Source organism: Botryllus schlosseri, chromosome 5 (assembly GCF_051294905.1).
Source record: "Botryllus schlosseri isolate E-star chromosome 5, Bs_hap1, whole genome shotgun sequence".
Taxonomy (NCBI): Eukaryota; Metazoa; Chordata; class Ascidiacea; order Stolidobranchia; family Styelidae; genus Botryllus; species Botryllus schlosseri.
Genome location: NC_137240.1, coordinates 6,539,736 through 6,671,243, shown reverse-complemented (window position 1 = coordinate 6,671,243; position 131,508 = coordinate 6,539,736). Strand labels below are relative to the sequence as shown.

General features: G+C 41.3%; 11 protein-coding genes across 11 annotated transcripts; 2 read left to right on the top strand and 9 right to left on the bottom strand.

Annotated features, from left to right (window-relative positions):
* Window positions 1-8,377: 8,377 nt before the first annotated feature.
* LOC145438798 (placenta-specific gene 8 protein-like) lies at window positions 8,378-11,116 on the bottom strand. Its single transcript, XM_080316145.1, has 4 exons — window positions 10,963-11,116; window positions 9,985-10,120; window positions 8,968-9,110; window positions 8,378-8,729 (listed from the first exon to the last, which is right to left on the bottom strand). The coding sequence occupies exons 1-4, from the start codon at window positions 10,963-10,965 to the stop codon at window positions 8,616-8,618; spliced, it is 396 nt and encodes a 131-aa protein (XP_080172271.1). The 5' UTR covers window positions 10,966-11,116; the 3' UTR covers window positions 8,378-8,615.
* Window positions 11,117-21,174: 10,058 nt separating this feature from the next.
* On the top strand, window positions 21,175-24,525 carry LOC145439664 (C-type lectin lectoxin-Lio3-like). The gene is made up of 3 exons (XM_080317193.1): window positions 21,175-21,495; window positions 22,660-22,834; window positions 22,943-24,525. Exons 1-3 carry the CDS (start codon window positions 21,225-21,227, stop codon window positions 23,202-23,204), a joined length of 708 nt encoding a protein of 235 aa, XP_080173319.1. The 5' UTR covers window positions 21,175-21,224; the 3' UTR covers window positions 23,205-24,525.
* Window positions 24,526-26,063: 1,538 nt separating this feature from the next.
* On the bottom strand, window positions 26,064-34,975 carry LOC145439660 (1-acyl-sn-glycerol-3-phosphate acyltransferase gamma-like). Its single transcript, XM_080317186.1, has 9 exons — window positions 34,781-34,975; window positions 33,650-33,819; window positions 33,434-33,595; window positions 31,746-31,899; window positions 30,640-30,742; window positions 30,496-30,571; window positions 29,810-29,886; window positions 27,981-28,138; window positions 26,064-27,580 (listed from the first exon to the last, which is right to left on the bottom strand). Exons 1-9 carry the CDS (start codon window positions 34,971-34,973, stop codon window positions 27,495-27,497), a joined length of 1,179 nt encoding a protein of 392 aa, XP_080173312.1. The 5' UTR covers window positions 34,974-34,975; the 3' UTR covers window positions 26,064-27,494.
* A 20-nt stretch (window positions 34,976-34,995) lies between these two features.
* Window positions 34,996-35,977, bottom strand: LOC145439666 (dihydrofolate reductase-like). Its single transcript, XM_080317195.1, has one exon. The coding sequence runs from the start codon at window positions 35,828-35,830 to the stop codon at window positions 35,285-35,287; it is 546 nt and encodes a 181-aa protein (XP_080173321.1). The 5' UTR covers window positions 35,831-35,977; the 3' UTR covers window positions 34,996-35,284.
* Window positions 35,978-36,214: 237 nt separating this feature from the next.
* On the top strand, window positions 36,215-36,876 carry LOC145439672 (uncharacterized). Its single transcript, XM_080317201.1, has one exon. It carries the CDS (start codon window positions 36,297-36,299, stop codon window positions 36,699-36,701), a length of 405 nt encoding a protein of 134 aa, XP_080173327.1. The 5' UTR covers window positions 36,215-36,296; the 3' UTR covers window positions 36,702-36,876.
* A 5,316-nt stretch (window positions 36,877-42,192) lies between these two features.
* Window positions 42,193-47,828, bottom strand: LOC145438796 (C-type lectin domain family 12 member B-like). The gene is made up of 7 exons (XM_080316143.1): window positions 46,240-47,828; window positions 45,855-46,001; window positions 45,454-45,587; window positions 45,108-45,138; window positions 44,590-44,666; window positions 44,262-44,422; window positions 42,193-42,773 (listed from the first exon to the last, which is right to left on the bottom strand). The coding sequence occupies exons 1-7, from the start codon at window positions 46,265-46,267 to the stop codon at window positions 42,506-42,508; spliced, it is 846 nt and encodes a 281-aa protein (XP_080172269.1). The 5' UTR covers window positions 46,268-47,828; the 3' UTR covers window positions 42,193-42,505.
* A 2,557-nt stretch (window positions 47,829-50,385) lies between these two features.
* LOC145438797 (uncharacterized) lies at window positions 50,386-58,785 on the bottom strand. The gene is made up of 6 exons (XM_080316144.1): window positions 58,626-58,785; window positions 56,586-56,716; window positions 54,308-54,381; window positions 52,684-52,749; window positions 51,739-51,819; window positions 50,386-50,713 (listed from the first exon to the last, which is right to left on the bottom strand). The coding sequence occupies exons 1-6, from the start codon at window positions 58,731-58,733 to the stop codon at window positions 50,577-50,579; spliced, it is 597 nt and encodes a 198-aa protein (XP_080172270.1). The 5' UTR covers window positions 58,734-58,785; the 3' UTR covers window positions 50,386-50,576.
* A 10,041-nt stretch (window positions 58,786-68,826) lies between these two features.
* LOC145440020 (uncharacterized) lies at window positions 68,827-75,100 on the bottom strand. The gene is made up of 11 exons (XM_080317681.1): window positions 74,890-75,100; window positions 74,671-74,833; window positions 74,501-74,596; window positions 74,335-74,441; window positions 71,270-71,536; window positions 71,115-71,217; window positions 70,949-71,054; window positions 69,839-70,012; window positions 69,565-69,763; window positions 69,233-69,332; window positions 68,827-69,041 (listed from the first exon to the last, which is right to left on the bottom strand). The coding sequence occupies exons 1-11, from the start codon at window positions 74,984-74,986 to the stop codon at window positions 68,888-68,890; spliced, it is 1,566 nt and encodes a 521-aa protein (XP_080173807.1). The 5' UTR covers window positions 74,987-75,100; the 3' UTR covers window positions 68,827-68,887.
* A 5,027-nt stretch (window positions 75,101-80,127) lies between these two features.
* On the bottom strand, window positions 80,128-88,205 carry LOC145438795 (uncharacterized). Its single transcript, XM_080316142.1, has 3 exons — window positions 87,474-88,205; window positions 82,728-82,871; window positions 80,128-81,854 (listed from the first exon to the last, which is right to left on the bottom strand). Exons 1-3 carry the CDS (start codon window positions 87,655-87,657, stop codon window positions 81,613-81,615), a joined length of 570 nt encoding a protein of 189 aa, XP_080172268.1. The 5' UTR covers window positions 87,658-88,205; the 3' UTR covers window positions 80,128-81,612.
* Window positions 88,206-93,284: 5,079 nt separating this feature from the next.
* Window positions 93,285-101,505, bottom strand: LOC145438794 (uncharacterized). Its single transcript, XM_080316141.1, has 7 exons — window positions 101,186-101,505; window positions 100,318-100,467; window positions 100,189-100,245; window positions 98,854-99,318; window positions 97,915-98,050; window positions 97,782-97,851; window positions 93,285-95,886 (listed from the first exon to the last, which is right to left on the bottom strand). Exons 1-7 carry the CDS (start codon window positions 101,400-101,402, stop codon window positions 95,680-95,682), a joined length of 1,302 nt encoding a protein of 433 aa, XP_080172267.1. The 5' UTR covers window positions 101,403-101,505; the 3' UTR covers window positions 93,285-95,679.
* A 12,983-nt stretch (window positions 101,506-114,488) lies between these two features.
* LOC145439651 (sodium- and chloride-dependent taurine transporter-like) lies at window positions 114,489-124,756 on the bottom strand. The gene is made up of 14 exons (XM_080317173.1): window positions 124,501-124,756; window positions 123,982-124,113; window positions 123,239-123,548; window positions 122,823-122,955; window positions 121,683-121,817; window positions 120,330-120,434; window positions 118,979-119,102; window positions 118,794-118,906; window positions 118,595-118,732; window positions 117,280-117,382; window positions 117,111-117,211; window positions 116,184-116,354; window positions 115,020-115,587; window positions 114,489-114,818 (listed from the first exon to the last, which is right to left on the bottom strand). The coding sequence occupies exons 1-13, from the start codon at window positions 124,685-124,687 to the stop codon at window positions 115,348-115,350; spliced, it is 1,992 nt and encodes a 663-aa protein (XP_080173299.1). The 5' UTR covers window positions 124,688-124,756; the 3' UTR covers window positions 114,489-114,818; window positions 115,020-115,347.
* Window positions 124,757-131,508: the final 6,752 nt, after the last annotated feature.

Below are 131,508 nucleotides of genomic sequence, written 5' to 3'. Positions count from 1 at the left end.
GACTCTCAATATACTCTCCTTAAGTTGAGACTCCCTTTGAATGAGAGATGCGGTAAGTTGTAGGCCAATTTACCAATGCACTGTATTTTGATACCGTGAGCTATATAAGCGCTGGCGCTCATTGCCAAGTAATCGAATGAGAATATTCTGAAATTTCTCTCATTGCTTCATGCTGTTTATTGAAATCTAAGCTATATGGCCAAATGACTGGAGTTAAAAAGCTAGGGTATAACCAATACCTACTCCATCAATTGGGAGACATATGCATTGTTGAAATCTGAAACTGACCTAAAGTCCTTTAGTAACGTCAAACTTCGTTTCACAGAAGCGGACAGCAGAAACCTGTCCCATAAGTCTTATTTTTCTCCGAAGCCTTGCTTCTTCGCTAAAAAAAGCGAAGTAACTGATTGAATAGCCGACCTCTGTCACACATGTCGTTCATCGCAAGAGAGCCGCGCTTTATAAAAAAATTAATGCCTAAATATTTTCCATGAACTAAAGACGCGTGATACGCGTAATGTTGTCGTTTCGCAATAAGCCGCACGCCATTTTCCGTGAAGTCATTTATTGTGAGCTTCCTAGCTTATATATGCATAGTGCTTCATATATGAGCCGTTGTGGCACCACGGGTTTGAAAACATTATCCCGAAATTCGTTTTTTTTTGTGTAATGATGGGATGAAAATTCACCTTGCCGAGTCAACGACAAAGATTTTCAAGTCGCGACAGTTATAAGTTTAAACTCTTGGGTCTTAGCGGACGACACGATAGCAAAGTCTCATTTGAGAAGTTTGATCGATACCGACCGTTGATGTTGTGCTGAAGTCATATGTCGTGCAAGGACGATGATATATGAATGATGTATGTATAGTCCAATATAACTTGAGAACTTAAAGTGATACGAAGCAACGATTATGCCGGCCCGGACCAGATACGGGCTCAGGCCCGTGATTTATTCGATTTTTAGCATAGCCTGGCTGCGAACAGTTTCGAAAATGCTTCGACGATCGGTTTGTGGCAGTATTCTCAAATTGTGTAATCCAACTCTAAACTAAACCATCAAGAGTTAGCACAATTTCCCCTCAGACCGGATTGTTTGAAATTCTAGTCGGAGTATAGGGTGGATCCGGATTCTCAGATAATAAAACATGCTTACTATCCCGGTGATCAGTTAATTTGCTGACTAATTTAGAGATATCCACTATCCAGTTGCCCGTGTATCAAACTAGTTTACAGTCAAATTGTATTATAAAGATCAATAAACAAGTTATATCTTCAATACTATGCCTGCAATCCATGATGTCATGATAACAACGGCTTAGCCTAGATCTAGAAAGTGCGACTGCTTTAAGTCATTATATCCTCATAAGATCAACGTAGGTTGATATGATTGCGACATGCGTATTACGTAAATGTTTAGTGTATTGTTAGCTATAATCATGCTTGAATAGTGACGTCACTAACATAACTCTTTTCATTGGCACAAAGATTTATGATGTAGCCTACCCTCTTTCGATTATTTCGGTGGACTTGGTTCCCTGTGTATGGTAAAAACAGCAGTGAAGCGGTAGTGAAATTTCAAAACGGTAAAGTCATTGTGCTGCTCGTTTCAGGAAGTGTATAGCCACTACGCAGCTAAATGCCTTGCGATTTGTCTGCTGTTTGCTTGACTCTCAATGTCTACACTCCACAGCTTGTTTGCAATTCGCGCGCTCGGCCCCACGTATTGAAATTTAAGATCTGAAATGCATATTGTTGAGCGATTCGTGTTGGCTTCTAGAGCGCTTTCATTGCTATTGTGGAGATCCTGTTGTCATCACAGCAGGGTTGGACATGTGGTGAGCATGAAAACTGAACGAACAGTTCTGAAGTCATACACTACATAGCAGTGTTGGGATCAAGTCACTACCTTCGAGTCACGACTCACGAGTCATTTCGAGTCATTGCACATTTTGATCGAGTCAAGTCAAGTCAATCGATTTTCGAATGTGACTCGAGTCAAGTCAAGTCAAGTCACGAGTCAAGTCACAATTCAAGTCAAGTTGCATTTTCGAAGTATGAGGTATGGTTACGTCATTGCATTTTGCTAGCTGTCAGAAATACAGATTGAGTGGTCATTGATTCTGGACTCGTGAACGAATATAGAGTTAAATATAAACGCAAGAAGGCGCTTTCCTGCTCACATGTACGTAAAAGTGCTAAACTACGTAAGAAATAGCATAGCCTCGGATTATAGTTACCAGCCAAAATAGAGAATAGAGAAACGAATTGATAAGGTGCAATACATAACACAGTTACAAATTGAGATCATGCAATTCCAGCCTTCGCCAATGGTTGAGGACTATATAAACAAAATTGGAATTCAATTTCAATAAAACAAAAATGTTTGGTTAAGTTAAGAACAGAGAACAGAAATAGACGTACAAGTTTACGACAGCGTAACCTGTAAGCTTCGATCACTTCGTTTGCGATCAATTTATTTGTGTGAGTACAATGGAGGATCAGTAAAACGCACTATCATTGAATGATTGCTCGCTCTCGCGGGTTAGACCAGCGTTTCGCGTACAATCCGAACATATGCAAGACGCAATGATTTTCATCGACATCAATTGCTTGATGACTCGAAATTGACTCGTGAATTTTGCTCCGAGTCACGAGTCAATCCACATTTCTGATACGCCGAGTCAAATCGATTCAAGTCATTTTAGCAAACTGACTCGAGTCAAGTCAAGTCATACGAAAAACGTGACTCGAGTCTGACTCGAGTCTGACTCGAGTCAAGTCATGACTCGAGTCATCCCAACACTACTACATAGCCCATGGTGGCGTTATGGCGTCGGGTAGGCTAGTTCCACAGGTGCCACAACAATAAGTTGCGAGCTCAAGTCCCACTCTAGAATTAGTACCTAAGTGTTGGGAGGTATTTCTAGGCACATCCTCGTCACTTGATCCGCGTAGGCAGACTTGGACAACTAGATAATTCTAGTTTTCTAATTTCACTGAATTATAGCGAAATGCCAGTAATCTAATTCTAATCTAATTTGCGAAATGTTTCTATGCTCTAATTCTAATTCTAATCCTAATTTAATTTGCGATTTGTTCTTGTGTTCTAATTCTAATTCTAATCTAATTTGTGAAGTGTTCCTAGGCTCTAATATTAATTCTAATCTAATTTATTGTTTTCCTGAAAATGCCTGTTTTTCAGGCGGCATTTTGCAGCGAGTTAGCAAGTATATCCCTCTCGCGCAGGGAAATCTTGTGACAAGCCGCCATCGCCTTACTTAGGCCTACACCGTACGGTCGTAGTACGTATTTTGCGACGAATGATAGCCATGCTGGCATAGTAGCTTGTAGTATGCGAGCAATATTCTAGTTTCGATCGCAAACAGAATAACAGCAAAGAAATAGAGGTAGCTATCACAGACTTGTTCACATTAATGGCTTCAACTACACCAACAAAAAAGAGGATGATTACTTCAGATTTAACCAAAGAAAATATATAAGAAGATGAGGTGGAAAGATATTTCGCAGCACGAGAGCATGGACTGTGATGTTTTGAGTTACTGGTAAAGATAGGGTTATCATACGTCCTTTTTTAAGAGGATTTGTCCTCTTTTTTGGCTTATTTAAAAGTGTCCTCGGATAACGCCCTTTTGTCCTCTTTTTTGAGATATTGTCCTCTTTTTTGAGAATTTTGGTCATATAAATAGCAAAATCCTACTGAGATGCTGTAAATCAGCACCGAAGTGACGCTCTGGCGAGTATTTCGGGAGCTTAGCGGAAAGTTGACCTTTATTTTTTTTGTCAACCGACCAACGAGTGGGTAAAATTGACCATTTTTTGAGAATTCTCCTCCGGTTTTGCAAGTCTGAAAATTCTTAAAAAGTGTCCTCTTTTTAGATCTCCAAAATATGGTAACCCTAGGTAAAGAGAAAATCGTTTTCCTCATCTCAAGGCTGCGGCTGCTGGAGAACTCGTAGCCATGACTAATTACTGTAGACTCGTGGGCATGACTCTAGGCCGTTTTCTAAGCGTCTCGGTCTTGGCAGTGTCCCAGCCATCGCACGTCAAAGAAATGTGCTTATTCATATCAGCAGACTCTCCATCTATGGAATGCTGTTGCCATCGCCGAAGCCATTTCAGCTAGTGACAAATAGTGTTGTTGGGCACAGGCAAAAAGCTTTTTTGGAAACAACAACGATAATTTGAATCTGAAATCAATTTTATCATTTTAAAATGCTTTATTTCGCATTCTTCCAGAATCACAGATCAAATATCCGGCTGCAAAATATGACCTCGTGTTGATGACCCCATGTACAGAGCAAAACGAGCCAAGCTTGGTGTACAGACGTTAACCATACATAACCATTGTCATAATCCTTATCATGGTTATGGGGAGGCACTGAGATGTGCTATGAACTGAATGTTTGGCTGTATTTATTTCTCATTCGCCATCTCACATTCAATTTCCAGGTTTTTGCGAACTCAGTAATTCTGATTCTAATTCTAATCTAATTTGGAAAAATGTGTGTAGCTCTAATTCTAATTCTAACTTTAATCTAATTTGGAAAAGCTGAAAATTTTCTAGTTGTCCAAGTCTGCGCGTAAGCGGTGTTTTACAAAAGCCATGGACTGGACAGGCGTGACTTTTGCTACCATCGGCTCAGGAAGCATAATAGAAATATCGGCTTGGTGTAAATGACCAGAGTAGTCGGAACACCATGAATACCAACGACAACAACATACACAGCCTATGGTCGGCGTGTACCTTCCACGGAATTCGCGGACGATGCATGTTTATTTGTGTAGTGTTTACGAGATTTGTTAGGTCTACGTCTGGTCACTTAGGCTACCAGCTCTACAATTTGTAACCTAAAGAATACACTTATAATATATTCTTCGGCAAGACACCACACTCACGTAGCTCATCCAATTTGATTTCCTACATTTATTCCGATGTGTGTTTCGTCTGCTATTGTTGTGATACATTCTGGTAAGTTACAGGGCAATCCCGGTGTCTATATGTATAATATAGCCCGCTTTCCGTAAGACGACCGGCTTGAAAATTTCATTCATACTTATAGCCGTGGAGAATTGAAGTTTTCGTTGGCAGGTTTACGTTTACATGTATTAAATTTCGCTATTCAGGTTTACTTATGCACGTCGAGCTCAACGTGTGAATAAGTGCCTATCGAATAGTGAGATTTCAAAGTAAACCTTATGCTACATGTAATAGTTATGCCTATTGTCCATTTCAGAAGTTCTGAACCGACGGGCCGCAAAATATATATTGGTATTTTATTTTATATGTATAGTGAAAAAGGGGGATTGAAAAATACGTTATAGCTGCTATAGCTGAACCGGCTATCTGCATGTGTGTATAGAACAGATTCGTCGGAGTGTGTTTTATTGACGATGGCTCGATCTTATGAGCCGTGCCGCTCCATGCGATTTGCAGCCTGCAAAAGTTAACATCGAGTCACTATTAGGAAAGAGGCGGACGAACGATTTGTACAAATATACACTACCCAAATGTCTCAATTATACATTTTTCGTCTCAAAGGGCTCACTCTCAATAGTAGCTTTACGTGTGATAAAGCTTCACCTTTCTAATTGTGAATTGAACAGATATGAAAGAAAATGTGCATACTCCATAGATTGTACTTTCCAGCATGAATCCCATCGCTCTTTGCAGTCACCTGGGCAATTATCTTGAACACTCAATATTTAGTGATTTTTTTGCGACCGTGACATGGTTGGAATTCAATTTGACATAACTACTTGACCAGTCAACCGACGGAGGAGTTTCGGTATAGCTCGGATAACGACCATGTCTATACTTGCAACCATTTAATTTCCTTGAGTTGAAGGTTCGAATCCGACAGACGTCGTTTCCAGAATTCCCACCTAAGTGTTAAAGATAAATTTAGGGTGGGTTGCACGGATGCCGATCAATGCGTGATTCGCCGATTACACGTCAGTAATCGACCTGCTTCTGCTGCACAGATGACTATTATTATCCTCTAATCGGAGAATTTTTATCGGCCAAATTTGAACCGCCAAGCGAGGTGTCCAAGAAAGATAATCGACTCTCCGATGCCCTGACATTTCTCGCAGATCAGTCCGAACATATCACAGACAGGGTGTCCAAGTGACCAGACAGTCCGAACATACACCCAACATTATGTTAGAGTGGCGGTACATTTCGAAATTTACCCCAGACAGGATCTTCTAGTGGAAAGACCTTTCGAACATACACCAGACATTATGTCCGAGTGGAGACGTAGTCCGAACACACCCCAGACATAACCGCCATCTGATCCACGTAAGCGGTGTCTTAGAAAAAGCTCAGGACAAATGTGGACCGCAGCTTAACAATCATAATGTACCAGAGTATTCGAAGCACCGTGAATATTAAAACAACAACCCATTTTTTTGTGAATCGTCTTGACACGGGCTATTTTCTTAACTATGGAAAATGACTCGACTCGACTTGAGACAATTTGAGTATTGTCTCTACTTGTACTCGAGTCAGAGCGCACGACTCGACCAAGTCATATGACTCGAGACTCGTTGGGCCAAGATAGGCATTTCGTTGTGACTTCGATGAAAGCAGAGGTGGTCAGTAACGAAGTACTTCTTCTTTTTGAAGTACTTGAAGTAGATTTTTTTTACCCACACTACTTTTTAAGTAGTTATGATTTCAGACTACTTCTACTTCTACTTGACAGTTTTCAGTTTTGTAGGCACAAATAAGCGTAAAATACCTACTTATTTACTTACTTGTGAACCACCACTTCTGCTTCTACTTGAGTAGAAATTCCGGCGTTACTTCTACTTCTACTTGAGTAGCGACGGTGACTACTTTGACCACCTCTGATGAAAAGTAAGCTACTGCGCTATTGGTATATCGTCGATCAGTACTAGTATTTGTAAAATAAGGCAAGAAACTGTGTAAGGTGAGGAAAATTCCTATATTATGAATGCGAGGCTTTCAATATCAGCCAAACAGAGTTGTAAAAAATGATTTGATCGGGATTGAACTCGAAAATGAACAGTGAACTTAATGACTTGCACGCGGACTCGAGTTTTAACACTGTGGCTCGGACTCGAATCTTTGAACATGGACTTGAACTTGACACGGTGGTGAATCGAAAATGACATCAGTACTAAAACAACAACATCATCTCCTCTCCGCCGGTTCCGTCATTTTCCCACACGAATAATACATGTTCTTGCCTGGTGTTTACCAGTCGCTTCGTCGCTTCCGCTTTCGCTACTCTACAAAATACGGGACCCCCCAATTATCGGGAAGTTAAAAGATATTGAAGGCACGCTATTATTCATCTTGAGCACAATATCTTAGCACAATATTTATTGCCCATGCTCGTTGCATTTGTACCGCGGGACTCAGATTGCAATGACAGGGCCATACCGTGCGATATTCGGCCAAGGTTGTAACGCAGGCGATCATTCTGGAATCGCACTTTGTGTTGGCTAAAACTTATCAGCCTTGGTGTGTCTTCTTGGCGCCGAAAAGCTGGTGCCTAATAGCCCCGCAACCGCAGGCAGGACGTACGTATACAGTTATATTCTATTCGGCACTTCATGCGTAATTTTATTAAGGTCTATTGTTTATTGTGATTTATCGAGGGGCGGGTGCTTGACACTTCAAAAACTACTGAAATTATATATCGCGCCAAGCTCGAAGACAAATGTCCAGCTGAATACACCCGCTCAAAAATACTACACCTTCTATAAATTTACGAGAAATTTAGGGGGCATGGTCCATTTGGCTCCTCCTGACCAAGCCAGTGACAATACCTTTGGTCCTTTCGGCATCATCCTATCTGTTCATTACATCGTATTGTATCTTGTGTATCGCTTTACACATTGCGTGCGTGTCCTGAGAGCACGTTTTGTCCTGCTTCCTTTGAGTTGACTCTTGCGTATCAGGAACCAGAAATATGATAAGTGGCATTTCACACAGATGAGTGAAATATAGATGACAAGAATATTCGGATATTTTGGTTCAATTTGATGACTTTAGGAATGAATGCAGTTATAGCGATTTTTGCTCAAGAATTAGCGACATCTAGCGATTTTTACCGCCAGGTTTAGCGATTTTGGTTCAACCAGAGTTGGTAACACTGATTAGGCCATATGTACCTCTGAGCCCCAAGAGGTGAGGTATAATTACACGGCTGAGCGTGAGCATGTTGCTAATTGACCATATTGAAATGTATGTGATATGGTGCGTATTTCGAAGAAGTGCAAGTCACTTGACCGAGTCTTCCACTGACGGATGCAAAACCAATACCTTACCGCTAAATTTCATTAGGACGCTTCTCATTGGCAATAGACACACGCAGAAGCAATTCAATTCAAGAATAATATTTTGAATCGTCGATTAATATGATTGTATATGGTCACTGCCGGTAAATACATCAGACCCTATAGCTGGTGTATTCGATGTTAATGAAGGAGTTAACTGTATGCGAACCAATTATCTTGCGTAAGTTTACAACAACATTATTAAGTTAATAATGCATTAATTTCAAACACGCCGCTTCAAGAAAAATTCATGATCCACGGCATTACACCCTTGCGTCATTATCAGCAGCAGCAACCAATTGGTGGGTAATTCTTGTGATCCATCTCGCGAGCCAGTTGACACATGGCGCACGGAAAACACCATTGCAACGTTAAGCAATCGCCCATTATCGAACCCTGCATGGAAAAACATGCCATCACTCGATGTTAAAAATACAACTCTCCTTTGTTTGGTTTAGGCTTAATAACACTGTATGCTATAAGCTGCAAATCAAGAAAGTAGCCAGATTTCATAGTACGTTAATTGAACATTCCGTAGGGTGTAATAATGGTGGCTCATGTAGGCCTACCGCAATGGTGCAACAACTTCGAAGGACAAGAACAATTCAAGTTTAAAGTCATCCATTAAACTCACAGCGATTCCGTGTCTGTTTCTGAAGGCAGCCCGCATTGCGAGATGTCCACCGGGCACACTTCCGAATCCTACTAAACAACTCTCACCCATCCGAACCGACAGACACGCGTAGTAGCAATTTGGGCACCAGAGTGCGCAGCAACCTGCAGACGAACGGACATTTAGTAGGGTTGGTATGTCCGGTTCACAGAGAACCTTGCGTGGTTTATCGTTACGTTCTCTTTTTGAGGAACAACAAAGTTCTGCAGAAACGAAATCATTCAGTAGGTTATAGAGCAGGATAGTAATGACTCGAGTCGCGATTTTTGGTGGCCCGACTTGAGTCAATCTGTGTATTGACGCGACTTGTACTCGAGTCATTGCGCGTGGCTCGGACCAAGTCATACGACTCGAGACTAGGACAGCCAAGACCGATATTTTATTGTAATTTCGAAGAATATTAAAGTTGCCACGCTAGTGGTATTTTGTCTAGTACTGTTGCTTGGAAATGCGACCGAATACTGGTAAAAGTGAGGACAATTGTTATATTATGAATGCGACGCGTTCGAAATCACACAGCAGAGCCGAAACAAGTGAGTTAAACAAGACTTCAACTCGAAACATCCAACACAATGACGAGAAGCTATTTCTTTTTTTCCTTCATCGGGTCTTTTTTGTCGCCGTTATAACAACGACACGGTGAAAGCATCCCCGAATAACCTCCGACTGAGGCAATCGAACCCAGCCCGCCTGCTTGGATGGCGCCGACGCTCACCACTACTCCATCTCCCCCGACTCAACTCTAAATATATTGTTCACGGCATGCTGTTGGTATAGCACGAAAAGAAATTGTCCCCGGAATCCAAACTCATCCACCACTGAATTGCCTTGTCAATTTGAAACACAGTATTGGATTTTAAGAACGTTAGTGGTAGCTATGGTGTAGCTCGTGTACGGTGAGAGATACACTCCAATGGCAGCTTTTTTGATGAAGCATATCACACAACGACTTCAATATTATCCTACAAATTTACTTACAACTCGTCAAGTCTTCTCCGCAGCTACATAAGCCAGTTGACCACCCCGTTGGCTGTTGATTGACTACTACCGTGGTATTGTTGATTGTCACGCCCGGTTGTTGCATCACCACTGTCGCTGCTGGGGCATTGTATTGCTGAAAAACGTTCGCGATGCATTTTTTAGAGGGTCAATGCCAATCCCAGATATTGTTTTAAGAATATTGAACATACATTTATTTGATAGGTCTGTACTAGGGTTGGGCACAATGATTCGAGTACTCGAATCTGAATCGAGTATTTATTTTGATGATTCGAGTCGAGTAGTAAAAGACGATTTTTTCGAGTATCGAAATTATACGCTTTTCACCACTGAAAGTTAATTTGTCAACGAGTATTATTTACAGCTTCGATACTAGCTACTTTCCACCAAGCCTTGAAACCTAGATTGGCCGTATCATAGCATACGAAACGTATAGTACTAAGCTACGAAGGTTACTGGACGTAGCACATTTCCAAAGTCATGATTATCGAACAACATTGTCACCAAGTGGAATGAAATCGGTATGGTCGAAAAAATACCCAAGTATCTTTTATGGGATGGATAACTGGAATTATATTCATTGTGGTGGTATATACGGTACATATTTGAACTTTGACGTAATACATTTTGTTATGACGTTATAATGAGTGATACTCGATTACTCGACTCGGCTCGAAGCATATTTCGTGATTCAGAATCGAATCACTCAGGTACTGGATTTTGCCCAGCCCTAGTCTGTACGCGTTTGAAACCTGATTTAACTAGAGCTAATGAGGATTAGGCCTACTACCCATAGATTTTTAGAAGATGTGCCAAACAAAATTAGTCACATTGGTAATGCGGTGGCAGAGAATCGCCCAGAAAAGAGGAAAATAACAGGTTTGGTTGCGATCTCAACCCGATAACGGAATACATGCACGTAAATTTACAGAAAAATAGTGTACCAAAGCTACTAACCATTGCTCTAGTCAACCTTCCGAGTGTGTTCCAACGATATAAGGACTACAGTCACTGCTAAAAAGGCTGTAGGTAAAACCATTGTATATCCGTCAGACGATTTATTCAAACCCGATGAGTAAGACACAACTAAATATACGGAACATGTGGCTCAAATGGAATCAAATCACCACTTTTGAATATTATTTTATTGATCGAATGTACAGCGGAATATCAGTCACTCGAAACGAAATTCAAAGCGATTTGCACAGTGAAGAGCAATGAAAAATTAATTAATGATAATATATTACAAATGACCTGACAGAGTCACATTCACATTGCTTCCAGCTAAGGGTTGTATTAAAATCAAAAATCAATTTAAAACAAACATGTTTATAACAAGGCCCTTGTTTAAAACATGTTTTTTATTGTTTTTATAAGCTATGAGGGCACCGACTTTTCAGTTGTGACGTCATAGCGGAATGACATTGATAATTGAAAATATAGGGTAAATAAAGCTTCATTGACGAAATATCTACGTGCTATAGCTGTTGAACCGACTGAGTGTTCTAACCATACCACTTCGTATACGTCTACTATATAGGGTTACATACAACATGTAATTTGGAAAGTATTTACACAAGAATGGCATAATTTTACAACTTAAAAAAGTGTTTTTTTATTTTATTTAAAAAGGCCTTTGTTGAAAACACTGTTCAAAACATGTTTTAAACAAAGTGCTTTAAACAACCATTTGTTTTAAATGCAACCCTACATCCAGCGGTGGAAATCCAATTTATTTGAATGCGTAGGAGCTTGAAAATATTTTTTTCGCTTGACCGAGATCAACTGGAGGAGCGTATGTGACATCGACACCTTCACCTTCATAATTTGTGTTTTCAGTACAAAAATCATCCAGGCAGCAGCATAGGCATGAATGAGCATGATTCTTGAATGAGCGAGTTGAATCCTAGCATAATAATTGAAGTGCCTATATGCCATGCCAATTCAAGCCAGAAAATATCTCCGAGCGCGAGATTCGATTCGACATGTCCGATTCGATTCATAAAATATGACCTGAAACGATTCGAATCCATTTCGAATTAGTGATTCCATATACCCGTCCCTAGACACAACACAGATAAACTGGAAATAATATGCATCGGAGGATGAAAAAATCGTGTAGATCTACGTATATTTACAAAACTATTATTCGACCGCGGTATATTCCGTAGCAAATATGCGGACGAATCCGTGTCAGCGGTGTTGGTGCACAATGCACATTGCACATACACGTTCGAGTGAAATGCCCATCATTGTGCGAGTAAGCCGACCGTGTCATATACATTTCTACGACGGATTGCGTAAATTATAAGGATCAGTTAAAAAATGTGATATTAGAACACATCAATCCATCGCCCATTTGTTTTTTTTGCAACTTGAACTGTCAGACAGACACACAGCTTTTGGCAAGAACCGATTTGGTCCGCACGGTTGCATTGTGACAAGTGGCGTTAAGCAGCCAGAATGAAAATCTGAGAACGGGCCAAGAATTACCACAATAAGGCGAATTCCCCCAGACACCGTTATGTAACGAAGGAATGTGAAGTCACAATTGCCACAAACAAACAGCCTGTTTAAACCAGAGCAATCGTCTGGATTTGGAGGTAATATTTATCATCATTTGACTAGTCCGGCCCGTAAGCGATCGAAAAGTCTGAATCCAATCCGCTGCAGGAATTGAGCTTGACGTGCTAGTTTATCCAACTAAATTAATATAATCCATATATCGTTATACAGTATTACATTATGCGTTTTGATTTGCCTAAGACACAGCCAATGGCTTGGTCGATTTTCCGTTTCAATAATTTTTTTTATATTATTAGATACAACATTAACGGTCCATGTAAGTATATATGCATGAATATATTACATACATTAAAAATATGAGCAAGGCATCTGGTATTGGCTTCAGAAGTTCGTCTGTCATTTATAGATAGGCCACACCCATCATTAGCAATAACTACGTATATATCGACAAAAGCGTGGCCTTTTTCATCGATCCGACTGAATAGTAACTTGACCTCGCGCTAACACTTCATCGACTGTAATATATCAATGCGAAAAGCCCAATTTACATATCTTCTTGATAAACTACACAAGATCCCTTGGTCCTTATCCCCTTGTCGCGCGGGAAATGGCGGGAAATACTATGTGAATGTCGGATTCCGCATCAGAAGGATTTCAAGGTGAAACCACGTAAGCCTTGGTCACGCTACCTTGTCCGACGTTACTTTTAGCTTATTGTGGTTCGTTCATTGGTAGGTTGCACTTGACTACCGGTGACTATAACATTTCAACAGGGCGTAACGTAAACGAAGCAATGTCAAAACATCCAATCACGCATTCTATAATGTTGGCGCGAAGCATTCTATGAAGCCTTGTTCGTTATAACATACTTTATTTGCAATTAATATGTGTATGAATGGAAACAAACCCACATCACTCTGTGTTATCACAAAAAGACATAAGTCACCGGACTAGGGTTGCATCTAAAGCAAAAATCAATTTGAAGCAAACATGTTTAAACCATGGCCCTTGTTTACAACATGTTTGCTATCTTTTGTGTTGTTGTGACGTGACGTCACGACTCTTTAATTGTGACGGCACAGATGACAATTGAAAATTAGGGTTAATATGGCTCCTTTGTCGAAAAAGGCTTCCGACCTCTGTCTTAAACGGACCAAAAATATGTTTGACCATAAAACGCTATACGTAATGCAGCATTTTTACGGTCGGCGGTCATTATATCGTCAGAACATCCATCCCGTACTGATGTCTAAAAAACTACGTGCTATAACTGTTAAACCGACGACGATTTCGAGGGTTCCAACCACTCCATATCGTCTCCGTCAACTATGGTGTGAAAATCGTCCGTAGGCTCATACTACATGGTTTTGCGAAAGTATGTTGACACAAGTATGATATTATTTCACAACGTTTGAAAAAAAACACAATATTGTTCTTTTTAAAATGTGTTAAAACGATGTTTAAAGCATGTTTAAAACAAAGTGTTTTTATATCACTATTTGTTTTAAATGCAACCGAACACCAGGCAGTTTACAATACGAAATGATACGCACATTCAATGATATCACAACCAAAGTACAGGGTCTCGTGCTGACTGGAACAACTGATTTTTAAGGGAGACGACATATAGCGGGAAAGGAAATAGTTTACTTCAACTGCGCCATATATGTGAAAAAGTTAGCAGGCATGTAATTGAAGAAAACAGGTTCAAGGAAATTCATGGATTATGACATAAACCAGTGGTTCTCAACCTTTTTGTCTTCGCGGACCCCGTTTGGATCGCCACGGACCACCGCGGACCCCCCCCGAAGTTTTAGTTCAAATTTAGCTCAATTATCGAGCAATGGTCATCTGTCTTGTGGAAATGATAACTGTAGGCTAGTGATGAACAGTAACAAAGTGATTTTTCTTGAAAATAACATCATAGGCTACTATTTATGTGGTAATTTGGTTGACTTTTATTATTTCAAAGCTAACTTAATTTCTTGAAATACGTGGTTGTGTCTTAAAAATATTCGGCTTTGATTTGATAAGAACAAGTGCCGAAAATCCACAAATCGAGGGGGTGTCGAATGTAATAATAATGCGTAACGCTTCCGTCGACACATTTGGGTATGATCGCAACAAATATGGCACCAAAATTGACAAACAAATTTTGCTATTGAACATATAACGTTCATGGTCATTTCTATCTATCAGCTTATCTTGAAGTTATTATGGAAAAATGTTTATGTAGGCTATATCACAGGAGAAAATGTTTTTTTTTGTAGACACTTCGAAGTTCGAAGTCACCGTGATTAACCTTACTAATCCAACTTTATATTTTTCCACAATCCCCAAAAACATATCTACACAGAAAAATATTTGTATCAGTCGGCTATTGGCAATTTAACAATTAAAATGGGTCTGCACATTTGGATATTTCATCTCAGACGGCCATTCTGTTGACGTGAGTTTTACTAGTAATGAAGCAAAGCTGCCTCGTGATATTCCTAATTTACAAAAATACAAATTAGGTTATCAACTATTTTGTAAATTTAGAGGCTTCTCGGACCCTCTGAAAATGCTTTGCGGACCCCTAGGGGTCCGCGAACCACCGGTTGAGAACCAATGACGTAAACCATCCATAGCTTATGCGACCAATGGTCGAATAAAATCTAGTCGCGTCGAAATAGATCAGTCAGTCAATGCCATTGATCAGTCAAACAATCATTTCTCTAGCATTGTTCTCTGCAGAATACCCATAATGCAAGTTCATGTGGCATCGAAAGAGATTGGAGATTGTACTATCGCAGCTAAACATTCCAAAAGTAAAACAAATCGTACCTATGACGACGATCATGGTGCTTAAAACGCCCTAATAAATTGTGATCGGTGATTAGTAATCAGACAATCGAAGCAACCTCGTTTACGACGTCGATTTCGACACGCGTGCGCTGAGAAACACCATCTTCTCTCTCGACCAGATGAGCGAATTCACGTTCTTTCTTTTAATTAAATTGTATTTCCGCTCATATTCGTTTACAAAATAATTCTTGACTTAGTTCCGTGATAGTCTCTTTAATTGGAGGTTTGGAGCGCGAAATAGGACAGTGTGTTCGCTGTTCGTGTATGCCTGCGAATTGAAAGTCATTCCTGCGCAAATTGCGCAGCGCATATTCATTACTTTGGTTTCGTCTCTATGATTTAAACTTAAAGCTTACAAAGAATACGATTTATTCTTTGTATTGGCGGATAAATCCATGATTAATGTATCGATTCAGGAATCCAACCCGCCAAGTAATCCATTTTACCATATCAGGCCCGCCGACTGGAGAAGTATGTGTACTGTGTAGGCTACTAATTGTTGTCAGCGTCATACACTCGTATTCCCTCGGTGTCACTTATCAGTGTTTGATTTTTTATTAATACTGCGCATTGTGCAGTGCACGGCGTTGAATTACATTGTCAAATATTGATGCAACCCGAGCTTCTCGGTGGCGCAAACTCTGTATTTATTCGATTAGTTTGAACGGGAACCTTCTGTGTTCGAATAAACTGCGTTGCTGGACGGACTGTATCGAGCACAACCATATCGCGGATCGAATTTCAAACCTTTGGGATATGTATTTCTATTGATAAGGTCGCGGCATGCGCCCATATTTCTCTTATTGTAATAACACGTGGATAATTAAAAGCGCACCATTTTACGATCAAATTCGACTGGCTGATCGGGGCCTACGTCGGCCGTAGGGCTGATATTACCCAGCGCGTTGTCGGCATCAAAACCCCAGGTGCGTCTCATTTATAACTAGAAAACCCGTCCTTTCGAAATGCCAATTCACTAATTCGTATTATCGATGCTGCGTACTGCAAATTAGCGAGAATCATTTGTATGCGAAATGGGTCATCGATATCTCATGTGCACCAGAGTTGGATCAATTACAATATTTTAATTCAATTACAATATTTTAATTACTCAGTGCTCAAAATATCAAATTACAATTACAATTACAATTACTGTTAAATATGTAATTAATTACAATTATAATTACTATTACAATTACTTTTAAACAGGTAATTGATTCAGTAAAGAGGTGTTCTTTGACAACCGTAGCGACGTAATTAGCTACAATCTCAATAATCTATTCATGTTTTATTCCTGATATGTAGAATACCCTTTAATTAAAAAAAACTCGAACGTATTCGAACTATTCCTAATCATGAGTACTGAAAACTACACGCACAAAAAAATGTTTCAAGCGACTGTTGAGAACCAAAGGTTTGAGCGACTAACAGGGAATAGGATGCAGGACAGTCAATGAAATGTAATCAAACGATTTAGGCTACTCAGAGCTGAGTGAGGATAATGAAATGTAATTGGTAAGTAGGGCTGGGCAAAATCGAGTACCGGGGTGATTCGATTCTGAATCACGTAATATGCTTCGAGTCGAGTCGAGTAATCGAGTATCACTCATTATGACATCATAGCGGAACGTGATATGTTAAAGTTCAAATATGTCCCATTTATGCCACCACAAAGAATAAAATGCCTGTTATCCATCATATTAAAGATACTTTGGTAATTTTTCGACCATACCAATTTTATTGGACTTGGTGACAATGTTGTGGGACGATCATGACTTCGAAAATGTGCTAGTTCCAGTAACGTTCGTAGCTTTGTACTATACGTTTCGTATGCTACGATACGGCCAATCAAGGTTTCAAGGCTTCAACAGTCAAAATTAGCATCGAAACTATCATTCTCGTTGAAAAATTAACTTCCAGTGCCGAGGAGCGTAAAATTTCAAACTCGAAAACATCGTCATTTACTATTCGAGTCGAATCATTACAATTAATACTCGATTCAGATTCGAGTACTCGAATCATTGTGCCCAGCCCTATTGGTAAGGCGTCAGCGATAAGGATGATACCGATAAGGTGCGTTAAATTAAAATAAATGCAAAAGGAAAGAACCTCCTGATAACTAAGAATTACAATATTTTGGTTCGCACTTCCATTTTCACTTGCTCGAAAACTGTTAGATTGCATTTGATGAACATTAGGGTGCGAAAAGTTTCTGGCCCAAGTAAATTTGGCCAAGATTGGAGGTAAGATTGGGATAACATCTCTACAAATGCGTGATCAAGCTTGATGAAGCCTTGGTTGGAAACTTAATTTTTTTTGCTATTTATGCAAGAAGCCTCGGTACTGGTCAGAGATTAAAAAATCACTTTGACCGTGGTGTAGGAAATGGTTCAGCACAGGTTTCAGAAGAGTATATTTGCTGTTCATCCATTTTTGAAATATTAAGATTTAGTTTAGCCCACTGGTTCTCTAACTTTTTTAGACACGCCCTCCTTTATGACAGTGAATATTTCGTGCCCCCCTTATCGTCACAGCACACAATGAAACCATAAAGTTAGCAATCCCTACATACAGTTTGATGGTATGGAAGGTTATTACTGTTGATGAGAGAATTCTCCAATACGAAATTCAGACTATACACCGAGCAATAACCATAAAACGGAGGTGAATCGGGCCAAGCGCGGAAAAGATTTCAGTTCACTGGAGCGTCGCGGCTCGTTCAGATGACTGAATTATCTAGTTATAACGCAGCACGCATAGAACACCGATGTAAATAGGCTAATTATTACATGTGTTGACTGTTTACTGAGGCCTTAAGGCCCCTCGTCGTCATCCTGGTTCGTACCGGATTTTCACTGGTGCGACGAATAAATGATTAATTAAATTATTATTTTTGTTGTGATTGTCAGGTTTCCATGAAAATGTAATTGAGATTGTAATTGAGCAAAATTTTGATCAAATTACAATTACAATTACAATTACACAAAATAGAAATGCTTCAATTACAATTACAATTACATGAAAAAATGTAATTATTACATTCAGCTCAATTACAAATTACAATTGATCCAACTCTGATGTGAACTATCTGCGGTGGTTTGATTTAGCGCGTCCGCATGTAGGCCTGCTACCGTCCGCAGAAACATTTCGATAAGCTGTAACAATCTCTGAGTGTAATATTGTTTGTGTTTATGTATCTATTCGTTTAAAACTTATGCCCGCGTCTGAACAAATTGTGCTTGTTGCCATTGCCGAATTAGGGTGTTTAGGTATGACTGGCACACCCTGTAATTGTAATTATTGCAGGTTTGCGGCATATCTGCAATTTTGTTATCAGCGCAACCTTGCCGGCCGATTGTACAGTCCGATCAAATTGATCACTACTATGTATTTCGCACAGCGTACTGAGGCTGATTTCAGCAAACTAACGATCCTTATTAGATGTACAAATTCGACCTCATCGTTAGAAACGTAGATTTCATCGCGTGCTCTGAGAAACACCACGATTTGACGACCAAATATGCGTTAACCTTCTACAAATTAAAGTGCAATATTTGCATTGATGAGGGCCACAAGCTGCGTTTGAAGTATTTTGTGAACCATTTTTGTGATAAACATTCTCGGAGCGCAAAGTTGAACAGTGTTTAATTGTGTGTGACTGCTAGTAGGAATTTATTCCAGTGCCCATAATATTAATCCAATTATGCTTTGCGAACGTAAATCGGGAAATGCAGCAATGCAGTCAAAATCGATGTTTTAATATGCAACTAATTGTCGCGATGCGAGCTACTCAATACTTAGTATAAACCCATTGTGTTGGCGGTAAGGGATGATTACTGATTGACCGCGCGCGTTTGTAGTCATAATTCTTGTCTGTCTTTTGTGTTCCAGAATTGTCGCACCGTGTTACTGCTCAGTCCAGCGACGAATGCCGAGCGCGCGGCAATCAATGACATAATTTCGCAATCATCTCGCTAATTGGTCGCGACCCGCATAACACTGATCATACGACTTGTTGAATTGCAACTGAATATTAGCGTCAGAATGGTCATTTCAAAAGGACGGGGTTTTGCGTTTCAAAAGGAGGAGGTTTCGACACCTCCTGGCAACGCGCCTGCCGCCACCCCATGCAAAAATAAAAGTCGGCGCCTGTGTATGTGTAGTATTGGTATCGCACTGTCTATTATACCTACCGTCAGTAGGGTGACCATACGTCCTCCTTTACGAGGATTTGTCCCCGTTTTTCAAGAAATCGAAAACGTACTCCGTGGACTCTCAAATGTCCGCCGCGTCCTCTTTTATAGCTTTGACAGTCAGGGAATTGTTCAGACACAACTAAAAAATGGCATAAATGACGCGAATTCTGGATTTCGATGGCAGTGGAGGTAAGGATGACTAAAAAAGAGGTCAACCACAACCGAAATTACGTCGGAGCGGGTCGTCCTGGAGTACAGTTGAAAAAATTACCTGTTTTTAGTCAACCCAACAGTTTTTCCCATGAAAAGTATCGGTTTTCTAGTCCGATATTACAAATTTCGTGATTTGTAAAAAGTGTACAATTTCCAGATCCCAAAAATATATTTACCCGACCGTCAGGGGTGTCGGAAAGAATGTTCCAAACGCGTGTGTGTTCTTCTCTTGCTGTCTATCCGTGATTCCCCTCTAGTGACCAGCAATGACCAATGACCATGCATGTTTCTGAAAAGTATAGTTGCGATGGTTAGGTCGAATCACAGACAAACGCTTGCGATTCGGTAACAATGGTCACATCAGTCGAGCGCCGTTTGAATTGCATTCGAATTCCAATGGTATTAACTCAAAATACTGAGCCATGATATAATGTGAGCATTATAATAACAATTCTTAGAAATCTGACTTAAGCTGCGAAACACCGTGCACGTCGGAAAGATGACGGCATCAAATAGAGTTTAGCGAATAGTTTTCAATAATATTGCTAACTAACAATCTGTTAACGAGCATCATTGCAGCAGAAATGTTATATGCTAAGTTGTCCTCGCGCAGATAACTACACAACGTACATCACGATTCATTTCGTGATGTCTGGAACATCTGCGTGCGGAAGAAAACGAAGCACGTCTATATTTCTACAGTCTTTCACTATTATGGATGTAATACCTACGTTGTTCGCCTGAATTTACATACAACGAAATATATTACGTCTCCCTTTTACCGGTGGTTTCATACTGATAGCTTGCGCGTGTCGAGTATGCCACGCCACAAATATATAAGTAGAGTCAAATTCAGTCGTTGAAATTTCCTTCTGACGTTGCAGGTTTCCTCGTTATCCAAGAAATACTATTGTAATGATGTAGATAGGACAAAGTGAAGTTTTGCAGCATCCTCATTGCGACGAGTAATAATGCGCCGTGCATATTATTTTAGTAGTAATAATGTTCAATGTTCATGTTCAGAGCAAATTCAATGATCCACAATTACCGCGAGTGCCGATAAATAGGCAGGTTGACTTCACTCCATTGTAAGCCAAATCGGACCATATCTCCAGAACGTAGTCATTACGTTTATTTCTTGACCTAATGATGAATTAGTTACCCTCACATCGCACCATGCAGCGGCAGTGTTCACTGCTCATATCAAGAGGGTAGCGATTTGAGCAGAAACTAACCAGTAACCATTTACTCTTTTGGTTAAGAAACAGATTAAATTGCAATGTTGTCAGAGGGTTCTAACAAAATATATCGCAGTATCGTGTATGATCAAGATTCCGTCTTTCTGCTATTGTTTACCCAAGAAAACCGACTAGTAAATAGTAACTAATTTATTTTTCAATTCCGATACAGATTCCATTGCACACGGAATTATTCACCATGGTAAAGTGTCAATTGCAATTGATTGCCGGAATCATACTTCTACAACATTTACGCCCAGCATCGTCTTCATCACTTATCGACCTCTGCTCCAACGTTAGACAAATGAGCGAAGTCTGTGCTGCCTCTGGCAACGTGACCGTCTCAACCACCGGCGCCTCTTGTCAGTGTGTCGGAGAGCGTGGACTACGTGGACCGCGGGGTCGGCCTGGAAAAAATGGGGAATTCGATCATGACATCTTGAACGAAAGGATCGATGCAAGGCTGGAAGGTATGAAGTACTTCAGTATTGGCAAAGGGCTTGCTTCTCAAGAAGTGGATAACCGACGAACCGTTCAGTGTACAACTGTTAATACGCTCGTACCATATGCTAGCAACTTTATGGAACAACTACAATTCCCAAATTGCCCATAATGGTCCAAAAAGTATACCCTGCAGTTATAATTGCGTAGGCTATACTTACGCTAGACATAAAACAAACATTAAATAAGTATAGGCTACATCAGGGGCGGGCAACTTCTCGAGTCGGCGGGCCGGATATAGGAAAATTAAGTACTTGGCGGGCCGGATTGCTGAATCGATACAATATTCGCCCATTTATCCACATTCCACATATACAAGGAATAAATCGCATTTAACGAATGCATTTTAACGACAGTAATGTCACTTCAAAGCCATTTCTCGCCGATAATGACGAAGACAATGTGGATTTGAGAATAGCATTGTCATACAGGCGCCGCCATGTCTGCTTCTATCTGATCAATCAACACACGGTGCAATCCTCAATTAAGATTTCAAGGAGTTCGATAACCCCGGTACCCCTAATTTACCAACACATATATTCGTTAGGGTTGAGTAGGTGACGAGATAGCATCGTTGTTCAACTGTGTGGCCTGAGAAATCTCGATAATGAATTCATGCGGTCCGCGACCTCTACGAAATTTGAAAAGTGGCCCGTGACCCGTTTTGAGTTGGCGACCCCTGGTATAAGCAGTGTTTTCATCTTACAAAAGCCTAAAAGTGTGCCGTGCTACAAGTCGGCGGTTGCAGAATGAAAAGTAATAAATATCAGCCTGGTGTAATTGACCATTGTAGTCGACAAACACCATGATTACCACAAACGACATTAGGGTTGAGTACATCGCAAATGCCGATAATGCAAGTCTTCTCGCTTCGACGAAATTACGCGTAAGCTCCACTCTAGAACGCTGCGCATATACGTATATAATAACATGCACTATGCAGTCACTAAAATTTGACATTATAAGCAAGTAGTGGGAAATCTCGGCAGACTAGGGCCGCGGGCCACATTATCATGTAAAACGGAAAACTGTCCGCGGGCCGGACAAAATCCCTTCGCGGGCCGGATCCGGCCCGCGGGCCGTATGTTGCCCACCCCTGGGCTACATCAATATAATATATTTTCCTGTCGTAGTCATTATCCAGCGTTTGGATCGTGTCGAAGAGTTACTGAGTTGGTACAAAGCCAGCAACGGATTGAGATATCGCGTTTTTACGGAACGTGTTAGCTACGCACAAGCTATGGAGGCGTGCACATCAGCCGGGGCAGAGCTAGCAGCAGTTGGGATTCGTGATGCTGTAGTAAGAAGGTGAGAAACGAGTAATCTGTTGCTGTAAGTAGGCTACGTTGCGATAATTCGGACTTGTGACATTGTAATTATGGGCTTCGAGCAGGAATGATAACCTTACGATTACAGAGAATTGGTTAACCTCGTGAGAAACGGCGCAGATGTGACAGTTTGGATCGGTTTGGACGATATCAAGTCGGAAGGGAAGTTCATATGGGCGGACGGCGTTACACTGGTTGGGGATAAAGCGAACTGGAGTAAAGGGCAGCCAGACAACGCGGGAGATGGTGAAAACTGCGTTACCTTCCAAAAGGCATATGGATACCGGTCGAATGATACCCCATGTAACACTGCTGCAGCGTATTTGTGTGAAAAACGATCTATAGATTAAATAGAACTTTCCCAGAACTACACTAGCCTATACGATATCTATTAAATGATTCTCAGGGGAATAAAAGTAAAAGTGATATGATATAGCCAGTGGTGGCTTTTGGGGTGGGCGAGGTGGGCGGTCGCCCGCCCCCCCCCCCCTGGTCGAAGGGGCCCCCGTATTTGGATTTTGCGCTTTTTTCAAGGAGAATGACGAATAAACATGAAAATCCATGTACCAAGCAAGAATATGATTCCATACAGATGTGTCAATCATCATCAAATCACTGCATTTGTTAGAAAAGTCCCGTATCCCGATAATCATCACGTCTCTACATGAGGTAGAATTACTTAGTTTTGATGTAGTCTATCCTTGCACACATGCAAAACAGACATGGCCGAATCCAGGACTTGGGCAAACCTTTTGCGGTGGTGAAAGATAGATAATAATAACCGATGCGGAAGGAGGCTGGGGGGCGGAGCCCCCCAGAAGTTACGGATAGATACTTATAGGGGCCCCCCGGTAAGTCTCGCCCAGCCCCCCCCTAGTTCGTAGGGCCACCACTGGATATAGCCAATACCAGTGGTTCCCAACCTTTTTCGACTCATCGCCCCCTTTCAAGCTCGACGCCGATCATCGCCCCCCAGATTTTGTGAACGGAAAAGTCGGTATACAAACTGTAATCATCGGCGGGTTGACTAAAAAAAAACAACGAAATTTCCGTGGGTTGACTAAAAAAAGAAAAAGGTCATTTCTCCGACTTGACTCCAATATAGCCGTTTTAACGCGTCATCGCTCCCTTCGCTATTTTCGCTCCCTTTGTCCATTTTCGCCCCCTTCGTCATTTTCGTTCCCCTAGGCCGCCAAATCGCCCCCTGGGGGGCGATATCGCCTACGTTGGGAACCACTGCTGGCCTATACCCTGCCCCCATTTGATATATTAGACTGTAAAACATGGAAGTATCAACTTTCAACCATTCAACGTTAAATTATTTCAATTGAGTACACGACTTCTAACCTAGCTCTATATTGTACAATTTTGTCGAGGGGGACAGCACTGCAGCAGTATTTCAAGTTTAGGTGTTCAATGGTGTCTATACTAAAAGATGGGCCGAAAATCTTTTTAATGTCACCCTGGATACAAAACATTGAATAGCGAAGTCAGCCGGCAGTTTGTTCATCTGTTAAAACAATTTAATGTCCAATAAACCTCCAATAAAACGACATCCAAACCTCAAGCTTGAGGAGGAAATTGAAGCACTTTTCCTTGTAACGATAGTGTTGTACAACACGTAATCAGCAAGCTCTTTTGGTTGCTTCAATAACAGTTTCCTAATTGCGAGTCGTTGTGACTATACAGTTGGCAGTGTTGGTTCATCGCAGTGCTTTCATTAAAAAATGGTATGGAGCGGAGCATACAGCAGTAGCCTAGCCCGGTTGAAAATCTAAATTATGGCGAAATTTTCTCACCAGCAGTGACACCATGTATTTGATCCGTTCTGCGATAGAAATACCTGATGGTGTACCTGTACTTCTAAAAGGGTCAGCTATCTGGCCACCTATCATCACCAGTGACAGTCAGACGTGCTGCAGAGCGAAGCGATTGTCCTGCCTTCAAGCAGAACAACACAATGACTATAGGGCGTTGGGCCAAAACGGTCAGAGATTGCCGACCGCCGCCCAGTGCAGTAGTGCGGAGCATAGACATTGGACATGAACAGGATTGTATGTCTGGCCCGATATTTTTCAATTCGGCCGGAGCCGGATCAGCACTTTTTCTGATACGGCCGGAGCCGGATCAGTCCTTTTTTGAACCGGCTAGAATATTTATTGATAAGCATGACTTTTGTAACTAAATAACTACCAACCAACCAACCAACCAACCAACCAACCAACCACACGCTAGGAACCGCCAAGCCCGTGCGAAAGTAAACGAACCATATTTATGAATTCACGGAAACACACTACCGTGTGAGGCGGAGCAAAGTCACTCAACTATGAGCGACTTTGGGGCGGATCATGGACCGGAGCCGGATTGAATATCCGGCCGGAATTTCACATTTTTAGCCGGAGCCGGCCCAGAGAATTGAAGAACAGGATCGGAGTCGGACCAGAGAATTTGTCGATCCGCTGCACACTACAGTGCAGTGGTTCTCTATTATCTTCTAGGCAGCTTGTTTTCAAGTTCACGGAGCCATCAAGTCTGATATTCGACGCTAACCGGTGACTTCGGAAAATCACGCTTTGGCCATAAAGAGCCATTCTATATGGTCAATGGTCATCCTGACACACCTAGGGTTACCATACGTCCTCCTTCAGGAGGATTTGTCCTCCTTTGCCAGGTTTTTGAAAATGTCATGCGAGGACGCCTAAATGTCCTCCTTTTTGGCAATTCGTCCTCCATTACAGCATTTACAGCTAAGATAATGGATAGATTCGAGTGAAAATAGGCATAAATGACGCAAAATAAAAAATCGTGGTTTGATCGGAAGCCGTGACCTTTTTTAGTCAACCCATCAAATTTTCGAGCAATAATAGCGAAATCGGCTGATTTCAGTTTTGATCAACTAACTTTTCTGATTTGGTAGAAGCGTCCTCCTTTCCCGATTCCAAAATACGGCAACCCTATAGAGTACTAGACACACCCCATCAAACAAATGCACCGATTCTTCATGACCAGAACGTGACCATGTTTTCCTCGCAGCTTCCATCACGGCTACCTGCGTCCCCCTTATCCGCGCGGTTTTGGTTTACTACGCTCCTTCCTTGCTTCCTGCCTCAACCAGGGTCGAATATCAAGTTTTCACTGCCTGTAACTTCATAATCTCGTAACGAAAACGGTATCCTTCCGTTTACAGACAAGAGAAAACATTTCGCGAGTCCAATATCATATCAGTATATTTCCACACCAACCATCACACGAAAGAGATAATACAAACGCAGTGTAAAAGGAAAGACGTCCACAATCAAGCTTTTTCCGCACAAATCGAAGGTACTTCGTAAAAATCACACCGGCACAGTCGCAGCATACAAACTGATGCACACTACAGTTATGTTTGTAAGCCGTATGGTACAGGCCCACCTATTAGTAGCAACGGTAAATTAAGCCTTCCGTCGTGAAAATCATGAGATAAAGGATAGAATAAAAGAAATACAATTACGACGCATTGGGTCGAGGTCGAAACCCGCGCTGGCTGGCATAAATTAAAGGCAAGGATTAGTAAAAGCGTATATCGACGGCGCTTTCAGCATAGAAACCTGACTAAAATTGAGTTCACGAGCGTAGATTGCATAGCGGCCCTATGATAGCAGCGGAATCAAAAACTTTGCTACACAGTGGAAAGTAAACAACGGAAATCCGGACGGCGTAAATGTGTGGACTTGCCTAGAGACTGTAGCTGAAAGAGACTTAAAAACAACTCAACCAGTGCGGGACGCAATAAATTTGAAGTCGCCCCTTGCCGGACAGCAATACGCACCAAACAATCATCACCAAATTGCGGTCTGTCATCAATCATTTAGTCGATTTCGATGCAACTAGGGCTAAGTGATTCGAATCTGTTGAGTCTTCGAGTGTTCCGTGTACGTAACGAGCAATGCGACAATTGCGCACGTTGGTTAAATTTTAGGTTAGGATTAGGCTAATTCAAGGGTTACGGCTTATTTTGGGTTATAAAATCACACGCTATTGTGCCGCATGTTCAAATGTCGGGCGTCATTCAAAGTATCACCAGTTATGACGTCAGACACAAATATGACACAAAGCATTTTGACAACGCCGCGATTTGATCATTGCTTCAAAGAATGGCGTTTTTAGGAACATGCGTAGCCCTTTGCAAAATGTTTCGTTGCTTGAAGGATATACGGCAAAAATAACTCAGCACCAAAAAACAACTGCTAGACTCGAATCAGCACAATCGATACTCGGCTCGGATACTAGAGTCATTGTGGCAAGCCCCAGTTCAGTCAGAGATAAAGTTTCAAAACGTTGTGGGGGAGGTTCGAGAAAATAAACGACGCATCATTCGCAACCTATTTTCACTTAGGTTTAAAAATGAAGATATCGTATCGGTCATAGCAATCAAAGCTGAATTGTCACAGGAGAGCTGGCTCATTCGAAATAACGCAGAGCCGGTAACGACGACGTCTGCGTTCCCAAAAGTGCATTAGGCAAGTATTTTCAATAACAATGATTACGATAGCTCGATCCATAAAAATTGATAAGAAAAAACTCTGTTCAACTTTTCGAGGATTACGACGACTGCATATATGTAATATATATATATCGGCAAATATCAGACGCCGGCTGTCCTAGTCGGATTTCTTGACCATCCCGTAACTGGACGACGACGTGGACACAGCGCCTTGCGCCACAATTTTTTGAAAAAGGTACGAAACTGAAAGGAGAGAGAGGACCGTTATATTTACGCGTCGGATCGATTCACTGGTCTTCGAAATTGATAGAAAAAACTAAATATGAGTATTTTTGCGAACTCAGTAATTCGAGTTTTAATCTAATATGGAAACAACCGTGTAGCTATAATTATAATTCTAATCTAATTAGGGATATGCTGAAAATTTTCTAATTGTCAAACTTTACTGCACAGTGACCACCTCTGCACAGAACTGTGTTGCATATCCTTGAATGTGTCATTGCTACCAGATTTCCTAGAGTGAGAAAATTTCAAGTGATGTGATTATTCCTATTCCGAATTGAGTTTCAGAATAGAAAAAGCGATACGTATCATAATCTCTGGATGTGTCCCATCCCGTCCCCCCAAAAATTTCACCGCATACCTGCAGACAAAATCAGACCCATCACAGTGATCTTCACCCACGCCCCGCTCACGATAAGTGTATATACGTAATAGAACAGCGGTGTCAGGATGAGTACGGCCCACGATATTGCGATCCACAGGCACTCGGTACGCCTGGGATAGTCGATGAGTTCGTATCTTTGAAAGGAAACGTACGTGTAAGTTACAGTATCAGGGCAAGATAGTGCCACAATAGCGAGGAAGAGTGGGCAAAATCAAGTGTTTGAGTGACTCTATTCCAAATCGAGTACAACGCTACTGTCGAGCAGCCCAGCATCTCCAGTAAGATGAAGAAAGTTCAAAAATGGACTTTTTATGCGGCCACAAGGGAAATAATTCAAGTTCCACACCACATAAAGACAATTTTTTCAACCGCACGCATTTCCTTGCGCTTTGGGACAATGATGTGGGTTGACCGCGACTTCACAGAAATGTCATTTCCACTAACATGCGTAATTTTGGACCAGGCTTGTCACAAATCAATCGCACTTTTATAGTTTTGACTCGAGTCAATTTGAGTCATTTTCAATTAACCACTGAGTCAAGTCCGAGTCAGCGTGCAGAGGGTCGAGTCCGAGTCATGGTATCATGACTCCGCGTCATTGTGTTGACTGCTCAGTTTCCAGTTAAAGTCTTGTTGAACCCACTTTTTATAACTCTAACGCTAACCGACAAGATAGCGTAATGGGGAAGCGTCCGGCTTCTTGATCGGTAGGTCGTGGGTTCGATCCCCGGCCGGGTTAGACCAAAGACCTGATTAGTAACACTGGTATCCATGACTTCCCTCATGCATTACTGGGTTAGCTTGGAGGGGTAGTGCATGACGTAGAAAGCCGTGAAGGCTATATCTGCACTTCCTTGTCCAGCGGCATATGCACTCCTGGTATGCATATGCACAGATCGTGTGTATGTGTATCATGAGTCGGTGTATATGCCTCAAAAACATCACGGACAAAAATTTACTACGTCCTTTCCTTTTTGTCTGGTGATATCGAACGGTTCGCATTTATGATATACTAATTTTCCTCACTTTAAGCAGTTTCTGGTCGCATTTTCAAGTACCAGTACCAAGATACGAAACCCCAATGGTGTGGTTACTTTACTATTCTTCGCAATCACAATGAAATGTCGGTCTTGGCCGCCAGAGTCTCGTGTCACGCGCAATGACTCGAGTCCAAGTCGAGCCAATACACAGATTGACTCTAGTCGAGTCACTTTCGTATTTTGAGAAAATGACTCGAGTTATCACAACCCTGCTTTGCACTACATGCTTTGGATACTGTGAAACGACCAATCACGGTTTTCACAGTGGGAAGAAGTATTAAAACTATAATCAACGTTGATAATTTGTAAAGTTTTTATATGCTACTTAGCAAGGTAAAATCGAATTCAACGGCACTGCTGTTTTTGTGTCATCTCAATTTCACGTTTTGGCTAAAAGCGACAATTCTTTTTCGAGCACTGCCACCTAAAGCGCCCATCACTACAATTTGAAAACTATCAAGACGCACACAAGCGGCATGTTCTGAACGGCCAGCGTTAACCGGTTTGTGGAAGTCAATCGGCTGTCTAACGCCAACCCGGCTTGCGCAAATATTTGGCTAAGACAACATTTAATCACAGACTGGTCCAAATACTATTATACTATCACTTGCCGGGGACACAAAGTTCACATGCCTCACAATACCGTACTTTATTCGGGCATATCTGTGGCTGAATTTCTGCATCTAGTAAGGTGATGATAGATAAATTGACTTCGTTTGGCCGTCGTTTCGTGGGCATTCGATTGTATAGTTTCAAAAGACTGACCCTTTCAAATCCTGGATTTCGTCTTCACTTTCGACTGGGAAGCGGTCATTGTTCCTACAGAAATCGAAGTATTTGTCCTAAAATAAGAAGTGTCATATCATGATTCGTCACTAAAGTCACACCACTAGTCTACACAACGAATTACATATATCATCTTATAGACGGATCAATTCCACGGCAGCTACTGTCACTCGAATCAGAACCAGGCGTACCATAAAACAACGCATCTAAGCAATGCCAGAAGTTGAGTTACGGTGACAGAAAATTGGGGACTAGCGCATAACGAGGCACTAAAAGGCAAAATCAGACTTGAAAAGACAAAAAATCAAAATACATGATTTACTTTTAAGAGCAATCCTTGAAATATATTTATCATAACCAATGAAAATATATGTTGCATAAAAAGAATCTTTGTAGAGAATGTTGGAGGTACAGATTACAGAAGTTCAATTAAATACAGTATTAATTTTGAAATAAACCGGAATTTTCGGGTAATCGTCAGCAACTAGTAGAGAATTCAAAAGAAAGCTGCATATCAAAAGTCGAATCTTTGCTAAAAATTTTGATAGTCTTGTTTGACTGAACATGAAACTGACCCGGTGTTCCAGTCGTACAGTGCCCAATAAAACTGTCAACTCTATCACGGATCTAGGTTCATGTCCCATAAACATCGAAAACGCGCTTACCTTCCTTTCATACAAATCGTATACGAAATCAGAGCATTCCTTGTCGTCGTCAGGGATCTTTTCAATCGGCACTCGCCTTTGAAGACAGGGAAAACACGTTCACACGAAGAAACGCCGCAACGGAAAACCACGTCGCCCACTCACATGAACAAAAAGTCGGCTTCGCACGACTTGCCGCAGAGCAAGTCAATCAGGGTGGGACTTCGGTTTCCTTTGACGTAGATCGTGGCGTCGTACAGCGCGGCAGCTAAACGCAAGCAGAGCCGGTAAGTGCATTTGGATGGTTGCGAAAAGGGATCACTGTGCGGCGACTAGGGCAAGGCTCGATGATTCGAGCCAAGTGACGGTTTTTCCAAATACTGCAATTAGATGTCGCTTTCCACCGAGTTATTTTATCAACGTGAATTCGTGCTGCATGCTTTTTTATCCAAGCATGAAAACCTCAATTGCTGGTATCATAGCAGAAAGCTACGAGAGTTAGAAGAAATGACATTCCTGTGAAATGGGTTATGGTCGAATATATCAAAAAATTCTCCGTATATGGTACAGGACGGTCACTATTTTAGTTGCGGTACATAAATAGATACATATTCAAACTTTGCACATCATCCATCGTGCCATGATACTCGAATACTTCGGTAGAGGCCCCAAACTACGGTTACCATGATTTGAGAATCTGAAAAGAGGACACTTTTTCAAACTTATAATACCGGATTAAAAATACGGCAAAATTTATTCCGAGTTTGTAGTTAGTTGAACAAAACAGAAAAGTTCAACCTTCTTATCAGACTCCCCAAATACCCACTTTCTATGAGATTTTCCGTCGCCGAGTGCTGAATTCCTATATCCCAGTCCAATCTTGCTATACATTTAACCAAAAAAGAGAACAAATTCTCAAAAAAGAGGACATTTGGGCGTCCTCCGGTGACACTTTCAAATAAATCAAAAAAGAGGACCAATCCGCATAAGAGAGGACGTATGGTAACCAACCAAAACTCAAATCAGAATCAAATCACCGCGGTTCTCAATTTTGCCCAGCCACTGGCCATGACTCGCGTCATAGAATGATTGAAATGGTAGCTATTTAACGGTGCGATCAACTTTGCTGAACTTTGATTGCTGAGTTGAAGTCCAGTTTCACATGCACTGACTGGGCAAGTGTGCAGCTGCAAGCTTAGGAATGACACACGCCGGCCAGATTATCGAGTGCGCGTTTTGTGTGGTGCGGTCAAACGTGACAAGACAATTACCGCTGTCCCGCACTCCTTTCACGACCATCCGAAATCCGCCTGTCCTGGGCAGAAGGTGGTGTTTGAGAGGCTTCAGTCCTTTTTTGGCGGCGAATTCCATGCTCAGCTTGTGCTTCTCTTCCGTGAATCTTGTCCCTTCGCAGAATATCAGCATCTGAAATCACGCGGGGAGCTCAACTCGCAAGGTTAGCATGTCAGGGAACATAGCTTCTTCATCCACTGAGTTCGAGCTTCAAAATTTGACGGACCTGCGAACAGTTTCATCCACGACCACAAAGCTTGGCCCGTAGGCTGTATCTATAGAATTTAACAGGCCCATGTAGCTTGCTCAATATTTCTGGTCAACTAGTTGTGAATGTCTAACTTATAAAGACCACACAGCAGTAAATAAATCACTTTATTGCAGCTATTCAACATTGTATGCTAATAAAACTATGTGTGATAATATTGTTAGAGTGGGTTCATGGATCACTTCAAGACACTTACATCATAAAACGGGCTCATATTTAGTGTTGAGTTAGTGGCATTCAAGAATCTAGCTGCGCGTAACATTATAAATCCGTGAATGAAATGGCCGAGATACTACATTACATGTGTTCCGATGTATGGCACGTGTAGTCAGAATTTCAAAGGTCTGTAAACCGTGGAAAAATATGCTTGAAATCAGTGAGGATCAATACTTTTGTATCATGCACAATGGGCTGCACGCTGTAATAGGAACATTATAATTGTACGATGGTGATGCATTGATTGAGGATTTCTGATTACAGAATATCCACATCAGTAGTAATTACTAGTCAAACACAGAATGTGTTGACAATTTTGGCGCACATAAATGCCATTTTATATTTTAATACAAAGTTGTTTATCAATTCTAATGCTCATAGTAGGCATAGCCTTAGAGCAGTGGTTCTTAAAGTATGGGTCGCGACCCAAACATAGGTCGCGAAGGGCATAATTTTGGGTCGCGACGGTATCAGAGCGGTCCTTTAATATGTATGTGATATTATTTGAGGTCATTGCAACAACAAAATATGTTCGCTTTTCGCGCGATTTACTGTAGTTGGTTTGAGCATATCAGAGGTCACTGAGTTTGATACCACGGCCAATAAGCGAGACACGCGGAGAAGTCGCCACCACAACATGACTTCATCATGAAAATGTGCCGACCTTTGTATTAAACAAATTGGTTTGAATTCATGATAAGATTTTTTCAACATTGGTTTCTCTGGAAAACACCGTCGGAGACCTGGGACGCTTTAGTGTAGAGTTGTACAACGAGCGGCTGCCGGTTTATGAGGCCAAAACCCGTCGACGCTTGGACACATGAATATATGGCGTTGGGCCAACATACGGCTGGGCAAAGTGCGGCGCCAAAAAGTTCGGTGGCAATAATTGACCGTCGCTGGGTGGCCAAACCCTTCGTTATTGATATAATTGGTCGGCACCCAAATGCGTTCATTTTGGTGTGTGTTGCTTGGGTCGCGAGATACCACTAAAAGTCAGATTTGGGTAGCGGTCTAAAAAGTATAAGAACCACTGCCTTAGAGGTATGTGAAAGAGATATTGCACCATTATACAACACAGTCTGTAATTCATAATAGTTTCAAAGGTAGACAAGGGAAGTCTGACCAAAAGCGATTTACGAGTACGGTAGGCCTATTGCTTTTTGCCGTTAATAATCATACCCAGTAGTGGTGCTTGAACTGCGCGAGGTTCCTCAACGCTTTCAGTATAGTTTTGACATCGCGTTCGAGGTTCCTCGTCACAAATATATACTCGCAAAACCGCCAAGCCCATCCAATCACTGGTACGTAAGACAGCGCGCTTTTCGCCATACATTTGGCATTCTAAACGACGGCACAATGTGGAATAATCAGAGGATAATATAAGAGCTCTCTCACCCCCAATATTCCACATCTGTCCGCCGTTACCCACCCGATGGCCCAATCAATGTCGTATTTGTGATTCATGACCACCACCGCGCTCTCTTTGTTCAATTTTTTGGCGTCTTCTGGCGTTGCATACAAATTGACCTTCACATCGGCCCACCACTCCAACAGGAATGGAATCACTGGAAATTGAAAAAAATGAACTCGGTTCCTATCAGATATCTTAGCTGACTATATCACACTCAAATAATTTAGCACAAGAATAGGTCGGTTCTCTACGTGTACAACACAAAATGAATTTTAATAAGCTTGTGTGTGTGGATGTAATGTAATGTCGTTAATAAATACCATTGTAACTAATTAATAACTAGTAATGCTTGTTAAGACTCTTACGAGAAGTCATGGAGTGTGTCTAATATTTTTACAAGATTCATCACCCCCGTCTTACTTACAATATGCCAGAATTGGAGTCATAACTCCATGAAGCTTGTATGAAGAGTTGTATAGCCTTGAGCAAGTTTTAACTGAAATTTTGTTTTAGAACGATAAGTATGAACGAGTCGTAAGAATTGTTTTTCACTGTCAAGAACAAATTTGGTGTAGCAACTTGAAACACATGGATTGTAACAAGTCCGGATTTGGATTCTTTGTAAAAACATGAGTTAAATCATAGAGATTTGTGCAACTTCTTAGCCGGACCAAAAGTTGGTCAGCTACATGCCAACTCAATTCCCAACAGACAAGCAGTTTGCAACACTAATATTTTTTCGTTCGGAACATTGGACCACATGACACAAGTTATTATTCAAAATAATTGCAGTCATTATTCAAGTGAAAATTAGGACTAGAAAAATCAATCAAGAGGGCCTTTATGCAGTAATTTCCGAAATAACGTGTGGCGCACATTTAGGCCTATTACAGGATATTAATACAACCAATGAAGTTACTCCTGGGCTTAGTTTTCAGTGTGAGCAAGATATGACAGAAAATCTTACATTAGTGTGACTGGAATATAAGCAGATATACAGAACCCAAATTCCTCTATAATAGATATTACTAATGTAGACTTCCTCGATTATTATTGTCACCGAATTATTGTTTTTCACTACCCGCGTATATTCCTCGTTAACCATTGCTACTTACATGCCCAATGTAGATAAGCCAGTCTGATGTTGAGAGTCCGATACAAGTCTTTTTTCCCGCTAAACCACAGTATCATGGTCAACGCTTGAAGTGCATTCACAATCAAACCGCTTGTCATGAATAAGAACGCCAATAAGACATGAATCACCGAATTCTTTTTCACCGAGGCGATAAAGCCATCATTTCCTGACATTTTGAGCCTAATTTATAAGATATCTAAAAAAGGAAGGGTGAAAAATGAAACTAAATCGAACGATAACTTGGCAGTGATTTCAAATTGCAGATGATAATCAAGCATGGATGATTTAAAAGTGTAGCAAAATAGCATCAGATGGTGATATTGTAAGAACTTAACAGCGTATTTTTAAAATTTCAAAGGTCCAGTGGAATCACAGAATATATTTGGCTATTGGCTTCTAATCGATGAAACTTATATGTCCTTGTGCAAGTAATGTGAACATCACTCGGCAAAACATGGGGATCGCACAACTTCTCATGTACAGGCTATGACTTAGTCAGTACTTCCACCTTCCATTTTGTTCCATCTGCCTCCTCCTGTACACCTTGAGGCACATCACAAGGTTCGATGAGATTCCGGAAATCTTTCATATCAGGCATGAAAACGTCACAATCATATTTCGACAACACTTTAGTACAATACACCAGTCCACAAAACGACGAGTCGAATAATACCTTGTATATTTGTGCACCCCCGATACAGAAAATCTCATGGATTTTATCCCGCCATTCTTCCGAATTCATATCGTTCACGAACTCGTCCAACGAGCTGTAGATTCCATGCACTCCGGCGGATTTCTCTTTCCCAGCTCGAGACAAAACGAAGTTATACCGTTTCGGCAAAGCTTTTGGTAACGACTCCCACGTTTTCCGTCCCATCAAGATAGCGTTTTGCTTCCCCTCGGGAGGACTGCCCATAGTTACTTTTCTGAAGTGGGACATTTCTCTTTTCAGCCTCCAGGGAAGAGTGTTCTTGTAACCTATTCCCCCTCCCTCGCAGCACGCCACTATGCTGTTTATCTTTATCGACATGTCGCACTCAATTTGGAATATCGATAATTTATGTTTATTGGGCCTGTCGAACTTCACGATTGATTAAAAGCTATATTTTGTCTGCACTCAGCAGTCTGCACAACTTTCTTGCTTCAACGTGAATCACTCAAGCGTGCAGTCTTTGTCTGCACTTTGCACCGGCTGACCTTTATTACTTAGCCGGTACGGTATTCACATAGTACCTACCACGCCATGAAAGCTTACATATGTATTGTATATGCAATGATCTCTTTTGAATATGGCGGTTTAACGCAGGCAACCACGATAAGATAATGTGAATCGAACCCACAGTCTCACACCTGATATCATCACAATCAGTAGACTCATTGTTACGAGACAAACATGTTATCGATTACGTAACCGATAGCTACTTCAAGAGCAGCAAACAAACTTTAGCTGCTTTTTCAAGGAATTTCAGTGGCGATTATACTGTGAAAAAATCGCAATGTCTGTTCACGCTGGTGGTGATTCTGACGCCAAATCCGATGATATGCTAACGCCGATATCAACTGGCGACACTCTCGGGAAAGACGCCGCGAGGTTGCTGGAGGAATTGAACGAAAAGCGTGAAAGTGACAATAAGCTGGTGGAGGAATTCCGGACGAAAATGCACGAAGTGGTGGATAACATGGCGGGTCAGCTTGGTCAACAATTGATGGCTAAATACGAAAAAACGAATTCTTCCGTGCAAGAAATACTGGACGGTCTGTCCGAAGAAATTCGACGAATAACCACTGTGGAAGGGGAAATAGCTGAATTTGAGAAAACATTCGGCCTATTTTTCGGTAACGCAAACTCAATGGCCTCCGGAGACTACACACAGCAGCATATAGAACACATCCCGGGTTGATGTTGCAAAACCACTTTCTGATATGCACGGAAGTCTGATTCATATGATGGCCGAACAACGTTCAAGCCTATAGATGAAAAAAAGTTCTCAGTTTTGTTCTCGGCTTCACATCTTTGGCGAATAGAGAAAAGCCTTGTTCGTCGGCATAGCAAATACATGTATATTTCATTCTTGAGTCAAATTTGTACTACGTACGCTTATGCGTATTGTATTTATAGACATAAGGAGCAGTTTGGCAAGCAAGTAGGCTACCTAGTAGCGGTAAATCGTGGAATGGCGCATAATTGATTGATTGATCGAGTTACATTATATACATTGTAACTATGGGATATAGGCTATATCGAGCGATTTTTTGCCTTGTCTACAGCCCGGTTTGATACAGACTCCTCAAGAAGTTAGTAGAACTCGCTACAGGCCTAGCTTTGTGCTCAGCGGAGAAGTAAATTCATTTGCGGTAATATTCGCATTTCTGCGCAGGCCTTTCGAACTATCTAGCAATCAGGGGTCGGCACGCCAAATGATTTGACGAACACAACATATCATAAACATGTTTGTGGCAACACATGTCACTAACGTAAGTTTTCAAAATGGAGAAAGCTCGTAGACGACCTAAAAATATTTTGTTAATCAACATGAAACAGTCTTTTGGGGCAGATTTTAGTTAACTTGAACTTTTTTCGCGCTAAAACGCGTGCTTTTTATCGTGACCTAATTTTTTGATTTCGGGAAACCCACGGCAACGGCATATACGGCAACCTGATATTGTATGAAACCGTTTGGATACTTTAGTCTAGGAGTGTGCACTGTGCAGCCTGTGGGAGAGCAACTATTTTATATGAACCAGTATTTGGGGGCTGGTCATTTTCGCACTAGTTTCGGGCAACATATATGCGACTCCGTGCGGTGTGCGCGCTGCCAAAATGAATGGCGGTGATAAAACATTGGAATAAAATAACCACCGTATGTTGGCCAAAACGTTCGACATTGATTTGCCGTTGTCCACTGTCCAGACGCCGAAATGACCGGCGCGAATAGTCCAGCGCCCGCAGCTTGAGCCGCACGTCTCAACAGAGACTCACAGATGAAGATGATAATTGTCGAAATGTGAATTTGGAATTGTGTTCGTCTCACGAAAGGATATATTGTTTTAGTTTCGTCTGATACGTGTAAGCGTTTGCAAGATATCTGGAGCAACGACAACCTTTAGGCCTACTGCTATACCGTGATCTTTGGAGCTTTGTAGACAAATCTAGTGCCAGACCAACCTAATTGTGACATCAATCAGACTTGCATGATACAGGGGTTGACATATTTTTCATCATCAGGCCATATCATCGTAACATTGTTGATGGACCCATCACTTATTGGCTATGGTACCGACCACAGTAGACTAGTAAACGACCAAGGCAACCACAGAAGATCGATCATTACACGCGACTAAAATTATATAGTATTTCTATATTGCGCTGAGAGTAAACGTGGACGGTATGGACTATGTGAAACTGTTTGGGAAAATACGTTGACCATTATCTCTCTATGTAAGCCAAAGCCTGATTTATGAATTTGTGATTACGTCGCACCAGATGTATTCAATCGAACATCGTCACTAACGCTCTCCGCGCATGTTCATTTTATGCAATATATTGAGCTATCTAACTAACCAAACAATCAAACGAACGAATAGACTGTAATCATTCAGTGACACTTACTGAGCGCAAATTATGAGTACACATTCAAACTCATGAACAACGAAGATGATGAAGAAGATTTAGGCGCATATATCGCACCAAAACGCAGTACGGTGATGTCGAAGTGGAACTGCCTTTACGATTGTTTTCGCTGATTGTGTCTCTCCTAGAATTCGTACGAAATGTGACTTTTACATAGCGTGAATAACGTATATCGCATTACCAATAAAGTCTACACCAGTGCTCTTCAACCGGGGTTGTCGTACACCCTAGGGTGTACCAGAATTTGCAAAGGGTGTACCACTCGGATGGGGTGTACAGGGGTGTACCAGATCCGAATTACAATTAGCCGATGGCTAGCTATCACAAAGACAGGTTTATGGGTCAGTACAGGTTGACGCACAGGTTAATGAGCAATATGGTATGATGTTACCGCAAGTGTAATACTGTACACCGCTTAATTGTGATGTCATAAGCAAATATTTCTCCTATTCATTCAGCCGTCGGCAATAGACCAATGGTTGGTTCCGTTTGGTGTTGGAAAGTAAGCAGTTAACAAACATGTGTTCAGCTAGTCCAGGGCTGGCCAACCTTTTCAGCCCAAGGGCCACAATCGATTGACGAACTATTGCGCGGGCCACTATCCGCGCGAAGCGCGAAATTTTTTTAAGTTCATAAGTCAATGCTATTGTCATTTGACTATATTGCGGGCCTGTTGTATATCTTTGGGATAAGTTTGCGAGGGCTGGGCTATTCGGCGCGATATCGAAAGCTGCGACCAGCATCCGTTAATCATTTTGGGCCCAGGTTTCATAGTCGACGGTCTTACTGCGAGCGCAAACGCAAGGTATATGTTGAACGACACTTTGTCTCGTAATCGCGAATATAGTTAGACTCAATCTGATACATTGGGTGTTCTTCAATTTTCACAAAAGGGCAACAATTTTAAAAACAAGAAATCGAGTGACAACATATTGCGCTGAACTTGTAGAAATTTTTTACCTTTGATAAATCTATCGCAAATTATTCTGCTTTATTGTAGTGTACGAAGATATAGGCTACCAATATGTGAATGGTTGATGGATCTGTCAATGAGTCGAAACTGATATTTTATTCATCACATCTCAAGTGTTGCAACCAGACTAATAAAATTTTTGGTTGGCATTGGAAGTTCACAATCTGTGCGATCCATTTTTGATGATATTAGAAATTTCGGAAATTACCTCGCGGGCCACTCAAAAACCTTCTCGCGGGCCACATGTTGCCCGCGGGCCACGGGTTGGCCGGCCCTGAGCTAGTCATTTGTCTTTTAGTGATTTTTGAGGAAACCGCCGCGATTCAGACTTCTTGAATCGGTACTTTCTACCCGACGGTAATAAATACCGCAATGCACATAAACGAAGTGACGTTGCCAGCCAGGGTCGAAACAGCTTCCATGTTGAAATCGAAACCCTTTTGTTTTAAAATGCCGATTTTATGTCCAATATTTCGCCATACATTTGCAATTTAGTATTTTGTTATTAGTGATGCAAATTAGCGACAATAGACTGTGTATAGCGGCATACGATCTGAGGTTACTGACATCTCTAGCAGCCCATGTGCTACTATCGACATGTGTGTGGTGTGGGGCAGGCCTGATACGCAGTAGGCTGGTGCGCCTGCCATCATCGCTGATCTGAATTACCGCTTCTGCAGCAGTAGCTTTACCTACTCTCTCCCCAATACTGTTACATTTAGGTTGATTATCGTTCGTAATGTCATGTTGTTTTGGGGCTGACACGAAATAAATTCAAATTTGCGTGGCGGGCGGCCTAACTGGCGGCGAATAGGCTCTGTGACCAAATACTATTTTATTCAAATCCAAATTTTTTGACGGCAATAACTCCGCTTCTACTGGTTGGAATTGAACCAAATTTGAAGAACATCATTTTTATAGACAACCTAATACGTTCATGGGGTGAACAGAAAAATTTCACATTTTTCGTTATTTATTATAAATAGAAACTTTCTTCTTCCGTAGCCATGCGGCTACTGGTTGGAATTGAACCAAATTTGGTATGTAGGCTTAAGTTAGGTAACCTAACAATTTTATCAAGTAGCCAGTACGACTTGAGGAAAAAAGTCATTTTTGAAGACCCCTAATGAACAGGGGTGTACGAGTTTTGAGCAAACGTTAAAAGGGTGTACCACGTCGAAAAAGGTTGAAGAGCACTGGTCTACACGACAATGTAGTGACTTCGCAACAAACGCACGAACTTTTTTCGGGAGTAGGGGGTTAAGGGGGGCGCTCGATACCTGATTTGCGGCCCAGGGGGGCGTTGTGTAAAAAAGTTGGGGGAACACTGATTTTGAACAACGGAAACAGAACGAAGATCAATTCTATTTATATTTCATTTATATTAACGACATTGTTAATGCATATTTATTCCGCACAATCCTATTTGCTGATGATACTCACCTCTTCATAACCTCCAGCAATGTCGATGATTTGCATGCATCTGTAAATAGGGAACTCCCAAAAGTGTCGAGATGGCTGCAAGCAAACAAACTAAGTTTGAATGCAGATAAGACCGAGATGCTCCTTTTAAATAATGCCAATCATAATTTCACTGTGAACATCAATCATAAATAAATCTCCATATGTGACTCAGCAAAATATCTCGGCGTCACCATTGATGCCAAAATGTCTTGGAAGTAGCATATTGAATGCACAATATCAGAACTAGCACGGTGAGTGGAAATAATGACCCGTCTGCAATCTTTGGTTTCTAGATCAATACTGCGAACCATCTACTACTCTCTCTTTTCCACTCTCACCTGCAATATGGAATCGTAGTATGGGGAAATGCATGCACAACATTTTTGTGCAGAATTTGAACCCTGCAAAACCGTGCGATAAGGCTGATCTCATCTGTACCTTTACGTACCAAATTATCGCTTTAGTAAGGCGGCCTTACTACCGTAAGCATCGAATTTTGCGAGTTGACGAACTATATCGCTTCGAAGTATCAAAAGTTATTCACAAATATTTTTCCAGTAGTCTGCCTCCTGTGTTTGATGACTTTTTCATACCTGCTAAAAATGTCCACTCCCATTACACGAGATCCTCGTCAAAGGGAAATATCTTCTTACCCCCACCCAATAGCAACCTAACTAAGAGATCTATCGACTACTCGGGACCTATCATCTGGAATGCATTACCACCACAAATCCGTGAATTGCCTTGTAATAGATTTTAAAAAGACCTACTTGATCACCTCTTGTCGTTATACTAACACTGTTGCCCTATCTCGCCCAGCAGACATTGCTTCATTGATCATTTGCTACCATCGTTTAATTTTTCTTTTATTTTCCTTATTTCACCTAACATTTTTTTTTACAGCCAGACTGTTTAGAAAAAAGTGTAGCCTACCTGTTTGAAGCGGGGGTGATCAGACCATAGTTGACCCTCAAGGTCGTATCGATCATTTCTATCTAATACCGAATACTGTGCATGCATATTGCATATTTTCTGTGCCACCGCCCTTGCCGTCTGTTGTTATGCATTTTGGTTGGATGAAAATAAATACTCTCTCTCTCTATTCTCGTCTATATATTTATTTGGTGTAGGCCTAAAGCCTGGGTTCTACTAAAAGCACACCGATGTGTGAAAACGACTGCGTGCTGTATAGTTGCCTGCCGTAGTATATCCGACCTAGACTTACGATTAACTTTGCTCGTGGTGCACCAGACCTTTCATGGTGATATGCACCACTTCATTTTTTTACCTTCTATATAATAATAATAATATCGGACCTAGAGGATTTCTGATACGCTTGTATTCTCAGCAACACCGCATATGCTTCTATGAAGCATGGTCATATTTCAGTATCGCAACCAGAATGTCGTCCCGATAGGTTAAGAACCACTCTATTTGAAGACGATTTCGAACAGCTGCTTTCTAATAGAATCTTTAAAGGGTGAATTAATCTTGCATTCATAAATACACTGCAGTTCTCTTCGTGGAACATGAAGCTGTACAGTGCGCACTTTTCTTTCGGTAACGACTAACTGCTTGTACTGCTGCAGCTAGATGATATAGCACAGCCAGCACTATAGCTGGGTGCTTGCTTGTATTCACGTAAGGCTCTTCGTTGCTTCACACATATAGGGGAATTGTCTGCCGCATTGTACCTTCCTCACCACCCTTCGCCTTGTGTAGAAAAGTCCACACTTTTGTGAAGTGGTGGGTAAAGTTGACGTGGCGCTTTCATCTCCCCATGCTGTGTTATTCTCTGTTGCGATTTCTCCATCCAACCACACCCAATCTCCACCTGATTGACGATTGTCCAAACCGATCCAAAATATTGGAACATCCCATATTGTACTGTTCTCCATTATTTCCCTGTAGTATTGCAATGGTAGTTTTCATTTATGGTGATTAGTAGTTTTAATTTGTGTCAGACCTAATTGAAAGGTTATCTGCATGTATTTCCAATTTTTAAGTAAACATATTTTTTATATGATTAATATGTACTATTTCACATTGCACTGCACCTAGACCAGAGCATCGCATTACTATATAGCAGAGGTGGTCAAAGTAGTCAAGAAAGCTACTCAAGTAGAAATAGAAGTAGCAACGAAAAATTCTACTCAAGTACGAGTAGAAGTACTTCTTACATAAGCAACCTAAAACTACTTGAAGTAGAAGTAGAATTGACTGACTTTAAATCTACTCAAGTAAGTAAGTAGTTTTGAAAACAGGTATTGTTTGTTCGCATGGACTGTCAAAGCTGCAAATTGAGCTATATGCGGAAGGTGCAGAGAGCTTGATGCATCCCAGGAGGTATCAATTTTTTGACAGAATAAGCATTCTTTCGCATTATGGGATGCAAATTATAGTATTGATATGGAAATGCGATACTAAAGCTTTGTTTACTACAAGACCCCGTTTTAGAGAGTAACATGGCTTGGCGCCCTGCGCCACATCATAAGGCTCCAAATTTAGGCAAAGAGCAATACGGAAAAGTTGTATCGGATACGGTTTCAACACTTTTCGCGATTTGGATACGTTAATAAAAAATATTGTGGATCGTAAAATTTATATTTAGTGTAGCTTTATTTTCGGAAAATAGAGACATTACTGCACTTGCTTTTATGCTTCAACATGTATGTTCTGCTGACAAAAGAACTGAAAGTAATTAGAACTCAAAGTATGATACTCGGAATTAAAAGTGAAATACAAATACCACTTCTAAAAAGCGGAAAATAAATTTCATGTCTTTTGTCCATAAATCATCAAAGGTGATCTAAAAAATCTGCTAAAACAGGTGTAACGTTCAAAAAAGCCGGATTTTCGAGATTAGCAGGACACGTCAGGGGCTGCTAGATTACGTTATGATAGGTTGCGAAACGGTAGTTTCAACGTTATGGTGGGTCATTTTTACTGTGGGCGCCAATGCGGTGTGAGGGGAACCAAGCAATCCGGTACCTAAATTATATTCACCGATACTTACGTAAAAACATATGTGTCACTCCATGACTACTGTGCGCGAAGCGCTACAAAATTTTTGTGCTTTACTTGACTTTCATGAATATTAAATGTTGGTACTCCGTGAAAACAGCCCCGAAAAGCCTCAGGCTATCTCTCGTATTGGGGATTAAACTATTTCTACTTGACAAACTGAAAATAGCGAAAAGTAAGTAAGTAGATCACAAAATATCACGAAGTAGAAGTAGAAGTAGAGAAAATCAAATCTACTTGAGTAAGTACCAGAAGTAGAGGAAAACTACTTGAGTACTTCTAAAAAGTAGAAGTACTTCGTTACTGACCACCTCTGCTATATAGTAACTGATGTTCACAAATACAATCATCAGAAGACTCTATACTCACTGTGAAATCGAATTATTTCGTATTGCTTCCGATGCGAGATCACCTCCCAGAATCTCACAGTTTTCTTTTGCGTCCTCATATGATAGCCGTGCATTGAAGACTTTATACCACATGCCATTTGAAGCAGGATACCAACCGTAGATTTCTAATGATTTCTGAAACTGTTATAAAATGAATGAGCATTGAACCTAAATAGTAAAGGCGTATAAAATATCCGTTTTACGTGTGACCAAAAGGCTACTCGAAACGGAGGTTAAATTTTCTGTATTGACTGAACATTTATTGCTGATTCAAGCAAAATGACAGAACGCACACGCAAGTTTCAAACCTTATGTCCAACGCTGTCGACTGAAGCTTCAAAATTGACGATGCGTGTAAATATTTGATTCATTCTTTCATACAAATCTGTAAATAAAACGGTTCCAAAATATGGAATTGGAACATTTAGAGCTGATTATCTCGGTCTTTTCATTGAGTCGGAGCCTTTTGGTGTGATTAATATTTTTTAATTGTAGACAATTAGCGGAAGAATTATAAATAACATTGCGGAAACAGAATGCCCGTTAGATAACGATTTATTTTAGGAGGAGACACTGATTTTCTTGCTGGTTCAGCATAAATATATTGGTGGCGATATCAGACCATCATGCGGCATGCCTCAATTAGAGTACAAATTGTATGCAGGGGCTATAGACATACTTGGGTCTATCAGCGACGTACGTCATTCTTGCTGGTGAGTATATCAGAATAGAAAATTCCTCCGAATAATGTCTCGCGACAACACCCACATACAGATTAAAAAAGTCATACCTCATCATTTGGTCTAGTCTTATTGGTGAAACTCACCTTCGTTCTTAGCTTTGATATCATCCGTGACCTAAATATGGAATACTGTTAAATAACGTTATGTTGGAAAAGTAGTTCAACATTTTCACATTAATAGGTTTGGAGATATGGCTCGGGCAATGCAACAAGAAAATATCCCTCTTTGCTGAACTATCGCGTAAGTTATTGACACGACACAATAAATATATCTAGCAGTATTTTCATTGGTATGACTAATTGGCTTAACCCAAATATATCCGGTCTCAGCATGTAGCCTATGAGCAGAGTAATTATGATATAATCAGACAAAATCAGATTATATTGAGGAGAAATATGTTCGGTAAAGGCAATCCACATACGAATGTACCTTGAAATACAGAGCCAATCCAGCGGCTGCCATACCGAGGGTTACTATTGCAGTCACAGTGAGAATCGCAATGCAAATTTTTACGCCACCATCTGACCTTGGAACCTTTTCCGCTTTTTCATAATGCGGATCGCCTGAAAATTAGTTTCAAAGATGAAACACACAGTGAAGTCTAGAGTCTAGTTATTTATGTCAATAAATTTGCGTCTTTAGGATGATACATCATATGAACCACGTTTTTGAACAGGGAATCATCCATCCGAAACCGATCTCGGCGATGTCATGGTTATACTTTTCAATCAAACAAGTAAGTTGCATACCGTTACTGGCATATTGCATAACACAAGAATGCATAATAGGATTTCAGATTGCAAATGCAATAACAGTAAAAGTCAATTTACCTGCTGCTGAAGGAAATGTAGTATTTTTAAAACTTCTAATGGTGGAGGCGTTGCCTAGTGAAGAATAGAAGCTGTCTGAGTTCGGAGAATACACTTGTATTGGCTCTTCGTATGTGCGACTGTGTGGTGTCTCGTCACACCTTTCCACTGTACGATAAAGTAATATTAATAATATACTTCAATACTTGTATTTCAAACAAATATTGCTAATATTATTAGTATGATGAGACTTGTTTGCATATACTAATTGTTAGTGTGTTTTTCTTCTCTCCCACAGTTCTGCATACGCGAGGTATCATGTAATATTTATAATTTCCTATCGTATATAAGCCGCACAATAATAGTTCGGATTTTAGGCTTCGTTTACTGAAATATAATTTCTCACCTTCCAACGAGTTCTGATATAATGACATGGCAAAATATTGTCCAATTCCAGGCAAACTGATGGTACTAATAGGAAAATAATTGTCGATTCCAACAATAACTGAATGGTTAAGGGCGCCCGGCGATTATTATATATCTGTAATTAAGGATGGTGAAAATTACAGGCTTAGACCATCGATCAGAAAATTGAAAGCACCTAATTAATGGATGGGAATACCGAGCGCATAATACAGATTATAATTCGGCGAGAGTGTGGTACTGGGAGAGGTGAAATCTACGAAAATAGTTCACACGAATACAGACCGAGCTGTTGGTAAAACGTCATTGCTACCACAAGAATCTAATTGTGTTGCTTATATCACTAAGTCATGGATTTCTCATCTCGCAGTGTAGCTACCTAACAAGATCCGACCATTTACGTCACGAAATTTCCGAGATTCTCCTAAGATATATTCACAGAAGAATACTCGTCACTGCGTGAACGGGGCATGCGATATGCAAAATGACAATCGCTTGTGATTGTGCAGCTCGCTACCGCATTGAGCCCTCGATATAGCCACCGAATACCATACTGTGTGGGTAAATCCATTCCGATTTTGGATAACGTGGAGGTATATACAAGATGAATGAAGACAAATTTAGTTCAATTCCAAATATAGAGCTCAGTTGATCTCCAGATCTCAGTCTAAGTCCAGGTTCATAATGCATATAGCTTTCGATTTCACTAAGTCTGGAAGATAAAGCTATAGCACAGGGCTGGCAGACTTGCTTCTTGCGCGGGCCGCATATCTAAAATCTTAGATTTGAAAGAATGCAAAAATACGAATTCGTTCTGTTACAACGAAATGTAGGCTATTGATTGCAGTTTACGTAAACTGTAGGGAGTGAAACAACACGAAAACTACACTCAATACACAATGCAAAATGGCCAAACGCATGTGCATTGCGCAATCATTAAAGAGCCGCATGCGGCTCGCGAGCCACAGCTTTCCCATTGCCCACCTCTGCTATGGCTATAGCTATTACAATCTATAAACGAAAATTTCAATTCGATCTCTGTGCCAATGTTCAAATGTTCCATTGTCAGGTTACCAAATTACCATTACCATAACCCAATTTCGCGACGTCAAAGCATAGCTTCCTGGTAGTGGGTTTTTGGAGGGGGCAAATGCCCAAGCGATCTCACACGTGCAATTGTACGTATACAATGCAAGTAGAGTCACATTGTGCAAACTCCCAAATTCGAGGGGATAAACGGTCATTTTTTCCGTTCCTGGCTATGTCTTCTGCTCTTCTGCTCGAAGTTACTTTGCAGTCCCGACATCAACCAGCCGAATCTGGAACTCCATTCCAGACATCAAATTTATTCAAATGTGTCGCCACGCCGCACAGCCGGCAGGCACCATGTAGTAGCCTACTCAACAAGGCGGCACTATACTGTTCGCTGAGACAGTCACCACAAAACCAACCAGAGGATAGTTGTTTAGTTTACTAACGCTACCCTCCAAAATCATCTATGCCTCGATATCGATTTCAAATCAACATCGCGAAGCCGTCCGCTCCGCAAGATTCACCACCAGACAGCCTAGTAATCGCGATAAATCTAGGAAACACTTGCTTGAGGCGTGAAATATGTATGGAGAAAATTACAATAAAATCACCACAAAATAAATTATTGCCGCTGCGGTAAGCATATATACTATATCATATTGCTGACGTTGTAAAATACTATATGTAATCTATGAAGCTCCGTTGTAAATATCTGTGTTATCAATCAATCGGTAAAACATGGTAGTCATTTCCGTGCTATCAGAAGGACACGGGATGATCTCAACTGATTATCAAATTATCTCATCACAAGGGTGTCAGACAGGCGGGTTAAATCAATTTCAAACCTTTGAAAGGTTACAACATTTAATCACAGACCTGCTTGATGTCTTTATTCACGGTAAAACCGTTAAATATACACGCAATCAGAGGAGCAGCTTCCCCCATACGAGAAATGTCGAGATTGAAGTCAATTTCCGTAATGCACTTAAATTGTGATTTCTACGCAATGTATGAATATGTTAGATTATAGAATTATTATTCTCTCAACTTCATACAGTCTTAGCGAAAAGATTGTGTATTTTCACCCGTGTAACTTCCCTGATTTACGGGTGTGAATATACGTCCATGCCACACGAAACCAGAACCCACCTCATAGTTATACCACTGTATAGATCGAGTACAACATTTTAATCCAAATTATGTAGACACGCAGGGACGCAGGAAGGTATGCACTTAGGCCAGAGGTCTCAAACACGCGGCCCGCCAGAGCATTTTGTGCGGCCCGCGACGACATTTTAGATTTTTATTAATTTGACAATATATAAGTGTCACATATATCTTTTCAGGTTATAAAGTGAAAATTCTCTCTTATATTGCACCGAAAGCCTTAAACTATTCACCAAACTTCACTAGCCCTAAACTTTTCACCAAACTTCACTATCACATCACTTGCAAACGCTACCATGCAGCGGAAGATTCACTATTTCGCCACATTTCCAATTCATGATGACAAAACCTGACCCTTAGACGATTCGTGACTGAAATTTGTGAGTTGGACTAGGACGCGACCTTTCTTAGAATTATTCAGACTCAGGCTAACTCGATGGCAAAATCAAAATGACTCGAGTGGACTTAGAGTGACTCGGAATGCCGTGAGCTTGTTAGAACCATGGACGCAACAAATAGTAATAGATTAGAAGGCCGCATAGCTTGGTATTTCGCTAACCAAGCAAGTAGTTATGGCAACCATTGGCAATCTGTTAGTTACTTCTTCGGTCGCTAAACCATGTTATTAAGACCACTTAAAGCTACCGACTACCGTAGTAGTACGCTCCAACGATGTAACAGGAATGGGCCGTTCGGCGTTCCGACATTTCCATCACTAGGACACATTCAGTAATATATTTATATTGTTTTTTTGCTCCTATATTTGAAGATATTTGGCCATGAGATAAATAGCCTACTTATCAGAAGTATACCCGAATCCTGGATTGGAATTACAATGCTCCACTTAAAAATCTGTTAAATTCAAAATATTCAGAGTAGCTGAAAAATTATAACCAGATAGCTTTTATGATGGCATCATACATTTGTCCACCCATATGGTGTCCATATCTTATAATTAATCTATATCAAGAACAACAATAATTCTATTCAAATAGTTATAAATGTGACGATTCTTTTCGTACCAGTCCTAAATTGATACAAGAGTAAATCACATTTTGACGATGTGTTTTTACTGTCAGTCTGCTGGATCGGCTCACTTTCAATAGGAAAATTCATTACCACCAAATAAGGCCTACTTGGAAAGACATAGAATACCCCTATAAATGCTGCGGCCCGCGGCGTCGTCAAAACCGGAGAACTGGCCCGCGAGCACATTTGAGTTTGAGACCTCTGACTTAGGCACTTAGGATTTGTGACTTATTTTTATTTGATTATTATTTTTATGACTTATTTATGATTTTTGACTTAGACTGCAGCAAGGCGTCATAATTGACGTGCATCATCATCATCAAAATCCGTTGAAGTATATAAATAGTATACAAACAAGATTACTTGTGTAAATAGATGAGCCTATACTGTGGACAAGTATAGCAGTATACTTGGTTGCTGATGGTGACCACTCCATTTGCGGGGTCTCTGGATTTAGGCAATACTGCACCCACAATTGGCTAGGTTTAAAAGTATTTATTACACGAGGAGTCTGTAGAACGGATATGATGAGCATGTTTCACTGGTCTCAGACACGTATTTTTGAGCTGAGAATTATATGCTGGGGGCAACTGCTGACGCAGACTATAGCATGTTTTTTTTTATTTATACTCCTAATCGAAGAGTCATCATCGCTGCTGGTAGTGGAACATCGTTTTTTCGTTTCTTCGATGTAATACCTCCATTCATCCTCTCCATCTGCCTTAATCGGCAATGGGACAATGTTTCATGGAACTGACTACTAAAGGAAACACTCAGATACCTATGTCCTAGAAGGGACACTCTCAACGTATGCTAGGAAGCTTCGACTACAGTTCGACGTAGTAATAAATAAGCACTCGATAGACAAGAATGTCATGTCGATATCTGTCCAATTCTAATATGTTGTTTCAATATTTCTGGTATTTCGTGATATAAATAAGTATATTCGAACTCGTAGCATATAACATGTAAATGCATGATATACAAAGAAATATTGAATAGCCTTTGTTGTATCATTAGTGTGGCATGTTTCGAATTTACATCATAGTCGGTTACACGTCCTTACACACGACACTAAAAATGAGTAGCTACTCAAATATCATCAATATCTGCACAACGACTGAGTCGCAGTGGTGCAGCCACTCCGTGTTGCAATAGATCGTTCCATATGCGCAATAACAGCTCAGCCGATACCGTTTTTACGTCGGTGAAGATCCGCACGATCCATCCTACAACAGACGATAAGGTTGAATTGCGCAAAACGATAGTGCAGCTTAATTATCTATTTCGCAGCAGTGTTGAATGTATTGGACCAGTATGATATGGAAAGCAACTAGACTCACAAAAACAATACTGCGCTGCCAGGTATGTTTAGGTTTACCAAAAATGATGGATCCTGCATGACAAATATCTGTTGCGTCTTCAAGGGACTCGAAATATGGTAGGATTTCGAATTAAAGTGGAAGGTAGCCTATGTAGAACATTTTGACACAACATTCAAACTGAAGCGAAAAGCAATTCACAAGTGGTTCGACTGCACTTCATCAATCTGAAGGGTATCGAATATCGAGGTACGCCTTTACGAAATGTTTGGGTAATATGAGCCGACCTCCATAAAGAATTGCCTTTTAATAACATCGACAGCGATTGAGCAAAAGCGACAAAATGAGGGGCAGAAGTTTCGAAAAGCGTTATGAAGCGATGTCGCGAGGCTTTGATATCACTGAGATTGATGAAGTGCAACAAAACATAAAAGAATCTTTTAGCTGCAGTTCGAACACGGCGGCTTTCTGAAAAAATGACAGCTGTCAATTTGTTTCACACTTCGAGCCACATCATATCGAGAGCGCAGTGCCCCTTTAGTTACATTGATGACGCGAACACAGAGCTAATCTGGATACTTGTAATTACATTAGGCCCATAGCCCATCAGTTCTATGTATGCATGCCCTACATATACGTTTCCTTGATTGGGGACACTTGTGTTATAGCAATTTTGACATAGGTGACCATTAAAAACTAGTTGAACTTCATATATTCACAGTACAAAGGGTTAGTATACGCCTAGTAGACAGTAGTGATGAACACATTGGACAGTAATAGGCACCAGCGCGATTTTCCTTGTGGGCCGTATATTGCACGCTGGTAAGTGATTGCCAACTCCTTATATTGATATACTTGAAGCCACAGTACGGATAATAAAATGCATCACATAGGATTCGCATATCGCATCTTAAGCTTTTCAACTTTCATACCTTCGCGTGTGCATTGGATATTTGCCAGATAGTGTTTGTAATCTCCAATATCCGTCAAAAGAACATGCTTCATCTGTTCTTCTAAAGTACAATAATTTCGTAAGGAATAAATCAGAAATTAGTTGCAGCCGCGCAGCACCGCGGTTATGCATGTACAAGTACATATTTATCAAAGAATACAATCCTGAACGGTATTTGGTAACGTTCGAGCGTCTCTTTGCACAATGCAGCAATGTGACCCTATACCATAAGTACTGCATCATTCTGAAGAAGTGGTTGACACTGGATAGGTTTGCATTACAATCGTTAGTGTCTGTCCTAAGCAGATAAGGTCAATAACGAAGTAGCCTACTACTGCTGTTCGAAAAACTCGAATGGGTTTTGACTACATCCAGTATAGTTACCCAAGCGCTCATGTTTTTAGAGTACTTTCACTTAGACTTATACAGATTCAGATTTTATCAAATATTTGGATGGATTTGTAAAACTTCATATTTTTTGTCTTGAATACAAAACGATTGACTAATAAAAATTCTGCGACGCCACATATCATTCGACTTTCTCAAACTACATACTCGAGTACTTCTATTCTATTACTTCTGTTTTCCACTAATACTTGAAATAAATTTGTGCTCGCAATTAGGTGGCTTTCGACTTAGTTTCCGGAATCGGATTTAATTTCAGTCTTGTGACCTGTTGACAAAATCACACTGTAGTTTCTCTGTTGACTAGAAGCAAAGTTAACACGCAGATAGGGTTAGGTTGTGCGCAATTATATAACCTGTGATCACAATATTTATGTGCGATCTGCCTAAAGCTGATTGCGATCGTTAGATAGCCATCACCGTCTATTCTGTACATAATCAAAAGTGTGATATCTATCATTTAAAAGTGAGCGTAATGCTGCTATGAGGGAATTCATACTAATTAATAATAATATTTTGCCTGTCTTTGCTGATTCCAAGTTGAAGTTTCCATTTTCATCAAAGTCAACGGCTGCGATCTCGTCCGCTGAAATTAGGAAAATGCGTCAATGGATTCATACTGTGAAGATATTTAAATGAAGATCTCTAGGTGACTTGGCAAATTCGGAGATATGTTTGTTATTGTGCGACGGCATTGGTCTCTTGCCGATACCGTAAAGCAATGAATTGCTCTGTAGGCTATTATACCATTGCGTCTACCATGCGAAAAGGGTACCGAATACTCATGTTCGTCATAGAGAAGGGGTGGCCAACCTTTTTAGCGAAAGGGCCACATGCGGTTTTCCAAACCATCGCGCGGGCCACTTGAGAATTGATGACCTTTTAGTTAGAGCAGTGGTTTTCAAACTGCGGCGCGCTCTCCCCTTGGGGGCATGAAAGCATATGCAGGGGGCGTGAAGCGTCCTGAGAGATGTGAAGTTTCTTGAACACGGAATGAATTTAATAAGGGCTGAAACTCTCAAGCTTAAACAACGGCAATATTCCGAATATATACTGTACGATTTTAAATGACATATAGTTGCTTTGCACCCCCCATACACCGACACTAGATTATGCACCGATCAGAATCTGTCTCTGAATTAGGAGTGACTGGTGAATGCGTGTAGGTGTTAGCTAATGCTTTCATGGCCTGTATGGCATGTGTACAGAGAGCCTAGAAAAACAAAACGTTATGGAGAAAGAAAATATTTCCTTATAGGCTCGTGCCACATATGCTATGTCTTTCGGATCTTAAATAAGAGGATTTAGTGGCTTAAAATGGGGCCGCGCGATTGTTTTTTTTCGCTTATGGCCAGGTACGCTTGAGCCCAGAACAAGTGAGGAAATAAGGCGGCACTAGACACCAAAGTCGCTAATATATGTACATCGTACGTGGTAATATTGAACTTGATTATTTGTAACGAATTATTCGACTGAAAATATTTTTCTCGCTCCGCTCGATTTACCTCCAGGTTCACCAGGTAGAGGTGAACGCAAGACTTATCTTACTACGCACAAAAATCGCTGACATATACGTAATGAAGACTTCGTGATTAATGAATTCGATCAATAATATCGGTACTTGCATATATATTCATATTGCACGTATTGCGGGTCACATTTCTACCATGGAATATCGTGTTTGTCTACATTTTGTATATCATGGAGTGTCCGGGCTCGGAAATGGCTGACGGCAAATGTCGGTCCCGCGGCTGAACATCTCTAGACAGAGTCATCCCAACGGCCTCAGGTGATACTGGTAATATTCCGTTCTCTCATAATCGAGAATACAGTTAGACTCAATTCTGTTTCTGAGACGCACGAAGCGCGAACAAAAACTAGTCAAGTAGGAGCTTGCATTTTTAGTCATCAACATCCAACTTTTTGCGGTTGAACTTGCAACTTCACAATAAATTACTTGGTAATTCATGATTGATAATATAACTAATTCCGAAAATTACCGCTCTGGCCACTCCAAACGTTATCGCGGGCCACATGTGGGTTGACCACCCCTGTTGTAGAGATATATATGCAGATAAATTTCGAAACAATTAAGGTATGGACAACTAATGGGATATCATTAACTCAAGAATGAATCTACTTACGGCCTTCATTGGTATGTCGGACATATCCATTCTTTCCATCAATCAAATGCCAATGAACATTCTTCCGTAGACCACTGAAACCAAAAATAGGCTTAAATTTGCATACGACGAACAGATATATCCGGCATCGTATACTTCGGCCCTAATACGCAGTCAATAACGCATTCACTTATACACTTAATATTCTTGAAGCTGGTATTTCGCAGCCTTATTGAGCACTGAGCACTGCTAAAAGCGGAATATAGCCTTCAAATGAAGTTACAACTCTAATTGCAAAAAAATTACTGGGTGCTGGGTTTGCAACCAGGTTGGGGTTCCCTGTTCCAGTCATTAGCGAGGGGGGCTGTATGTTTTAGAAACTTTCAAATTCACCGCAATCATGGAAGTGCAACAAATCTTTGCGACAAATATATTACTCTCACAATCTCGCATATCAACAATTATTTAATTGAAAATCGTTTGATTGATATCAGTGGAAGACTTTCCGACGGTGAATCTTTAGATAAATTTATTCACGATGACTCCCGAAATCAAAACCACACAGTTCTATCATAAATTATACAAAATAATTGCTTTCACATGTGAACGAGGAAATATGGCTAGTTTATATCTATCAATATATTCCCGATTTGATAGTATATATAGGTTAACACAGTTTAAACCAGGGGTCTCCAACACGCGGCCCGCGGGCCGCATGCGGCCCGCAAAGTCATATTCTGCGGCCCGCGACCTGATTTGAGATTTCAGAAAAAAACTAAGAAAACCAATTTGAAATGCTAAAATTGACTACAGTCTCAACTTGTTTTGTGTTGTTTCAAAATAAGCTATTCTCCTGTGCCCAACATCACTATTCGTCACTAGCCAAAACGGCTCTGGTGATGGCAACAGCATTCCATCAAGGGAGAATCAGCTGATATGAATGGGCATATTGCCTTGACTTGCAATGGCCCAAACACCGCCAAGACCAAGACGCATAGAAAACGGCTCAGGGCAGTGGTTTACAAACTGGGGAACGCGAAAGCATCAGAAGGGGAGGCGGAGCTGCGCTCAACTGAAAATTTTTTCGCGCTTCGCGCGATTTACCTCTAATTCATCGTTATTGCTCTGTGTATAGGCCGGAATTCATCTTATAGAGCTCTCTCATCATCAATCATAACCTTCCATGCCATCAAACTAGCCGTTGGGATTGCTAGCTTCCTGGTTGCATTTTGTGATATGACGATTTTTCAGTATCATAAAGGGGGGCGTGTCTAAAAAAGTTAGAGAACCACTGGCTTAGGGCTTTCCCACAAGATCAAACTTTACGTGGAGATGGTATGTCAGCTAGTAACGGATCTCCCTAGTCCCAATATCGACTCCTTAGTCGCTGAAAAGCGTTTCCACGTATCGTGCACAGCTCACAGTTCAAAATAGCTCAGCGTCGTACTGACGTAGAGTTTTAGAACGTGGTTGCCTATTTTAGATCGATATAGAATTCATGCGGCCCGCGGCCTCTACGAAATTTGAAAAGTGGCCCGCGACCCGTTTTGAGTTGGCGACCCCTGGTTTAAACAATGTTTTAAAACAAATGACTTTAAAAAATGTTTTTGTGTAATTATGCCCTGGTTGTGTAAATACTATGTTAAATGAGCCTACGGACGTTTTGCACTCAAAATAGTCGACGCATACGATGTGGGGTGGCTGGAACCCTCGAAATCGTCGAAACAGTTTTAGCACGCGGGTATAGATCATTGGTACGGAATGGGTGTTCAGATGATGATGACAGCCGACCGTAAAAATGCTGCATAACGATGTAGTCTTGGTTGAATATATTTTTGGTTTGTTATGACAGAGGTCGGAAGCCTTTTTCGTCGAAGGAGCCATATTTACCTTATATTTTTACTTGTCAATGCCAATCCACTGTGACGTCACAACTAAATGTTTGTGACGGCATGGATAAATAAAATCAATAAAAAGGTGTTTTAAATAAGGGCCTTGTTTTAAACATGCTTGTTTTAAATTGATTTTTGTTTTAAATGCAACATTAAGTATATATATGTTAAATGTTTTCGTATATATGCTTCAAAATGTCCCATACATAATAATCTATGTGATGTCGTATCCTGAGTTCCTTTAGCATGCTTGTTTCGCCGATAAGTTAGCTCGATTATAATGAAACAGAGAAGGTCTGCAGGCATTCTATCTACTCGCTAGAATAGGAGCAGTTCAAGATTTCGTCTAGTCTATCATGTGCTAGTATGTAATATTTATTGAAGGTATTTAACTAAGACATACTGACTTGTTGTAGATGACCTGTGCGTCATCACCACGTTCGCTCATGATGGATGGAAGCTGTTCGGCTACCACGCACGCAAAATTGAGAGAGGACGGATCGAAGGTCGTGATCGTCATATACCATGTTCCGTTGTACTGGAGAGGAAATTGTCGCAATGTAACGAGGAATATATGATATACCTATAATCTCTGTTAGGCACGGGTTGCCGGATAGCGAAGTAGCTCTTGGAATCGTAATGCGAGACTGCATCTCAAGAGTCTGATCTAAATGACGCGAAAAAGGGTGTGAATCGTGTTGGAAACAATTCCGACGCCACCAATGAGAAGAGCATCACGTACTCCACGTTGAAAACCTAAGAGGATATAGGGAGATTCTCTGACCTGGTCACACTGGATGCATCTACATAAGCCCGGATTTCAATAATTCTATTCCCTTGAGCTGAAACTTTTACAGGAATATTTGCCAACGATATGTATATTCCGCCAAATTTCGTATGTTAGCGCTTTTACCATGTCCGAATCGAACGGCTGGTAACGGAGAACTCGTATCGCATTCAAAGCTTCCCGACGATGCAAGGAGAATATCAAATACAATAAATATTGCAATCCTAGTTTCGGTGTATTTAACGACGACGTAGTAGCAATATAATCTCATAATTCAGAGAGCGCTCCATTTGTATAGGCTTGCCGATTTTGCACATTATTATTATCAAGCATAAAACGTGGTCCACTCGCTAGAAAATCAAGTGAGTTTGAGTGACCTTAATGTTGTTATATATAGTGTCAATGGCCATCACAACACCACACAAATTATGATGCAAGGAAGATATAAACGGGGGTTCGAAACGACTTCGTGAAGTCCATCAATGAAACTCCAACTTTGATTGAACATCAGGGGCAACAACTCGGTGCGCGCGGGCATCCGGTCGCTCCAAGGAACAGTTGCGTCTCCATTGGTGGCAGTAGCCAATATTCAAATGAGAACTTTGACGATCGAAGTGGGGAAGGGTGTCACATGAACAGCACTTGAACGTGGGGCTGTCGACCCTGGGGAACATGCGAACGCAGTTTGCTAGCGGAGGCGTTGCTCATCTTCGCCTTACGGGAGTCCGAAAGTTAATCTGGTTAATATTCGCAAGCCTCGCATTAGAGCAAAACTTCACGTTTTCATACATCCCGGTGCGGAAAGGTTCGATCCCAAAATACATATTTCTACTAGAAAACCCGCACACGCTCGTTTAACACCTCTTTACTAAAGCATAACAACGGTCTCCGACGGTGACAAGAAATATAGCATTCTTTTAAAATTGTGATCAAAATTAGATAAAATTCTGTAAATTATACGTGGTCAGACTATATCAGGTGGGCAGTTACAGTTACGGTTTTGAGCTCCCTCTGCCCTTCCCGAGTAATACCCGCGCCAGTTAGGAGCTTTCCGTAGAAACCGATGTCGGACATCTAGCGAATTTGTGTAATACTGAGGTCGGCTCGCTTTCATGATCAAGCCATATTGTGATATCTACTTTTCTGTGTGACTCCATTATCGGCTAGAACACTAAAAAATGTGACCAAAATGCACTAACTGCTTACAGAATAACGCGCGAAGAATTTTTTGTTGCAAAAAATTCAGCGAATGTCACATGTGCGGACGCGACCCAAATTTATACATGGGTCACGATCCATACTTTAAGAACCCCTGTCATATACCATGTTCATTTGTACTGGAGAGGAAATTGCCGTAATTTGATGAGGAATATCGGAAATGGGCATACGATTTAATCCCTACGGGGGCAGGGAAGCCTGATATGTAAGTATAGCTGTTGAATCGTGACGCGTGATCACAACTCAAGAGTTTTCACTGATCTAAATGATGCGTTCCACGTATACAACCTGAGAGGAAATGACCTAGTCATACTGGTTGTATCTAAATAAGCCCGGATATACAATAATTCTATAGCCTACCATGTAGGTAAAACTTTTATAGAATTATTTGACAATGATATGTATATTCCGTCAAATTTCGTTAAAATGTGCGCGTGTTTACCTTGCCCCAATCAAACGGCTGGTCCAGTTTTGGTAACGGAGCACTCGTATCGCAGGCGAAGCTTCCGGAAGAGGCAATGAGAACGCCAAATACAATAAATAACGCCATCCCAGCTTCGGTGCATGTAACAACAACGTAGCAATAGTATATGATTATAATTTAGAGCACTACATTTATATAGTGTTCATGGAACATGTCTATGTAATAGAACGTGGTTCCCTTGTTAGAAAGACAAGTGCATTGGTGTTACGTCATTGTTGTTATTTATATAGTGTGGTCACGTCTTGGTTTTCGGATGCATGATCCTATCATATCACAGAACAGAACGAGATTGCCGACTTCCGACGGTATAGGCTGGGTACCACACACATCCCAGCCTGCAACTTAAAATCAGAATAATTTTATTTGAATTTTCATCACTTCAAAACACTTGATTTTATTTTTGGCAGTTTTGAGATCATCATGAATTCGTATTTGCATACTCGGATTACCGATGTAAAACGCTGATGTATAGGAGTTTAACCTTTCATATCAAACGAGAGTCAAAACGTGCAGTATCCACTCTGTGTCATCAAACAGCGAGGGTAAAACCGAATTGAAAACGGTGTCGGAGAATCTATTCACCCAATACAAATCCAGCTGAATATGACGAAGACCAAGAGGCATCTCATTACAAGCAGCTTGTTTGTAGCGCGCATATAGGTGAAGACGAAGTGCACGGCTCTGGATTGTCTGCACTTTCACAAGGTGGCACATCGGGGCGAAGAAGTATGCTACCATCCCATAATCTATGACGATAGGGTAGCGCTGTTGCCAGTCAACCTTAACACACGATAAAGTAGTCGTTCAACACGGTCCGTGGACATATTAGCATGCGACATTACAGCATGCGAGACTTCGGCATGCGACAATTTGGCATGCGGCACTTGAGCATGTGGGTTAAATTACGGGTTAGGGGTAGGTTAGGGTTGGATTTATGGTTGGGTTAGGGTTAGGGTTTAGGTTAGGTTAGGCTAGGTTAGGTTAGGTTAGGCTATGTTTCGGCTTAGGGTAAGTTTTTGGGTTATACAGTCTCATGCTGAAGTGACGCATGCTGATGTGTTCCATGCTGAACTGTCGTTTTCCATTGTGTCGCATGCTCATATGTCGGGCAACCGTTCAACACATCGGGCTGCTCTGGTATATAATAGGGATGGTGTGAAAGTGAGTCTCACGTTCGCGTTCTGTGTGTGTGAAGTGAACCTCGGGAATTTTATAGAGGATCACGTTCACAAACGAACCTTAGTAGGTTCTGCACTGTGAACCTTTTCATATATTACAATTTTCACTTCATTATATAACATCATTGGTTGAAATTTATTGCATTTCAACTGCGAGCCACTATGCATGACGCTGGCAGCATAAAAATAATCAACACTAAACGAGCATGCAGCTTGACAATCTCAAAAATTTTACTTGCTTTGTTACGAAATTGTGCTCGAAATATCCAGCTTTCCGTTTGTGAATATTTAGTGACTCTCATAGTTTCTACTATGAGCTTGACCCGCAATCGCACAACTTCAAGAGCGAAATACATTACGAGTAGGTAGCCAGCAAATCATGCTTATTCAATCAATCAGTGAATTTGATAATGCTGTCTTATCTAGCAGGCGTACGGGGTCAATCTTGATTTCATAAGTATATTGTATCATAAAAACCAAATCCGTGCGATTGGGGTGTTGGCTACTGCTGTATATCTTGTTAAAGGTGTAATGTCGGTAGCAAGTACAGAAACCCGTTTTACACTCTGCTCAGTATCTACACAGCAATACTCAAACGCCGAATTCATTGTCCGGTCTGGCCTTGACCGTTAAGGCGTAAGCTCGTCGAAATTATCGGCGAAGCGACGGAAGATATTGATTTTATGGTATTATTATATCATTTGATTGTCCCAGTTGATACCTTTGGCGACGTTTAAAACGTCAATATGTACTTCAGCATTATGGCATTATGTGGCTCGAGTCGTTGCTAATAGATATCGTGTACGAACATTAATATTTGCTATCACTTTACTGAAATGTAAGGTTCGAATTAGCAATATGACGTCACGTGACGTCATGAGATTCACGTTCGCGATCACACAGAACCTTTCAAAAAGGTTCAAGTTCACACGAACCCGAACCTTTCAGAGGTTCACACCATCCCTAGCTATAGAGCATTCTGCTATACGACTTTCTACTGGCACGAACGCACTTTAAGCTTGTCCGTGTGGAATTGTTACAGATTTTAGCGGTAGCGATAACAGATCAAAATGTACCGCGGCATTGTATATTTTTGAAATACGCGGTCGTATCCTGAAAATCCCCGCATTCGATTTGATATGAACAAGTGCCGAAAATCCATTTCCACAGAGATAGGCGGCGGCGGATGTAATAATAACGCGCGACGCTTCCGACGACACCTTTGAGTATGATCGCAACATATTTGACATCATGGCCACGATGACATCAAAATTGAGATACACATTTTTAGTGAACATATCATCCAGCATAGTAATTTCTATGTAGCAGCTCGTCTTGAAGTTATGCTGGAATAGCGGCTGTGAATGTTACAGGAGAAAATGGATTTTTGAAATCAAATTTTTTCAAAACCCCAACAAAACATCTAAACTGCAACATGTTTGCATCAGTAGGCTATTGGCAATTTTGAAATTAAAATGAGTTTGCACAGTACAATATATCATCTCAGACGGCCCTTCTGTTTATGTGAAGTATCAAGTTTTTGTAGTTACGAAGCGAAACTGTCTCGTGATTTTTCTAATGTAAAAAGAACAAATTAGGTTATCAACCATTTTCCATATTTCGAGGTTTTGCGGACCCCCTGAAAATGCTTCGCGGACCCCAGGTCGAGAACCACTGTTCTAGACTGAAACACGAAATCTCCTAGTAAATCATGAGATCGATTACTGGAATTGTACTTTTACAATATCTTTTAGCTGCATATCGAATACGGTGGATTTCCGAGGATGATGACTGCTGCAAGAAGGTCTTTCACACTTACAGCCGTAATTTGAAACCGCATCATGTTTAGATCGTGCTGCCCCTTTATTAAATGAAAACAATTCGGCAGGCACACTTGTGTTCATGATTGCTCGCCTATGTAGCTCATTATAGATACGTTTTTGGTGGGTTATCATAAGTCCGCAATTTCAACCTTGTAAACCAGTGGTTTCCAACCGTTTTATCTTCATTTCCCACTTCAGATTTATTCCGAGTCTTCATTTCACGAATGGAAACGAAAGAAAACTGTATGCGTGCAATATCGAGGTGCATTTTCATCTGTCATCAAGATTTACACAAAACAATATAAGCCAGTGCTTTTCAACCTGTGTGATGGTACGCACTTGTGCGAATGAAAAAAAAATGCAGTGCGAATGGCGAAGGTAGTGCGAATGAAAATCCGGATGAGTGCGAATGGAAATCATGAAAAATTGTAAATTGTTCTGACGTGGAATAATTCATATAAACCTAATAGGAAATTCAAGGGCAGTATAAAGTTTATAGTTGCGACCCAATTGTAAAAACTTGTTTAACCGACGACGCACCTCTAATCGTAGTTCTCACAAGCTGTAGTGAATTAATATTTTCGCACTATAATTATTACGTAACCATAAGCCTGTTTTGGAAGCTGGTGTAGTGGCATACATACAGTATATCAGCCCGTCTGAGACCGCGACAGGCTGGTAAAATGATGTCAAATTGAATTTCTGCTTTCTTTCGCTAAACAATCATCATATTTTCGTAATAACTGTTCGATTAGCGCGAGGCACGAGGATGGTAGTAAATACCATCATTACAGACTCACATTTGCAAGTTACTGTAACGCAAATTTTACCCCTTCAAGGGTTATTCAAGTATGCACCGCCAATGGTATAATTTTGGGTCGACACTGTGCCAAAGTACAGTCATAATAACATCTTCGGTTGAAATTCTTTGCATTTCAATTTCGGTTCACTCAATGCATGGCGCTGGCAGCATAAAAAGCATCAACACTTAACGAGAATGCACCGTATTGACAATCTCAAAAATTGTACTTGCTTTGTTACAAAAGTTTTCTCGAAATTTTCAGCTTCATTTCATTGATTGGCTGAATATGAATAAGCATCATTCGCGGAATACCTGCAGGTAGTGTATTTCGGTATTGATTTTTTGTGATTACTCACTGTTCGAAGCAACGGTGGTATTTACGCGGATGACTGTGCCATCTGGGAGAACGGGCTCGGTATACCGACGATCGTTTCATCACTTCAGAGGTCTCTAGAGTCGGTATAGGAATGGTGTAGTAAATGGGGATTCGTCCTCTCAAAAACGAAGTCTGTAGCAATGATCTTCACTAGAAAAAGAAAAATTCCCGATGTGTACTTGCACATTGACGGAAATCAAATCACCCTTGTTGACAACTTCAAGTATCTTGGTATAACTTTTGATAAGTTGTTGACGTATAAAATGCACATTGACAACGTCGCGAAAAAATACTTCAGAAGAATGGGATTACTTCGTGTCGTCACAAACACCGCATGGGGTGCTAATAAACACGCACTCCTACAATTATACAGATATGTTATTAGATCCGTCATTGACTATGGCAGACCTGGGCAAAGTGCCGCCCGCGGGCCACATGCGGCCCGCGAAGCCATTCTGTGCGGCCCGCGAAAGGTTGCTTGGAATTCAAGACATGAAACATGCTTTTTGAATGACTAAAACCGTAGGCTGTATCAACTTAACAGGAAATTCGTTTACTTTGAAGCCTGTTCATTAATAAGCCACGATTACGCTGCGTACGTACCTCGCATGCGTAATCCAAATTCCAAATAAAGTCAATATGGCAAAATACGAGTAGCAATTGGAGTTACACGAAATCACTCTTTCCCTGTAGTTTGATCCAAATCCAAACCTTCGTTGTTGCGATTGTCACATTACGCATTATACGGCATGTGTCTCAAATTGTTACGTGATACGTTTCCAAATCCTTAATTCGTAAATCAAGTCAATCAGTGCTCGCGATTACTATATGACTCATTATATCTAGGGCTGGGCAAAATCGAGTACACTGGTGATTCGATTCTGAATCACGTATTCTGCTTCGAGTCGAGTCGAGTAATCGAGTATCACTCAGTATGACGTCATAACCGAATGTAGTATGTCAAAGTACAAATATGTACCTTTTTTAAGCCACCACAAATAGTATAATGCCCGTTATCCAACACATTAAAGATAGCTGGGTATTTTTGGACCACACTGATTTCATTTCACTTGGTGGCAATGTTGTGGAATGATCATGACTTAAGAAATGTGTTATTCCCAGTAACGTTTGTAGCTTTGTACGATATGCATTGTATGCTACGGTACGGCCATTGGAGGTTTCAAGGTCTCAACTGTGAAAATTAGTACCGAAATTATAATTCTTGTTGATGAATTAACTTTCAGCGGCGAGGAGCGTATAATTTCAGTGCTCGAAAAAATCGTATTTTACTACTCGACTCGAATCATTCAAATTACTACTCGATTCAGATTCGAGTACTCGAATCATTATGCCCAGCCCTCATTATATCTATCGCCCATAATGGATTAACGAGCGTGCCAAAAAAGAAACCCGCAAACTGAAATTCAAGGAAGGTTTAGATTTCAACGCACCAAGTATTTGTTTGTTGGAGTCAGGGGTAAGACCTTATTCCTTCTAGTGTGTGCAGAGCATGTCGCCGAGATTAACGATTTTATTTAATGTCGCTCTTATGACAAAAAACACGAAACACTCGGTCAATGGAGGGCAGAGTTCAGAAAAACTGCAAGCTTCGCTCAACATCAAGGCTACTAAAGCTGCACAGTGCACACTGCTAGGAAGGCAGCGACCAAGAAAATAAGCTTCGTATTCTATTGCATATACAATTCAGTGCAGGGGTTCTTAAACTGGGGGGGGGGCGTGAAAGCATCAGTAGTGGACGTGAAGCCGAAGTTTAATGATTATTTTTTTCGCGTACCGCGCGATTTACCCCCAGCTTACAGTTATATTGCTCTGTGTAATTGTCCGACTTTTGATATCTCAGAATTAACTCATCAACAGCCATAAACTTCCATGTCACCTAGGCTTACCATATTTTGAATATGCAAAAAGAGGACACTTTTTCAGAAATTTGCAAGATACAAAACCGGAGTAGAATTCCCAAAAACAGGTGAATTTTTCCCACTTTGCGGTCGGTTGACCAAAAAAAAAAAAAAAAAAAAAAGGTCATCACTTCCGCTCAGAGCTCAAAAACAACACGTTTTTCACTCCACATTGCTTGGTGGATGACTAAAAAAAAAAAAAAAAAAAAAAAAAGGTCTTCATTTCGCTCAGAGCTGAAATCACCGCTTTTCATCCGAATTACCCGCCGGAGCTTCACTTCTGCGCTATTTTGCGGCATATCACTCGCAATTTCCTCTATATCTGACCTCAATTTTCAAAAAAGAGGACAAAATCTCAAAAAAGAGGACAAAAGGGCGTCCTCCGAGGACACTTTCAAAAAAGTCAAAAAAGAGGACAAATCCTCTTAAAAGAGGACGTATGGTAAGCCTAATGTCACCAAACTATATCCGTTGGGACTGCTAACATTCTGATTGCACTTTTTAAAATTTTGTGATATCATGATAAGGGGCGCGAAATTTTCATTATCATAAAGGGAGGCGTGCCTAAAAAAGTTTGAGAACCTATGTTTTAGAATCTTAATAGAAGAATGTGGATAGGGGTTTAAAAAGAGTTGAAATGTATCATGTTTAACATTATTTCGAATCATGACGGCAAATATATATATTTTTAATTAACCGTCGCCTTCTCGTTACCTGACCTGAACACATTCACTGAGCAGCATATATTAACAATGTAATTTAGAAATGAAATTAAAATACTCTGGAGAATATAGCTAAAAATTTTCACTCGGCCCGCCAACGTATTTTCTACTTCTCATTTGGCCCGCGGAGTAAAATAATTGCCCACCCCTGCTATATACAATCGAAGCAACCTCGTTTACGACGTCGTTTCGACACGCTTGGGCTGAGAAACCCCATCTTCTCTCTCGACAAGACGAGCGAATTCGCGTTCTCCTTCTCTTAATTAAATTATATTTGCGCCAATTTTCGTTGACAAAATAATTCTTGAGTTAGTTCGGTGATAGTCCCTTTAATTGGAGGCTTGGGGCGCGAAATAGCACAGTGTGTTTATGTATGCCTGCGAATTTAAAGTCATTCCTGCGCAAAGTGCGCATATTCATTATTCCAACAACTTTTATTGCGAAATGTAACAATGCAGCTCAAACGTCGTTATAATGAGCAATTACTGGTTGCGGTGTCAGACTTGGAACCCCTATGTGCTGTATCCAAGTTGAGGAATTACTGATTAGATGCGCGCTTCCTCGTTTGCTATCATCTGTAGGCTACTAATCCTTGTCTGTTTTATACACTCGTATTCCTCGGTGTCACTGGTCAGTGTTTGATTTGTTATTAATACTGCGCATTGTGCAGTGCTGAGCGCTGAATTACGTTGTCAAATATTGATGCAACACGAGATTCTCTGTGGCCCAAATTCTGAATTTATTCGGTTAGTTTGAACGGGAACCTTCAATGTTCGAATAAACTTCATTTTGAACGGACTCTATCAAGCGCAACGATATCGCGGATCGAATTTCAAACCTTTAGGATATGTATTTCTATTGATATGGTCGCGGCATGCGCCCATATTCCTCTTACTGCAATAACACGGGGATAATTAAAAGTGCACCATTTTACGGTCAAATTCGATTGGCTGATCGGGGCCTACGTAGGCAGTAGGCTCCGGGCTGACATTAACCAGCGCGTTGTCGGTATTAAAACACTACGTGCGTAGCCAGCGAGTTTCTCATTTATAACTAGAAATCCCGTCCTTTTGAAATGCCAATTCACTAATTCGTATTATCGACGCTGCGTACAGCAAATTAGCGAGAATCTTTAGTGTGTGAAATGGGTCATCGATATCTAATGTGCACTATCGTCGGTGGTTTGATTTGGCGCGTCTGCATGCAGGCCTGCAGAAACACTTTCACCAAACAGAAACAATCTCTGAGTGTAATATTGTTTGTGTTTATGTATCTTTTGGAATAAAACTTGTGCCTGCGCCTGAACAAATTGTGCTCGTTGCCATTGCCGAATCTGGGTATTTGGGTATGACTAGCGCACCCTGTAATTGTAATTATTGCAGGTTTTCGGCATGTCTGCAATTTCGTTATCACCGCAACCTTGCCGGCCGATTGTACAGTCCAATAAATTTGATAACTACTATGTATTTCGCACAGTGTTCTGATGCTGATTTCAGCAAACGAACGATCCTTATTAGATGCACAAATTCGACCTCATCGTTAGAAACGTAGATGTCATCGCGCGCTCTGAAAAACACCATCGCCTATCGCGATTTGACGACCAAATATACGTTCACCTTCTACAAATTAAAGTGCATTTGCCTCGATAAGTGCGGCAAGCCGCGTTCAGTGGCGTAGCCAGAGATGGGCGAAAAGGGCGATCGCCCCCCCCCCGCTATTTCAGGAAAATTTTCGTCAAATCAATAAATCTTACAGAATTTTGGGAAAATGAATGCAACCAAAAATTTTTCTTCGCGCTTCGCGCGATTAAGCGTCCATTCACGACGTGATTTTATTATCGGTATCCAGAAACAAATACCCCTAATTGAATTTAGCTGCATTCTCAATTATGAGAATACAACAACGCCAGTATATACACTAGAGTAACCCAGGTAGTTGGGTTGATTGACAGGGGTGTCAGTTCAGTATGGGGGTTGGGGAGTGTTAATTCGGGCAATTTCCGTTCCGGGACGCACGAAGGCATATAAAGTAGGCTATGCGACTCCGCAAAGTGAGCTCCCAAAATGATTGATGGCCATAAAACCGAAACATATATTCCGAAGCCTTCGATATAGATTTTCGGGTGCTTAAATGGCTGGCGCCTTATGATTCTGTCCCTGTATAAGATCTCTCCGACATAAATGCGACTGGCACAGGAAAATATCGCCACCTCCCGTTAAAAAGCGTTAATTGGAAATCGCACGAATCTGATCAAAGGAGTTTTTTAATTCGGTACGAATACATACCAGACTTTATTAGCGATTCCAATCTATAAAGTAGCGCCAATCTTTACTTGAGGTTGCTAAATAACCGTGCTTCAACGAAGTAATTAATAGGCTAATAATGTACACCACTTACTCATACATACGCACCAATGTTATTGATAAAGTTCTTTCATTTAATAAAAAAATTTACGCTCCGCGCGACTAGACCCAAAATTACCACTGATTGTTCATCACTTAATGTCAGCGACTTGTGCTCGTCCGTGAATCGATCGCCTAATACAAGCAATAGTTAGCAACTATGGAAGCTTCCATATGGTGTGTGTGTGTGTGCGTCTAAGAATCGTATGTATAAAGGGTAGTGATGAAATTGCCCATGGCAGGATGTACGGTTCTGTGAGGAGTTCCCACGAGGGAGCTCCCCTAAACTCATGAGCAATTTGACCCTCCCCCCCATAAAAAGTTGCTTTTCTGGCTACGATCTTGCGTGTAAGCGATCTTTCGAGTGGTGACAGCTTTCTCTCCAAGTCATGAAGTAACAGCAATAATAACAACTGTCCCGTCGGGCGCTCGCCCTCTAGAAACTCTAAATAGTTTTGCCGTGTGCTCTTAACATATGTTCAAGTGCCCCCTGAATGTTCGATGACACCATTTCTATCAGCCCTACCAGTGAATATGATAATCAAAACGTAATAATGAACCAATTTCATTCATTAACCATAAAAAAGCCTTGACGCCGAAGATTTTCAAAATCATTATATTGTCACATCACTTTATGCCTGTGACTGGAATATATGTATAACGATCGCCCCAGATGTTGTGTTAATCATCCAATAAGGGCCAACGGCCATCGTTTTTTACGTTATCTTTAAGGGGGGAGTTAATTTACGTCATCGAATTTTTCGCCCCCCCCCAAATATTTTTTCTGGCTACGCCCTTGCACGAAACCTAAATTAGTCCACTTGTCCTACATCTGTGAGACCACAATGAAAGATTTGGGCGGACAAAGTCATTACCACAAAGTCGCTTTGAAACATTGTGACGTAGATATCAAAGGTGGCACCCTTAATCTTTACGAGGCTAGTCGCCTTTCGATTACCTTTAATGTATTACAATTTCAAAAACGGACAATGTATATTTCACCTTTGAGGAGATACAACCACTGCTATGTATCCGGTGTTATTGCGGGTCGACATGAAGGAACTTTGAAGGCTTTGTAAATCGTCATATTTCAGTTGCTGCGTCGCAAATATCTCTTCGTCTTGGTTCGAGCTTACCGTTATCAATATACAGCTATAAATTAAGGCGTATAAGTTCGTCAATACACGTTGGCTTTCTAATAGGTGACGTATTAGACCAATAGATTGAGCTACATTCGCCGAGAGTGATGCATCATTGCGATGTCCACGATATACAAGTCGAATTCTGCCTTTATTTTCTAGCGATATATTCAGGAAGTTTGTTAACTTTCTTCATTTACCGACCTGATTAATCCATGAGATTCTCCTGGAACTTTAAGAGTGAAGATTGGGAAATCAGATGGCGAAGACTGGTGTACTTTAGGTGTCGGTACGATTTCCGGAGCTATTATAAAAGTGACGACGCTATCATTGACTGGCCATAGGATTTTTGTCAACACATGAAAGTATAGTTCAGTGGTTTTCAGCCCTGCCAACGCAGGGATACCTTAATGGTCCCAGAGGTGACATCGTGACAACATCATTGCCGGCTACGGTTGACAAACTTGAATTAATTAATTGAAGACGTATATAAATACAGTCCTGGATCTATTGCAAAACGTGCCACTAAATCTCACCCGACGGTGGTCGAATGCATCCTGCTTCAATACAAATTTGATGGCCGATTTCTTCGGCGTTTAGTGCGTTCATCTCGATTTCGTACTTCATGTTTGGTTTGGCATCAAAAATATAAGACGTATTTGTTGTATTGTGATACCAACGACTCTCTTGCATCGCACCATGTCTATAAGACAAGGACGTCTCCAAAATGCGAATCTGGAAATTTATGGATGCCTCTTTCCATCTATATTCATCCAGAATAATATGCTGGAAAGCAACTCAAAACACCACCTTATACGAAGTGTAGCTAAATGATGCATTCGGAGGATTCCATGAAACCATGCATTGATCAGTATTCGCGAGAGTACTTGACAAGTTCAAAATGTTATTCGATGTTCCGCCAGTCATGAAAGTAGCAGTTGAAGGAGAGAAGTTATCAGTACAGTTTGATTCGCAGGTTGATATCTGAAAATACCGTATTTGCAGATATATATTTGCAGTGACATGACAGTCAAGCTCGCGGTAACACCACTTTTACGAGTAGTACCGAGGACTGTCTTGAATACTATAGTCTCTACTGTGAATGGAATGAGGCAGTCACAAAACTTATCTGAGCTCCTCATCGCTAACATTGCTGCAATTGCAGTGTATGAAAAGGCTCATGAGTGATGGTGAGCCGAGCCAAAGAAGTCTGCAGCAAAGACTGAAGACTTCGGACGCACGAAAACGAGAGTGACCGATGGGGGGGAGCGCGAGAATGGAAGTCCTCCGTAACATGACAAAAAAAGACCGCAAAGATTTTGATCTTAATGAAATTTCCGTGCTGGGCGCAAATGACCGTATAGGCGGTAAGCGCTAATGTTGAGAATAAAACAAACTAACAAACAATGCGTGAAAATCCTGTGACAGAGGTACGTACATTCCTGTGTGTCTTAAAAGTAGCAAATTATAGCCTGCGTGGTTGAGGAAGTGGAATATTCTTTTCCTAGCGTAATTCATTCTATTTACATGTCACATATAGTCTCACGATACGGCGTATTTAACAGTATGCTATAACATCGAAAGTAGTTACAATGAATAATTTTAGTGGTTTGTCAATCGGCCCTCATAGTTGCGAATAGTACGATGCAGGGTAAGTTTATGTGTGCTGTAGGAGCAAAAAGGCCATTCGCGAATTCAATTCGTATGCAAAAAAAGTAAAATGATGTTTCAAATTTTGGCAACTGCAAATATTATATAAAACAGTTACATGCATATGCATTTCCTGCACATTATTTCCTTGCATTTCATACCATGTAAATAAAACAACGATTCTCTATTCTAATCCAAGACACATGCTACATCTCATGGAATGTTTGCTAACATTCTCACTGCTTTCGCAAAAACATGGCAGTTTCTTACATTCAACGTATACGTTGTAGAATCAAATAGTGTTGTCAGTACGAAACTTTGTACGCTGCCATCTCCAGGCAAGACCTCAAAGCGTCGTCCGTCCGACAAGGTGATACTTAAATAAACGAAGTAACAGATAAAACGATTTATAGCGACGGAGCACTGTATCACGTACATATGTGTATAATTACCCCCGTAACGACCTGGAGTCCATTTCACCGTTGAATTTGCTGAGAATTGCGATGTTACGATCTCATTGATTTCGGATTTTCCGAGAACTATAAAACATTCTTGTAGTGAGTAATACATGGAGATATCGTTTTACATTACCTTTTAATTCTACAGCCTGGAACGTTTTCGGATCACTCAAAGTCTTACAGAAATAGACGCCAGAATCCTCTTCCGATGCGTTAGTAAAGTGTAAACGAGATCCAGTTGATGAAATATATTGGCATATTCGATCTGACTGTACTCCACAAAGAGGAATCGCGACTAGATCTTCTGATATCCACGTCGGTGCACACCCGTCACACTTGATCGACTCATCCGCTGTGCTAATAATTTTCTCGTCGCTTTCTATTGCAGGTGGTGATTTATCTTAATTTGGAATGGATTTATACACGTATATGAAATTATTCAACACGCCCATTGCCACATCATGGCGGGGCGAGAATGATGTATGCAGTGGTTCCCAACCTTTTTCGGATAATCGCCCATTTCTCAAGCTGAACACAAATTTTCGCCCCCAGTATTGACAATTCCAAAACAGAGGAAATTTATGCGGGACTTTTATTCATCTAACTCTGCTCGCTGGTAAATTGACTACGAATGAGGTCAATTTTTTGAGTATGTGCTCTGAAAACCGGTTTGCACGTTTAGTTACGTCTAGGGCGATTTTTTCACCTAAAAAAGGGAAGATTGTGACCTAAAACATCACAATTTTGACATTTTTTGACATTGCAATACTTAATTTTGACTTTATGTATGTAAATTAGGTGTAATACTTATCTTCATTTCTGGTTGGAACTGTCTGTCCTTACAAAGTAGTTTGTCTTGAAAAGACTTATTTGACTTGGAAACTGACGAATTTTTACACGACAAATTTTTATTTTAACGAAATCTGGACCTATGAAGAATTCCAAGTTATATCACGCATTATGGTAGAGATAATTAAAATTTGTTGTATAGTACACTTTCCTACATTCTCGGGTAGAAAGTGTCTGTTCTTAGTAAGTAACTTGACAAGAATGGAGAACGAAGTTCAACAGCAGCAGTTGTTGGCTGACAACATTGACATGACTCAGCGTGCTGCTTTATTCTGACAATGTTGTCTACATCTGTGGTTCTCAACCTTTTTCACCTCGCGGACCGGTAAAATTTCAAAAAATATTTGACGGACCGGTGGACTTTCTGTAATTGAAATCAACCCAAAATGTAGAGTATGAAGCTGTTTTTTGCAAGTATATGGTGCTAGAGAGTGACATTTTAGGGTTTGGTTCGTAATTAATTATGTTCATGATGGTATCCATGAGATTTTTCGGTAGTGAGTCTGCTGAGTCGAGGTAAAATTGCCTTGTCCAGATAAACGTGCTACCGCAGAGAATCGTTTACAGTCTTTCGCCCCGTATGCCGTGGATTTAACCGACCATGCCAAGTCGAATAATATTATTCTCTTCGACAATATCGAGAGAAGAGGTGTTTGAGAGTCGAACCAAGCACCTTGTCGTGCTACCTTGCTGAATGCTGATTGTTCACTACCACCATACGTAGGCTACTCTGGCTACTACGGATACAATGCGCCGCACGAAAACACCTGCAACAGCTATACCTGGCCAATGGCCATACACAAAACCAGTGCCGAAAAGGCACTTCGTCAGCCAACCCCCCCGAAAAACGTCTGTTATATAGTGAATAGATATTGAAATCGCCCATGCGTAGGCCTACTAAGCTAAAAGAAGCACACGATTCCAAATTGTTATTTCTTCACTGGAAAATAACTTTTCTCAGTGGGATGGCGTTTTTGATGTGGGGTAGCCTACAGTACAGGGAAATTCGGCTCCAGTCATTTAGGTGCCTATGGACAATTTGATATATTTACATCGAGGTTTTTGGTCTACAAAGGGCAGTCATTTTCGGCCAAGGTTTTGTCGCTTCCAAATCTTTGGCAGACTTTTCGCAGTCTTGTGTTAGCCCAAACTTCATCATGCATTTGTGCGTCGTGGCGCGGCAATGGTTCACGCCGAAAATGCCTGATCACTCAATATCCAATTAATTAGTGACACCAAATCGGACAAAGTGCGAAATTTTGTTTTTAAAAGTTGGATGAAGTTTCAACTAAAATAATCTTTAGTTTATTTTCATTCGCGAAATAACTTTGGGCTCCTTCAAGCTCGGTCCCAATCAATTAGGGTTTGTAGTGTGGGAGTTACTATAGTTAGGCTACTATACTGCACAAAATGAATGAATGGAAAACGAATCATCGTGCAAACTGCGCATTTTAGCAAGTCAGCTTGTACTGGTCGCTCACATGTCGTCAAATGACACGGCTTGAACTTCAAGTCAAATGTTTCCAGACCTAATGGTACCTCACGAAGTTCTCAATCAGTTTAAGTTTTGGCGCTTTATTTATTTTATCAATGGACAAGCCTTCAGCATATTGCATCTTGAAATTAAGGTATAAAATTGTAAAATGCCTGCTGGACCGGCAGGAAAGTCGTCGTGGACCGGATCACAATTTTTCATCATGGGCCAAGAACCAATCCCCACGCAGTTTTGCTTCAGTAAGGATATTGCGGTACGTTCAGCACAACACCGTGTCAACCTATTTGTTTCATTGGGCCGTTTAAAATTCCCAATAAGCAGATAATGTGCCGTCTACAACGGTAGGCCTATAAAGTAAGCTAAAAGCAGTAAAATTTCGTATGACAAGCTCACAGACAGTTAAAACATTTACGATACAAACGAAATGCAGGTGGCAAAACATTTTGACTTTGTAAACAATTTTGACTATTTTTTGACCTAACGCTACAATTTTGAAAAGTTTTTGACTCATTTTGACGTGTCAAAAATAGCCCTAGTTATGACGTTTTTTTAGTCAACTTCCGTGTCATATGAAGAATAAGCCTTCTTCGCGTGTATTTTTGGCTGTGTTAATTAAATATATCTCACAGGACGTTTTAACATTTTCGCCCCATCGCCTTCCAGTCGCCTCCTTTGGCATTTTCGTCCCCTTATTTCTCAAAATCGCCCACTGAGAGGCGATATCGTCCACGTTGGCAACCACTGATGTATAAAGTGTACGTATGAGGATAATTCTACGCAGTTCGTGGTAGTAATTATGAAGAAAGTGACAAACAGGGATATGCAGAATGCAGATATTTAATATTTGCTTTCACCTTTTTGACAGATATATTTTCGTTGTATACTGCAGTTAGCAGATGCCAAGTAAGGTACATTCCTATCGTCTGAGCTGCTAAACAATATTAGACACTCCAAATGAACCCTGAGAAGCATTTGAACATGATTCCAACTCGATTTATGCATCAATATGGATAGCATCACCCGTTTTCATTAAAGATAAGATCTCCCGACAAGCTTGTTCTATCCCGCCACTGATAAGGCTGACCCAAACTCCTCCTTCCGCCGATATGGCTTGACCTACGGGTACAAAATTTAAAATTTCAGATCAAACCATCAAAGAAGTTATCATGCATTGGAATCATGATGCGAACCCATGAGGCATCGTCTCCTGAATATTTTTCTCAAGATCCACTGAATCCACTTTGGCTAGATATCCGTTGAAATCGGTTTCACACTTTTCCCTGGCTTGATCCCACTGTGAAGGTGATGTGTAGCTTTTAAACTGGTAATCGCCGTAACACAGCGTTTCCGTGGCTGTATTGAGTAAAGGTTTTAGTAAATGATGGACTAACAAATATTGGCAGCATCACCTGCCGCTATGCTTTTAAGTAAGCATATCCCAGCCATTATGGTCACACGATTCCAAGAAACTCTTAGCTGCATAATATATTCGCCTCCCTGAAACATCAGACAACAATGGCGAATCGACGCTTAACTTACACTTTAAGATATAATGCTGACAATTCCTTCTCTCAGTTTCTGACCTGGAATCACCAGTAGCCTTATGTGTAGGCAGTAACTATCACACTAGTTCGGCTGTTGCGATGATATATATATATATATATATACGAACGCTAAAGGCGATAACTATATACAAGGTATTATTCATTCTCCAAACACATCACCGCTACTAGTATCTGATGGGCTTGGGCTTACACCTTACTTAGATGTAATCGTGATCAATTAGTTTTCCATGTAATCGCAATCGTTATGGCCATCGAACACATTGATGCGGTAATGACCCCATGTCATCTACGTAGCCAGCATCGAAGGTCAGTATAGCCTATGGAAGCTACACTCCAGTTAGGGGCGGTATTTGACTACACTGTCGGTTCGCGAAGTCGACAGCCGATAGTACATTGCTTTCTTATTTTAAAAAATTTGCATGGACGTTGTGAGGTCCTTGCGATCTAGTGCAGTGGTTCTCAAACTCGGGGCGCTCCCCCCTTGGGGGGCGTTGAGGAATCTGAAAAGGGCGCGAAGCTGTGGTCAAATAAAAATTATTTTCGCCCTCCGCCCGATTTATCCACCAATTCATAGTTATTGCTCTGTGTATAGTCCTAATTTCATATTTGAGAATTCCCTCATCGAGAGTCATTCTCTCACCAAGAGTCATAACCTTCCATGCCATCAAAGTATCAGTTGGATTGCCAGCATTCTCGTTGCATTTAGAGATAATATGACGATAAGGAGCGCGCAATTTTTCACTATCATAAAAGGTGGCGTGTCTAAGAAAGTTTGAGAACCCCTGATCTAGAGCAGCGGTTCTCAACCGGGGGTCCGCGAAGCATTTTCAGGGGGTCCGCGAAACCACCAAATTTGCAAAATGGTTGATAACCTAATTTGTATTTTTTTTAAGTTAGAGAAATCCCGAGACAGTTTCGCTTCTAACTGCAAAAACATAATAACTCACATAAACAGAATGGCCGTCAGAGATGAAATATTCTACTGTGCAGACTCATTTTGACTTCCAAATTGCCAATAGCCTACTGATACATTTACATTGCTGTTTAGAAGTGTTGGGATGACTCGGGTCAACTTATCAACTATTTCGCATGACTTGACTTCACTCGAGTCACTTTGCAAAAATGACTTGACTTGACTTGACTCGGCGCTTCAGAAATGTGGATTGACTCGGGACTGGGAGCAAAATTTTCGAGTCAATTTCAAGTCATCGAGTAAACGGTGTCGACTATATTTCTGTATCGTGTTTATGTTCAGATTGTTCTCGATACGCTGGTGTGTCTTGTGAGAGCAACCGGTCATTGCATCACAGATAAATCGACCGAAAATAAAATGATCACAGCTTACGTTTATGTACTATTAAAATGATCTAATAGCAACGTATCTCTGTTTCTTAGATGGCTCAGTGCATACATCGCGCAGGGTCCACCTTGACCAACCCTCTTGTATGATTTGAATCGAACGAATATAGTTTGTGCGTTTATATTTTTACGGATGTGTAGATAGGTACATTGTATTGTACCATATCAATTTATTGTTTCAACTTCTCGGCGCATCGTATTCGATCCTCCATTTTGACTCACGATTTCATTAGCAGCTGTACGTGTGCGTGAGCGAAGGGGTACGCGACGACAAAAAGGTTGAGATCCACTGACTAGAGCAGTGGTTCCCAACCTTTTTTGACTCATCGCCCCCTTTTGAAGCTCCACGCCGATCATCGCCCCCAAATATTGGGAACCAAAAAACAGCACTTCGTTATACCCTATTTCATGTACTATTTGGTGAGTCAACGTATTTCGCCAAAACTCGCGAAGCGCGACAAAGTTATATAATTCATGTTTGAATCGGTCAATATGGTCGATGTGGTATGTTGGAAAAGGTAGGACCCCTAAATAATAGTTAAACATCTTCTGGCGGAATCGTTGTTATATTGACTTCTTTACATGATGCTATTTCGTGACCTCCTATATCTGCTATGTTAGAAGATGTGGCTGCCGTCAAAACGTAGGCCCTACCAAACTAAAAGACGCACATGATTTCATATTGGTATTTGTTTACTGGCAAATAATTTTTTCCTTGCGGGATGGCATTTGTCCTGTAAGGTTAAGGTCGCTAGGACAGGAACATTCGACGCCAGCCATTGAGGCGCCTATGGGCAAGTAAACAAATATTTGTATATATCGAAGTTTTCGGCCAAGGTAGGTCTTCTCGCTGCTGATCGTTCTGGCATACTTCTCGGAGTCGCATGTTACATGGCCTCTAACTTCATTTGTCTTGTTGCGTCGTGGCGCAGTAATGACCGACGCCGAAGTCTCCCATTTCCCTAAATCATGCGTATTTTTGTTGGGTGACGGGGACCCAAACATCAAGAAACATGTAATTGAAAATGGCGCGAAGCGCAAATTTTTTGGAAAAAGTCGCATAAATTTCTAAAAAAATACTCTATCATTCATGATAATTCACGAAATAATTTTGGGCTTCCTTCGATTTCGGGCCCCCCAGCCCCAACTGGGGGGTTTGGAGTGCGGCAGTTACGGTCCCGACTCCAATATACCCGTTTTATCGCGCCATCGCACCCTATCGCCCCCTTCGTTGTTTTCGCCCCCTATCTCCCATTCGTCCGTTTTCACCCCCTATCGCCCCCTTCGTAATTTTCGCCCCCTGGACCGCCAAATCGCCCAAGTTGGGAGCCGCCGGACTAGAGAATTCACGAGTCGTTTTCGGAGCGTTTTCAAAACTTTCCTTCGCCACTGACGCGTGCCAGCACTCGATCGTTAGGATGAACGCTATAGCACTGCGTTACCGGCGCTCAACTGAAAGCTGCGGCTGAAACTATACGGTTGAGTGAAATGTATACCGTCTAATACTATAACATTAACTCACTGTATGTTAGGGTTACGATACGTCCTCTTTTAAGAGGATTTGTCCTCTTTTTTGACTTTTTTGAAAGTGTCCTCGGAGGACGCCCTTCTGTCCTCTTTTTTGAGATTTTATCCTCTTTTTTGAGAATCTTGGTTAAATATAGGGCAAAGTTCGACTGAGATACAATAAACTAGCACTGATGTAACGCTCCGGCGGCTATTTCGGAAGCTGAGTCGGAAAGTTGACCGTTTTTTTTAGTCAACCAACTATAAAGTCGGGAAAAATTAACCGTTTTTACGGATTTTACTCCTGTATTGTAAGTCTGCACATCTTTAAAAAGTGTCCACTTTTCAGATTTCCAAAATATGGTAACCCTAGGATTATATCAACCTTGATTTGATCCCCAATATAACACATACAACTATTATAGCGTTAATTACTCGAGTGGTCATCGGGTGTGATTCAAACTATTTCCACTAGTGAAGTCCCAACCAGAAAAGACCGACCGGACATCGAACTCTTACCCCTTGTTTTTACTACCATCCTTAAAACATGGGGAAGGGGGCGCCAGATTTAGGCAATTTTCGTAAAGGCAAGCTGCAGGAAAAAGGGTCGAGAACCACTTTTATAGGCGAAGTTGTGATACGGGGTACAGGCATAACCGCGATGTATTCATTCCTATATCGCTGCGCCTCGAATCGTCTGGATTGACAATCGATTTCTAATTGCTGCAGATTCTACTTGCCCATATCTAATCGTAATTTACCCGAATATGATGACTCCTCGTTTTTCTTTGAATCTTCTGTTATGATTCGATAATTCGATATACCTGATCGAAATAGTTGGGAATCACAAAAGTGTCGGTTAGCTCGGCTTGCCCATCCATACCGGCTAATTCACACCGACGTGATGGCTTCAAATGCTCTGGTTCGGTTTTCGAAAAATAATGATTCGATTCGAAATGATGCATTCGGATCAAACGCCATTACAAATTATTCAAATATACTTGCCCATCCTTAACAGTAGGTTAACGGCGATCCAATCAGAATGTCCTATATGGTCTGGTTGCGGACACAAAGCAAATTTCACGGCTCAGTGAAATTGGCCAGCGTCACTCTTTGCACTTGGCTAAAGGGAATTTGATGGTAATTTGTGACGGGCTTGCCGAGCACGAAATTTGATGAAACGGGTATCAATCGAAATATACCGCGGTACTGATTGCGAAAATATAAATTTTATTCTGCTCTTAGTCCTGGAGCCCCCCAAAATCAGCCTCGAATTGTACGGAGTTTGGTATTGTGACGCAACCATGTCGTCTGAGCAGCTCAGGAGCAACTGCGCACGAGAGCAAGAGTGTGAATGCTCAATCGGTTGTGCATTATATGCACAACGATGGCCAATACGCTTGCAGTTTGCGCTGCTCCCCACCTGCTCCTAGACGGCATGGTTGCGTCACATGACCAAACTCCGTTACAATACAACATTCGAGGAGCCTGGTTTTGAGGGGTTCCGGGGCCACGAACAGAATAAAATTTATATTTTCGCTATCAGTAGCGCGGTAGCTTTCGATTGATACCCGTTTTATCAAATTTAATGCTCGGCAAGCCGGTCAAAAATTACCGTCGAATTGCCTTTAGCCAGAAGGAGAGAGTGACGTTGACCAATGTCACTGAGCCGTGAGATTTGCCTGTGTCCACACCATATAGTACACTATGATGTTATCTAGGGTTGCCATACGTCCGGAATTTCACTGTAAAAACTGCGTCTGGGTGGAAATTCTAAAATATGTGTAAATATCCGGAATTTCAGAGGCTTGAAGTAGGCTCAAAATGTTTTCGTAAATCAACAGATAATACACTGCCCATTTTAAGGCGCAGTATATGATATCTGTAGTTGATCCATTTGCAATTCTTATGGTCAAATATGTTAAATCGGAATTTGGTTAAGTAAGAATCCCCATGCTTTACGACTAGATCTCTTCCCCGTATGCCATCATTGGTGGGATTGCCACTACCCACGACGACGACGGCTTCAAAAAACTCAATATCAACCCCACCAGAACTACTAACTCCCTTCGGTCGAAAAATAAAACAGAATGTACTCGCGTAGCACCTGGAAGACCTTCGCGTACCACTAGTGGTACGCGTACCACAGGTTGGGAACCACTGCCCTAATCTATAATCCCACAACCCAGCACAGGAGGAGATTCAACAGAGCAAGTATTACGAAGTCATACAGACATGAATGTTTTATTACGTCGCCGTTCAACACACGCGTCGTCAGAACAGCTATGCATAGAAAATACATATTCGCGTGAAAAAAAAACGCGCAAAGATCACAATTTCGATAAACATTCCTAAACCGTCGAAGTATCAATCTGACAGCTACGAAATGAGTGATTCTCCAGGAATTAAACAATTGCACGGGATCCGTTATAAAGTTAGGCAGTTGGTGATGGAGTTGTTGTAGCAGTAGTAATGAATGTAAATCTTGACGGTAACTCCATTATGAATGACTTAAATGGGGGATTCATTCTTGTTATATTGACACGTGATAGCAGATGCGGAATATCTTCAGACAAATACCTTCACAGTGCATGACGTTATAAAATAGCTATTCGCAGGCGGAATGAATGCGCTTTATCGCTACCAGTGCATCGGATTCTCATAAATATTGGATAAGCAGCTGAAATGTGGCATACTAAACAACAAGCTAACAGGCGAGATTTACAAAGAGCAAGAAGAATATCAATAACTTATCCGCATTGTGGCCGAAATGGGACTTCACAATAACAACGGGTCAGAAATGTGAAGAAAGCAGACTTGAAGAACCAGATGATTCTAACTGACGAATTGGATCAATTAAAGCGAAAGGCCGGTAATCTAACTCGTGAAATGTTTCCATCCTCTAATTATAATTCTAATCTAGTTTCTGGTATTCCAGAAATGCTGCAACCGAACTTCATCGTGTGAATTGAATCAAGCAGGCTGTACACAGTATACAGACATTTGCTTTTCTCGTGCTTATAAGAATGAGCACGGAGTTGCTATGAACTGAACTTCATTCCATGTACAAGTTTTCGCGAATTTAGTAATCTATGTAGCTATAATTATAATTTAATTTATTCTAATTGTAGTCTAATTCGAAAAAACACTGTGTAGTTACAATTCTAATTCCAATCTAATTTGGAAAAGTTAAAACTGTTCTAGTTCTCCAAGTATGGAAGGGTGGTCAACACGAAATATCATCGCTCTCCGACTGCCAGCCACGAATCGCAAATAAAATCAACCGCACAGTAAGCTCATACTTAAAATTATAAGATAAAAGGCATAAAAAAGTATTGAGAGTCAAAACTCTTGACGCGTAGTACCACACACAAATTACCAGCTAAGAATTCAAGCGGTTACCATAAAACGGGGAAGTAATGCCGGTTAACAGTCTGAACGAAGCAAGGCAGAGAACGTGATCCATAAAATCGGACATTGCGCCGTAGACGGCTGTCTTGGGAAAGACACAGTAAAGGCTTAAGGTAATAATCATCGTTGCTACTCAACTTGAAGTAGAAGTAACATTGGAAATTCTACTCAATTACATGCAAAAGTAGCAATTTCTGACCACCTCTGTGTAAACGAGAGTGCAACCAGCGAGAAGTAGGCACGGAATTGCATCACAATGACGGATATCTGTAGAGCCGCTTTGCTATGCTTTTAAAAGAGAATGTGTACGTTGTGGGTCCCTTGCGTTCTGGACGATTGCTGCATCGTTTTTGGGGCGTTGTCTAAAATTTCCTTCGTCAAAAACACGTGCCAGCACGCGATCGTCAGGATGAACGCCAGCACTGCGTTGCCGACGCTCAACTGAAAGCCCAGTCCGAAAGTGGGCGACGTATCGTGATCGATTGGTGGCCGATACGCGGCGTATATACAGACGGCAGCGATGTTCATGGCATCTATAAACAAATAACAAGTACAATAATCATGAATTTTTCGGAAATTAGTAGATTCCCTTCAATATTCATAATTCAGCCACCCTAAGGGCGGAGATCAAAAGGTTAGCCTATCCGGGAGAATGCTAATCGTCTTGATTACAAACTGCTATTCGTGGCAACCCACTTCGCTGGATTAAAATTTCACTAGACGACTCAGGATAATCCTCGCGCGAAATCGTATCCAACTTACGCGCAGTTTTAATCAGCCGATTATCATTGTATCGGACCAGCGAACTTAATGATCTCAGCTTTAGGGGATGTATTTTAATCAGCAGTGCGTCAGGGTTGGATGTTTAGCCAAATATACTCAATTAACCATATATATATCATGTAGTTCTCCATATATGCCTACACCTATAGACCCTAAGGAGTGCGGATACGTGGAACCTGCATAGGTGTGACTGATCGTTGGCTGGTAAAGCGCACATTTTCACTGACACTGCAAGTTGCACGCCGTATAGTCGCTTGAAAAATCGTAATTCAATCCTACAATTATTAAGTATTGGCGGTACGCCCAAACCTTCTTTAAACAAAAATCCAAATATGCCTTTTCTTTGTGATAGAGCGTAAAGACAAATATATTCGATGGCGGTATCGGCAACAGTACGCCATTTGACCAGCAACTCAAGTGCTATTGCCTGGCGAAGTTTAAAATCATGAAAGATTTTGTCGTTGTGCACCACGATCAAAAATTACGTACAAAGAAATCCACTAGGCTCAGTAAATATCATGTAAAAATGAGACGCGGAAATGACCTTTCGGCACGATAGGAAATGCAATCAAGCCCCAACAATTGCAAAGCTTATAAATCGCGATTACATGATAGTATCTTACCTGCTACGCCAGTGGCGACAGTCAGCGGAACCCGGCATCGGTCGAAACGCCACGATTTAAAAATGGCGAGTAGAAGCGCGGGCGCCTTGAGAAATACGCTCAGTACGAGAAACGAAATCACTAGATTTTCAGCAGTCGAACGCTCTAGAATAGAAGAAACAGAATGAAAAGCAGGGCTGTGGAGTCGGAGTTCATTAAAGTTTCTCTTGATGGAGTCACAGAAATATTGTAACATCCATTGGAGTCGGAGTCGGGTAAACACATACCGGTCGGAGTTAGAGTCGGAGTAACTTGAATCGCTATAAATCCGACTCAGACTAGACTTAAACGCGCGTCAATGCTCTCAAACGTTACTCCGAAGTGCTGCTGCAGTTAAGTACACAAGTTAGTAAGTTCTTCACGTAGGCCAGTGGTTCTTACCTAACCTTGTCTCAAGCGCTCCCTAGGGCGCGATTTGAATTTTGAAGTGGGCGGAATCGCTCAGGGGGCAATATGGGAGGCGCTGGGCTCAGGGGGGCGATATGGGCGGCGCTGGGCTCAGGGGGGCGATATGGGGGCGCTGAAGAAAATTGGCCTGGCAGTAGATGGTGTAGTAAGGACTAAAGGACATATGATTATATAGTTATATAGCCTATATCCCTGAGTTCTCATTGCAAACTAACATTGGACAAAACCTGTCAAATATGGAAATTTTTAGCCGCGCTCCGCGCGAATTGTACACCGACAGTGTTTCCTTGAATACAGTGGTCTATTTTAATTCATGGATGTAAAATGAATTGCATGTGCTTTTTGATCGCCGATATACTTTAACATCGTATCATAAAGGATGATACTGTTTAGTGTTGTGACCCAAACACAGGAACAGGAACGTTATATAATACGTGTTGATTTGTTTGGAATACATTCATGTTTGTTCAGTACTAAATTTAATGTGAGCGGATCTCTGCCACCTTCTCAGTTGATTTAGTAGTCACACAAAGCAATAAAACAAAACCCAATACAATTAACATCCCCGTATTGCCAATCTCAGAGGTGAATTCTGGATGTGTACATCGAGCTCGAACCAAATGGTATCAGCCAGTAGGCCTGCCCGATGAATGTTATAACAACCTTGATTCGATCCCAAATATAGCACAATTATTATACGGTATCGTTAATTAGTCGAGTGGTCCTCGGGCACAATCCAAGCTCGAAATATTTCTAATAGTGAAGTACCGACCCGGAAGACCACTTATCCATTGTTTTTTACTAGTCTTTAAAATGGGGGGGGCGCTAGACCCAGGCAATTTATGAAAGGGGGCGCTGGAGGAAAAACGGTTAAGAACCACTGACGTAGGCGGGCTCTCACAAACTTAATTTCTTTCTGGGAGCACATTTTTTTAATTCAAATAAATGTGCCGATTCAGCTGATAATAATAATAACTAAAATGTAATAAACGTATTATTTTACGAGTCCAGATTGACAGGAATGTTGGAGTCGGTGTGTTTAAAGTTTCCGTAGTCGGTATATTGAAATGTCTGGAGTCGGAGTTGCAGTCGGTGATAAAATTCAACTCGATCTCCAAGTTTTTTGCGAAATCAGTAATTCTAATCCCAATCTAATATCAGAAAAACTGCGTATAGCTATAATTCCAATTACAATACTAGTTGTGAAACTTTGCATACAAAGCACGTTGTGGCACATACCTAGGTATATTCACGGAAACGACGGTTCTTCATTAGTTTCAGTAAGTATTGCATCGATTTTCATATATGGAATATATTCCTTGCAGCAAAAATAATGATACACACTTGAACTATCTAAGTCAGTGGTTCTCAACCGGGGGTCCGCGGACCCCTGGGGGTCCGTGAAGCATTTTCAGGGGGTCCGTGAAGCATTTTCAGGGGGTCCGCGAAGCCTCTAAATTTTTAAAATGATCGTCAACCTACTTTTTATTTATTTCAATTAGGAAAAGCATGAGCCAGTTTCGCTTCATAATTGGTCAGAATTTAGGACTCGCATCATCGAAATGGTCGTTTGAGATAAAATATCCGAATGTGCAAATTCATTTTAATTGTCAATTTGTCAACAGCCTGCTGATGCAAACCTATTGTTGTTTACAGATTTTTGTTGGGATTTGTGGAAAAATGAAATGTTGGAGATAGCAAGGTCAAGCAGGGTGACTTCTAAAAGTTTGCAAAACATTTTGGATTTGGAGTTATCAGTCTCGGCAAATTGGTAACCAGTCGTCTGAAATATAAATTCCTGAATTTTTTCCCTAATCAGCCCCAATGAAGGAATTGAAACCTCGCCACGAAATCCATTTTCTCCTGTGATATAACCACTAAATGACTTCAATATAAGATGCTAGATAGAAATGACTAGGCTGGACGTGATATGTTCATTAAAAACTCACAACAAAAGCTGTCGTCGGAGGCGTTACGCGGTAATATTACATTCGCCACCAATATATCTTTGTGGAACTGGAAATGGATTTTGGCACTCATTCATATCAAATCGAAGATGAGTATTTCCAATACAATAAATACAGCTGGAAAATTCCTTTCGAAATAATAAAAGCCTACGGTAGCCAATTTTCACATATAGTATGGAGTTATTTTCAAGAAAAGTCATTTTGTGGCTATTTCTCCCTAGCCTACAATTAATATTTGCACAAGACAGATGACGGTTGCACGATAATTGAGATAATTTTGAACGAAAACTTGAGGGGGTCCGCGGGGTCTGTTACGGTCAAAAAGGGGTCCGCGAACACAAAAAGGTTGAGAACCACTGATCTAAGTCATCAATACTGATATGACGTCATAATGTTACTCGAATATTTCGCTCGACTCGAGGATACGCACTTGACTCGGTTTCGAATCACCAAAGTCACCGTTTGACATTCCCAATTCGGAAAATGGATGAGGTACATCGTCTCCAAAGCTGCGTTCAGCCTGCTCGATAGTAACCGCACGATAGAGTACCCGCACAATTACGCGTGCGCAACGCACTTATCAATCAGCATGAGGCGGTCCATAGATAAAGTTACGTTGCGAATATAATTTGACTCCCATAACTTCAATGGCACTATCATTTACGTAATAACGAATGCGGGAATATTGCTGTCACTGTCAACATATACACCTATAACTTTCAATGTGACTAACCCGTCCGGCGATAACCCAATCGCTTTACCAAGAAATTAGCGCCAGCTTCCTCCCACCACACCGGTTAGGAGAGGAAAACCGAAACCGCTACAAGGTCACCACTTCCTGCATAATATTGTATCGTGCGTGGCGGAAATCTCTGGAAACGCAGCATAAGTTACTGTTTCAACATTTCGCAATCAAACCCGTATTTCAATTACATTCAAACAACGTAGTCAGCTTCCGTGTGTAACTATGATCAATACCAGCTGGTAGTTTCAATAGCGAGGCGCAATACGCTGAATTGGTTTTACTCATCGATCATGATGCGAGTGACATAAATACGTCACGTTATTAGAGTGCTGGTGTGTGTTTATGGCTTCGATAGGTAATTCGCGTTGTAGAATGTTGTAGTTGCTCACGATTGTGATTGATTGATATTATCCACAGCTGATTGTAATCGTAGTCAGCGGTTTTCTATTATATTCTACCGCTGAACACGATATACAGTGCAAGACACAATGATATGTAATGAACAGATAGGAGCATCTCAAAATGACCAAGTGCGAATCAGCGTTCCAAATCTTTTTCGAACTCGGACAAAATCATGTATAGGCCTAATAGACGACGCGAAACAACAATTTAATTCTAAGGAACAAAATTCGACATTGTAGGCCAGGGTTAATCAACTGACGAACCACGGTCCGAATGAGAAGCTTTTCATTGTTGAATCCGGACTGTATCTGTCTCGTTCATCATCGCTGATTTGCAAAAACAATACGCAGCGAGTCAGCGCTTACAGGCATGAAATTTGTAAAGAATAACTTCCTCCTTTTTTTGACCAGTGAAGACCTTCACCACTGCCTTCGACTCACTCTCACCACTTCAGAACCAAGATTTCAAGAAATATCAGGAAATAAAATTGTCACCGTCCGGTAGCTAGCTATAACTAACAGAACGATAAATACAGCATATTGCTTTTGCTAATACCGCTTCACCTGATTTTGTTTTATACCTTATTACTTTAGTTTGTATGTATGTTAATAATTTCGTGCGGGTTATTACGGATCAAAGCACATTTCAAACTTTTCTAACTGGACCGTTCCAAAAATATATGAGAACCCTGCTGTAGACTTAAGGTGGGTGAGAAATAACAGATTAAAAGCCGTGAAGTTGCGAAGATTATTGTTATAATTCACGTCCAATTCTCATTATTTCAGCTGCGTGTTTAGGCGATCCGACCGTAATGTCATTCAATGTGCTGCATTGTGTTTAAATTACCCAAGACCTATTGTGAATAGCGTGCAAACTGCTGTTACATTCATTCTATATCCGGCCGAAATAGCCGGCTGATTCAATACTGCACCGCAGCGTGAAGACGGCATCGTTTACAAATGCAATACTTGAGGACATACTTGAACTATTTTGGCAATTTTGAAGGCGCCGCATATCGGATTCAATTGATGAGGCAGTTTGGCGTGGACTTTGGACTGTACGCTAATAAAATACGCCTTATCCCAAATCCGGATATTGCACACTCATCGCTACACTCGACATATTTACTCAAGCCATGTTACGCGAACAGCGCCGAGGATATGTAAATGTAACGCGCACTCTTACCTGATAAGACACATTGTTGTGCGTCGTCCGAATACGTGCATTCTCTCCACAATCCCTTTGATACTCTTGGGTCATCTTGTACCAGCCATTGCGGCATTATCAGAGTCGCCGCATCGAGCGTTATTGACACAAAAAAGAGTGCAATAGTCGCCATCATACAGTATCCTCCGACGTATGTCTTCATATTTCCTCGCGAGACGTATACAAGTCCGTAAATTTACTGGATTAGGTTCTGGTTTACAATGCGGACTGACCGATAGCGTGTGACTAACTGCATATCGATCGTGTCATCAATAGCTGCACGCGATCGGACAGCGAAGACAGTAAAGCAGACGTCACGATTATAAAACAAATTAGAAGGTTCGCAAACGACCGGGAGTTTAGTAAAACTGTGTTTCTAAACGGAATATAAACAACATAGTCAGTGAGATTAATCAAATCGCGTACATCTGTACGATGCACCGACAGTTACAGAGACACCTAGTCACATGAATTATCACAAAACATGGCCAAATGTGCGGATATTTCAAAGGAATGGGTGCATTGCTATGAACGACCTCAGTATATCAACGCAAGTTCTACTGTACTTGTACACTGTACAGTAGGGCTGTTCAAAAATAACTTTTTTTTTCAGATTCCAGCCATTCACTGATTAAATTGTCAGGTTACCCTAAAAAACGCTGCACACCAAATTTGGTTCGATTCTAACAAGTATAGGACTCCGTAGATCCAATTAAAAATTTTAATTTATTATGTAAAATTTAAAAAAAAATTCCAAATTTTTCTGCCAACCCCATGAAATTGTTGAGCTGTCTTCAAAGACGTTGCAAAACAAATTTGAGTCAATTCCGACCAGTAGAAGCGGAGTTATGTAAGTTTTTCGTTGATAAATCGCAGATTATCACCGATCAAGGATAATCCGAGGATTATCATCAAAAAACTCACATAACTCCGCTTCTACTGGTCGGAATTGACTCAAATTTGTTTTGCAACGTCTTTGAAGACAGCTCAACAATTTCATGGGGTTGGCAGTAAAATTTGGAATTTTTATTTTTTTAATTTTCCATAATAAATTAATAATTTTAATTGGGTCTGCGGAGGCCTTTACTGGTTGGAATCGAGTGAAATTTGGTGAGCAAGGTTTTCTACTGCAACCTGACGATTTAAGAGGTGACCGGCTTGAATCGGGAAAAAAAAGTTATTTTTGAACAGCCCTACTGTACAGTCTGCAACTACATACGGAGCATTGTTTATGTACGAAAATCATACGGTCCGTCACGCATGGAGTAGCCTACGATACTCATTCGCAATACAATAAAAGCGAAATATGAATGCAATAAGCTTTAAAGGTTACTGTATCTTTACATAGAAGGACGAAGGAGAATATTGTGGTTACAAGATTACTCTACGCCTATCAGTGACTTGTGCAATGTGTTGCTGTACGAGATACCGTGATTCGAAATGCTCACGATGGATCACGCACGGAATGACTTCAAAATTTGAAACTACTAATTCCAACACCAGCTGATTGCTACTATGCGTGTTGCACATTTCCGTAACAATTGTAGAACTAACAGGAATCTGATACACTGCCTCCCCACCGTCTTACTCTTTCGCTCTGACATATTATATATCAGCTGACACGTGCAGCGGAGACATTTTTTGCCTTGGGTAGTTCTCATGAGGATATGGAATGTCCTAAATCGTCTAACCGTTATGTATACGCGCTAAACTTCCGTACGTAAACCTGGTCATCGCGTATACAGCCCCGCCACTCAAAACAACCGCATTCAAAATATACACTACCCAAACTTCAACTATTGAACCCAGGCGATAAGATATTCGAGCCGTGCGGCTTGCCCACGGCTGACTAGTTCTCGAAGAACCACCGCGGCGATCAGCTGTTCCAGATTCTCTCGGGCGTCTTTGTTGTCACAATTCGTGGTTTCAAGCGTGTGACGAAATACAAATGTTTTGCGGAAGGCGCGTTGCCGCAGACGCCATTCTAAGCACGGCAGCATGGCGCCATCAACTACTGGACTGCTGCAAGCGGTGGTTACTACGAGCGAATTGGCCAATACTTTTGCTTTTCAGTGCGTTGATTACTCACTATACTCAGCTATGAGCTAAGCAATCTTGATACAAACTATAGTTTACGTCTTTGTAGTAAGTAAAATAAGTTTCTCGTGGTGCTAAATTTGAATATTTAAACGAACAATACATTCAGATCCGCAATTTATTCACTCTGAGCTTTCCAACTGACCCTCATCGGGGGCGACCGTCAGTGAACAAGGAGGTTGCATAGGCAATTGTAATTGCATCTAGGGTAATTGGTATGGGATGACGCCTCCGTTGAGAACCACTGGTATACACATAAGAAACGTCGATCATTAAAGTTATTGATTATTATTGTAATCATTTTGCTCCTAAACACGATCACTACGGCCGGGCATAATGAGTCGAGTACTCGAATCTGAATCGAGTATTAATTGTGATGATTCGAGTCTAGTAGTAGAAGACGATTTTTTCGAGTACCGGAATTACACGCTCCTCGCAACTGGAAGTTAATTTATCAACGAGAATTATAGTTTCAACCGTAATTTTCATTGCTGAAGCCTTAAAACCTCGATTGGTCGTATCGTAGGATACGAAACATAGTACAAAACTATGAACGTTACCGGAACTAGCAGATTTCTGAAGTCATGATCGTCCCCCAACATCGTCACCAAGTGCAATAAAATCGTTATAGTCGAAAAAATACCAAAGTATCTTTAATATGACGGTTATCAGGCATTATATTCTTTGTGGTGGCATAAAAGGTAAATATTTTAACTTTCACGTATTACTTTCTGTTATGACGTCATAACGAGTGATACTCGATTACTCGACTCGAAGCATATTACGTGATTCAGAATCGAATCACTCAGGTACTCGATTTTGCCCAGCCCTAACGATCACCCTTTCTCAGCTCAATTATACATAGACTATATCAGAAAGGTAGGCTAATGGAGTAGGTACCTTCGGATTTAGTTCGATTTTAGACTTGTACTTACGAGTTGGGTATGCAAAGATAGGCATAGAACACTTCCGGCTTTGCTTATTCTAGAAATCGCTACTCCGTTTGCGTAGAAAGTAGCGTTAGGTCTACACGGGCATCGACAATTGCTACTTCAACCACCTCCAGGTCTACGACATCCCTAATTCTGCTGACAGAGGATTCATCAATAGGATCAATTATTTCCCTAGGTCTAGCAGCTCATACTCGTGCCCATAGGCGCCGACTTTTAATTTTTTACGAGATGGCGAGGTCTTGTGACGTCATAACTGTTTCATATCGATGACGTCATCATCACACTAAAAGGCACTTTACTACATGCCGCTGGCGTATGTGCCGTGTTGTGTGATGTTTTAATACTATACTAGCCCTGCACTCTTTAAGATCAAACCTTGCAGCCGAGTTATTAAATGGAATCTTAAAACGGCACGATCATTCGAAAGTGTAACTACGCTACCAGTCCGTCCAACGAAATGCATCGAACAAAAATCAGAAATCACGTCACTGGGAATTTGGAGTTGCATCAATGCTATTCATGCGCGATGCGCCGTGCGAGTAACGAAATACGCTACGCCACTGGCATGGCAAATTCGCAATTATCACTCGACAACTGTAGAATATGGAGTTTCAAGCGGCCTATAATGATGATTACAAACGCGAAATCGCGCAGCCAATCAGTAATTGTCTCTTGTGGTTTCTGGCTTCGCGTTGAGTAGCTCGCATCGCGGGAATTGTTTGCGGATTAAAACAGCTATTTTGGCGGCATAGGCGCATTCTCCGAGTTACGTTCGCGAAGCATTTTGGAGTACATCGCCAAAACATACTACTTGAATTATGTGTTGACGGCCGGACAAATTTCCTTCCACGGCCGAAGTTTGGCCACCCCTGGGCTAGAATTAATTCCACTTCCGGGTGCATGCCGCGATCGCGGCGATCTTATCAATAAAAATCCCGTGTCTACCAAATGCCCAACAGTTTAAAATTCGATGTTGTTGTTCTCGATACAAGCATAAAAGATTCCCCGTTCAAACGAATCGAATAAATTAAGAATTTGTGCCTCACAGAATCTCGTGATGCATCAATATTGCATGCGACAATTTCGGAGTGCGAATGTATCAAGCAGCCAACAAGAAATATAGATGATGGCAAACGAGAAAGCGTGTATTCTAATCTGTATCCCCACGAATGGGTTTTGTGTCTGGCACCATATCGAGTAGCTTTCATCGTGACAATTGCTTTCTCATTATATTGGTGTTTCTGTATTGCTGCATTTCCCGATCAATTTCACTCGCAAAGCCTTGCCAGAGAAACAAATATGCGTAGAAATGAATTTCGATCTGCAGGCACACACCAACAGACCCTCCAATTTCGCGCTTCGATTACCAAGACTATCACGAAGCTAGCTAGCTCAAGAATGGTTTTGTAAACGCATATCGGCGCAAAAGATTTAGAATTTAGAAAAGCAGAACGTCTAATTGGGTTCGTACGTAGTCGGGAGAGGAGATCTAGGATGGTGCTTCTCAGACACGCTAGGCGCGTAGCCAGTCGGAAAATTAGAGTGCTGGGATTTTTTTCAAATTTACCAATATAACATCAATTCAATTAGGGTTAACTACATGTGTAAATGACTACCACATAATCTCCTCGTGTTCACGATTTTAGGCGCGTGATAAGCTTGCCAAAGAGTCCGGAAGTGCTATCAATTAGCGAGTCCCTGATCTCTGGCGAACTATCGGATACGCGCGCGTATTACGCAGCCTCGGCGACAGATTTCGCTAAACAAAATGTCCGAACTTGATGGTACCGATTGCAGGTGGTTCAGACCTTTTCCGTCTTTGAAAACTCCAAGCCAAGATACACATCTTCTGATCGCTACGTTTGAGTACTCGCGGAAATCAATTACGCACGTTAAAGTTTGTTTGTGCAGCGATTCGATGTTATTCAGTTTAGCGATGTCGCTCTTTAATCAATATGACATAAAACAATCACTAATTAGCGTAAACTCAACCGCATCGTCTCCAAACCAGCGATAAATAGGAGCCAAAGCACGGTAGGCCAGCAATGATATCTTTCGCACCGGGCCTATTGCAGATGCTATTATGTAGGCTAGCGGTAATATCGTGCATATCAGGCCGAAGCCTCCAATGCAGATGCGATTGCGCAGGCAAGTGGTGATATAGTGGGCCTATTGCAAATGCGATTGTTCACTGTTCCATTCAAGCCAGCGGAACCTGGCTTGTTCGGGACGCGATAAACCAGGCAAGCGACGATTGCCACACACACGGGAATGAATAACCTTGACCTACTTTCGCGACCATCTCAGCGGGAGATCATCATATACTCTTCTCGCTAATTGACAATATGCCTCTCGCAAATCGGGCGCGCGGAACACTGATTAACACAATTATTGAATTCCAAGTGAAATGGCCATTTCAAAATGACGGGGTTTCGCGTTTCAAACAGCGGTTTGATCCCCGAAACCTCCGTGTCTACGGTCCTGGAACACGCGCGCATCGAAATCGAAGACGCCCCCAACGAGGTCGCATCGATTCGCCTGATTACTAATTACTGGTCACAAATCACTTGAGCATTTTGTACGAGGTGGCCGCCACCTCGTAAATTTGGTGACGAGGTGGCTGCGCCACCTCGTAACCTCGTAAGTCGGCGCCTATGCTCGTGCCGATTCAAGTATTGGAATACAAAACAAATTGGTCTATCTATCTGCCTGCCTCCCTGACCAGACGACCACCAGTCGATTGAAAAATAACCATAATGCCATGATTCAGTGAAATACACGTACATTGTCCAACATCATTATCAGTTTCCTAACAATTTCTTCCGTTCAAAACACACGGTTGCGATGGAATGAAAAGATAGGATTCCAAACGAATTGGCGCAGTCTTTTATATCAAACGCCCACCTGGACCGAGACAATGCAATGAACGAAAAGCAACAGAAAATGTCATGAAAAGGCGAACAGTGAAAATGAAACGGCATGCGTCGGAAGGCGAAGTCGATATATCAGATCGTGGTCAGGTATTCTCGAGCGCTGACTAGTATGTATTTCTCAGTAGAATCTGCCTGTATTCGACTTTAACTCGGTGCCACGTCGGGCGATTTTTTTTTTACATGTTAAAATTGTAGCGTTTGCTGTTGAACATTCACTCTCCATTAGTGCCAAGCTACTTAGCAAGGACCGACACTTTCTACCCGGGAATGTAGGAAGAATCTTTTGCTGCACTACAACAAATTTTGATTACTTCTACCATAATGCATGATGTAACTACTGGAATTCTTCATGGGTCCAGATTTCGTTAAAGTAAAGTTTTTGAGTCAAAAAAGTTTTTTCAGGCCAGACAGTTCAAACCAGAAATGAAGATAAGTGGTAGAATTCCAACATTATGTGCGAAAACATCAATTTACATACATGCAGGAAAGTCTGTCCAAATTAGGTTTTACAAGGTCAGAAAATACTAAAATTTTGATTTTTCAGGTCAAAATCTTCAGTTTTTTAGGTAAAAAAAATCGCCCTAGTGCCAAGTTTCATGTGCGCAGTCACGGCACTGAACACGATTGTGCACCTTCCACGCATGGCTACTTTGCTATCGAGCATACTAATCTCATGACAAGAGTCAAAACTGGGGCTGTGCACAATGCTTCGAGCACCCGAATCTGAATCCAGTATCAATTCTCAGGGTTGTAATGACTCGAGTCGCGATTTTCTGGTGACTCGACTCGAACCAAGTCATACGGCTCGAGGCTGGGACGGCCAAGACAGACATTTCATTGTAACTTCGAAGAATAGTAAAGTCACAGCATTATTGGTATCTCGTACATCGGTTCTGATACTTGGGAAACAGGGATAGAAACTGTTAGGACTGAGGAATATTACATTATGAATGCAAGCCATTCTATATCACTCGAGACGAGTTGAAAAAAGTGGGTAGAACCGGATTGAACTGTAAGCTGAGCAGTGAACATAGCAGTGTTGGGATGACTCGAGTCATGACTTGACTCGAGTCACCTTTTTCGTATGACTTGACTTGACTCGAGTCACTTACCTAAAATGACTTGACTCGACTCGGCGTTTCAGAAATGTGGATTGACTCGTGACTCGGAGCAAAATTCACGAGTCAATTTCAAGTCATCAAGTAATCGGTGTCGATAGAAATCACTGTATCTTGCATATGTTCGGATTGTTCGCGATACGCAGGTGTAACCCGTGAGAAGGCCGAATCATTCAATGATTGTGTGTTTTCTGAGCCTCCGGTGTTCTCTCACAAATACATTTACCACAAACGAAGTGATCGAAGCTTACAGCTTACGTTGTCGTTAACTAGTAGTGAAGTAATTGAATAGCAAAATATCTATGTCTGTTCTCTGTTCTTACCTCAGCCAAACCTCTTGTTTTATTGAAATTGAAGTAGTTTTGAAATTGAATATAGTTTATATACTATTCAGCGGGTCCAAAGGGTCTCATATCAATATGTAAATGGGTAATATACTGCATCTTATCGATTCGTTTCTCTATTTTGGCTGGTAACATTAAACTGAGGCTATGCAGTTACTTGGCAGTATAACAGTTCTACGTATATGTGAGCGATACAGCGCCCTCTTGCGTGTATATTTAACTTTATATTCGTTCATCGGTTCCGAATCAATGACCACTCAATCTGTATTTCAGACAGCTAGCAAAATGTAATGACTTGACTTGAATTGTGACTTGACTCGTGACTTGACTTGACTCGAGTCACCTTTGAAAATCGATTGACTCGACTTGACTCGAGTCAAAATCTGCAATGACTCGAAATGACTCGTGACTCGAAGGTGGTGACTTGATCCCAAGACTGGAACATAGTGACTTGGACTCCGACTCGAGTCATAACACTACATGACTCAGGCCTCGACCCTCTACTAGCTGACTTGGACCCGACTCGGTGGTGAATTGAAATGACTCGAGTCAAAACTATAAAAGTGAGATTGACCTGTGACTCGGAACCTTGCGACTCGGTTACAACCCTGTTAATTATAATGAGTCAAGTCGAGCTGTGAGAGACTGAACCCGAAGCCTAATGCTCAATTACGAATTGATTCTCGGGTACACCCAGCTTTTGCGCAGCCCCAGTCCTGATCCTCCCAGCGGGCAGTTATTCAGCTCATGCTCTGTAGTTTTTTCAACAGTATGCTCTTCTGAATCATGAGCGTCTCCATCCGGGCCTCGTGCTCCTGCTGTATCGTCTCCATCTCCAAGTGGATCTTACGCAGCTTGGCGGCGTTCACTCTCTTGTCGCTCAAAGCCGGGCACTGCTCAAACTCGTCGCCGGCGAAATCATGGTCCCCCTGTATAGTGACGGTTAGCTGCGGAAATAAATCGGAAGTTTTTTTGACATCTTAACATCTAGAACAGTGGTTCTCAAACTGGGGGGCGCGAAGCTGCGGTCAAATTTCCGTGCCTGACGCGATTTACCTCCAATTCAAAGTTTTTGCTTTGTTTATAGTCCTAATTTCATATTTTAGAATTCTCTCATCAACAGTCATAACCTTCCATTCCATCAAACTATCTGCTGGGATTGCTAGCAATCTGGTTGCATTTTGTGATAAGGGGGCGCGACATTTTTCACTATCATAAAGGGGGGCGTGTCTAAAAAAGTTTGAGAACCACTGATCTAGAAGGTGATATGGGAAAATAAATCTTGTCGAGTTAACACCATGGTCGTAACTACTAACTCACGAGGTTCCGAGTCACAGCTCAACTCTAATTTTATAATTTTGAACAATTCGATAGTTTTTTATAGTAAACTCGAGTCTATTTCAATTCAACGTGAGTCAATTCACCGAGTCACTACGTTCACTGTTTAGTTTTGAGTTCAAGCCACGTTCAACTCGGGTTTTTAAAACTCTGCTCGGGTGATATCGAATGCCTCGCATTCATAATATACTAATATTCTTCACTCTTAGCAGTTTATCGCCCTAATATTCAAGCACGAGCATTGATAGACAAAATATCAATAACACGGCACTTTACTGTGATTCTTCACAATGAAAGGCCCGTCTCGGTTGTCCGAGACTCGAGCCATATAGCCCGACTGAGTCATACGCAATACCTCGAGTACAAGTCGAGTCAATACATCAGTTGACTCGAGTCATTTAAAAAATTCAAGAACATGACCCTAGTCACTAAAAAATCACGACTCAAGTCATTGCAACCCCGGTAAACACACCGGAAATTTGCAGAGGTGGTCAAAGTGGCCGGCGTCGGTACCCAAGTAACGCCCTTACATTTCTACTCAATTACCAGTAGTAGTAGAAATTGAAAGAGGTGAAAAGTAATAAAGCAGTCTCTAAAAGTAGAGTTGGTTCACATACTTTTGGCAATTACTCTCAAAGCGTATCCGCTTCAAACAGTCTCGAAAATATATTTAATCGCTACTTTGACGGTTATTTCAAACCGTTCATGTGACGATTTCGCAAGTGATGCAAACTTATCCAAAAAAAAGCAGTTTTACACTCGTGTCTGCAAGCCGGTAACATAGATTTCCTATTTCAGTGGTTCTCAACCTTTTCGGCTTGCAGACTGGTAAAATTTCAAAGGTAGTTTTGCGGACCAGTAAACTTTCTATAATCGAACTCAAACCAGAGTGCAACTCAAAACAAAGAACTGAAACTTTAATTTCACGAGAATTTTGTCGTCTTTTTCATATTATTTTGAAATGTGACTACGCTGCTTTTTAGGTTTTATGATACTGTCAAAGCTCGCTATATTGTGCTGTCAAATTTCGTCAGACTTTGTTTGAAAAGTCTTGTTAGCTTTCACATGCCAATGGTTTTGGACGAGTTTGCGTCTATCTTAAACAGTTTCGTGCAACACTTGCAACATTGTAACAAGACTTAGAGAGCTTCTTGAAGGTACAGAACTTGAACATACAATTGAAAAATAGATTCATATTTACGGCTGACACTCACAGGGGTAAAGGTCAGCAACTAGTGGAGAATTGGAAAAAACATTGTATCTCAACAATCGTATTTGGTTGAAATTTGGTGATACAATTGTTGATGTACAATGTTTTTACCAAATCCGACCAATGACAAATATGTCAGCTGAAAATATCATTCAATTGCACTAGACTTTAATTTCCATGTTACATTCTTCAATTGGGAATCAAATGGAAATATATTTGGTGAACTGCTATCATGCGGTCTTGATGCTTCAATGATACATTACGAGTGAATACATATCGATCGCTAAATCTCACCATGTCGTTATTGGCTTGACTCGCGCCGCTCGTACGAACAATGGTCTCTCCCCCAATACCAATGTCGGACCTGATAAAAACACACGAAAGCCTGACATGCTTGATACTAATTACTGGTTTATTCTTTGCATACGTTTCCAGCATGATTTCCGTCGGCAGGAACTTCAAGTAATGCTCGTACTCCCAATGCTCGCTGGGAATCTGCCCGGGTTTCATGCGCTCGTGGTACTTCCGCTCGATGCTGTTCCATATCTGTTTCACGACGCTCCCTGAAATATTAGAGAGGGAATATCCTCTGACCGAGCAACAATAAACACAACGGCACAAATTTTTTTATTCGATACTGTTCGGATAAATGCTGTAGATTACATGCAAGCAATCTCAATCCGTACGAATAAATGCCGAAAAACACGACTGCCAGGGATAATTATTATGAAATCAACAAGCCCAACTGCCCAAGCTTGGGAGTGGTATTTTTCTACTGTTCCGAAGTTTGAGTATTGGCTAGCTAATTTGACTTCAATGCAGACGACGGGCAGAGTCAGGGTTACAATTTACAGAGTAGCAAAGAAAACTAGTGAAGCCTCAGTGAAATTTTTAGCAACGATTCAAGTCATCATCATTTGCCAATCACCTATCGACCAAAATTTTGTTACCTAGTTTGTGCCAACAGAAAAAGTTTGTGTATCATCTAAAAATAGTAGGTCTTCATTGAGCTTAAGCAATCTCTTAAGCGATTATTCAAATTTTCGTGCCGGTGATGTCATATTTGGTGATACGCATGTTGATATACAATGTTCTTTCCAAATCCCTACTAGTTGCTGACGGTTACCGCCGAAGAGTGTCAGCCGAAAATATACGGGTTTATTTCAATATGACTATATTATTCAAATAATTACAAATAAATTCAACAGAAATACCGCCATTACCAGATTTGAACTTGGACTTGCACACGAAACGAATTCGGGACATATACAGGAAGTTAAGAACTTGAATTTAATCATAAATCCATTACAGATATTGGATTTTAAAACATCAAATCTACTTATCTCTAACAAACAATCAATCCTACCTGATTCCAACCCGATGGACTCAGCGATCTCGTTCCAGATATCCCCTTCACTCTCGCTCCCGTGATCCTGCAAGGCCGCGACCAACGGATCGTACAGCACCTGCTTCTCCGCGACCCTCTCAATTATCTTCAAGATGACATCTTTTTCAGGCAGCTTCAAGCGGTCCGACTCGTCCACTGCCACAACTGTGGTGTCTCGCATGCCGTACCGCTCCAGGAAGCTTTTGACCCATTGCTTGCCGGCGTAGAACGGCTTCGTCTTTCTTATTCCCAAGTCGGCCTTGGATTTGTCGTAAAGCGCCCGGGCTTTTTGCAGCATGCTCGTCATGTTCACGGTTCTGCCGAAAGCCTTTTGATCTTTGATCCACTCGCTCAGACGCTTCTCCATGATCAAAGCGACGTGATCGTGCTCCGCTGGCGGGTCGAGTTCTTCGAGTTCGTTATCGAATTCGCCATGAGAACTCGCTGGAAGAGACATAGCGCGGAGAATTAGCAACAATATACATTTACGCTGCCACGTCTGGTAATGTGCAATTTCAGATTGGACAAATGCAACGATTAAATGCCCAGACTGATGTGCAGATAATTAGAGTCAGTTTTCCAGAATAGAAGGAATACCCATACCGTGATGGACAGATCGACTGATCCGTAAAGCTTTGTTAAACATGCTTATATCTTGACTAAAAGCAACACTGTGCTATAAATATGATATGGTCTTGAATTAAAGAAATAAGTGTGGAAAGATTTTCGGCAGCAATGTTTCTCTTTCCTCAGAAAGCCGCCATATTCAAACAGCAGGACACAGTTCCTTCACAATATCGGCTGAGAACCATCTCAAATAAGCTCCCCTGCTTAATTGTGTTAAGCAAGAAATTCAGCAATGGGTTATGAAGCGATGTGTGACCTCAACACCACAGAGATAAGCTTCAATGAAAAGTAACACCCATGTAAATATTTTAACCTGCAGCTTAAACACGCTGGATTTCTAAAAAGAAAATGGTTACTGTCAAAAAATTATTTACTTCCATCTTTGATTTCAGGCCACATCAAATTTAAAAGCGAAATAGGTTAGATCGGTTGTCTTCCTCAATTTCATAAATTCCGGGCGTATTTTGAGGATTGGCAGAAAAAAGGTTGATCTGATAGCCATTATTCAACTATACAATGTACACGACTGTAGCCAAACCCTACACGTGTGTAGATGATCAACATGTATCTCTACCTGAATCTCAATAGCAAATGTGCAATTACCAAATTTACATCACCTTAGGCTACTGGATTTCCATTGTCCTCTCATAGTAAGACTGTAAGACAATATGCATCATGATAACTCACCATCGTCATCTACTTTTTCTCTGCAGTAAGCGGGCGGCTGCCTTTGTGACGTTTTCCCTGACAAAGTAAGCACACATTAATGACGAGTCCGTATTCGAGGTACCGGTACAGTAAATTGTCACAGGTTACATCTTGTGTTGCTGCAATTGATTTTGAAGTGATTTAGCATGTTGTTCCGTCGACCACACATCCTGGTGCAAAAGGGGCAATGGTAGTGACTTCTCTTGCCATTGGCCCCTCCTCTGACCATGCAGCCGCGGCGACAAGGGAGGGTAAAAACTGAAAAATGAATCCCAATCAGATGCGTTGTGATTATAGTTAATTGATAGTGGAGTATAGGCAGTTCATTTGTTGTGGACCACGTTTACAATTATCTAAATGTTTCTGTAGCTGACCTGCAGTGAAACGTTCCTACGGTGTCCTATATTAGTTGGTTATTATATGTTATATTATATTCAAGTTCAATATGATATGGGGTTCCCCGATTTTCTACATACTTGATTTTACGTCAACGGAGGCTTGCCGGGATGCTACACGTAGGGTATGTAGAATATATAGCTCGGGTGGCTCGGCTCTGAAGACTTTGTCATATCGAGCCTCCCGTCTACCTTGCCCTTGCATGTCGCATTTCACTGTTACATTTTTGTAGAGTTATATTGATATATGATATGTAATCTATACGAATAAAGATTCTCTCTCCCTCTCTCTCTACCCAATATGGAATCGGTGTCTCGTGCACACCAAAGATTCTAATGATTACACACAGATGTGACGCTGAGAAGCATCTTGGCACACCAAATATATTACGACGCTTAACGTATCGGGATTCCAACCCGGGCTCGTACCAGTACTGGCATTAACTTAAAATTTTACGACTACACTACACATTACACAACAAGTTACAGCAGTCTTAAATGCATCATACTAAAATCCTTAAAGAGGTTGACACACATAATTTTTTGCTAAATATTGAGCAAAACGCAATGCAATGCAGCACCTTTTCTTCCATCTTTCAGTTCTTTACACACAGCTAGGTTGCAATGAAAGCCTTTCACATGATGTGTGATCTTCTCAAGAGGCGTGCTGTGACGTTTGTACTTGGAACAAATATCACAACCATCAAAATACGTCTGCACACTAGCTATCTCATCTAGCGTGTCGGCAATAAAGATGCAATCGCTGGGCTCCAGATGAAGTGTCTCCTCAGAATCCATGGCCGCCGACCATCAAACTTCTCGTGCCAAGGCTCGATGAAGGCGAGGTCGAAAACGAGTCACGTCATCAGGCCAATACCACTACTAGTGGAGGAACTGGATCATCTTCTTGGTAGATCCTAACTTCCAGGAAAATGACTGTAATGTTACAGCATAGCCTTGTAAAGGCTATGATTACAGTAATAATTTAGTGTCTCAATAATCGGGCTAGCATTTTATTTCGACTTCGTTACGTGCCGAGACAAGATAGCGCAATGGAACGTTTGGCGTCTTGATCAGCAAGTCGTGGATTTAATCCCGGCCGGGACAGACCAAAGACATGCTGGCCAAGGGCGTAGCCAGAAAAAATATTTGGGGGGGGCGAAAAATTCGATGACGTAAATGAGCCCCTCCCACCTAAAGAAAAGGAAAAATGGGCTAAACGATGGTCTTGTGCCCTTATTGGATGATTAACACAACATCTGAGGCGATCTTTATGCATATATTCCGCTCATATAAAGTGATGTGTGATTGTAGAAAACTCTGACGTCAATACTTTCGCGCGAAGCGCGAAAATTTTTTGGTTAAAGAATTAAAATTGTTCATTATATTGTTACTTGCATATTGCAAATACGTTTTCATTATCAGATTTACCGGCAAAGCTGATGGAAGTGGTGTCATCGAACATTCAGGGCAAGTACACTTGAACTATGTTCATAACACACGGCAAGACTATTTAAAGCAGTGGTTCTCAACCGGTGATCCGCAAAGCCTTTTCAAGGGATCCACGAAAACTCCAAATTTGCAAAATGGTTGATAACCTAATAATAATAAAATATTTTTGGTTTGTTTTAAATTAGAGAGATGATGAAGCACTTTCGCTTCATAACTGCTGAAAGTTCAGGACTCACATAAACAGAGAATGGCCGTCTGAGATGAAATATTCCACCGTGCAAAGTCATTTTAATTGCCAATAGCCTACTTATACGAACACATTGCTGTTAGGGATGTTTTGCAGGGGTTTTGGAAATAATTGTATGCAGAGATCCATTTTCTCCTATGAAATACACCGACCGCTATTCCAGAATAACTTCACGATGAGCTGCTAGATAGAAATGACTAGGCTGGAGGATATATTGATCCATGAATGTTGCCATCATAGCCAAATGTGTCGTCGAACGGATTACGCGTTATTATTACACTCGCCACCACCTATCTCCGTTGAAATGGATTCTCGGCACTCGTTCATATCAAATCGACGACGTGGATTTTCAAGACATAGCCCTGTATTTCAAGAAATGCAGCTACAGAATTCGCTTTAAAATAATAAAAAGTCGGTGTTATTGTCAAGAAAGGTCATTACGCTGTTGTTTATCACTAGCCTACAGATAATAATTGCACAAGACAGATGGAGGTTGCATGATAATAGAGGCAAATTTGAAATTAGAACTGGGGGTCCGCCGAGGTACGTGAAGGTGCACACTGCACAGAGGGTCCGCGACAACAAAAAGGTTTAGAACCACTGATTTAGAGTTTGTATAGGGTGGACGCTGGACGGGACAGTTGTCATTTATTGCTGTTACTTCGTGGCTTGCGGAGAAAGCTGTCACCACTCAAGTGATCGCTCACACACAAGGTCGTAGCCAGAATTACATTTTTTTTATTGTGGGGGGGGGGATGAGTTTAGGGAAGCTCTCCCGTGGGAACACCTCGCAGAACCGTACATCCTGCCATGGGCAATTTCATCACTACCCTTTATTCAACCGATTCTTAGACGCACGCACAGTCGCACACACATACCCTATGGAAGCTTCCAGTTGCTTCCAGTTGAAAAGCAGTGTGCATTTCGGACCTATAGTCGCGCGGAGCGTACATGTTTTTGAGTAAATGAAAGTATTTGATCAATAATATTGGTGCGTGTATATGAGCAAGTGGATTCCATTCTTAATAATTATTTCGTTGAAGCACGGTTATTTAGTGACCTCTGGTGAAGATTGATGCTAGTTTAGAGATTGGAATTGCTGATATATATACCAGACCAAATTACAAAACTCCTTTGATCAGACTCGTGCGATTTCAAATTAGCACTTTTTAAAGGGAGGTGGCGATATTTTCCTGTGCCAGTCGCATTCATGTCGGAGAAGTCTGATTGCAGGGACAGGATCATTAGGCGCCAGCTATTTAAGTACCCGAAAATCTATATCGAATACATGCGTCGGTTTTATGGCCGTCAATCATTTTGGGAGCGCACTTTGCGGAGTTGCATGTAACCTACTTTATATGTCTTCGTGTGTCCCGTAACGGGAATTGTCGGAGCTAACAGTCCCCAATCCCCATACTAAACTGACAACCCTAAACTCAATCAACCCAACGACCTTGAGTTACTCTCGTGTGTCTACTGGTACTGTTGTATTCTCATAATTAAGAATGCAGCTAAAATCAATTGTGGGTATTTGCGGAAGATTTTTTTCGGGACACCGATAATAAAAGCAAGACTGTTATGATCATGGACACTAAATCGCGCGAAGCGCGAAGAAATTTTTTAGGTTGCATTCATCTGCCCTAAAATAATGTCATATTTATTGATTTTACGAAAAATTTTCCAAAAATTTGGGGGGGGGGCGATCGCCCCTTTCGCCCCTCGCTGGCTACGCCTGTGATGCTGGCTTCCCCGTTTGGCGCTGAGCAATTTCCACTCAGCTCCAGAAATACCCGCCGCAGCGTCACTTCGGTGCTGATTTACGGCATCTCAGTCTAATTTTGCTGCAAATATGACCAAAATTCTCAAAAAAGAGGAAAAAATCTCAAAAAAGAGGACAAAAGGGCGTTTTCCGAGGACACTTTCAAAAAAGTCAAAACTTAGGACAAATCCTCTTAAAAGAGGACGTATGGTAACCCTATGACAGACATACACCGTAGGTTAGTGATCTATAGACAAGACATACACAGTACACACGATCTGTGCATACTGCATGAGTCCATTGTGTGTGTGTACGACGTACGTACAGGTATACATATGCCGCTGGACAAGGAAGGTACAGATAATAGCCTTGTTGAGCTTTCTAAGTCTTATTGCACCACCCCTCCATGCTATCTCGGTAATGCTGAGCGGCAAGTGAGGAAGACATGGATACCAGCGTTACTAATCAGGGCTTTGGTCTGACCCGACCGAGGATTGAAACCACGACCTACCAACCAAGTAGCTGGGCGCTTCACCATTACGCTATGGCAATCTTGTTGGTTCAGGGACCTATTAGGGGTTCGACGGCAAGTTGTAAGGATACCATGAAAGGTCAATGTTGAAACTACAGCTATACAGCTGCATTGTCTTTCATGGCATCCGTCCTTCTATTCACATTTATGTCAATATTTTCGCAAGTGCTCCCACACAGATCCCAATAGCACACAGACGATATACGATCACTAATAATTGCACCCCAACTGGTGATCAGGTCAAATTTCCGCGGTGTAGGCCTTTAGGGTTCACGGAGTAACTCGGTCGGTTGTTCACCATCACCATCAGGTCGTGTTATTTTTGGCATTTCGAGAACCAAATGCCAAAACTGCCAAAAATAAAGAATTTGAAATGCCAAAAATAGGCTCTTTTTGGCATATGCAAAAAATATCACTGCCTCCAGATCTATACGCACCATACATACTAGAGATGGTGTGAACCTCTGAAAGGTTCAGGTTCGTGTGAACGCGAACCTTTTTGAGAGGTTCTGTGTGAACGCGAACGTGAACCTCATGACGTCACGTGACGTCATATTGCTTATTCCAACCCTATCTTTCAATGAAGTAATAGCCTATATTTATGTACAGTTGAACACGATACCTAGCGACGACTCGGGCCACATAATGACACAATGCTGAAGTAGCCTACATATTGGCGTTTTAAACGTCGCTAAACGTATAAACTGAGGCAATCAAATGATATATAGTCGGGGGAGATAGTGTAGTCGGGACAGATAGTGTAATGGTTTGGCGCCCACCAATCTGATGGACCGGGTTCGATTGCCGTCGGAGGTTTATCTGGGCTCCTCTTACCCCGCCGTTGCCGTTCTTACGGCGACAAAAAAAGCCCAGTAAAAGGGCCGCGGCTTCAAAAAAGATCAACACCGAAAAGAACTGTGATATCGGGTACTCTAGGCCGAGGTGGATGTTAGAGTAAATAATCGCTACCGATGCGTGTCGTCCGACATCCTCCTACCTGTTCATGACATCGCATTGTGTCTTATCGCATTGTACATTGTGTGTGACGTATTCTGATGAAAAATATAACCCAACGATGTTATGTTATAATAATCCCATAAAATCAATATCTTCCGTCGCTTTGCCAGGGAATGTAAGCATACGACTGAACGGTCTAGGCCAGACCATGCAATGTACTCGGCGTCTGCTACATTGATATTGAGCAGAGTGTAAAACAGGTTTCTATTTGCCCCCCGATATTGCCCCATTAACAGGTTATACAGTAGCCAACACCTCAATCGCACGGATTTGGTTTTAATGATACATTAAACATATGAAGTCAAGATTGACCCCATACGCCTGCTTGATATTATACATCAGAAAACGATATCAATTTCATTGATTGGTTGAATAAGCACCATTCGCTGACTACATGTAGTGTATTTCGTTTGTGATGCTGTGTGATTGCGGAAAGCCAGATATTTCGAGCAAACTTTTGTAACGAAGCAATTAAAATTTTTGAGATTGCCAAGGTACATGCTCGTTTATTGTTGCTTTTTTGTGCTTCCAGCGCCGTGCATAGAGTGTCCCGCAGTTGAAATGCAATAAATTTGAAGTGAAAACTGTATTATATGAAAAGGTTCACAGTGCAGAACCTACCAAGGTTCTGTTGTGAACGCGAACCTCTAAATTTCCAAGGTTCACACACAGAACGCGAACGTGAACCTCACGTTCACACCATCCCTAATACATACATATATAAGGGAGATGTGGTATCGATGACCTCTGGCCCTCAAATCTTCAGCCGAGAATAGCAGATATCAACACTTTGATCCGAGCTCTACCTATCGCGGACATTTATATGAATATCCGCCTTTTGTTGCTCGAACGCAGGGTTGTAACCAAGTCACACTGTTCCGAGTCACGAGTCAATCTTACTTTTGTGGTTTTGACTCGAGTCAAGTCGAGTCATTTTCAATTCATCACCGAGTCGAGTCCGAGTCCAAGTCACCGTTTAAAGGGTCAAGTCCGAGGCATAGTGTCATGACTCGAGTCCGAGTCCAAGTCACTGTATTGAAGTCATGTTCGACCATGGCCTACTAAAAACATTTGTATTTAGTAGGCCATGGTTCGACTTATGTTTTCAATCCTGCTTGGGTGATATCGAATTCCTTGCTTGCCAAACATGGTTATTTTGTCCCTATCTGAGTCTTGGCACATGTTTATTTAGGCAGATAACGGACAGTTCCCGGCCTCATTTACCGATGCTACAGATAGACGAGACAGAACGCCAATATGATAACCTTACTAATCTTAGAACATAAAAAAAATATATGTCTTGTAAGTCTGATACATCACAAATACACGCATTCAGTTTTTATTAGGAGCACATCGACGACAGCTCACAAATAGCTTATATAGAGAACCAACGAATTCACGTCTACATATACTATCTGATAGAGAACCAACGAATTCACGTCTAGATACCAGCTGATAGAGAATCAACAGATGCATGTTTTTGTAGAGGTACAGTTTTTCTTTCACGCTATCAGGTGGTTGACTAAAAAAAAGGTTGACTAAAGAAAAGGTCAACTATCCTGCTCAGCTCCCGAAATAGCCGCTGGAGCTTTACTTCTGCGCTGATTTACTGTATCTTAGTCGAATTTGCCCTACATTTACCAAAAATTCTCAAAAAAGGACAAAATCTTAAGAAGGAGACTACTTGTTAAAATTGTTAGCTTGCCTAAAAGTACTTAAATTTGGCTCAATTCCAACCTGTAGAAAGCAATGCTATGAGAAAAAAATTTGGAATAATTACAAATAGAGACTTTCGAATTTTACCGGCTACCTCATTATATTGTTAGATTGTGTAAAAATATGATTCATAGCAAATTTGTCTCAATTCCAACCAGAAGAAGCGAAGTTATTAGAGTGGAATATTTTGGATATGAAAAAATAGTCGGCTTACTACTATATAGTATGTAGTTATATTATATGAAAGAATTTCTCTCTAAAAATACTCCATTTATTTTGAAATCCAAAATTTTCTCCTCTCATATCATTGATTCTACTTTTTAAAATTAAGCCAGATTCGGTGTTCTTTTTATGCAACATAATAATTTTATCAAAGCTACCAAATAGAATAAGAAAGAAGTTATTTTTGAACAGCCCTATTGTACAAACATCACACAACATTAGCCATTCATTAGTACTCACGTGCACAATGCGCATACCTAACAAAACGTCAAATGGACGGGGGTATTGTGTGTTTTCACAGACAGCAGATCAAATCAATGAGTTACACTTCAAAAATACTAAAGTGGAAAGGAGATCCTCTGATATGTTAAAGCGGCATGGCCTTAGAATAAATCCACATCTAGTGAATACACGTTCCACTGGCGTACTAGATGCAGGAATTGACAAGCATCTTTGAACCACACTGAAGAGCATTGGATACTCATTATTTCTAGTCGCTCTAAAATGCAAAGAATCACCACCTTCAAATCTACTGATGAGCTTACAGTCTCTTCCAAGTACTTGACCATCTGAGTCATTTCATTGGCTCTAATTGAACTTTGCTTCGACTGTTTGCTTGTATAATTGAAAAGTCTTGAGTACTTAGATTGCGGAGGATCTATCACCTCTCACTGGATGATTATGTACAATTCAATATGCATTGCTGCTATGTACCATTGTCTGCTCTTTTTACGGCGGCATATCTGATATCAGACGAGTGCAACAAAAGCAGTGATGACAAATAGCGATGTCGGCAGAATTCGTCAGATGCATTGATCTAACCATTACGATTCGCAAATTTCTTCATCTTCAAGTCATATAAAATGAGCCGAGTCAATGACTTTGGTCGAGTCATGCGTAATGACTCGAGTACAAGTCGAGTCAATCCAAATATTGACTCCAGTCGAGTCGAGTTATTTTCCCATTTCAAGAAAATGACTCGAGTCAAGTCTAGTCACAAAAAAATCGTGACTCGAGTCATTACAACCCTGCTCGGACGTATCATCGGTCCCCACGCAGTGGGTCCAAAGGTACATGACCATGGCACCTATGAGACATACGCTCAAAAACTCGAATTTTTCCTATTATTTTGTTGTGTAATATAATCTAAACTACAGCAAGCCAATGAAGAATGTTTAGTTGCCACCTTCAAGAACAATATGGATTATATAAACTCAAATGTTGGCGTAAAATCACGTTTCGATTTACGCCCAAACATACAAAATTAATGACACATACATATTCCCCGTAAATCGACTATCGACATTTTGACTTTCAAATACCTCGGTATAACGATAAAACACCACAGATGATTTGCGACATCTATATATGTAGGTGTGTTTCTGTCGTGAAGTGATTAGTTTGTCCAATAATTTTGCTTGATTTGGCTGTGGTACCATAGCACACACCCTATAAATTTTGTAATTGAAATAAAAATAGTCCACTCGATTATGGTATTCAATTGAAAAATATGTGGCAATATATATCCTGAGATAAGCTCTGCACTTCCCATAAAAATTATAACTGGTCTGTTAGTGTGGAAGGTGATATAGAAAAATGTATACGTCGATCAAAATTTGTTTTACACCCCCCAAAACATAAATCATCTGTCACAGACCCCGTGAGGAAAGATTCTGCCAGCATGCAGTAGCAGACAGATTCGCGTACTGTAATTATGGGATTATCACAGAGAATTTTTCAAATATTTTCGGTCCCACTGTCTCATCGGTACCACATCTCTCCTACATGCAATCATTCTCTTTTTTTGTTGCCGGGTGGATGATTTTTCATATTATATTGATTATGAAATTCCCTCATGATTTTTATTATTCGTTGGGTAGTGACGGCTGCTGGCCAAACGCATCAGAAACATTTTTGAATTGTTATTGTAAGTATTGTGACCTGTGTGAATGCCGGTAATGTTGTACGCGTAGTGAATCGGCCATTGAGAATAGATATTGCGGAAGCACTCGGTTTTGTATCAGATGAATTTGGTCTCCAACATCGTATTCAATTCGGATTTGAACCTTGCTGTTTGATGGCATAGTGTGGATACTGCATTTTTTTGTGACTCCCGTTTCATAAGAAAGACCAAACTGAAGCAATTTACATGGCTAATTCGATAAATTCATGACGATGCCAAAATTGATTAAAAAAAATCTGAAAAATGCCAAAAATAAGTTATTTTTGGTATTTTTGGCATTTTCCAAAAATAACGCGGCCTGACCATCACCCATCACGACGCTCTGCACATTGTTTACCTACAATGGTTTACCTTCGCTGAGATTCCACGCAGCAATGACTAGTTTCATTTCGCAGCGTGGCCTTGAAAGGGTTCGGGTGCACTGACTAGAATAATGTAGGCCTATACCTTACTGGAAGCACCGCGACCCAGTTGGTCGCTTCCGTTTATGATTTGTTTGAATGCATTTTGGGGAATCTCCGTACTCTGACTCACTGGCTCAGCCGGTAGCCGTGAGGCGTGAGGAGATTTATAAATATTTTTTAATATTTTGAAATCGAAATTTAGTGTTGGAAAAGACAATTCATTTTTCATATACTATGCAAATCAATGCTCAGTTGCCAAAGCATACACGGGCCTCTCAAGAATTTTCCTCTCAACAGGCTTCTGGTGTTATTCATGGATGTATACTATAGTTCAATATAACGAGTGGTCGTCCATCAGATACAAATTATACAAACAATCCATTTGTACAGCTCTGATGCGATGACTTCGTGTCGTTACGTTATATGCCATCGCCATGCAGGTCACTTTATTATCGAAGACAGAACTTTACTTTGGGCGCATACGGCATTGCTAGATAATCACGATTGAAGCGAAATGGGCTTGTCGTGTTCAAACCAAAGCAATTGCCAGAATGCACTGTTCGCCGTATAGAAGGACCACCGAAGAAAAACAAAGTTTCGGTCAGCATATCAACATGAGATATAAGACTCCGCGAAATGTACCGCCTAAAACATCGTCGGCAAGAAAAAACCTTGACCGAAAACGACCGGCGCATGTTGACCGAGACCTTCGATATATGTAGGTAGATTCTAGAGCAGGGGTGGGCAATTCTTTTTCTCCACGGGTCAAATTAGTAACAGAAAATACGTCGGCGTGTCGAGTCAAAATGTTTAGTCAATAAATTGAAAGCAGTGAATTACATTGTTCATAATTGCTGCTCGGTGGATGCGTTAATATTAGATAGTCATAAAATGACGGTTAATTAACAAAGAACAATAATCTAGTTATTTTCCGTCATAATTCGAAACAATGTTGTGCATGACACATTTTGAATTCCTTTTAATCAACGTTTTACATTAAGACAATAAAATGTATTTCGGATACTACAAAGCTTTTTGTCTTGATCGCTGCCTTCCTATCAGTTGCGGCTTGATGAAATCGGCTTATATCGGTTTCGGCCAATATGAGGCGGTACTTTTGGTGTTTCGTGGCGCGGTAACGGCCGACGCCGAAATGCTAATCTCTATGAATTAAGCGTGTTTTTTTTTCGGAGAAAAGGGTACCCAACCCATATTAATATCAATACATTTAGTCACGATAAATCGAGCGAACCGCAACGAAAATTTGAATAATGTTTTATAAATATTTGAAAAATACTCTATAATAATGTTGATTTACAAAATAATTTTGGGCCCCCTTCATGCTCGGGCCCCTCCAATTTGGGGGTTTGGGTGCGGCAATTACGGCCGTGCGTTTAGTGCTCCATACCGTCTTTGAATTTCGGTTTTCTTTTTTTGACATGCCCGTTGATCCTTTATGGATGATGATGTCTCATAGTAAAAACGAGCACTGATTGACTGAAATAAGTATTTGGAAACTTAGCCTATCACGAAACAAAGTGAAGCAATGTGTAATGCGCAATGTGACAATGGCAACAAAGAAGGTTTGATCAAAGAGACTTAAATTGTTACGGCATACTTTGCTACATTATCTTTATTTTGAATCTGGATTACGCATGCGAGCCTGCGAGAGACGTAGGCTGCGTTAACGCGGCATATTGATGATCAGGCTTCAAAGTAAACCAATTTCAGTCCCGGCTGAGTTTATGCAGTCTGTGGTTTCATTCCACGCAGCAATATTCTAGAGTAGGTTTTATGTTTTGAATTCCGCGGGCCGCACTTTGCCCAGGTCTGCTTTAGAGTGCAGGGGTAGATATATGTCCATTGTCCATGTCCAATTTGCCTGTTGTTCATATATATAAGCGTCTAAATGGCCGGCAATATGAGAAATAGGGGTCTTCAAAAATGACTTTTTTTCTCAAAATGTACGGGCTATTTGATAAAATTGTCAGGTTACCTAATTTGAGCCTACACACCAAATTTGGTTCAATTCCAGCCAGTCGGCGCATTGCTGCACGAGAACAAAGTTTCTATTTATTATATAGAAATGAATTATCAAAAATCTCAAAATTTTCTGTTCACCCCATGAAAGTGTTAGGTTGTATATAGAAACGATGTCCACCAAATTTGGCTCAATTCCAACCAGCGGAAGCGGAGTTATTGCCGGAGTTATTATATTCAAATTTGGATTTGAATAAAATAGTATTTACGGTGGGCACACCTATAATAAATATTTAATGAATGGGTCACCGTAAATACTTTTTTATTGATAATCCAATTTTTTGACGGCAATAACTCCGTTTCTATTGGTTGGAACTGAACCAAATGTTCTCCTGTAGCAATGCGGCTATACTGGCTGGAATTGAACTAAATTTGGTGTGTAGGCTTAAATTAGATAACCTAACAATTTTATCAAGTAGCCAGTACAATTTGAGAAAAAAAGTCATTTTTGAAGACCCCTAATGAGAAAATGATGAAGCCCGTGAAGAAATGTCAACTCGGAATCGTGTGCGTCTCACGATAGAGATGTTTCTTTAGTTCAGTCTGCAGTCTGCGCTCTTAGCGAGAGGAGTGTGTATATTCACACCCTATGGGCCGAAAAGGGTGGTACACGAAAAACAGAACTCAGAATTATATCGCGGTCATAAATCCTATATAATCCCACGTATACGTGCCTATATGCATTGCATAATTTGGATTATATTGTTGTACCCGATTTATACCGCGGTATAAGTTTGAGGTAGGTTCTCGTTTCCTGTGGCATGACCGTATACTCATACCCGCACATAAGGGGTGGTACATGGGAGGAAATACACTCTCTCTTCGCTAAGAGTGCGGTACATTTGGGCGATTCCAATGTCTTTTGACTGTATAGCAGCCTAAGAGTCACGATAAACAACAAGTAACTGAGTTTTGAAAATTCTTAATGCTCCGCGCGACAAGACCACACATTCACTGACTATAGTGTCACAACAATGCAGTATGGGTGTCGAGAAATCGGGAAACGGGACGTCTCGTGCCAAGCCTTCCCCCCGCAGAAGTTTGGTTTATCCCCCTATGGCAGGGGTTCTCAGCCATTTTTGGCTGGGGCCCATTTTCCGGTTTGAAATTGTTCTGTGGCCCACGTCTTTTCAAGTCATAGTGCATTATAATGTGTGGTAGGCTTATCGCCGCCGATATGGCTATTTCCTTATAATATACGGATGTTTCTTTTATAACTGTTCAGTGTTCATATTTAAATCTCGATCTGAGGGAACCTGAAATCGCGCGAAGCGCGACGAAAAATTTCAAGGTAAATAAATCTCCAACAGACAACCAATTATTAGCAACTTAGAGCTCTCCCAATTGTGGATTAGGGGTGCGAAAGTTACGGCCATGCAATATCGTATAATTCTTGCGTACATCCTCTGTTCCACTCAAGTCGCGAAACCCAATGATCCGTTCCCCGCATTCACTGTGTCATAGGGGGTTTAATTCCACTCTGGTGGGGAATACTATACCCATTCTGGGCCCGCTTCAAACAATTCTTTGGTGAATGGGATACTAAAGAGAAGTGAATTTTTTTAAATATGCTAGTAATACAATGTAGTCCTACCTAATATATGTCTTGTACCTTTTGAACTCACGATGTAATAACATTAAATCCAATGATACCACCAATGCATGTGACTCTTACATTGTGTACTTGTACAATGATTCCAAGGCCGGACATTTTTAGACCGACTCCGAAGATTAACGTGCTGTGCCAACTCCTCAATCCATTATGACCCAGTCGGAATACTTGGATATTTATCCCCGCATTAACTTTCAGTTATTATATAATCGAAATTGTTTCCGTCGCTGTTGGCCAGAGGTTGTCATAGCAGGGGGTACAAAAGCCGCCGTATCGCCACCCATTTCGACTTGTACATTCGTGACTCCATACGTACCACTAAGTCTCATCAGAGTCGAATGAAAAGCTTTATGTAGCATACGTATAATTCGATAAATCGATATATTTTTAAACATATGAACAAAAGAAAAACAAATTTTTCACGAATTCTACAATTTTCCAAATAGCTTTGTGGCCCACCCAAATTACTCCTGTGGCCCACCCTTTGAGAACCCCTGCCCTATGGGGAACCCAAGACCAACGTTTAGGAGGAGCTGACTAGTGCTGTTTCGGTTCTATGTGCCAATCGTCATATTCAATAGCCTTCACCTGCGCTACCAAACCGTAATCAAAGTCTACGTCAGATTTAGTGATGCTGGCACAGCCATTCGAGGCCTGGCATGACAAACTATTGTCAATCGAACGATTGTGTAAGATTGGCAATGGGCTCGAGAACTAGCATTTAGGATAATCGGAATGGTTCTGACAAAAACTTTGCATATCGAAATATATTACCATGCCATACTGTCATATTTCCTGGTCAAAATTTCGTTCCATGTTATTTCCTGTAAGATCGAGTGACCTCGAAATGGCTCTTCCAAAACCTCTTGCAGCAATCCTCACCCGCAATAAGTAACGTACACAAATCAGCGACACAAAACTGCTTAGAGTGATGTTTATTGTGCCTGCAGATAGTGTGCATCAAAAAGCATTGAAAATTCCAGCACCAATACATAGACACCGGACCACGTCTTTGCATCAATACATTCACAGAGATCGGGGGGAGAAAATCATCGCGTAATCGTTAAGCAAAGGTTCGATTTAAATAGATATCCCAGACTCGACAGCGTAGTATATACCGCAAGGTTGCGACCACGATTAGTATTTTGACCAATTGACGAACGGCTGAGAACCAACAAGACAAATTACCGCTTCACTGTGTATGTTAATACAGATTGAAGGAGCTCAGATCGAAACGAGCAATGTTCCCTCTAAGCTGCGCACGTGCGCAAATGCGCAATGCTGACACGGTCTCTGCGCACAGAAAATATACGTTGCGCACAAAAATTCCGAAGTGATGACCTTTTTTTAGTCGTTACGCACTGTTGTCCAAGGGTCTGCGCAGTGAGTTGGTGAGTGTGCGCAGACTCGTCAAAAATTATAGGGAACATTGGAAACGAGTGACTTTATACCATCGTTCTCAACGGGATTTTGTGTTTACAATGCATACTAGGCAATAGAATATAAGGTAGGTATGTTGCAATATTGCTAGACTGTGTCATGTCTATATTTTGAATCGCGACGCGGCGAGCAACATATTCGGCCTCGGAATAACGTAGACTGTCATGGAACGTGGCTTACTACAAATGTCTCGCGAAGCGCTTGCGGTTCGAAACGGCACGGAACAGCATATACTTGGCTGCGTGTGCGTCGTTATGTAGTTTGTCCATACTCGCGGTAGCTGGTCGCGACTAGTTAGAACAAACTTTACGTGGAGCGCGGGGTTTCGTAAGCCTATGCTTAACACGAAGTCGAATAAGCCGGCGGTTTACACAACGGCGTGGCGGAGTCGTTGATGCTGTTTTCGATCTCGTCGCTCTCGTAAAGATGGCCGTTTCCGTTGGTCCCGTTCAAGTACGGCTTGCCGGCGTTCATTCCGTTGCCGCATGCGTACTTTATGGACGGCAGCTCGACGCTGCTGTCGTCTTCGTAGTGGGGGTGATTCGGTGGTAGGTCGGGCGTGGTCAGTATCGTCCATCTCTGTGAAGGAAGAACGATGTGTTTTACCGTGTTCTATGATCCTAGATATGGCCGATGTAGATTACAGTCGAGGCTTTGGAAGTAGAATATTTTGAATATATTTATTTAATTTGGAGTCGATTCTGTCTCCGTGTTACACGTAAATAGAACGCATTACATGTATCGGCTCGTTTTTACACGTAGGAATGAGTGTGAAAGCGCGATTTCGTACCAGAAAGTGCCGATTGCCCGATTTGTAAGTGTGTAACCTGAATGCCGCGGTGGAAATCTCGTAAATAGACCCACATCCATCCCCCTCCCCATGTATACACAATACACATATACAAACTGTATATGTGATACGTAGTATTCACGCGAGTATAATATGTTCAATTTATTTATACCAATTAAAACAATACGACTACTGTCTGCTATGCGTTAGTAAGGAAGTGTCAGGATTAGGGTTCGCGTAACGGACACATCTACAATGCACACTTCTGTTTTAAAAGAGATTTCGGTTGGATGGAAATAAGATCTCTCTCGATCAAACCTAAGATGGGCGAATTGCGATAGAATCTATAGCGTGCCTCTACATTCTACTTTGATGGCGATCTTACCTCTGCCAGCGAGCCCGAAGTCATCGCAAACTTCACAAGCGCGTACCCGGGAATGAATATAACCGAGCTGAGAGCGAGCAACCATCCGATTCCTTCTCCCCACGCCGGGTATTCGTAAACTTTGTTGTAGACCAGAGGCTTGAAATTGATCATGGAGTATAGGAAAGTACCCTGCGAACGGAAGCATCGCGTTAGATAAGCAACAAAAACGGATATTGGCAGAATATATCAAATTGCGAGCTATAGAGATACCATTCTTCATAGGGGTTGAAAAGGGTTGGAAAATATGATTTCAAGTACTCAAATCCTTACCGAATATCAATTTTTATGAGTTGAGTTAGTGGTGAGAGTCGATGATATTTTTGTGGAATAATCACGTGTTTTGTTTGGTCTGATATTTCATAGTTTGTGTTTAACGAATTTGAAATGATATTTGATGAAATAGAACTCGGAAATTTTGTACCTATCTCGAAGTTATTCTTACTGTGACAGCAGCATAATTAATAGCAGCCGACTCGAGATTGAAACACTATCACTTTAATGCTCAATTTTGTCAAGCCCTAATCGTGATCCGCTGGATGTAGCTGTTCAGCCAATTTAAGAAGAGAAGTTGGGGTGTAGCATGCAAACTAGTCAGTCGTATGATGTCGACCAGTTTCCTGTGCAGCGTGAAAACTGAGAATGGATCAATTAGAGTTATTCTGGTTGAGAGAGTAACGATCACCAAACGCAGTTGCTAACTCTCATTGCTAGTGACGGCAAATCATAACAGCGCGCCCAAACTCGAAAACAGGAAGAGGCCGGTCCGCAAGTAGCCTATTGCAACGGCATGTTCCCATTTTCGAGCACGCCTACGATACGCCGCCCGCCCGGTAAACGCACTCCACACGTACGACATTGACAAATATTGTTTTTCCCAGGACTTACCGTTGTCAGCAACGGAGTGAATATCATCCACATGTATTTGATGACGGGAAACGGGCGGTAACCGATCATGTCTGCTATTCTGTTCCACATTCGCTCCGCTCCTGGGGAAAAAGAGTGGAAACGTTATGCCTCGCGTCCTGACCAACCACAGCTCGATTTGGGTGCTTACCGTGAAACCAAGCTATGGCGACGGCCTCGAAGAAGGCGACCCACAGTAAACACACGCCGCTCGCCGCGTAATAGTCGAACAGTTGGAAGACGTACATACCGCCCTGCAATGACAAAAGGCCGATCAGCATTAAGTATATTTACAGCATGACGTCAATTATTTCACTGCCATGTCGTAGTGGTGTCGTAACCAGTAGAAAGTTAATATATTTGGCATTTAAAGTCAACACCGACTATATCGTTTTAGTCCAATTTTTACATATCCACACTCCGCGTCATGTACGATGTATCATCCGGTAAATTTCGGCGAACGAATAACGCTACAGTGTGCAGCTGGTGGACCTTTTCAATATTGAATTCGGATCTAATCTGTCTCAGCATTTACTTGATCTATTTTTTTAAAACAAAACCAAATACATTATCGTTGATTTGCAAAATCAAATTACAGTGTATTCATTCTTTCTATCCACCTTTAAACCAACAATATTGATTTTGCTGATACCGCTTAACCGGATATTGTGTATAGTTATACCGAATTAGTACATTTGCATGTCTGCAAATTATTCCATGGGTGATAACGGACATAGCTCTGCGCTACAAGGTCAGTGTTCATCATCGCTTTTGATAGCAATGATCACTGCGTCGCCGTGTCATTGAACCTGGCGCGCTTACAAATCAATGTACCAGCTGAAATTCGTGCTGCGGTGGTGTAGCAGATGTTTATGACCGCGCCGAATGTTACAAGGTCAATTCAGTGTGCGGAAAAGTACAAATACTTGTGGACAGCTCACGCGCTGTAATGTTAGACCACATAGCGTGTTTGTAAGTTAACGGCGCGACATTTTATAATCTGATTTTTGCAACATGCGACGCAAACAGCCACCTCCACTGAGAGATTAGATGTCGCGTTATCACAAAGGTGCCCTTCACGAGTGATAAGGTTTGCACGAACGAACGGTATCGATTAGCTGAGTCGGAATGTAATCGCATTGTGCGATTACAATCTTGGGAACAGTTGGTCAAGTGGAAATATTGTCATTCAGCGGAATTGAAAGTTTTAATCGGCCAATATCTGTTTTCAAAACATACATTTCTGCTTAAAGCTACGAGGTGACATCACGAAGCCACGGAAATGATCGAGTCCGATCTGCATGAAGTAATGCAGACAGTTTTATGGTACGCAATAATTCACAGCAAGAAACTAAAAGAGTAACGGCGTTGGATATCATAACAAGCTCTTCAAATGATGTCACAATGTTCTATCACGTACGCCGTAATTGAAATCGTCGCACATAGGAACGGGCATATATACTTACGTTTGTAACCATCGTGAGTCCGATTAAGTAAGATATGACGCATACCACGCCTATAAATATTTCGCGGTTGTGTCCACGGCGGAGCGTATTGGGGAAGAGATCCACCATTGAAGTGATGAGCCCTTCCACCTCCACAAACTATAGAAACAGCAGCAAAATAGTCACAACGAATACACCGGGTTCGCTCAAAGATACATACCTGACTGTTAAGACCGAGCAGTAATAACATAACGAAGAAAAGTATCGCCCACAAAGTCGGCAAGGGCATTATCGTAACGGCTTTCGGATAGGCGATGAATGCTAGCCCAGGGCCTGGAAAATATGATTTCCTGTATCAATACGAGCAACACTTTCAAGTCTCAACGTGAGCAAACCAAACAATACCTGATTCGGCAACGTCTTCAATGTTGACCCCTTGCTCTTTTGCCATGAAACCAAGAACGCTGAATATCGCGAACCCGCTGATGAAACTTGTACCGGAGTTCAGCAAGCTCAAAGCCAAGCAATCCTGTAATGGGCAAATAGGAATTACAGTTACGGTTACACGCTGTGCCTCAGCGCGTGTGCATCAACAGTCAAAGAACAGTCGCTTGACTATAACCAAATAATCCAAATGTTTTTTCATCACCATTCGCCACAAAGCTCACGGTAGTATTGATGCAAATGTGTGCGGCATTTTCGCAGAATACAGTACTCTTTGCATGTACCATACTACGAGAGTATCCGCAAACAATTCACAACCAATACGTTCATGTATTTTCGCAGAGTGTTCTGTACGTAGCGTAGGCTACTATGCGAAAGTGTCCGCGCACTATTATCAACCAATATGTACTGTACATGAAATCAAATCGAGCTATCTACAAACTGAGAGCATAAGGTTATGGATGTTGAAAACTGCGCAAAGGATTGTATCCACCCTAAAAATATCCGCACCATCAATACCAGTCGACAAAGATCTCGCAGAAAGCGACGCAAGAGGTAAATGTGACCATTTTTCATTTGTTTATTCAACACGTTAATAGCAGGTTTGCATTTGAGTGGTGTATATGGGTGTTGCGAACACACCATATGGAAGGTGGCTTTGTAACCACGTTCGGTTTTATGCGATTATGACGTAGTTGAAGTACCATCCACTACCAAAGTTAAGGTGGAGTGCAAAATGTTGTTAAACTTGACACGAAACACACCGATACACGTGGATTGGAGTGCACGACGCCAATACACTCAAGACTTTCAACAGCCCACTTCCAGAAGCCCATTCGCGGCGCCTGCACAAAGTGCACAGTTTCGTGAGTATGCGTCTGCTAACGCGCGCGCGGTTGTAAGATTCCCAGTACCTTTCCATTTGGCCTAGCAAAACTCTCGGCAATATACACAAGGCCCATTGCGCATTGCCTGTAATATCCGTCGCGGACGTTGACTCAACTCAATTGATGGCATAGAATAGCGAAGAATACCGGTACCGCCGATGCGAGACCAGACGCATGACCTCTCGTCTATTGAATTAGCGAGGAAACTATACGTCGATTGAGGACACCAAGCTACATAGTATGCGATATCGACATTCTAAATCCACAGCAATTGAATGTGAAATATGGTATCTTTCAATTGTAAATTGACCGATATAAATCATTAACTGAATGTGTGCTGATTTGTACATCGTTAAATGAGATTATTATATGTATATAGTGACTTCCGAGCTATATCAAGCACAACTGAAAAGACAACAACGTACCCTATAGCAATTGTTGTTGAATTTGTTGTAACTTCCAAGCGACACCATGGCACCGAGGCAGATTGCGTACGAGAAGAAGATCTGTGTGCCGGCGTCCAGCCACACCTGTAAAAAGCAATTTCAAGGTCAGCTGGCGATAAATACCGCACAGCTACGACAGAGCAACATCACGAATCGATTCGTAATAAAAATAAAGGCTTCGACTTGAGGTGTGTACGCGAGACTACATCATCGCTTCTAAATGTCCGACACATGACCAGTTGACCACACATTCCATAGAGGTTATGAAAATTTTCGTGAGGCCTGTTGCGTGTACCAAATTTCCAATTAATAAAGATTTCGTTACTGTCAAAATTTCGCGAGAACACGTTTCAATCGACAATCAAATGTTTGGCAGAGAAAAGAGAGTCAACTGTTTTCAAACACTACATCTTGTGACCGACACCCATTCCAGTATTATGTCAAACAATACCGTACCAATAACGTGGATCGCATATCCTGAAATTAATATATATGACCAATGCCCATAGTTGAGGTGGGTCATTGTGCTATCATTGCAACCCTGATTCATATCTAATAACTGAGAATCGCACCATCACAGTTATTCGATGTTGATATTAGTAACAATTGTTTCACGTGTATTTCGCAGAGATTGATATCAAATTGCCCGAACAAATGTAGTGAGTGATCGTACAAAATGATATCAATAAGTAACGTTAGCCAACGCCTTTCACTAACTAATAGTGCAGTACGCCATTGCGGAATGCTCGACTTTGTAAGCACTGTATCCATCTTCAGTGTACACTGGTAATCCATGACGGATTAATCGAGGAAAAGGAAACATTCTTCATCAAGTGAGGTCAGGGCATGAAATACTCTCTGACGAATGCGTTTATATTGATTAGTGAATCGCTGGAAGTATGTCATCTACATAGTGAGTCGCCCGAAATTAATAGGGTCCGCTGGCGGCCGCACGCCTATGTGCTCACTGCTCACTAATGTTTATCAACCACCGCGAGATGACGTAGCGGTACTGTCATCGCAGCTAAGGTCAGCAACGGAATGTGGTGTTGTTTCGATCACGCCCCCTTGAGACTAGCAACTAAAGGACTGACGACGAAATAATGAAAATTCTTTCCGATTTTAAGGTGTCTTCCAATGGGTGGTGACAAACAAAACAGGATCATCAATATTGTCTACCATATTTCAATTAAACAAAGCTCATAGTTTCGGATTGGAAACCATGCTTTCATCTAATGCGAATCATCGAATATAATTCCGCTCACACCACGATCGACAACAGCGATACCACGAGCGGACAACTGTCAGATGGGGTCTACTGCTTTCCCATACCTGTGGATCCTGAAGTTTGGTCATGTTAGGCGTGAGGTAGAATCGTATTCCATCTTCAGCACCGGGAAGTGTGACTCCCCGCACTAACAGCACAATAAGCATGATCAACGGGAACGTGGCAGTGACGTAGACAACCTGCGGAGATAATCAGACTTCTATAGCTGTTGTGAAAAGAGAAGAAGAGTTGTATCATTGTTAAAACAATGATATAACTAAATTACAGCTATGTCACTAGGACACAAAATCCCCATCCCCAACAATCACACAAATCCAATTGCAACTCTAAATTTGATGTCTCTTTTTCGACAGAGGCACGACACTGCCTATTTTACACACTCTATGTCCATGTGTAATGACTCGCGACGTATATGCGAGCTTCGTACGATTTATGGTATCGATTTACACGAAAGGTTAACGGTTAACGTATTACTTCTTGACAAAATACAAAACTATTTCAAAAAATGGTTGAAGCAAAATTCATTTTCAAAATGCGTATTCGAATTTTCATAATTTTTCAGTGAGTAAGATCAGTTTGCGACCGCTACGCGTGGTATGTTGTGATGCTATTACGTCATACGTCGCTTGAATACATTTCAAATATTTCTCTCCGTTTTCGCTTTCACTTCGTAATATCCGACGGGCCGATCGTTGGCGCCCAGCGTATCCCCAATACAGTATATACGCAACGCATATGTCGATCATTATTATTACATATGCGAAACTAACGCCGTACTGTTCAAGTTGTAGAAGTTTCGGATGATGGATCTATCCTTTCTATGCATTTCACATATTCTCCTATCCATGAACGCATGCACTACCCGTTTTATCGCTGGACGTGTAAGGGTGTTGACCAGGTTTATCAGGGTATCCCATACCAAATCAGCTTTGATTTTTAGTTTCGAAGCTTTCGTGGTATTCAAAGGATCATTCGCGCGGAGGGGACCAATGGGCGTTTGATGACAATATTTTGTTAACTTTGCGTTCATCCCTCACTTTGTCTCTCCCGATTACATTTGTTTATCTTCATGGTTTCGTACCATGTGTACAACACATGTATGTATATGATGGGCAATGCATACCGAGTGCGATGCCCCGGCCTCTGACTGTTACACAGTAGCACATGTACATGTCAAAAGGTACCTTGCCAGAGCATTTGACACCCTTCCAAATGCAAAAATAGGTGATGACCCAGGCGAGCAGTAGACAAAGAGCGAGCTCCCATCTTATCGATCCGACCTCCTCTATTCCAGATGAAAGTCCCAGAACTCTGCGTCTGTTCGTTATTTTTCGACAGCAAGAAGAAACATGAAAAGAGAGATTCGCGTAAGTTCGGCGGCAACGGCGCTGAAAATTCTAAATAACAAACTAAATCAATAATCAAGATTTACATAGGGTGGTAAATTACAAGAATTATGTCTACTACGATGTTAAAGAAAGGCATTACGCAATTGATAAAAAGCTAAATTATTCGTTTCAGTAAAGCTGTAAAAAATTCGCAGTTAACAGGGAACGCAGACACGTCTATGATTCATGCTGAGTTACAGAGTAATACTGACTCCCAGAATTCAGTTTCAGGCGTGGTGAAGTTTCCCCCGCATTCACTGTAGAGTTCTGGGATGGCATCCGTTGCATTGGCCGGCCAGGCATAACTTGATACGGGCTTGCTGGTTGTATTGACCATTTCGGAAAGCATAGTTTGGTTGCGATTGATATCTCGGCAACAGTAAGTGTTCCAGTAGTGCCCGCATTTTGCCCAAGGTAAATCCACAGTGAAGCTTTGGAACAGGTAGAAGAGCGCCCAGGCCAGTATGACAATGTAGTATATGTTGAGTAGACTTACAATCACCATGGACGCATAACCGATCCCTAGAAATATCATATGGTTACTCCAAACCAGTTTGCCCAGTACCGGAATCTCTGCACGATTTCTTTCATTTCTTTGATATTATTATCGAGAAAATCGGTGATTTTCTTGAAGAAATGTATCCTTCCCCCCGGGTCCCCCGAAATCCACAACCACAAGAGGCCCCACCGACGACTGATACACAAGGTCGTGTGAGACCAGGTAACAATGCATCTTTACAGCTTCTGATGGGTCAGCGCCCAGGCATAGCACCATGCTTATGGTCTTGGGTGTTGACGCGCAACGTTTCATGCGCAATAGGCGGCGCTTCACATCGATAGGGGCTTGTTAGAACCGATATTCTAACAGTCGCAATGGGTCATTCGCCAGAGATTCCACATACACATTGCTCCAAAAGCTAGAATACGGCACTACGAAAAAGACAAAATCCGGTACCTTTTCCGATGGGCACAAGCTTCCAACTAGTAACTCCTCCCTCGGACATATATTGCCCCAAAGAAACTTCCAAGAAGAATATCGGAATCCCGCCAATGATCATAAAGATCAGGTAAGGGATCAGGAAAGCACCTGAAAAAACCCCAAATCCCAACGTTAAAACTGTGTTTACTTACGCATAAAGAGACCTGAAATAGAGAGAATTAGTACGGAATTCCAAACGGGAAGATACCTATACGAAACTCAGCGTGGCTTCCGACAGGAAATCGGACAGACAGACGCTCCTAAAGCTGAAACACAAGGCTCTTCAAGTTATTTAGGGTGCGTAATGACCATTGACGCCCATCCAAAATACACTGGGTGGCAGTCGTCACCACGGCCAGCGTATGCATACGAACAAACGGGCATGTAGCTTGCACAATGCACATTGTACACATGGACTTAATACAGACTTGGCCGGGCTTCCGGCTCCACAAACCATGTGGATTACAAAATATGAATAACACGTATAACGCGTACCTCCTCCGTTCTTGTAGCAAAGGTATGGAAACCTCCATATGTTTCCCAGTCCGATGAATCCACCTGCTACCGACAGAATGAAGTCGGTCTTGCGTGCCCATTTTTCGCGCGGTGCGGGCAAGTCTTCATCGCTGCTCATCATCGCCTTCTCGTAGTCACGAGGGCCACAATCTCCCTTGCCAGTCATGCTGCTATTCAAGTAGTATATACGAAGCTAATGCTCTGGTAAAATAGAATGCATCATATTATACGTGCTGTCGCCACCATATAAACCGCATTATTATTATAGCCCAATCCTGTTGCAAACAACAGCTCTCAACCCCCTGAAATTAATATCTGCACACAGCGTAGATCGCGTCTGGATATTTTGTCGCGGGAAAGGACGCGTCTAGCATGTCCATTGTCCAATGTCCATTGTCAAATCACATTTCAAGTCGTTTCGACCCTTTTTCTTTCGATTGCATTGTTGTGTTGCAATGTTACAGTGCTTTGAAACTAAACTGATCCGAACAGAAGTACTCTCACATGTTAGCGCCACGTTATCGATTTCACAACACAGCCGCTCACGCGGTAGATCGCGCCAGATCGCGGTAGATCTGGCCAGCACACGAGGAGCCGCACCGAGAGAATATTTAGATTCGAGAGACAAGTCACTTCGCTCAAAATTGCTTTTGGAACCCCAAAACCGGCGTAGCAACGTGACTGTGTCATCAGCACCGCACAAGTTAATATTCCCCCAGCTGTACTGCGACGTGAATCTACCCATGCCTGTGCCTGAATTCAAACAGTGTGTTCCGTGGCTGCTATTGTCAAATGATTGCCTAGACCAGTAGAACAATGGTGGCACGGCGTGGCAAACAACCTAAACGAGCTACTGAAACTTCCCAGTACGTTTCCACGGGAGGTATGGATTACAAAGTCGCTGGGTACAGCTATCGATTATCGCTTTATTCTATGATCAGTAAACCAACGACTGTTTGCACAACCGTTGACTATTCATTTCGGAACAAAAAACGCCTTGGACCTAGCCGCAGCGCACACCGCTGACAAGCTAGCGTTGCCACATTTCGCGCGTTATGGCCGACGCATCGATCAAGGAAATGCGACACTTCCTTTGCGTCGCTGTTGTCAACAGAGTCAGCGATCCGGTGCGTGCACGTGTCCAAGACACGCTTCATTTGATCTCTGGGTTGAAATTGAAGTTGACACAACTGCACTGAACGCCCTAGAATGGCATGCCAAGTCAATGTAACGCGCGCCATCGTTCACTCATCGATCGTAGACGACCGGTGTCCATGATGAATACACTGGAATTCCATTCATCTCATATCATAACACTTATGTAACCGATTCATAAGATGAGACGCGAATACTGCACTAAATGTGCGCTTGGGCAAAAACAGCAACACGCAGACCAAGGCGCTCGGCGCTTGCCGCACTTCGACCTCAAGTGACTGAATTCGTTAAAGGCATGCATATAATTTCAATCTGATCTGCACGGGAAAAGAAAATTCATCACGATCAATATCGCTTCTAATCTCGAGTGACGCTTCCTGCCGTTAAGTTGGCCGCATTGTAAGACGCCTGCGTCGCGTATTTACCAGAAATGTTCTTGTACTACCTCACATTCTCGTCACGTCGCCACAATATACAATACTATTGGCCACATCGCAGACGCCGGTACTTCGGAGTCAGGATACCAAGCCATCGATGCAGAACCGACACACCTGACCCGCCCCTCCTGACGCAGTTAGCTGTTGACTATCATATCTCGAACATGGAAATTTCTGATTGCGAGAATATTTACAAGAGGACAAAATAGTTTACATACGCCTGTTACTCTGTGTACAGTGTCGGGTGAACAAGCCTGACGCCGCCACCGACTCCTCTTTTCGCCGACTCGGGATTTGTAAATTTCCAGTAATTTTCCACCGAGTCAGTAAGCGACTCGCGCGCAGGCACAGCCGAGCACGCTTCATTGATCTACTATTCCTGCTGGGCGTACGGCTTACGCACGTTGGTAAATTGATGAGGTGGGGGAATTAACGGGCGTTACTTATCACAAAATATATCGCGGGTGATTGTCGTTGGTTTATGAGCAATATACCGCAACAGCCTGGCAAGGTGGGGTCTGTAAATCGTTCTTAGACAATTTACGGTCTGGCGGTTACGATACCTCCACTGCTATGCTACATATGCCGGGATTACAACTATGAAACTCAATTTTTCGTCGGTATTCGCTAACTGCTGATTACTTTCTGTGATAACGTAACTGCCCCAAATTTATTTCTACATAATGTTAGATGTATTCTATCAAGCTAGCTTCACGTACTGCTCATTGACAAGAGTGTGAATCACAACTCAATACCACCGGTGATAGGTTTGAAGTGTTCCGATATCAACTATGCAACATACGCAAAACCAACGAAAGTAGATCGAGGCCTGTCCAACTGTGCACAGAAACTGAATAACAGGGCATTGAGAACACACGTCTCAGCACTGTTTCTGAATAGAAAAAATGCTTTGAGTGACTATGAGCTACCGGCAACGTGACGTAGCCGGCAGTGGCATCCGAGGACCTATTTATACGCTCAGTGTGCGCGACAGCTGTTTAATACTACATCGCACCATTGCGATACTCATATTGAACTAAACCAAACAACACTACGCTGCGGAATTTATGCGTGGACGCCTAATGCCCTCTTTTTTCTGTTTGTCGAATGCTATACTTAGTGAGTCAATTTGCGCACAGTAATAAATAGGATTTATGATTATTATGAGCGACGATCATAAATCGAGAACCTCGACTCAGCAGGAGGCCTGCAAATCAAACTAATATCTAGGCACATCGCGACTGTCATTTCTTTGCATTATTACACTGTATTAATGTCCAAGACATGGCCAGAACCAGATTTAACTCCTGCAACTTCACATCATGATCACACAAACCACCTCGTCATTCCATTCGATAACTCCAAAATACAATCGTTCGTTAGGGGTAGGTGAGAATATCCAGTTGTACACTGTACAGTTTTGCCAAACGCTTATATAGAGCAGGATTGCTGACAGCGTATCCGACCGCATTCGGATGACGACTGCTGTTCATTCAATATCAATACGGTCGATATATATTCAAGGTGATTCAACCGTTTTGAACAGACGCGAACTCCTGTGACATCCAGCGTGAAAGGAGTTCACAGTGGAAATATTTATGGAATTGTACCTCGTCTACGGATAGTATCAAGAAACATTCTTTGTTTCATAATTATACGAACCGCAATTACAGTACGATACAAGCTGTGCCAGTACCAGCACCAGTCCATCTAACACAGGGGTGGGCAAACTTTTGAGCTCGCGGGCCGCATTCGACATCTGAATCCATTCGCGGGCCGCACTATATAAAATGCGATTATAAACCAAAAAATGCAATATTGGTATTTGATTATATAGTGAGGACATGGAGATAATATATGTGCTACAAAACAAACATTGCTTTGATGATATCGTACACGTGTCAGAAAGATAGTGGCGAGATTTCATAGGCTGGTCGACCTCTAATAACCAATTTGTTAAAACTATAGAGATGAAAGTCGGTTGTCCCGATTCTTAGAACAGTATTGAAATTTAAATCGGTGAGCAGCGATCTGTTCATAGATTTACTAATTCCACTTTTGGTTCAGTTCCAGGACACACAATGCTCACAGAATCCAGGGATATATCCCTGACAGAATCATAACCCTGTCAGCTTCAAACACGCTTCTACTATGTGTAGATAAAATAAAAATGCCCCAATTCTACGCATAAAGAGAACGAATCTACCTAAGACACGCGCGAATCGGTTTTTATAAGCACATCACTGAAATAATTAAAACTGGAGTGGTCAATCTGAAATCACACTCGCGATCCGAATTATGTCAATCTCGTTTAGGATTTCTGTGATGCTTAGCAGTTGAAACCTGTCAAACTGTGTGGGCCTTGCGATCGGGCTGCCGCCCCAGAAATTAAACATAAAAAATAAAATAGGAAGTATTTTCCTTAGAACAGTGGCTCTCAAACTTTTTAAGACACGCTCACCCTCTTATGATGGTGGAAGATTTCGCACCCCCTTATCGTCATATCACAAAACGCAACCAGGTTGTTAGCAACCTAACGGATAGTTTGATGGCATGGAAGGTTACGACTATGGATGAGAGGTTTTTAAATGTGACATTCAGACTAAATACAGAGCAACAATTACGGAACTGTTGGTAAAAATTTTTTTTTTACTTGAGCTCAGCTTCGCGCCCCACTTCTGATACTTTCACGCACCCCCAGTTTGAGAACCACTGTCTTAGAATATCATGGTGAAATATACCAAGAAATAGTTTAATCAAGTCCCTGCATTATTTGGATTTTTTGTACGCATTTTATCAATCTTTTTAAAAAGTTTCTTTAGACTCTCGCGGGCCGCACAGAACGGTGTGGCGGGCCGCATGCGGCCCGCGGGCCGTAGTTTGCCCACCCCTGATCTAACATTTCTGACGCAGAATACATGGCGACGTTTGAATCGCATGCTGTCCAGTTCAGACAACAAAGCTCTTCACGTCCATACGTACTGAATACTGATGAATCAGCTGATTTTTTTTACCTAAAAACTTAATTTTGACCTCACGTATGCAAATTAGGTGTTTTCCCCAAAAAATCTTAGAATCGTACTACTTATTTCAATTTGTGGTTGGAATTGTCTGTCATTACGAAGTAGGTAGGCCTGAGTAAACTTTTTTGATTTGAAAACTGACATGAAAAATCTTTATTTCAACAAAATGAAGAATTCCAGTATAGTTAGATCACGCATTATGGTAGAAATAATTAAAATCTGTTGTAGTACAACGAAAGATACTTTCCTGCATTCTCGGGTAGAAAGTGTCTGTCCTTCATCAGTAGCTTGCCGAGAATGGAGAAAGAACGTTCAACAGCATCAGTTGTTGGCTGGCAACTCTGAAGTTGTGCGTACACAGCTGGTGACACACCGTGTTGCTTCATTCTGACAATTTTGTCTACACCACAATTTTTCATCATGCGATTGTTGATAAAAAAAACTAATGCTCATTGCCCACGCCGTTTATGATTCACAATGAGCAGACAGTGGGCCGTCTACAACGGTAGACCGATAAATTGGGCTGCAAGCTGTAAAATATCAATGATAAGTTCAGCCACAGCGCAAACATCTACGATAAAAACGAAATGCAGGTTGCAAAACGTTTTGACTTTGTAAACCATTTTGATAGTTTTTGACCTAACGCAACAATTTGACAAATTTTGACTTTTTTTGACATGTCAAAAAAAATCGCCCTACTGATGTATTTATTGTACAAAGCCTACATGTCAGAATTACTGCTCTGTAGTGGGGCTGGGGAGAATCGAGAACCTGATTGATTCGCTTGTGAATCGAGTATTGGGTATCACCCTCGTATGAATATCGTGGAAGTTCAAATATGTACCTTTTGCGACCATAATCAATATAACCCATTCAAGATTATATTTTCTATTTTTCGACCGTACCTATTACATTTCACTTTGTGACAATACTAACGCACGTAGCTTTGTATTGCATGTTTCGTATGCTGAGATACGACCTAGGTTTACATCCTTGCACAATGGAAGATAATGTCGAAAGTGTGTTTCTCGCAGATAAGTTAACAGGAGCGGGCAACATACGGCCCGCAGAGAGTTTCTACTTTCTACTCTGAAAGTGAAATCCTAATATGAAAGTATTTACAATTAGTATGCGTCACAGAATGAATCCAAGTTTGCCAACCTGAGAAAAATGGTCAATGGTCATGAAACTATAGTTGTTATCTTCGGGTCTACATACATTTGCAAACATTTTCAACCATGAACATTAGCAAGACAAGGGTGGGTTCCAATATAACCAGGTCGTGTTATTTTTGGCATTTCGGGAACCAAATACCAAAACTGCCAAAAATAATAAAATTTAAAATGCCAAAAAGTAAGCTTTTTTGAAAATATTGATTTTTATGAAGGTTTTATGTAGAAATGTCAAGAAGTATTGAAATGAATCTGCATAAAGCGACAAAACAAGTGTGTAACGCTAAATTCCTAAATTGAGGTCTGTCAACTTTTCGGAAGGCCGCGGTCTACCATCCAAATGATCTATCTAACGCTAATGAAAATCATTGGGTTGAGGCCGAAAAGTCGAGAACTGGAATTTGGATTTACGACATAGTGGATTGATCAACTTGGCTATTAAATGATGGACTATGTCCCGTTGGACAATAAGGATATAGTTTCATCAATGAACAATGGAGCATACACATTAAGACAGTGCAAAATGCCTCAGCCCCAAAAAGTAACCCCCATCAATGCGTACCATACACAGGCCTGCAAAAATTCAGTCATTTTCTGTTTTTTTGTTTGTTTGTCAGTTGGATATTTTTTCATATTAAATTTAATATTAAAGCCACTTGTGATTTCTAACCATTGCTTAGCGAGTGAAGGGCTGTTATTCAAACGGGTCAGCAACGATTTTCATTTGTTATCAAAAGTGGTATTATCATCAGTGTGAATACAGGTAATTATGCAAGACTATCGAATAGACTCTACGGATTAGATATCGAAGAAGCAGTCGGTCGGGTTTGTATTGGCTGAATTGACTCTCCGACACCGTTGTCAATTCAGTTTTTACTTTCGCTGTTTGATGACACAACGTGGATACACATCGTTCTGTGACTTCCGTTCGATATGAAATATTAAACTATAGACCGCTTTACATCGTTAATTCGAGTATACCAATGTGAAATCCTATCGATGCCAAACCGCCCAAATTAAAATCTGAAAAATGCACGATGCCTGAGCAAAAGGCCTCCAGACCTATACGTAGCATACATATGCAGTCCTTACCTAGTTTTTCATTGCCGGGTGGATAATTTTTCATATTATATTGATAATAAACTCACTCATTACTTCTAACCAATGGCTGGGTGGTAAAGGCTGCTATCCAAACGCATC

Excerpts from the sequence above, each read along its gene's own strand:
- LOC145438797 (XM_080316144.1), bottom strand. The coding sequence starts at position 58,733 with ATGGCGTTATTTATTGTATTTGGCGTTCTCATTGCCTCTTCCGGAAGC. Across the intron at positions 56,717-58,625 it reads AGCCGTTTGATTGGGGCAAG|TACAACGGAACATGGTATAT; the intron begins GTAAACACGCGC and ends TTTCCTCTCCAG. Across the intron at positions 50,714-51,738 it reads TATCCAATGCACACGCGAAG|GATGGATCGTGCGGATCTTC; the intron begins GTATGAAAGTTG and ends CGTCTGTTGTAG.
- LOC145439672 (XM_080317201.1), top strand. The coding sequence starts at position 36,297 with ATGTCTGTTCACGCTGGTGGTGATTCTGACGCCAAATCCGATGATATG.
- LOC145439666 (XM_080317195.1), bottom strand. The coding sequence starts at position 35,830 with ATGTCGATAAAGATAAACAGCATAGTGGCGTGCTGCGAGGGAGGGGGA.
- LOC145438796 (XM_080316143.1), bottom strand. The coding sequence starts at position 46,267 with ATGTCATTATATCAGAACTCGTTGGAAG. Across the intron at positions 46,002-46,239 it reads ATATCAGAACTCGTTGGAAG|TGGAAAGGTGTGACGAGACA; the intron begins GTGAGAAATTAT and ends TTTATCGTACAG. Across the intron at positions 44,667-45,107 it reads TATCAAAGCTAAGAACGAAG|ATTTGTATGAAAGAATGAAT; the intron begins GTGAGTTTCACC and ends TTTTATTTACAG.
- LOC145438795 (XM_080316142.1), bottom strand. The coding sequence starts at position 87,657 with ATGAAGACATACGTCGGAGGATACTGTATGATGGCGACTATTGCACTC. Across the intron at positions 82,872-87,473 it reads ACAACAATGTGTCTTATCAG|AGCGTTCGACTGCTGAAAAT; the intron begins GTAAGAGTGCGC and ends CTTCTATTCTAG. Across the intron at positions 81,855-82,727 it reads TGTCGCCACTGGCGTAGCAG|ATGCCATGAACATCGCTGCC; the intron begins GTAAGATACTAT and ends ATTTGTTTATAG.
- LOC145439664 (XM_080317193.1), top strand. The coding sequence starts at position 21,225 with ATGGTAAAGTGTCAATTGCAATTGATTGCCGGAATCATACTTCTACAA. Across the intron at positions 21,496-22,659 it reads GATCGATGCAAGGCTGGAAG|TCATTATCCAGCGTTTGGAT; the intron begins GTATGAAGTACT and ends TTCCTGTCGTAG. Across the intron at positions 22,835-22,942 it reads CGTGATGCTGTAGTAAGAAG|AGAATTGGTTAACCTCGTGA; the intron begins GTGAGAAACGAG and ends TTACGATTACAG.
- LOC145439651 (XM_080317173.1), bottom strand. The coding sequence starts at position 124,687 with ATGACTGGCAAGGGAGATTGTGGCCCTCGTGACTACGAGAAGGCGATG. Across the intron at positions 123,549-123,981 it reads GCTTGTGCCCATCGGAAAAG|GGATCGGTTATGCGTCCATG; the intron begins GTACCGGATTTT and ends TGATATTTCTAG. Across the intron at positions 118,733-118,793 it reads TGCTCGGTCTTAACAGTCAG|TTTGTGGAGGTGGAAGGGCT; the intron begins GTATGTATCTTT and ends CTGTTTCTATAG.
- LOC145439660 (XM_080317186.1), bottom strand. The coding sequence starts at position 34,973 with ATGTCAGGAAATGATGGCTTTATCGCCTCGGTGAAAAAGAATTCGGTG. Across the intron at positions 30,743-31,745 it reads GAAAGGAGTGCGGGACAGCG|CTGCCGCGCTGTACGACGCC; the intron begins GTAATTGTCTTG and ends GCTTGCGTTTAG. Across the intron at positions 29,887-30,495 it reads ACGATTTGTATGAAAGGAAG|GACAAATACTTCGATTTCTG; the intron begins GTAAGCGCGTTT and ends TTCTTATTTTAG.
- LOC145440020 (XM_080317681.1), bottom strand. The coding sequence starts at position 74,986 with ATGTTTCAGGGAGGCGAATATATTATGCAGCTAAGAGTTTCTTGGAAT. Across the intron at positions 71,537-74,334 it reads AAAATATATCTGTCAAAAAG|ATAAATCACCACCTGCAATA; the intron begins GTGAAAGCAAAT and ends TTCCAAATTAAG. Across the intron at positions 71,218-71,269 it reads CCAGGCTGTAGAATTAAAAG|TTCTCGGAAAATCCGAAATC; the intron begins GTAATGTAAAAC and ends AATGTTTTATAG.
- LOC145438798 (XM_080316145.1), bottom strand. Across the intron at positions 9,111-9,984 it reads CGGAGAAGACTTGACGAGTT|GTTGCTGCGCACTCTGGTGC; the intron begins GTAAGTAAATTT and ends GTTCGTCTGCAG. Across the intron at positions 8,730-8,967 it reads GAAACAGACACGGAATCGCT|GGTTCGATAATGGGCGATTG; the intron begins GTGAGTTTAATG and ends TTTTCCATGCAG.
- LOC145438794 (XM_080316141.1), bottom strand. The coding sequence starts at position 101,402 with ATGGATTCTGAGGAGACACTTCATCTGGAGCCCAGCGATTGCATCTTT. Across the intron at positions 100,468-101,185 it reads ACTGAAAGATGGAAGAAAAG|TTTTTACCCTCCCTTGTCGC; the intron begins GTGCTGCATTGC and ends TTCATTTTTCAG. Across the intron at positions 97,852-97,914 it reads ACGGAAATCATGCTGGAAAC|GTCCGACATTGGTATTGGGG; the intron begins GTATGCAAAGAA and ends TGTTTTTATCAG.